Source organism: Homarus americanus, unplaced genomic scaffold (assembly GCF_018991925.1).
Source record: "Homarus americanus isolate GMGI-L3 unplaced genomic scaffold, GMGI_Hamer_2.0 scaffold58748, whole genome shotgun sequence".
In the NCBI taxonomy this organism is placed as follows: domain Eukaryota; kingdom Metazoa; phylum Arthropoda; class Malacostraca; order Decapoda; family Nephropidae; genus Homarus; species Homarus americanus.
In genome coordinates this window covers 1,297-145,475 of record NW_024729645.1, presented here as the reverse complement: position 1 = coordinate 145,475, position 144,179 = coordinate 1,297, and the positions used below count along the sequence as shown (strand labels likewise).

Here is a 144,179-nt window from a genome sequence, read left to right as displayed (position 1 = left end):
GCTCACCACCACCAGCTCCTCCCATCACCACTCACCACCAGCTCACTCCCATCACCACCAGCTCATCACTCAGCTCACCTCCACCAAGCTCACTCCCACACCACCAGCTCCACCACCAGCTCCTCCCCATCACCACCAGCTCACCATCACTACAGCTCACCATCACCACCACCAGCTCACCCTCCCATAACCACCAGCTCACCACCACCAGCTCACTCCCATCACCACCAGCTCACCATCACTACAGCTCACCATCACCACCACCAGCTCACTCCCATCCCACCAGCTCACCATCACTACCAGCTCACCATCACTACAGCTCACCATCACCACCAGCTCCTCCCATCACCACCAGCTCACCATCCACCACCACCAGCCACCATCACCACCACCAGCCCACCATCACCATCACCAGCTCACCATCACCACCACCAGCCCACGCCGTTAGAGAATCCATAACAAAGTTGTGTAATTTCTGGGAACATTTAGTCCGTCATTAGTAGGGAGGGAAGCTTCAAAGTTGTCCCCTTGTCGCACCCCTGCCCTACCACCCCTGCCCCTACCACCCCTGCCCTACCACCCCTGCCCCTGCCCTACCACTTCTGCCCCTGCCCCTACCACTTCTGCCCCTCACCCCTGCCCTCTCACCCGCCCCTTCACCCCTGCCCCAATCACCTCCCCACCACCACCACCGAACCTTCCAAAGCCAAAATTTCACACACTGAACTCTTGAACCCCAGAACCCCTCAAGCCCCAGAACCCTCAAGCCCCAGAACCTCTAGTGTAGGAAATAACGGAGCCTCAGTGTTGTTCTTACACTTGATACAGTAAGGTTTTGCGTGCCTGTAAATTGTAAAAAAAATTCTGCTGGTCATAAAGATATTGGTCTTAATTCCTGCAGGTATTAAAGGACCAATATCTCTCTAAGCTTATGTAAATTTGTGTAAAATTTTCTGTGTGTGGATAATAACAGTCATGAGTAATATACATATTATATAATATTAATTCAATACGGTTTTATTACTTAGATATATTATTGGTTATTTCTCCTAGGTGGGTTCGGAAGGTTCGGAGGTTCGCGGGTTCGGTGTTGGGTATTAAACGAGAGCACTTGAACAGTCCCCGAGTCCGCTACCATGATAGGTGATGAGAACGTCTCTAAGTGATTCACTCACGTTAAGACGGCCAGAGTATAGCTAGACTCTTGGTGGTGACTCAGGATGATTGTGATGTTGGTGGTGGTGATGGTGACTGGGAGTTGGTGGTAGTGTGATGTTTTTTTTGTGAGATTATAAGTATAGAATTTTAAACGTACAATAATTTGATGAATGAATTAAATAATACAGTGGCATGGAACACTACGTAAGTATATCAAGGTGAAAAACAAAACAACCTCAGTCAGGGTTGTCATAGTGGTACAATACTCATTTAGTAGTAGAGGAGGAACGAGAACGACAAGAGAAGGGCATATGGGGAGAGAATTCAAAACGTTGATCAAGGCAGCTTCACTCCTCTAGTGTTCACAACCTCTGGTGGGATGGGACTGCAAGATGTTTCTACGCCAGACTCGCTGAGTTGATCTCCGAACAGAAGCAGCAGCCCAGTTATGTTACAGCCTGGTTGAGATGTCGACTGTCTTTCTTCTCGCCTCTGGTCGGTTTTGCTCTGCCCTGGGGAACGAGGAGCTTCTGCCCCAACTCCGACAACTGCTGCAGATATTGACTATGAGGCTACTGTCACTGAATGCCGCATCGATTCGTGGCTCAACTAATTTAACACAGATAGGATAGTAATTATGTATTAGATATTAATATTAAGGTAATTAAATGGTGGCGAAGGTGTGTCTTATTGGGGAAGCTGGAGGCAAGTCAAAAAAAAAAAAGAGAGGTAATTGTGTCAGCATAACAGTAATTGTCGTAATGGTCTATGGAAATGAAGAAAAAGAGTAATTTAATAGTAGGGTAAATATGACAAAAATTTCACTATATAGTAGATGTCTTTTAAAGGAATAGAGTGTAGTGTGTCTTGTGATGGTTGAGGGTAAAATGTTCCACACCTTCACACCATGATATTTTATGGAGGTTTGGGACTGAGAAAAGCACATGGGAGCGGGTAAAGGTGTCTGTCTAGGTCTGGGTTCCATAAGTTGGATCTCTCACTCTTCCGGTACTGGAGATAGTCCCTCTGAAGTAGTTGGTTGATCTGTGTTTAAACAAATAAGGTCCAGTAGTAAGTATTAGTGGCCTCAGGTTTTAACTTCTTCAATTTAACAAACTTTTCATGTGTGTGGTCAGATATTTAAGGTCATCGTTTACAATGACCAGAGGTTTTGTCTTGTGACGCGGCCGCATGGTGTATAGCAGTAAATCAAGCGTTGGTAAATAAGACGATAGTTGACTCGTTTCCTCGCTGCAGTAGTGAGTGACAGGCGAGTGTGGTACAGGGTGACGCATTGTTTATTGATTTTATTGTGAATGACATGAATGCGGTTGCTGTAGCTGAGGTGGTCATCAACAACAACCGTAAGAAATTTAGTACGATACTGTGTTCACGTCTGAGGACTGTACTACACGGGTCCAGATCTTGGGGTGAATCTTCCCGTGTCTGAAAGGTTGTGTAGTGAATGTTTACAAAGAGAGTGAGGAGGAGGGGAGGTCAGGTATTGGCATCACCTGAACATTGTGACCTTGAAGTGTGGGCAGCACTGGGGCACAGGGGATATACCCGGGCAACAAGGGACTCAGAATGAAGCTGTGGATGCCTCCTGGTGTCAGGTCTCCCTTACCTTGAAACTCTCTGATCGCAAGTGCATCTGATCTCTCTTCTCTCTCTCTCTCTCTCTCTCTCTCTCCTTTCCTTTCCTTTCCATTTTACCTTTCTCTGTCTACTTTTTCTTTTTTTCTCTATTTTTCCACTATTTTCTCTCTGTCTGCCTATTCTCTGTTTTTTTCTCTCTCTCTCTCTCTCTCTCTCTCTCTCTCTTCTCTCTCTCTCTCTCTCTCTCTCTCTCTCTCTCTCTCTCTCTCTCTCTCTCTCTCTCTCCCTCCCTCCCTCCTCCCTCCTCCCTCCTCCCTCCTCCCTCCTCCCTCCCTCCCTCCTCCCTCCCTCCCTCCCTCCCTCCCTCCCTCCCTCCTTTGATCTACCAGGGTGTGTGTGTTTGTGGTGGAGACTAAGAGCTTCATGTGATGTTTATAGTCACAAGATATTAATATAGAACATTTTATGAATCTCACAGTAAAATGTACTCCCAGAACTGAAGCCTCGTATGAAGAGTTTCGAGGTTTCATATATCAGGGTTTGGAAACTAAATGTGCTGAATAATGATTTTGAAGCTTTATATATCGGGGTTTTGTGCTTCATTTGTAAGTGATTTTGAGCTTCATATATCAAGGTTTCGGGGTTTTATACATTAGGTTTTGGAGCTTCTAATATCAGGGTTTTGTGGCTTCATATACCAGGGTGTCGAGGCTTCATATCAGGGTTCTGGTGCTTCATCCTTCAAGGTTTTGGGGTTTATATTAGGGATTCGGAGCTTTATATATCAGTGTCGTAGCTTCACGCATCAGAGTTTCGGAGCTTCAGATTTCAGGGTTTCGGAACTTATATATTAGGGTTTCAGAGCTTCAAATTTTAGGGTTTCGGGGCTTCATATACCCGGGTTTGGGAGCTTTAAATATCAGGGTTCAGAGCTTCATATCAACAACGAGATAACATTAGTCTGGGGTTGTTTGGCTACGGACCTCGAGAATATATTGCCTCTGTTTTGAAGCCTGAAGCTCAAGCTCATTATATAGTTTGTGAGGTCTGTATTGTCACTTCCGGTCTTCCCCATTCTGCTCTTCCCCTTCTTTTTTCTCCTCTTCATTCTTCCTGTTCCCCTATTCTTCTCCCTCCCATTCCTCCTCCCATTCCTCCCTCCCCACCCCTTGCCTACCCTCTCTCCACCCCTTCCCCACTCTCCCTTCCCAACCTCCCCTTTCCCCAACCCTCCCCCCTTCCCCAACTCCTCCCCTTCCCCATCCCTTCCCCTTCCCCATCCTCTCCCCTTCCCCCATCCTCTCCCCCTTCCCCATCCTCCCCTTCCCCCAACCTCTCCATCCCCTTCCCCATTCCTCCTTCCTCCTCCTCCCCAGTATATCAAGATTTGGGGAAAGACAAAATGGCGGTCAAGTTGTGGATATTTACTCTTAGATTTTACTCCAACTTAACGCCAGGTCCGGATTCTCAGAGGTTTTTTTTCGTACGATGATTATTTCTCGTAACTGACTTAAGATAAAATTAAAGTAATGCACAAAATAATATCAAAATTGCACCTATTGTATTGTATTGTACGGGAATTTTTTTATCCTAATTGGTGATAAGTGAATTAATGTAGTTAAGATAGATTTTCGCCGTGATTTTCATGTTAGTTTCAGACATTTAATTATGGTGTCGGATAAGTCACTAAAGTACGTTGTTTCATTACCAGTTAAGAGGAAAATTCCACGTACGAACCCATGAGAATCGAGTCGCAGGCTGGTGGAGGCGCTCGTAAAAGAAAACGTATGCGATGGGCAACTCGGCAAAATTGAAGGCGTTATAGGGGTAACTTGCCTAATTAGTCGTGTTAGGAAGGCAAAGGAGATCCTCCGGTTAAAATTAACATTCCGGTTATTCGTGTTATTTTGTGTTCCTCGCCGCGAACACAAAGGGGAAATATGTAGTTAGCTTTGTCTGTTTGTGTGTCTGGTACTGCTTTGAATAGATCTTTTGAACTACAAAACTGTATTGACCAAAGAAACATTTTTGTCTTTTGTCCATCTTTTGTCATAATCCTTATGATTTGAGAGAGAATTTCTCATATATATATATATATATATATATATATATATATATATATATATCGACAGTAGGGAATAAGTAGAAGAGAGGAATGGGAAAAGGGACGAAGCGTGTGTATTTTTGGTATGTTTGTAAATACATGTGTGTGTATATAAAATAACTTATACATATTTTATCCTTCCAGGTGAGTTAACTGGCTGAGTGTGGTGTTGAGACCCGAGGTGATGTGAGTAACCTGCCGTGTCACTTGCCCTGTCTCTACTACACTTTTCACCTCACCTCCATTTCTGCCCTTCTCATATCCTGTCCTCTCAGATTCTCTGTAATGTTGTCTTATATTCATTATCGTCTCCTAAACATGTTAAATTTTAGGTTTTATTTGTTTGTTATTATAAATTTATGTTGACACTTGGTAGTTAAGTGATGTGGTGGCCGTGTCTCTCATAAAGGAAGAAACATTGTATTGCGTGTGTACCTTCGTAGAAACAGTAAACAGTACTGAGTGTAGATTCAGTTATTTCTTTGTTTATGAACAATTAGATCCGATTTGATTCATTTTGGTGTAAATGATTTGGGTCAGGTCATATACGTTCAGTTAAATGTAACTTAAAGCCAATGTATTTAGTGCATTTTGGTCATTTTATTCAGCAGATCAAGGTAAGAAAAATATATCTGTACAAGTCTTAAACATTGGGTCCTCTCCAGTGTTCCCGGTGCTGTTCAACCTATTTACCCGGGACTAAAGATGCCTCGTCACACCCAGGGTAGACACATTAGTACATGTAGAGTTGGGTTTTCTTACCGCCGTTTGTGGGGATTTATAGCGTCTGTCCGTCCGTCTGTTCCGAAAAGTTTGTTTTTGTAACTGTTCCTACAGTTCGAGCCATATTGACACCAAACTTAAAAGACATTATTGACATCATGTACATATGATCTGGATGTTACAGTTCTATATACGTCGAGGTCACAGCTGAAGGTCAGAGATCACAATTTTGTTCAGATCATAACTTTGTCGATTAAGGTATTTCAGAACTCTCGACAAGGATGTCACTTCACCAGACAGTGTTGGTCATTGGGTTTAAGTCTGCTGAAGAAATCAAGGTCGCAACTTCTGATGAAATTCAACGTACAGTCAACAACAAAAATTTCTGCACCTTTATATTATACAATATGACACACCGGACCAAGAATTCTGAGCAACACTTATTTACGCGAGTGATTCCTGTTAATTTCTCTTTATTAACTATATGTGATATATACATCATACTGGTTATACAATGCATCACACAACCAGAATTATCAACCTTACCAAATTAACATGGCCTCAGTTAGTGATCGTTGCAGAGGCCATCAGACCAAGGGATGCAGAAAATTTTTTGCTGACTGAACACACACACACACACACACACACACACACACACTACAGACAGCAGGAAACCAAAGTGAAGTGTTTATCATGGGTCATGGCCACTGCTGATGGTTAAAGGCGGTTGATGTTATAGTGTAGTGCGCTTCAGTAATTAACAAGGTTAATTATTATGCTAGTTCACCAACAATAAAATATATGATACTTATAAAGTAAAAAAAAAATCCAGATTACACTCTTACGGATTAGGACCCAAATTCGCCGCAAACAGAGAGAAGCTCGGGAAGCAGCCATCCCCCCTGGACTCCCCGCCCACCTGGTACGATGTCCTCCGTAAACTTCCTGACCTCTCGTACGTCTACGGGAAAGGGTCGCGGAAAGGGGACGTGATTGCTGCCCGTATCATCATTGGGTATGACTTTGCTTGGGAGATTGGTATCCCCGCATCCCCTGAGCAACGCTCTTGTGCATTATGTAGAAGACCCGACAGCCGCACCCTTATCCACTACCTCCTAAGATGTCCCCACAAACAACGCTTCCGTGACGCCTGCTGGACCACCACTCCACGACCCCCTGACGGAGACACGATGATCCTCCCCATACTGGCCAGATGTTTTGTAAATAATATTGATTATGTGTTAAAGGAATATCCTTCCTTCCTTAGGCTTTAGTAAGCCCCTTTATAATATTTATACTGTATATACTTGTGACACTTGCCAGATGCTTCTGGTGTCATTGTACAGGGGTACCTAGTGACAGCACTAGGATCCCGCTTCCTCTATCAAGGAATAAACAATTGAAATTGAAATTGAATTGATTAAACCTCTTGTGACGTTAAAGATACAAGGTGCTTAGATTAAAATGAAACAAAAGGTCACCAGCTTGACCAGAGAAAACTCTTGTATGCAATATACTGAAAATAGTTTTCATGTAATTTAAGATGACTGTTTATCATCAGCAGACAGTGTGTACAAGACCAGTGTCGTGTTATGTCGGAGTTGTTTCCCGCTGACAAATTAGTTGTTGAGCCACACAAGTTAGTAAATACATTAGTTATTTAATGTTAATCAGATAGAGGCATAAAGTGACTAATTTGGGTTACTTGTGTGCATCTATAGGTGTGTTGTGGACGAAGGCTTAACCTCTGTGGCTACATACAATACAACATTCAGCTCTATGGTCGACTGTTGCATCTTGATCTGCCCTGTGCTTGTCCTGACTTACTATGGGGTGTGTGTTGACCTTGGGAGTGAGTGAGTATTGCTGTAGCTTGTTCTCGTTGCATAGGTAAACGCGTGCAATTGATGGCTGTTGTCACCGATGCCAACCTGTCACTCCACCAGTTCGAGGTCTGGGGTGAGAGAGGGGAGGAGGGAAGAGAAGGAGATGAAGTGGGGAGGGGTAGAGTGGGGAGTGGGAGGGAATGGGGAGATAGTAGGAAAGGTAAAGTGGGGAGAGGGGAGAAGGTTGAGAGACAAGAGGGAGGGAGAGGGGAGACGGAGGGAGGGGACCGAGGAAGACCATCATCTGCCATTATTAATTAAATTTGTTTTATTCTTTTTTTTTCTTTTTTTTTTATATGCGAATTTATTTTTTTTGTCCCTAAAGCTGAGCGTGTGAAGATAAGGCTGCCTGTGTCTGTCTGTCTGAATGTCAGTCTGTTGACAAGTTTCCATGTGCAGACTAGGACTATTTCTCAGGCACCTTACAGAGAGAGAGAGACACGAGGTCATAGGTCAAGGTCATCGTAGAGTCCCATGTATTGATGACCTGGTACTGTTGTGACCCCTAAATCCTGCAAGGTAAGAGGAAGGTCTAACTACATCGATTATAGTCGTTACTGGGTCAGAGATCAAGGTCACGCATCAGACCTTCCTTTACAAGTACGTACCGAGTTTTGGGGTGTGAGGGTCAGAGGTGTTGTCACATCAAATGGTTTGTGTGTGTGTGTGTGTGTGTGTGTGTGTGTGTGTGTGTGTGTGTGTGTGTGTGTGTACTTGTAAGGGTAAACGAATAATTAGAATTATTTTTGTGGGCTGGAATCCTAGTCTTCTGAATCTTGTCCAGTCGCCTCTCGTCGTCTGGTCTGAACTGAACGGGAGAATAACAACAGATACAGTAGATATGCAAACAAAATAATAAGGTAAATATTAGAATATATAATAATTAATAATAATAATCCAGCTATTACAGTGTCATATTCTGGACAGGTGATAATTGGTGACCTTCGAGATAATTAGGGAAATGACTCACACTCAGGTGATAATTAATGACCTTCACGTACGGTTATTAAGATCATAACTATTGACATTGGCGTATAATTAGTAAAGTGGAGGTGTGACTTTGACGCCGTTACGTGTTTTATTATGGTGCAGGTGAGGGTAAGGTAAAGGTTTAATATAGGGAGTGAGAAGATAAGGTAGGTGGGCCATGGTGGTGGGTCACGGTGGTGGGTCACGGTGGTGGGTCACGGCGAAGGTCACAACGGTGGAGTCACAGCGGTGGGTCATGGTGGTGGGTCACAGTGGAGGTGCAGCAGTGGGTCATAGTGGTGGAGTCACGGTGGTGATCATGCTGGGAGAATTCATAGTGGTGGGTCACAGTGGTGGGTCATAGTGGTGGGTCACAGTGGTGGGTCATAGTGGAGGGTCATAGTGGTGGGTCACGGTGGTGGAGTCCATTGTGGAGGTCATAGTGGAGGTCACGGTGTGGAGTCATAGTGGGGCGGTCACGGTGGTGGGTGCAGTGCTGGAGTCATAGTGGTGGGACACGGTGGTGGAGTCCTGACAGTGGATCAGTGTTGGGTCACAGTGGTGGGTCATAGTGGAGGTCATAGTGGTGGAGTCACGGTGGTAGGTCATAGTGGTGGAGTCAGTGGTGGTGGAGTCACAGTGATATAGTGGTGGGTCACAATGGTGGGTTACGTTGATGTATTACAGTGGTGGGTCACACTGCAGTAAATTATTATTGTTAAAGAATCTCATTATATGGTCTCCTCTTACTGGAGAAGTTATTGCCTAGTCTGTGTTAGTCATTGTCTGTTAATGTGAGTGTGTGTGTTTATTGTGTGTTAGTGTGGGTGTGTGTGAGTGTCTTATTACGTGTGTGTGAGTGTGTGTGAGTGTCTTATTACGTGTGTGTGTGTGTGTGTGAGTGTCTTATAACGTGGTGTGTGTGAGTGTCTTATTACGTGTGTGTGTGTGTGTGTGAGTGTCTTATAACGTGTGTGTGTGTGTGTGTGTGTGTGTGTGTGTTTGTTTCTTATTATTTATGAGTCATTGTTTTTGAGTCTTATTATGTGTAAGTCTTATGGTCAGTTAGTGCGGGTGTCAAGAGTCCTATTGTCTGTTAGTCTAAACGTTTCATAGTGAATTAAAGTACTTTCTTTCGTAAAAATATAAAACCACTTCACTAATTTTTTTTTTCCACTTCACTAAATAGTACTTTTCGCTAAAATGGTCATTAATAATACTTCATTTCATTGGTATTTTTTATATGATTAGTTTGAGTTGTCTTTTTGAGGCATTGGTCACGTCAGCGATCTGGAGTCCGTTAGTTGGCAAATTTATGTTACTATTTTTTATCAATCTACTTCCTTTGTAGACTGATATTTTGTAGTTTAAATATTAAATAATTTATTGAATCAAAATAATGTAATGATATTTAGTGTAAGTTTTATGTTTATATAGTTGCTATTTGTCGACTGTAAATAAATCATTAATCACACAAGCTGGCAACATCCCTATTCTATTTTATTCTCGATAAATCCTTTACAAAAATAACATGTATAACCAAAGGCGTTATTCTACAGCAAAATTATTTAGTAATTATTCAGCATAAATTTGTAATGTTAACACAGCGGCTTGGTTTTAACTGTGCTTTTCAGCGTGTGGAGTTTGATGTTAAAATAGCGCTGGATCAAAAGATGTTGTGATGCAGGATGTACGAGATTGTGTCATGGGTGAGACGAGCTTCAGGCAAGACGGGCAATGTTCTAGAAGCTGCACGAACATAAACCACTGAACTATTTTTTTTTATATGGGTTGATGGCATGAACAAAACTGTACATAACACCCCCATGGTTAAAATTTTGCCTCGGTTTGATTTGTTTTTGTCTCTTCAAAACTAAATGGTTATCGGCCTTGTTCGGGAAAGTTTCTAACTTTGGTTGTTTTGCGATTGAGCGTGGCTGACGGCTCCGTTTTCTATGAGTGTTACCGGGGTGATGGTGGTGGTGGAGGAGGACGGGGGTAAGGTAAACTGGTTCCCTATGGTCAGTCATATACTTAGACAACAGACATCTTTTTGACTCATCGACGACGCATGGGTGATTGATTGGCCGCAATCAAAACAAATATGGCGTACTTGAGTAAAAAATAAAAACCTGTAAAAAAATCTAAATACGGGACAAACTGGCCACTAATTTTTGTCGTCGTTTAGTCAGCTCGATGCTTGTCGTCCCTGGCGTGACAGATGGATGATTGTCGCACGAGTTTTTTTTTTCCAAATGGGGTAGATTCTAAGTTTCCCGTGTTTTCTTGGATATTTTTCAAAATAAATTATTAAAACACCTTATATATATACAAGTAAATCACTGTAGGTGCAAGGTATATGTTGATAATCACTAGAAGGATAGTATCATATTTTTCAGGGTGAGCACAGATCAGTCTGTACTCACTCTGAAGATGTGAATTAACGAAAGTGCTAATGTGTTTCTTTTCTTGTATCAGCATATATATATATATATATATATATATATATATATATATATATATATATATATATATATATATATATATATATATATATATATATATATAGAAACATGCAAACATTTCTATTAATTTGGGGGCCTACTGATAAGTTTGGCCTGTGGCCCACAAGTAGGTAAAACCGACCCTGCTGTTAGATTAAGGTTAGGTTAGCGTAGCTTGATTAATATAAGGTAAAGTAAACTGGGGGCTAATCTTAAGGTGATGTGAAATGCATAGGAAATTAAAAGAAAAACAGATACGGTACGTTCTAAATACTGTATATACATTAATACAGTAAATATAATAAACCTCTGACATTTTTCCATAAAACAAATCCACTCTTAAAATTTGGAATTATTGCCGATAAGAATTTAAAGATTTTATGATTAAAATTTTAATGGTTTGTGTTACAAGAATTTAAAGATTTCCCTTTTAAATAATAAAATGGCTTATTACGAATTTAAAGTGTTTGTGTTTACAATAATATGAAGAGTTTGTGTGTAATTTAAAATGTTGTGAGATACGAATTCAAACTGTTTACTTTTTAATTAAATTGTTTGTTTACAATAATTTCAATACTTAAAGGAATGGTGGTAAAAAGTTTGTTTACAGTAAAATCTTGTTGTTTATTCAGAGAATCAAGGTTTGTATTTATGCAAATTTTACTTGGTATTGATGATAAGTCAGTGTTTGTATTAGTTTAATGAGTTTGTGTTAATAATTGAAAGGGTTTGTGCTTATGCTTTAACTGTTTATGATAGTTCAGAGTTGTTAATATTTAGGGTGTTATCGTTCTTGTGATGTAATGATTCACGGTTTTATTTGTATTAATGTATTGTGTTTTTCTTAAAGATACAAACTTATTACAACTCTGTCGTAATAGTTTAAAGGGGTTGTTATAATAACCTAGTGTTTAAGTTTGAAATTATTTACGAATAATTTTTTTCGTTCGTATGTATGTATGTCACAATGATAAGCGTTTGGTGCAAATTGTTCTAAAATTGACCAAGAGTTGCCATGGTAATAAGGTTTTTTCTTGTGTTAAAGAAAACGATGGCACGAGTCAGTCTCCAGCGGTGACTACATTAATTTACAATAACCGGCACTAGTTCGAGATATACACTGCCATGGTAACAGCTCATGGGCAAGGTTTGCATCCTCAGATCATGTTAAACTTGTTCTTACAGTAACTATAGTGGGTTGTGTGTGTTGTATTTCCTGCTGACAGTATTTTTTTTTATTTTTTTTTATCCTTTTTATAATTTTAGGGGTTTTGTTTACTGTAAGGGAAGTGTTGACAATAACTGCACGGTTTATTTTTAATGTTTGTTTTTACAGTTATTACAGGAGTTCTGTTTACATTAATTCATGTTTACAATGGTATGGGATTTGTTGGACCCTAAAGGGTTTTGACTACAGTGATAACAAGGGTTGTAATACTCGAAAATTTTGAGTTTACAATCGTTTTAGGGCTTATGTTTACCATAGGGTCTTTGTTTGCTCTAATGGTAGAGTTTTTTTACAATAGTTTTTAAGTACAGTATATACAATGAATTTAAGGGTGTGTTTACAATAGTTATAGAGGTTGTAATCACTTTAGCGTGTTTACAATAATTAAAGGGATTGTATTTAGCATAAAGTTTGTGTTTACAATAAGTTAAAAGTCTGGTATGGACACGTGGAGTGTAGAGGCGACATGGCCCAGTACCTGCCAGGTGGGGAGTAATTGTCGTGGGAACCTTGAAGGGAGGGGCGTACACCTGCCTCACTTACGACTCTCACTCCACACACCATGTTAAGTTTGTGCTTCTTATGTACTGTACTCTCCTCCTGTCTATTCTGTTTTCCCCGTTACCTTCTGTCTACACGGTGCTTTCTCTATCTTCTTACTATGCTTTCTCTTTTCCAGTAATCTCTACACTTTCTATGTACTTTAATGACTTTTCACCCTCTTTCTCTCTTTTCTTCCAGCACTCATTATACTTTCTCACTAATTTCATCGCGTTATTATCATGCTATCTTTACTCTATATTGTTCGTACTTCTGCTTTCCCTTTACTGTCTCCATACTTTCACTAAACTTTTACCATGTTTTAGGTCTGCTTTTCGTATACTTTTACTATACTTCTCATACTTTCACTTTTTTTATTTCCTCTCTTCTGTTTTCTCTACTTTCACCGTGGTGCTTTCTGCTGTATTAATCATGTTACTATACCTACAACTGTTATGGTACTGTATTTTTTCTGTAGTTCTAGTTATTGTCCTAGTACAGTATTAAACTTTGACTTTTCATTTATTTTCCACTACTTTCATTTTACATTCTATTCGTTGTCGTTTCTCTCACTACATTTATACTTTTCCTCTACTCTGCATTATTTATTTACACTTTCTCTTAACTGTATGTTCTTTATTTCCCTAAACTTTCCTTTTACTTTCGCTGAACTATTTCTGCTTGTTTCTCTGTTGTGTTTTGTTGTTTTTATTTACCGTATTTCCTTTGTCTCTTGTTTACTCTTGTTGTTGTGTACGTTGCTCCTGTTATCTCTTGTTCCGTGTTATCTCCTCGCTTTATTGACGTGTTTCTGGTGTCTGAGACTTGTACTTGAGGAATACATACATACGCATACATAAATATACATACACATACAAAAACACTGTATTAGATGCAGAATCATATATATATATATATATATATATATATATATATATATATATATATATATATATATATATATATATATATATATATATATATATATATATATATATATATATATATATATATATATATATATATATATATATATATATATATATATATATCCAGACAGTAGAGGTTACGGTAGTTAAGAAGTTGTTGACTAGAATAGCCTGGGTGATGAGGGTCTACCAGTGGAATGGGGGACCCAAGTCAACGTCAGGGGTAACGGGAAGTGTTGTGCTTGTGCAGAAGGACGCAGGTTGTACACAAAATAGTTTTGGCAAAAGTGGGTTTTACATGAAATTTTTACGTCAAAATCCTATTTTTGGGGCGAGGCAGTTTATGAATAACCAGTTTGTCGGTACTAACTGTTGTTGGAAAATAGTTTGTGATAGAAAGTTGTTTCTCACCACCAACCAATATCTGCCTCAAATACTTTCAACTACTTTATATATATATATATATATATATATATATATATATATATATATATATATATATATATATATATATATGAATAGCAGTAAAGTAGTAAAATATGAGTAACAAATACAATAACAGTGGTGAAAAAGATGTATCAGAACAAACAAACAAGTTTCACACCAACCCATAAAAAAATAGTGTAGCCAGAAGCCCACCAGAGATAAACTTTTCCCGCGCCACTCAATAAAATGGTGGAGGCCCAGGTATACGTCCCCTAAAACACTGTGTGTGTGGCCAGGCGAGGACTGTTACTGCCACCACTGTTGTTGCCATCATTACCACCACTGTTATTGCCATCATTACCACCACTTATTGCCATCATTACCACCACCACCACTGTTGCTGCTATCATTATCATTACCATTGTTGCTGCCATCATTACCTCCACCACCACTGTTGTTGCCATCATTACCACCACTGTTATTGCCATCATTACCACCACTGTAATTGCCATCATTACCACCACCACTGTTGCTGCCATCATTACCTCCACCACCACCACCACTGTTGCTGCTATCTTTGATGAGTTTGACGCAAGTAGACAAGTGCAAACAGGCACTAGTCGATCCATAGGTTACGATGAGATGTATCAAGTGAAACATGTATATGGAGCAAGTAACAAGATCACTAGATTACAAGATGTTGTAACCGCTAGATTAAGGTTAGGATATAGGTACCTCTGGCAGTATGTTCCTCAAGCAGATGTAAACAAAACTAAATGTAAAGTGTGTGGCCATACATATGGCCACACACTTGAACACTACGTCCTCGACTGTGTGAAGATAGAACCTTTTAGGGACAGGTCCAAGCACACTGTGTGTGAAATGGCACAACACTTCATCTCTAATGGCAAGATAGCCGACATATTAAGATTGTATCCACTTTTTTGCACTTAGTAACTATATCAATTCTCATGTACAGAACCAAACACGCAATGTGCTTGAATACCTCTCACGTAAATGTGAATAACAAAGTGTGAGGCCAGACATACTGCCTCACACGCCTGTACTCACGCATTTGTGAATAAGTTACCCTTTATGTATAGAACTAAACAAATAATGTAAATGAAATACTGTGTAACATTCAGTGCCATAATATCCTGACAACGGGGGTTAATTATTATGACCCTTTGTAAACTCTACTCTGTAATCCTTTTGCGCTACCGCTCACAGGATGAGTGTGGGGTGCACAATAAAGTAGCCGCTGTAAGCGGCAAAATAAAAAAAATCAAGCTATCATCATCATTACCACTGTTGCTGCCATCATTCCCTCCATCACCACCAGTTGCTGCCATCATTACCTCCACCACCACCACTGTTGCTGCCATCATTACCACCACCACCACCACCACTGTTGCTGCCATCATTACCATCACCACCACTACTGTTGTTGCCATCATTACCACCACTGTTATTGCCATCATTACCACCACTATTGCTGCCATCATTACCACCACTGTTATTGCCATCATTACCACCACTGTTGCTGCTATCATTATCATCACTGTTGCTGCCATCATTACCACCACTGTTGCTGCCATCCACCACCACCACCACTGTGTTGCGCATTACCACCACCACCACTGTTGCTGCCATACTCCACCACCACTGTTGCTGCCATTACCACCACCACTGTTGCTGCCCACCACCACTGTTGCTGCCATCATTACCACCACCAATGTTGCTGTCACATTACCGACACCATCATTACCACCACTGTTGCGCCATCATCACCACCACTGTTGCTGCCATCATTACCACCACTGTTGTTGCCGTCATTACCGACACCACTGTTGTTGCCATCATTACGACCATCACTGTTGCTGCCATCATTACCATCACCACTGTTGCTTGCCATCATTACCACTACCACTGTTGCTGCCATCATTATCACCACTGTTGCTGCCATCATTACCACCACCACTGTTGTTGCCATCACCACCACCACTGCTGCTGTCATCATTACCACCACTACAGTTACTGCCATCGCCACCACCACTGTTGCTGCCATCATTACCACCACCCTGTTGCTGCCATCATTACCACCACTGTTGCTGCCATCACCACCACCACTGTTGCTGCCATCATTACCACCACCACAGTTACTGCCATCATTACTACTACCACTGTTGCTGCCATCATTATCACCGTTGCTGCCATCATTACTACCACCACTGTTGCCATCATGTCATCTAACATAACATTTGCCGCCATCATTACCACCACCACTATTGTTGCCATCACCACCACCACTGTTGCTGCCATCATTACCATTACCACTGTTGCTGCCATCATTATCACCACTGTTGCTGCCATCATTACCACCACTGTTGTTGCCATCATCACCACCACTGTTGCTGCCATCATTACTACCACCACTGTTGTTGCCATTCACCACCATTGTTGCTGCCATCATTACTACCACCACTGTTGTTGCCATCATTACACCACCACTTTTGTTGCCATCACCACCACCACTGTTGCCATCATTACCATTACCACTGTTGTTGCCATCATTACCACCACCAATTTTGTTGCCATTACCACCACTGCCATCATTACCACCACCACTGTTGCCCATCATTACCATTACCACTGTTGCTGCCATCATTATCACAACTGTTGCTGCCATCATTACCACCACCACTGTTGCTGCCATCATTACACCACTGTTGCTGCCATCACCACCACTGTTGCTGCCATCATTACCACCACCACTGTTACTGCCATCATTACCACTACCACTGTTGCTTGTTGCTGCCATCATTATCACCACTGTTTCTGCCATCATTACCACCACCACAGTTACTGCCATCATTACTACCACCACAGTTATTGCCATCATTACCACCACCACTGTTGTTTATTATCATATCACCACTGTTGCTGCCATCATTACCACCACAGTTACTGCCATCATTACCACTACCACTGTTGCTGCCATCATTACCACCACCACAGTTACTGCCATCGTTACCACCACCACAGTTACTGCCATCATTACCACTACCACTGTTGTTGCCATCATTACCACTACCACTGTTGCTGCCATCATTATCACCACTGTTGCTACCATCATTACCACCACCACAGTTACTGCCATCATTACCACCACCACAGTTACTGCCATCATTACCACTACCACTGTTGTTGCCATCATTACCACTACCACTGTTGCTGCCATCATTATCACCACTGTTGCTACCATCATTACCACCACCACAGTTACTGCCATCATTACCACTACCACTGTTGCTGCCATCATTACCACTACCACTGTTGTTGCCATTTACCATCACCACCACCACCACCACTGAGCTGCCATCATTACTACCACCACTGTAATCTGCCATCATTACCACCACCACTGTTGTTGCCATCATTACCACCACCACTGTTGTTAACAAGGTACAGGTGGGTGTTGTTAACAAGGTGTACAGTAGGTGTTGTGATGGAGGAAGGGACAAAGAGTCGTCATCACCATGGTAACCATCGCTACCTCTACCGCACTCTTGATTATGACGCCTCCTTACCCCACTCCCTCCATCCCTCCCCTCCTTACCATGCTCCCTCCCTCCATCCCTCCCCTCCTTACCATGCTCCCTCCCCCGTTCCCTCCTTACCTCCCTCCCTCACCATGCTCCCTTCCGCACTCCCTCCCTTACCATGATCCGTCCCGCACTCCCTCCTTACCTCCCTCCCTCCGTCCTATAACCACCTCCTTAAGTTCCCTCCTTTACCTTCTTGTCCCCTACTTATCCTCCCTCCTCAATCTGTTTTTACCTTCCGCTTGGGGACATTCTTGCTGTTTATCCCAAATTTGCTACCCCACACTGATTAGTCTTCAATTAGAATATGACGTCCAATGTATATGAACCATTGTCTTACATGGCAGCGAACAGTGACATCACCCACATGAACCTGACCTATATATACTGTTAATGAATATGATGTATTTCTTTGTGTATGAACCTCTGTCCTGCGTGGCAGTGAGAAGTGATACCACCCTCAGTGTAAAGACTTGGCTGAATTACTCAGAATAGGCAAACTGTACTACAAGCTTTGTCAATAAATTTGTTAAACTAAACTAAAAACTCCTCTTCTCCTCACCTTCTCCCCCCTCTCTCTCTCTCCTATTCCTCTCCCCTTCCTTTCTACTTCTCTCCCTTCCCACCTTCCCTTCCTTTCTACTCCTCTCCCCCCTCCCTCCTCTCTTCTTCCCTCCTCTCCCTTCTCCCTACCCTTCCCTCTCCCTACCCTTCCCCTCCCCTCCCCTCCCCTCCCCTTCCTCTCTTCTTTTCTCACTTTTGGTTGGCGTCGTTCCTACTTTCTCTTGCTCACATTGCTGCAAATTCCTTCATCTGTCACTGCACCATGTACTTTCTGTTGCTATTTCCTTCTAAGTAATTCACCTCTTAATGCCTTAGCTACTTTCTACTGCATTCTCCTGTTGTTGATATTGTTTCTACTTCCTCTACGAGTCTACTACAGCATCCTGGTATTTTAGCTGTGGTTAGTGCTAAATCCTTGCTGTTACCGCTGCTACACCTACACCAGCCAGCTATACGTCAGAGTGTGTGCTGTATCCCTGGCTGTTTGGACCACCTAGTGAATGTTTGTCTGCATGTGGGAATAGGGGACATACACAACAGAATACATACATACATACTCATACATACATTCATACATACATTCATACATACATAAATACATACATTCATTCATACATACATACATACATACATACATACATACATACATACATACATACTGTACATATATGCATACATTTGAATAGAAAGGGAAGCAACCAGACTGAGTGAGATTGTCAGAGAGACAGACAGACAGAAAGGAAGATAGACATACAGACAGACAGATGGACATAGAGACAGTCATACAGACAGATGGCCATAGACACAGTCATACATACAGACAGATGGACATAGATACAGTCATACAGACAGATGGATATAGACACAGTCATACATACAGACAGATGGCCCCCGAGACAGTCATACATAGACAGATGAACACAGAGACAGTCATACATACAGACAGATGGAGAGTATAAACATGTAGTAATAATAGTAGCCATGATAACGCTGTTGTTCTTGATATTCTTGTTCAGTGTTGTTCTTGATGTTCAGTGTTGTTCTTGATGTTCAGTGTTGTTCTTGATGTTGTTCAGTGTTGTTCTTGATGTTGTTATTGATTATGTTCAGTGTTGTTCTTGTTGTTGTTCAGTGTTGTTCTTGATGTTGTTGTTCAGTGTTTTTATTGATGATCTTGTTTAGTGTTCTTGATGATGTTCAGTGTTGTTCTTGATGATGTTCAGTGTTGTTCTTTATGACGTTGTTCAGTGTATAACAAAGTTTACCACAGGTCTCGCCTCACTACAGCAGGAGGTACAGTACAGTACACTACACTACAGTACACTACAGTACACTGAGCCACAGGTGCGTCAACAAGTACTTCCTTATACCTGTGGTGTAGGACCTGGCCGGCCTCCTGAAGTAAGAGGACTCCACACCCTGTCCGGTCTTGTTTGAAATATTGTCAGTCTCTCTGTCTGTCTGTCTGTCTGTCTGTTGGAGATGTCTTATTACCCGTATGAATCTAAGTTTTCTACGTCGTGTTTGTTTTGTATTTGTTCTGTGATGTGTGTGTGTTTGTAGGTGTGGCCGCCATGTTGTGTACAGTGTGGTGACGTGTAGAATTGAGTGATCATTTTGTTTCTGTCTATATTCAAAGGGAAATATTTGTAACTGTGTATGATTGGGTTACTTGCACACTCTAAGAACAGTGAATTATATTGGAAGTTTTTGGTGATACGAAGATGTGAAGATAAACACACACACACACACACACACACACACACACACACACACACACACACAACACACACACATCTATATTAAACAGTCATATGAAACAAAGACACGGAGAGGGACAAAAGCATTTTTACAGTACATAAGTTAGAGACAGACAGGCCAGATAATGAGATACATCAAATAGACAAGAGGCAGTGTCATAACCAGAGGATGAAAACTCTCTCTCTCTCTCTCTCTCTCTCTCTCTCTCTCTCTCTCTCTCTCTCTCTCTCTCTCAGGTTATGTCTTGTCTGCCTGTCTATTTATGTCTTATTCTCAGGTAGTTAGGAGATGAGAGGAGGATGTGGTGAGGGGAGTGTGTAGGGAAGATAGATGTACTGGTGTAGGGAGGTGTACTGGTGTGGCAGGGGGTAGTGTGTACTGGGTGTAGGGGTGAGTGTACCTGAGTGTAAAGGGGTAAGGTGTACCTGGTGTAGGGGGAATTGAGTGTACTGGTGTGAGGAGATAGTGTGCCTGGTGTAGGGGGTGGTGTGCACAGTGTAGGGGTGAGTGTACTGGTGTACAGGGGTGAGTGGCCACTGGTGTTGGGGGTAGTGCTGAGTGTAGGGGGTGGCATGTGGTGTGGGGGGTAGTGTACTGGTGTAGGGAGATGGTGTGCTGGGTGGGGAGTGGTGTACTGGTGTGGGGGGTAGTGTACTGGTGTAGGGGGCAGGGTGTACTGGTGTTGGGGTGAATGTGCACTGAGTGTGGGGGGTAGTGTAATGGTGTGGGGAGTAGTGTGCTGAATGTGGGGAGATAGTGTACTGGTGTAGGGGTAGTGTGTGTACTGTGTAGGGGTAGTGTGTGCTGTGGCAGGGGTAGTCTTGCGGTGTGGGGGGTGAGTGTACTGGTGTAGGGGTAGTGTACACTGGTGTTGGGGAGTAGTCTTGCTGGTGTGGGGTAGTGTAGTAAGTGTAGAGTGTGTACTTTGAGGTAATAGGAGATAGTGTACTGGTGTGAGGGAAGTAATTATTACTGGTGTAGAGGGGTGAGTGTACTGGTGTAGGGGTAGTGTACTGGTGTGAGGGGGTAGTGTACTGGGTGTGAGGGGGTAGTGTAATGGTGTAGGGGTAGTGTACTGGTGTAGGAGATAGTGTAATGGTGTAGGGGGTAGTGTACTGAGTGTAGGAGATAGTGTACTGGTGTAGGGGTGAGTGTGTACTAGTGTAGGGGTAGTGTGTACTGGTGTAGGGGGTAGTGTACTGTGGTGTAAGGGAGTAGTGTACTGGTGTGGGGGGGTGGTAGCAATGGTAGGGAGTAGTGTACTGGTGTAGGGAGATAGTGTACACTGGTGTAGGGGGGTAGTGTACTGGTGTAGGGGTAGTGTGTGCTGGTGTGTAGGGGGAGGCAGGTGCTGGTGTAGGGGGTGAGTGTACTGGTGTAGGGAGATAGTGTACTGGTGTGGGGGGTGGTGTACTGGTGTAGAGGGGTAAGTGTGGGTGTGGGAGATTGAGTGTACTGGTGTAGGGGTAGTGTACTGGTGTAGAGGTAGTGTACTGGTGTGGGGGGTGAGTGTACTGGGTGTAGAGGGGTGAGTGTACTGGTGAGGGGGTAGTGTACTGGTGTGGGGGGGGTGGTGTAATGGTGTGGGGGTAGTGTGCTGGTGTAGGGGGATGGTGTACTGGTGTAGGGTAGTGTACTGGTGTAGGGGTAGTGTACTGGTGTAGGGAGATAGTGTACTGGTGTAGGGGGTAGTGTACTGAGGTGGGGGGTGGTGTACTGGTGTAGGGGGCATTAATACAGGTGTAGGGGGTAGTGTGTACTGGGTGTGAGGGGGGCGTGTGCTGGTGTGAGGTGGTGTCTTTGGTGTGGGGGGTGAGTGGCCACTGAGTGTAGGGGGGGTGAGTGTAGGGGTAGTGTGCTGGTGTGGGGGGTAGTGTGCTACAGATTGTAGGGGTGGAGTGTACAGGTGTAGGGGGTGAGTGTACTGGGTGTGGGAGGGGTGAATTGGCCCTGGTGTGTGGGGGGTGTTAGTGTACTGGGTGTAGGGGGTGAGTGTACTGGTGTAGAGGGGGGTAGTGTACTAGTGTAGGGAGTAGTGTACTGGTGTAGGGGTGGTGTGCCTGGTGTAGGGGGTAGTGTACTGGTGTAGGGGGGGTGGTGTACTGAGGTGTAGGGGGTGAGTACTAGTGTGGGGGAGTAGTGTACTAGTGTAGGGGGTGGTGTACTGGTGTAGGAGGGTAGTGTACTAATGGGGGTGTGCTTGGGTGTGGGGATAGTGTACACAGTTGTGGGGGGATGGTGTACTGGTGTGGGGGTGGTGTACTGGTGTGGGGGGTGGTGTGTGCTGGTGTAGGGAGATGAGTGTACTGGTGTGGGGGGTAGTGGCCACTGGTGTAGGGGGTGAGTGTACTGAGGTGTAGGGGTAGTGTACTAGTGTAGGGGGGTAGTGTACTGGTGTGGGGGGGTAGTGTACCCGTTGTAGGGAGATGGTGTACCGGTGTAGGGGTAGTGTGCTAGTGTACTAGTGTAGGGGATAGCGTACTGGTGTAGGGGAGGATAGTGTACTGGTGTGAGGGGAAGTGTACTGGTGTAGCAGGGGTAGTGTACTGGTGTAGGGGGTAGTGTACTGGTGTAGGGATAGCGTACTGGTGTAGGGGGATAGTGTACTGGTGAAGGGGGGAAGTGTGCTGGTGTGGGGGTAGTGTACTGGTGTAGGGGGATGGTGTACTGGTGTAGGGATAGTGTACTGGTGTGTGGGGGATAGTGCTGGTGTAGGGGGGATAGTGTACTGAGGGTGTGGGGTGATGGTGTGTACTGGTGTATGGGGTAGTGTACTGGTGAAGGGGGATGAGTGTACTGGTGTAGGGGGATGGTGTACTGGTGTAGGAGGGGTGGAGTGTACTGGTGTAGGGGGATGGTGTACTGGTGTAGGGGGATGGTGTGCTGGTGTGGGGGGTGGTGTACTAGTGTAGGGATGGTGTACTGGTGTAGGGGGATGAGTGTACTTTGGTGTAAGGGGGGTAGTGTAGGGGATGGTGTTCTGGTGTAGGGGGGATGGTGTGTACTGGTGTAGCCAGAGGTGGTGTACTAGTGTAGGGAGATAGTGTACTGGTGTAGGGGATAGTGCACTGGGTGTAGGGAGTAGTGTACTGGTGTAGGGGGGATAGTGTACTGGGTGTAGGGGATGGTGTGCCACTGGTGTAGGGGTAGTGTACTGGTGTAGGGGGATGGTGTACTGGTGTAAGGGGGATGGTGTACTGGAGTAGGGGGATGGGCGTGTACTGGTGTAGGGGGATGGAGTGTGCACTGGTGTGGGGAGGATAGTGTACTGGTGTAAGAGGGATAGTGTGTACAGGTGTAGGGGGATATTGTACTGGGTGTGGGGGATGAGGGTGTGCTGGTGTGGGGGGTAGTGTACTGGTGTGGGGATGGGTGTACTGGTCTAAGGGGTGAGTGTACTGGTGTAGGGAGAGTGTACTGGTGTAGGAGATAGTGTACTACAGTCTAAGGGGTAGTGTACTGGTGTAGGGGAGAGTGTACTGGTGTAGGGGTGAGTGTACTGGTGTAGGGGGATGGTGTGCACTGGTGTAAGGGGGATGGTGTACTGGTGTAGGGGGGATGGTGTACTGGTGTGGGGGGATGGTGTACGGGTGTGGGGGGATTAGTGTACTGGTGTAAGGGGGATAGTGTACTGGTGTAGGGGATAGTGTACTGGTGTAAGGGGATAGTGTGTACAGGTGTAGGGGGATGTGTACTGGTGTAGGAAGGAGAGTGTGTAAAGTGTAAAGAAGCAGCTGGGGTGTGTATTGGTGTAGGAGGATTGGTGTACTGTAGGGTTTTAGTTGGAGGTGTAGGGACACGCTGCTCTAGGAAGGACCGGTGTGTGGGTGTAGGGAGGAGGGATTGGTTGGGTCAGAGTGTAGGTGTAGAAGGGCGGGGGCCAGGGTGTGTGAGGAGAGGATCTTAGAGGGGGGAGTGCGGGGCGGGGGGTGGGGTGTGGGGCGGAGGCCAGGTGTGGGTGGGGGGTCCCTCTCCCTCTCTCAGTCAAGTAAAAAATGCCTGGTTGTCAAGGCCGCTCAGTTTTTGTCTGGGTACACGTATGGTGTGTGTGTGTGTGTGTGTGTGTGTGTGTGTGTGTGTGTGTGTGTGTGTGTGTGTGCGTGCGTGTGTGTTGCATACCACCACCCACACTTCTTTCAACCAGCTTCCACTTCACCACCAGCATCCACCCGCAACCACTCCTGGACCACCCAGAGGAAGTGTTGTTCACCTCATAACACAAAAACACCCTTGAGAACAATGAACAATTGCAGTGTTCAGTCCTGATGAACACCAAGTTAAGTTATGAAGAAATAATATGTTGTGGTGAGCGTGACGCACTCTGTATCACTTAATATAATTGAAACTTGCTTTATTATATGTATTGTGTGAAATATTGCTAATGGCTAATTTACATATTTATGATCTCTAATATATAATGTAGATATGTAACTGATATATAATAGTAACCGCTGTCTTAAATGTTACAGAGCAAAAATCGTCTTTTATAAACTGATTTCCCCCTACGCCAAAAACATCAGATGTAACCTAACCTAACCTAACCAAATTCACGGTAAAGTTTGTTTGAGTGTGTTTAGATAGTGAAGGATGTTTTAAATGAAATACTGTCACTTCCATTGTATACACACACTTTTTTTTTAAGTTACATCAGTATAAACAAAAACTTATCCAGGTGTCACAGTCAGTTGCGTTTTTAAGGCTTAACCAGACGATTATCCCTGAAACACACACACACACACACACACACATACATACACACACACATACATACACACACACACACACACACACACACACACACACACACATTGTTTTATTATACACATGTTGACGTAAAAGTTTTATGGATGTTACGTCATATAAAAACAATGGTGAGCAAGAATGTTATAAGCATTCCTCCCTCACTTAGCAACACTATCTGTCACTCGTGTCAGGACGGACTTGTTCTGACTACACTACACGTTGTAAGACCTTGTTGTTGACGGGCAGTAATAACATGATGGTTTCGTCTCTCCTCCTGGACCACAAACCCCGAGATTTATTTGACTAGTGTACCCTAAGCAGTCGACTAGTTACATTATTCTGTCCATTAATGCTTCCGATTCATGAGTCTGAATCTCGGGGTTCGTGGTTCAGGGGAGGGTTCAGATTCGTACACCAATCCCACCCCCTCCCCCTCCCTCCCCTACCCCAAACCGGAGTATAGAGTTGGGAGAACACACGTTAATGACCCACTCCAGCTGTTATACAAAACATAACATTAAGATTAGAACAAGGTTTCATAGGGAGAAAAGTGACATTTTGATGTTTACCAATCCGGTCTTGAGTCTGGATCTTTGGGTATTTTGCGATATTTTTCTACCTTAGTTTTCAATGACATTTAAATACAGGAGAGTTTCAGCACGATTTCAGTAGCTTAAGATAGAAACGTTCATCTATCCAATGAGACGAGATATGAACATATTCCTTTTTTTGGGATCGTAGGGAAAATAAGGCTCTCAGAATCGTTTCCACAACTCTCCTGAGAAGAAAAGTTCATCGTGAAGACCATTTGAGAATATGTCTTAATGCTGTAGGTTCAGAACGTCTGTGAGATTTCCATATATTTGGTTTTGGGAAAAGTTACACGTGCGTGGCTTTGAGAATATGTGTTCTATAGTTCTCTAGTGTGAGGGTGGTGGTTGTTGTAGTTTTGAGGGCGATGGTTGTAGTAGTAAGGGTAATGTTCGTTTTAGTGGTGAGGGTGGTGGTAGTGGTGAGGGGATAGTGGTAGTTGTAGTGATGAGGGTGGTGTTATTGTTGATGGCAGTGGTGGTGAGGGTGCGATGTTCATGGTAGTAGTGGCTGTAGTGGGATGTCAGTATTGATGGTAGTGGCACGGTGGTGGTGTGTTGATGGTAATTGTGGTAGTATTGGAATGTCAGTAATGATGGTGCTGATGGTGATAGTGCTGGTGTAAGCTGTGGTAAGTGTGGTGTTAATGGTGAGTGTAGGTGGCAGTGGTAGAGCCTGAAGGAACAAAGCAAGTGTTTTATATACTGTAATCTTGCTTGTAATACAAACTCTTTAACCTGGAGTTACAGTATTTGTAACCGAGGAGGAGAGGTTAGTGGCTCTTTATGGGTGAGTGAGGGGGGGGGTATTGTGGATGGTGGTATGGTGAGTGAAGCTGGTTGTGTCATATTGTGGTGATTGTGGTTGAGTGAGTGGTTATACTGTGTGTGTTAGTGTCGGATTGTGGTTGAATGTGTGGTTATACTGTGTGTGTTAGTGTGGTGATTGTGGTTGAATGTGTGGTTATACTGTGTGTGTGTTAGTGGTGGATTGTGGCTGGAGTGAGCGCGTGAGTGTGGTTGAGTGAGTGATTGAAGCTGGTGGTGTGTTAGTGTCATATTATACGTATGTAATTGTCGTTAAGCTGATGTGTGATTGCAACACATGTCATTGTGGTTAAGTGTGTGATTGTGGGGTTAGTGTCATGTTGTGGTGTGTGATTGTGAGGTTAGTGTCATGTTGTGGTGTGTGTGATTGCGATACATATCATTGTGGTTAAGTGTGTGATTGAGAGATTAGTGTCATGTTGTGGTGTGTGATTGTGAGGTTAGTGCCATGTTGTGGTGTGTGTGATTGTGAGGTTAGTGTCATGTTGTGGTGTGTGATTGTGAGGTTAGTGTCATGTTGTGTGTGATTGAGAGGTTAGTGTCATGTTGTGGTGTGTGTGATTGCGATACATGTCATTGTGGTTAAGTGTGTGATTGAGAGATTAGTGTCATGTTGTGTGTGTGATTGTCGTTGAATGATAAATTTTACTGGGAATTCATCACATAAACGATAAAATAAAATGAATAAAAAATAATAAAATACAGATTATATTCGTCCAATAATAATACTTGTACTAAAAATCTAAAGTCTTATATTTATTATGGTGTTGTGACGAGGCGTGTGGTGGTAATAAATTTTGTTGTGGTGTAGTGTGGTGGTGATGTTTATAGTGTGATGGTGATGGTGTTTATAGTGTGATGGTGATGGTGTTTATAGTGTGATGGTGTTTATAGTGTGTGGTGATGGTGTTTATAGTGTGATGGTGATGGTGTTTATAGTGTGGTGGTGATGTTTATAGTGTGGTGGTGATGGTGTTTATAGTGTGTGGGTGGTGATGTTTATAGTGTGTGGTGATGGTGTTTATAGTGTGATGGTGTTTATAGTGTGTGGTGGTGATGGTGTTTATAGTGTGATGGTGGTATTTTATAGTGTGTGGGTGGTGATGGTGTTTATAGTGTGGGTGGTGATGTTTATAGTGTGATGGTGATGGTGTTTATAGTGTGTGTGGTGGTGTTTATAGTGTGTGGTGGTGGTGTTTATAGTGTGATGGTGATGGTGTTTATAGTGTGTGATGTTGATGATGTTTTATAGTGTGTGGTGATGGTGTTTATAGTGTGATGGTGGTGATGTTTATAGTGTGGTGGTGATGGTGTTTATAGTGTGATGGTGGTGATGTTTATAGTGTGGTGGTGATGGTGTTTATAGTGTGTGTGGTGATGGTGTTTTATAGTGTGATGGTGGTGATGTTTATAGTGTGTGGTGGTGATGATGTTTATAGTATGTGGTGGTGTTTATAGTGTGTGGTGGTGATGGTGTTTATAGTGTGGTGGTGGTGATGTTTATAGTGTGATGGTGATGGTGTTTATAGTGTGATGGTGATGGTGTTTATAGTGTGGTGGTGATGGTGTTTATAGTGTGATGGTGTTTATGGTGTGTGGTGATGGTGTTTATAGTGTGATGGTGGTGATGTTTATAGTGTGTGGTGGTGATGGTGTTTATAGTGTGGTGGTGATGTTTATAGTGTGATGGTGATGGTGTTTATAGTGTGTGGTGGGTGTTTATAGGTGTGTGGTGGTGGTGTTTATAGTGTGATGGTGATGGTGTTTATAGTGTGTGATGATGATGATGTTTTATAGTGTGTGTGGTGATGGTGTTTATAGTGTGATGGTGGTGATGTTTATAGTGTGGTGGTGATGGTGTTTATAGTGTGATGGTGATGGTGTTTATAGTGTGTGGTGGTGTTTATAGTGTGTGGTGGTGGTGTTTGTAGTGTGATGGTGATGGTGTTTATAGTATGTGGTGGTGTTTATAGTGTGATGGTGATGGTGTTTATAGTGTGTGGTGGTGTTTATAGTGTGTGGTGATGTTTATAGTGTGGTGGTGTTTATAGTGTGTGATGGTGTTTATAGTGTGGTGGTGGTGTTTATAGTGTGTGGTGGTGATGTTTATAGTGTGATGGTGGTGGTGTTTATAGTGTGGGGTGGTGTTTGTGTGTGTGGTGGTGGTGTTTATAGTGTGATGGTGATGGTGTTTGTAGTGTGTGGTGGTGTTTATAGTGTGATGGTGATGGTGTTTATAGTGTGTGGTGTGTTTTATAGTGTGATGGTGATGGTGTTTATAGTGTGGTGGTCATGTTTATAGTGTGATGGTGATGGTGTTTATAGTATGTGGTGGTGTTTATAGTGTGATGGTGATGGTGTTTATAGTGTGTGGTGGTGTTTATAGTGTGTGGTGGTGGTGTTTATAGTGTGTGGTGGTGTTTATAGTGTGTGGTGGTGGTGTTTATATTGTGTGGTGGTGATGTTTATAGTGTGATGGTGGTGGTGTTTATAGTGTGGGGTGGTGTTTATTGTGTGTGGTGGTGGTGTTTATAGTGTGATGGTGATGGTGTTTATAGTGTGTGGTGGTGTTTATAGTGTGATGGTGATGGTGTTTATAGTGTGTGGTGGTGTTTATAGTGTGTGGTGGTGTTTATAGTGTGATGGTGGTGGTGTTTATAGTGTGGTGGTGGTGTTTATAGTGTGTGGTGGTGGTGTTTATAGTGTGGTTGTGGTGTTTATAGTGTGGTGGTGTTTATAGTGTGTGGTGGTGGTGTTTATATTGTGTGGTGGTGGTGTTTATAGTGTGTGGTGGTGGTGTTTATAGTGTGGTGGTGGTGTTTATAGTATGTGGTGGTTTATAGTGTGGGTGGTGTTTATAGTGTGTGGTGATGGTGTTTATAGTGTGTGGTGGTGGTGTTTATAGTGTGGGGTGGTGGTGTTTATAGTGTGTGTGGTGGTGGTGTTTATAGTGTGGGGTGGTGTTTATAGTGTGTGGTGGTGGTGTTTATAGTGTGTGGTTGTGGTGTTTATAGTGTGTGGTGGTGGTGTTTATAGTGTGTGGTGGTGGTGTTTATAGTGTGGGGTGGTGTTTATAGTGTGGTGGTGGTTTTATAGTGTGTGGTTGTGGTGTTTATAGTGTGTGGTGGTGGTGTTTATAGTGTGTGGTTGTGGTGTTTATAGTGTGGGGGTGGTGTTTATAGTGTGTGGTGGTGGTGGTGTTTATGGTGGTGGTGGTGTTTATAGTGTGATGGTGATGGTGTTTATAGTGTGTGTGGTGGTGGTGGTGTTTATAGTGTGGGGTGGTGTTTATAGTGTGTGGTGGTGGTGTTTATAGTGTGTGGTGGTGGTGTTTATAGTGTGTGGTTGTGGTGTTATAGTGTGGTGGTGGTGTTTATAGTGTGTGGTGGTGGTGTTTATAGTGTGGGGTGGTGTTTATAGTGTGTGGTGGTGGTGTTTATAGTGTGTGGTGGTGGTGTTTATAGTGTGTGGTGGTGGTGTTTATAGTGTGTGGTGGTGGTGTTTATAGTGTGTGGTGGTGGTGTTTTATAGTGTGTGGTTGTGGTGTTATAGTGTGTGGTGGTGGTGTTTATAGTGTGGGGTGGTGTTTATAGGTGGTGTTTATAGTGAGTGGTGGTGGTGTTTATAGTGTGTGGTGGTGGTGTTTATAGTGTGTGGTTGTGGTGTTATGTGTGTGGTGGTGGTGTTTATAGTGTGTGGTGGTGTGTTTATAGTGTGGGGTGTTTATAGTGTGTGGTGGTGGTGGTGTTTATAGTGTGGTGGTGGTGTTTATAGTGTGATGGTGATGGTGTTTATAGTGTGGTGGTGTTTATAGTGTGTGGTGGTGGTGTTTATAGTGTGTGGTGGTGGTGTTTATAGTGTGTGGTGGTGGTGGTGTTTATAGTGTGTGGTGGTGGTGTTTATAGTGTGTGGTGGTGGTGGTGTTTATAGTGTGTGGTGGTGGTGTTTATAGTGTGATGGTGATGTTGTTTATAGTGTGTGGTGGTGTTTATAGTGTGTGGTGGTGTTTATAGTGTGGTGATTTATAGTGTGGGGTGGTGTTTGTAGTGTGTGGTGGTGTTTATAGTGTGGGGTGGTGTTTATTGTGTGTGGTGGTGGTGGTGTTTATAGTGTGTGGTGGTGGTGGTGTTTATAGTGTGTGGTGATTTATAGTGGGGTGGTGTTTATAGTGTGTTATGGTTTATAGTGTGGGGTGGTGTTTATAGTGTGTGGTGGTGGTGTTTATAGTGTGTGTGGTGATGTTCATAGTGTTTATGGTGGTGTTTATAGTGTTGTTATATATGATGGTTATGGTGATTGTTGTATATAGTATTATAGTAGTTGTGGTGTGGTTGTGGTGTTTGATGTTGCGGTAAGGTTATGGTGGTGTATGGTGTGGTTTTGTGTAAGGGTTATCGTGTTGTGGTGTGGGTATCTTGACATGTGGTTATGGTGACGTGTTGTGGTACACTTGTAGTGTCATGTGAGATGGTGTGGTGATATGGTGTCATGTGGTTGCAGTTATGGTGTTAAGTGTGATGATATGGTTATACAATTATGGTGCCATGTGTGGTGTGGTTATACAGTTATGGTACCATGTGGTGTGTGGTGGTGTGGTAGGGATCTTGCACATCAGCCACAGTGTTGACGTTGGCCTGATAACTGTGTGGAGGTGGACGCAAGTGGTGACAGCCAGATGTGACCACTGGAGTCATCCAGCTGTCTACACACCCAACACCCACCTCCTTCACGGGTGATTTACGCTAATTTACCAGCAATTAGTTAGATCATCAAACTGAAAATATTCTTCACCTCGTTAATGCTGTGGTATATATATATATATATATATATATATATATATATATATATATATATATATATATATATATATATATATTGCAAGGTTGGATTAAGCTATTCTAATGGAACTTAGATCATACCTCTATGTAATCCTGTGATAAGTCTTGGGAAAGTCGATCTTTTACTGAACTATTATTGCGGCAGTACTATGAGAGGAATTTTTTCTTTCGTTGTGAGTAAAAATAATGTATTCCACTATGTATACAAGATGCCTTGATGTAATAAATTGGTGTACATTAATCTCGAGAAATGTGTTGTGTCTCTTGTGTCATTTTGAAGTAACACCCCCTCTACCCCTGTCTGTACACGCTATATATATATATATATATACTTGTAACTTTACTGGTTATATTCAAACCTGCATAGACTATTATTGTACCTGTACACACTATACGTGTTCCTGTAAATGTGTTTATATCTTACCTAACCTAATGTGTTCATAAATATTATATACCGGGTGTTTAAAATGATTTTCCCAATTTTCAACATTTACTGTATTTTGAAAAAACTAAAATATCTACAGCGAGAAGAAAGAAATACTAATAAAGATGAAGTCAAAAAGTTTTTGTTTTCAAGCTGTAGAAGTACAATATGAGGTCCCTTTGTGGCTCTGAAGACATCAAAGCAGTATTGTTTCCCTGTACAGGTATACATTTTGTAACATATCAAACTGAACTTTTCCAACAGCCTCGCGTATCCTTTCCTTCAAATTGTCCAAAGTTGCTAGCATTGGTGGAACAAAACTTCACTGTTGACATTACCGTCAGAGGAAAAAGTAACTTTGTTATATGAGGGGATGTGTATATAACAAAGTTATATTATATGTTTAACTTGTAGTGCTGCATATGGATAAGGGGCGGTGGGGGTGACCGGCAGGCTAACAACAACAGAAAATAGATGTGACAACAGGCGGGGCTGGTACAAGATCCTAGTAATATATGCAACGGGTCCAGGCCTCAACTCCAGATGGTCTCTGATGGATACACACACACACACCTCTTATATCAACACAGGTGACAGTCAAAAGCTATTAATCTAAAGTTAGTATTGAAAAAAAAAAAAAAAAAAAAAAAAAAAAAATATATATATATATATATATATATATATATATATATATATATATATATATATTTTCACTCACGTAGGGCGCACGCACTTAAACGTAAAATACGCACACACTTCCTCTCACAGTATATTAATATCGCATTTATTCAGGCTGTGTCAGAATCCTTGGACATTTGTTTACGCAGTAATCGTTGCCCGCGAAAATTATTATTTCATATTCTGGCGGGAAACAAACCGACGCGGTGATTTGAGAGCATCGGCCTGGGATAAAGCGGACACAAGAGCTGTATTACGTGCCCCGGAATATCTGTGCCTGTTCCCACGATAGTTTTGGCGCCATAAGCAGCACGGTAAGCATAATCCACATGGAATATTTGCATCAGATTTACCGTTGGTCTGAGCGAAATTAAACGTGCCAAGATAAAGTGGCGTTGGTCAAGGCGGGAAATATGCGAGCTTTTCTACCAATGTTGACAACTGAAGTTCCTCACATTTCATCACGGTTCTGGTATTATTTTTTGTTGTATGACCATGATTTAAAATGGTTGTGTGGTGTAAAATTAAACTGTCTACCATTTAATTTGTCGTGTGTGTTGTGGACGTGTCAGTGTGTGCGTAATGTACTGTATGTGTACTACTAAGATTTTGTTTTATGTCGAAATGAGCTTTGTATTGAAATGGGAGAGTTCGGAATCTGTCTGTAAAATAAGCAGATCCTCTGAAGATTACCCCCAAGCTTATTTCACACACACCCCAACCAATGCTAACCTTATTTCAAAAAAAAAAAAAAAAAAAAAAAAATATATATATATATATATATATATATATATATATATATATATATATATACATATATATACACCTTGGATTTGTATTTCTCTCTCTAGTCTGTACTCACCTCTAAAGATGAATTGCCACGAAAGCGCCTAGAACTTCTGTGTTTTCTTTCTTGTATAGTATATACCTACCCTCACGCGCACTCATTTATATATATATATATATATATATATATATATATATATATCGTTTGGGTGTTTAATCCTCAGATGAAGTAAGATAATGGGGGTTATTCTTTAGGTGTTCCAAATAAACTGATAGATCCACGAGAATCAGTCATATACAGTACATCATGACTCAACTTCAGTCGTACGCACTATTTCTCTTATTGTGTTTTGCGTCGTAGTATAATTATTATTTGTCTATTATATACATGTAATAGACGCAGGGGTTCTTAACCTGGGGTCCATGGACCCCCAAGGGGCCCATGGATGGGCTTCAGGGGGTCCGTGAAGGTCAGATAAAAATTTAACATTTATATTCACTATACTTTATGTATGTCATACACTGTATGAGGTAATGAATTTTCAATAAAATAAAGTATATTCATTGCATGCAAAGTTGTGTTTATGTGCATTTTTCTAGGGAGGGGGTCCATAGCTTTCACCAGATTCTCAAAGGGGTCCGTGACTCAAAAATGGTTAAGAACCACTGTTAGAGAGACCTGGTTATTTTATCCATTTTAAAATCAGGTTGGGATGTTTTTGATGGTGAAGTATTTGTTTATATGTCTTTTAGGTGATTTTTTTTCTTATGTTATGAAGTTTATTTTTTGTAGAATCTTAAAAATAAGTTTCCCAAATACTGGTTAAGTTATAGATTTATGCCGTCTCTTAACTCATTACTCTTACAGCACCGTGGAATAATGTAATTGGATATAGGGATCATTATAGGTTACTTTAAAGCGTTTTGCCAAGAATTTTCGCATCAAGGATTCTGTTGGCTGCTTTAATGAATATCCCTAAGTTGGCGATAATGACAGGCGCGCCACCGACCTCCCTGGATATGGATTAGGTTAAAGTAAAGTTAAGTTAGGTTATTGTTAGGTTAGGTTAGGTTAGGGTAGATTTGTTTGGATTTACTGTAGTTATAACATTAGGTGAGGATATAGGATAACTTCAGCTAAATTAGAGTAGGTCTTAGTTAGGTTAGGTTGGAGTCCTATATAACCGCTTATTATAGTGAATTATATTGTGTTGAATCATCTCACATGTTTTCCATTTAACCTAATATATGTAGTTTTTTTCTTTACAGGTGAGTACAGTGAGATGGAGGGAGTGTACAGGTGATGTTACAGGCACTGACCGGTACACATCAGGCTGGTCCAGTTGGTACATATACTACTACAGGTAAAGTGATGTGTTGATTTGTGGTTGGCGATCTGAGGCTGAATATTCCTCAGGCTGATATGCTGATGTTTCAACCCCAAATTCATCATTGATTCCTATGGCGCCCCGAAGTAAAGGAAGGAAATGTTTTTTTTTTTTTCTTCCGTCGTTCTACTTGGATTGAGTTCAGAAATAATCATCTGTTGTTGTGGGTTAAGTTATTTCAAATTTGGTGGGGCCTCTACCTTGTCTCTTGATATTACAGCAGCCAAAGGTCACACAGCTATGAAACAAACGCATTAAAAATCCTGTTTCTGTCGTAGAGAGACGAATGAAAATAAACAACACAGACTTATAACTATTTGGTCTTTGCATAGGGCCAAAAGTTCGCAGAAATGCCTAATTTAGTGAAGGGAATGAGGGGGGCATGGTAGTTCGCTGGATGTAGTGCTCGTATTTTCTCTCGTAAAATATCAGATCCGGGTTCTCTGACTCTTGCACGATGCCTTGTTGCTTCTTCATCTGGCGGTAGGAGAACTGGTTACCTCAGTCTCAGTGTAATTTCAGTGTTACTTTGGTTGTTATCATGGCGTCGGGAGGTGAATTGAGGCTTGCTAGTGTGGGTTATAGGGTCTCAGTGTAGATTCAGTGTTATTTTGGTTGTAATATTAGCGTCGTAGGTGTAAAGTGAGGCTCGCTTGTAAGGTTTAGTTTCAGTGTAGATTCAGTGTTATTTTAGTTGTAATCTTAGCGTCGTAGGTGTAAAGTGAGGCTCGCTTGTAAGGTGTAAAGTGAGGCTCGCTTGTAAGGTTTAGTCTCAGTGTAGATTCAGTGTTATTTTAGTTGTAATCTTAGCGTCGTAGGTGTAAAGTGAGGCTCGCTTGTAAGGTTTAGTCTCAGTGTAGATTCAGTGTTATTTTAGTTGTAATCTTAGCGTCGTAGGTGTAAACTGAGGCTCGCTTGTAAGGTTTAGTCTCAGTGTAGATTCAGTGTTATTTTGGTTGTAATCTTAGCGTCGTAGGTGTAAACTGAAGCTCGCTTGTAAGATTTAGTCTCAGTGTAGATTCAGTGCTATTTTGGTTGCATTCTCTTCTACCTGAAGTGAACCAAGAACAAGAAATAAATTATCACTAGAATATATAAAGGTAACGACACTAACTGGGCTCTTGAAGGGTGATAATAAATTTACTGACGTGAAAAACTGGTTGAAGATAAATGTATGACGTTAGAAAAAATAAAAGTAAGATAAATGAAAAGAGATACATTAAGAAGAATGAATAAAGGCGAAAAAATAATAATTGAACAAAGATGAAAAGACGAATAAAAGCTCAATGAATAAAGAGATTAAAGTAAATAAAGATGAATAAATCGACAAAATTATTAAAATACAACGATAAATAGACAAGATTAGTGAATAAACAAAGATGAAAGTAAATAAACACGAATAAATTCTTCGATCGAGAAAAATTTTAATTGACAAATAAATAGATTACTAACAGTGGTGGGCATTGGTAGGTCTTATCGCTGTACAATATAATTCTACATCACTAAGACGCTTCACAGTCTGCTTTTAATTGGTCCCGAGTCGTTGTGGTGTACCAGGAATTATGAGTCTACCTGGACCACCCTCTGTATGTAGCAACAGGTGTGTCAGGGAGGAGGAGGTAATTGATGAGGGAGGAAGAGAGAAGCGGGTGGAGGAAGAGGAGGGAAGTGGTGTAGTGACGGTGGAAGAGGAAGGCTGCGGGAGGAGGAGGAGAAGAAGCGGGAAGAAAGAAAGAAATAATGGTAGCTGATTGTGGTTGAGATGTCATGGCGATAATGGTGATTGTGGTTGATGTGGTAGTGATTGTGGTTGAGATATGACGATAGTGGTGATTGTGGTTGAGATGTCATGTTTGTGATAGTTGTTGAAGTGTTATAGCTGATGGTGGTGATTGTGGTTGAGATGTTACAGTGATGTTGGTGATTGTAGTAGAGATGTCAAGGCGATGGTGGTGATTGTGGTCGAGATGTCATAACGATGGTGGCGATTATGGTTGGGTTGTCATGGAGGAAATCAAACCGTGATGAAAACGGATTAAGTGGAAAATAGAATAACAGATTGGAAGAACAACAACAACAACAACAACAACAACAACAACAACAACAACAACAACAACAACAACAAATACAAACACAAGAAGATAAAGAAAAAAGTTCAAGCGAAAGAAAAATAGAACACAGAAGTTAAGGAAAAATAAAAGAACTTGGATTAAACACAAGAAACGGGAGAGAAGATATGATAAAGCAGGTAATTGGAGTATAAAGGATTAAGGGAAGAAGGAGAGAGGGGGAGAACAAGTGTAAGTAAATATAAGAGGAACAGCAGCAGAGCCATGATAAAGAGAGGGGGGAGGGGCGTGGCTAAAAGATTCCGTATCGAATTGTAATTTTCCACGCAGTATTGGCGAGGCGGGAAATGGTGATTGTGGCGTGATGGTGATTGTGGTGTGAGGATGGTGATTGTGGTGTGAGGGTGGTGATTGTGGCGTGATGGTGATTGTGGTGTAATAGTGGTGATTGTGGTGTGATGGTGGTGATTGTGGTGTGATGGTGGTAATTGAGGTGTGGTGGTAGTGATTGAGGTGTGAAGGTGGTGATTGAGGAGTGGTGATTGTGGTGTGAGGGTGGTGATTATGGTGTGATGGTGGTAATTGTAGCGTGAGGGTGGTGATTGTAGCGTGAGGGTGGTGATTGAGGTGTGAGGGTGGTGATTGTTGTGTAATGGTGGTGATTGAATTGTGATTGTGGCGTGATGGTTGTGACTGCAGTGTGATGGTGGTGATTGTGGTGTGAAGATGGTGAGGGTGGTGATTGTGGTGTGAGGGTGGTGATTGTGGCGTGTGGGTGGTGATTATGGTGTAATAGTGATTGTGGCGTGTTGGTGTCTGACGTAATGACGGTGATTGGTGTAATGGTGATTGTGTCGGCTAATGGTGATGGTGTCTGACTTAATGGTGATGATTGGGCGGGTAATGATGATTGTAGCGTGTTGGTGTCTGACGTAATGGTGGTGATTGTCCCGTAATGGTGTCAAATGTAATGGTGGTGATTGTGTTGGGTAATGGTGATTGTGGTGTGGTGGTGTCAGACATAATGGTATTTTTTTGTTATGGTAGTGTCATTGTAATGGGAAGTGATGGTGATAGTAATGGTTAGAGGGTCATTCCAACTAATGCAATGATGGTAGTTATGATGGTGAGGTGTGTGTGTGTGTGTGTGTGCGTGCGTGCGTGCGTGCGTGCGTGCGTGCGTGCGTGCGTGCTGGAAATACCTGGCGTGCCCACTCCTGTCCTCCATCAACCCACGTCCCTCCATCCATCCACGGCCCCCAATCCACCCACGGCCCTCCATCCATCCACAGCCCCCAATCCACCCACCGCCCCCATCCACCCACGCCCTTCCATCTACTCACGTTCCCCAATCCACCCACGTCCCCCCATCCACCCACGCCCCTCCACCCACCCACGCCCCTCCACCCACCCACGCCCCTCCACCCATAATCCATCTGGTCTGATTTGTTTACAATTCCTCGTCTTCCTCCTCTTCCTCCTCATCGACATATTCATTATCATCTTCCTCGTCATCATCGTCATTATCATCATCATTAATGCCTACGTCATCATTTACACGCCCACCTTTGTAAAGACTATCTTTATCATCCACCCCCCCCCATACTCAGTCAAATGCACTGACATGCCCACACACCCACACTCAGACTCTACAGTAGACTCCAACTCACCCACATCCACATTCCAACTACCCCACACCTAGACACCCACTCCCCCACACACCCACATACCACACCCCTCCCCTACACCCCTACACCCACTCTTCCATACTCCCTCACACCCACACTCAGACGCCCACAAGCCGACCCTCACAAAAGTCCACCTACACTGTATATTTACGGTCGAGGAACACCAAGGAATTAACTTGGGTCTTACCTCTGAAATATTACAGGTAAGAACCACGTGAGAGAGAGACAAAGATAGAGATAGAAAGAGAGTGAGAGATAGAGAGAGACAGATACTGAGGTACAGAGAGTGAGATAGAGACATAGAGAGAGAGATAGTGAGAGGGAGACAGAGAAAGAGAGAGATAGAGTGAGAAGGAAACGGTGAGAGTGAGACAAAGAAAGAACATATATGTTTACAGTATTTCTCGGTCTGTGTTTATCTCTTTGTCTGTCTGTCTGTCTCCCCATGTACTGGAAGGCATGATTAGTCAGAATATTAGTACGTTATCGTGTGTGTGGATGACGGTAGAGTCGATGATCCACCTCTGCTGTCCATCATCTACCTACCTTCAGCAGACCTGATTTCGTCCAGCAGACACCAGCAGGAGGCCATCCACCCCTCAGTACAAGCCACTGTTAGCAGGGATAGGAGCAGGAGTCAGTAGGCAGAGGAAGTAGCAGCAGGAGGAGGGGGTAGTAGGAGTAGGAAGAGCTTCGTGGGCGTGTGGGTGGAGGTGCAGTGCCGCCACCAGCAGTCACGCCTGGCTGCCTCACCCACAGTATAGAGTTACCTCCACTTCCTCACACCTCCTTCACCTTTTCTCCTCCTCTCTCTCATATCTCCACATCCTCCTCCACGCTTCCATCTCTTCCCTTATGCCTCCTCTTCCTCCCTCACACCTCTACCCCTTCCTTCAAACTTTCTACCTCCTCTCTCACGCTTCTACTTTCATTCTTCCTTCTTCCTCACACCTCCACTTCCACCTTCTCCCCCACACCTCCACCTCTTCCCCCACAACACCTCCTACCCCACCCCTGCACCTCCTCCCCCACACCACCCCCTCTCCCACACCACCTGGTCCCTCACTTCACCTCCTCCCCCACCCCTCCACCACACCTCCCTCCACCCCCACACCACCTCCACCACCACACCACCTCCACCACCACACCACCCCCACCCCCACACCACCACCTCTCCCACACCACCTCCTCCCCCACTTCACCTCCTCCCCCACACCACCACCTCCTCCCCCACACCTGAGACGTCAACATTCTGATCATAATTATGGCGCGTGTTACCTGTGACCCTGTTATTACCTGTGTTAACTCAAATCTCCTCCCTTACTACCAGGTGTGGGGGCTGATCAGTGGGTGGAGCACGGTGTCGGGGCAGTGGGTGGAGGTGTTGACGGTAATGGAGGAGAGGGTGGTGGTGGTGATGGAAGAGAAATTGGTGGTGATTGAGGAGTTGTGTGATGGAGGAAGTATGTTGGAGAGAGGGTAGAGGTATGTGGTGGTGAGGGAAGCTTGTGGAGGGGGAGTAGAAGAAAGTGGCAGAGGAGGTAGTGATGGAGGTGGAGGCAGACTGGAGGGAGTAATGTTGGAGGAGGAGGATGGGGGGAGTAGTGTTGGAGTTGGGGGTAGTGGTGGTGGAGGCAGACTGGAGGGAGTAATTTTGGAGGAGAAGGGTGGAGGGAGTAATGTTGGAGGCAGGCTAGAGGGTTGATGGTCACGGGTGGATGATCCATTAGCAAATATTAAATATTGACTCAAGTGTTGGGGGAAAAAATTCATTCCAGTTGTGATGAAGTTGTGGACCAAAGAAGGTGGGGGGGGGGGCTTACTCCTCTGTCATTATACATTATTTTTCATTCTTAATTAGTGTACTTTGGCCCTAATTAATGTACAGTACTCTTTTTAATAACCATTCTTAATTATTATACCTGTACATAAGTATTACAGTATTATTGTTATTATACATTATTATTATTATTGTTTATTGAATATTCTCAATTATTATACATTATTCTTAGCTCTTTAATAAAAAAATTATTTACTATATATTATTCGTAATTATTATACACTGTTCTTCTTAGTTTGTGTCCAGTTATTAAAATCTATTTTTACTTAATTACTGTAATGTATTCTTAATCTTTTTTAATTATTGCTAGTTATTTTTCATTATTACTGTATCTTAATTATCGTGTATTAATTTTTCCTAATTTTACAATATTTTTAATTATTATACATTTGTTTACCCCAGTTAAGATTACAATACAATTTTTCATAATTATTATTCATTGATTTTCTTTCATTATTGTTCAGTTTTCTTGTGTTGATTATTATGCTTTGTCTTCTGTATATTTAGATGTTATTAGACGTCTTGTTACTAGATATTATTCTTATGTATGTTGTTATACATTAGTCTTAGTTTTTATACATTGTTGTTATCACCTTAATTGTTATGCACTTTTATTACCGTAATTAGTAAACATTATTCTTAATACCATAATTATTATTAAATAGTATTATATAATGTCCAGAATTGTATGGGGCTTGACCAGCCTAACTGGGCGTACACACACACACACACACACACACACACTCTCTCTCTCTCTCTCTCTCTCTCTCTCTCTCTCTCTCTCTCTCTCTCTCTCTCTCTCTCCAAGGCAACAAATGAAACATGCTGATATTGACTGATTGATATTGGAACAGTTTATTTAACCAGAAAAATACATATACAAAGTTGGTCGACATAGGGGAGACATTGCCCTCAGACTCAACCATTACGGAAGCAGAAGATTTATGGCGCGTATGTCTGACTGTGTTGATCGTGGAGTCGAACGTGCGTTACTTGTTCTCTTATTACATACACAAGGTTCAGTATTGGAGCTCTTGTTCCGTATATACCATCCGTGTTTGCGAAGATTCGAACCCTGGTCCCTGAGGTGGTGAACACTACTCCACCCCGTAGTGCCACCAGTACTCCAGCCCGCCACTGTTTACATTCAATGTTTCTGGTTCAGGGGAAGCTTGACCAAAAATTTGCAATGAAATTGGTTTTTAAAATGACTTTTTTTGTAGTGGGGGTGGACAGTGGTGTGTGTCAACAATGTATTTTCTATTTGTTTATTGATTTTTTTTTTTATTTTGTCTTTTTTTTTATACACGAAGTAACGAGATCGAGGCAGCAGATTGACACTGGTACAAGGTGGGAGGTTGTCTAAGAAAGCCGAAAAAAAACAATGTACTACACGATTACTCAGTCCTGTTGTGTTACCTGTGTGTTGATTGTCATGTATACCTTGATGCATACATGGATATACATTAATGAATTGTTTTAGTGATGGTAAGTTCTTTAACATTAATATTATAGGTTTAGGGTGAGGGACAAACACTGCCAGGTATGATCACAGTAATGGTAGAAGGAGTGAGCGAGGTCAAGAGTGGCGTGTGTTGGGGGTATTATCAAGACAGCTGGAACACCGGGGGTAAGCTGGGGTCATGCCGGGGTGACTTAATGGCCCAGTAAGCCAGGTAATATACACCTGGCCGGGGAGCTAGGAATTCGCTTGTCATGGAGCAACCACCACCACCACTACCTCCACCACCTGCCTAGTACCATTACCACCTGTTTACCACCACCATGACCTGCCTACTATCATTAAATACCACCTATCTACTACCACCACCACTACCTGCCTACCAATACTACCATTACAACCACCTGCCTACCACCATCCCCTGCCTAGTACCATTACCTCCTGCCTACCACCACCCTCTACCTACTACTACCTGCCTACCACCACACACCACCTATATCATCAGGATTTATCACCACCATCCTGCCTCCCACCCACCACCATCACCCACCTACCACCACCTTCCTACCACCACCACCACCCTTCCTACCACCACCACCACCACCTTCCTACCACCACCACCACCTTCCCACCACCACCACCTCCCACCACCACCACCTTCCTACCACCACCACCACCACCTTCCTACCACCACCACCACCACCACTTACCACCACCACCACCCACCAACCACCACCACCACCTTCCACCACCACCACCACCACCTTCCTTACTACTCACCTCACAACACATCACTGTCTCTAACTATGCTTCTTGCTCATTTTCCTTGGTTTTCTTTTTTTATTATTGACTTTTTATTACTCTTATGTATTGTTTACCTTTATTCCATTTCTTCTAATTTCGATTTACTTTCTCTTTATACCTTTTGAAGTTTTTATTTCTTCTTCTCTTCATTATCTCTTCTCTTCATTTCTTCTTCTCTTCATTATTTCTTCTTCTTTTTCTTCATTTCTTCTCCTCCTCCTCGTTAAGGGTCGCTGGGTAAGGTGTAGTGAAGTGTGTACTCTCTAGATTCACCCTGTTACCGCCAGCCCCCGCAAATAATACAACCTTCGAGTACACAGACGGCCTATAACACAAGTTTATAGTGGTTACCGTGTACAAGTTATCGCCACGGTGTAACATAAACAGTGGTGTCCCCAGGGTTGTAGGTGAGAAAAAACGTGATTTAAATGTGATCTCTTTAATTTGTTCCTCTTCCTGCTCCTTCTCCTCTCCCCCCCGCCCCCACTTTCCTCTTGTCCTTACTCTTCTCCCTCTTGATTTTTCTCGTTCTCTTCATCTTCCTCCTTTTCTCATCTTCCTCCCCGCTTCTCCTCCCCTTCTTCCTCCTCCTCTTCCCCCATCTCCCTCCTCCTCCCCCCATCCCTCCTCCTCCTCCCCATCCCTCCTCCTCGTCTTAATTGAAAAGTTGAGGTGGACACGAGAAGAGTGACACTTACACAGAAACAAATATATATAAAAGATGACAGAAGAAACAGCATATGCCAGCACAAACACCTGGTTATCAACACCTGTCAAGTTTATTGGAATATATATAAGAACTAACGACCATTTGTATGTTTCGACAATCGCAACTGGTCTGTATCTGTACTATCGTGTAGATCACTATAATGGAAACTCTTAAGCGAATATGATCATTAGAAACCTAACCTAAACTATACTGACCTAATATAACCTAACCTCGTCTTACCTAAACTAACCTAACCTGACCTGACCTGACCTGACCTGTCCCAATATAACCTAACCTAATACAACCCAACCCCACTATAATCCTCAAAACATGACCGACCAATGACGTTATCAACCCTCCTCCCACTCCCTCCCTCCCCTCCCTCCTCCTTCCCTCCACCTCTCTCCCTCCTCCCCCTCCCTCCCTCTCCCACAAGTCTTAATACTATAAAATAAAGCGTTAATAGAACTCATTTTCGTATATAAAATGTAAATTAAATGCCGGTATATTTTTTGGGGGGTGTTACGATTGTCAATAAACATTTTACCGGAAACACGAACGAGAGAGAAACCCAAAAGTAAACAGACACGTAACAGCAGAAACCCAAAAGTAAACAGACACGTAACAGCAGAAACCCAAAAGTAAACAGACAACTAACAACAGAAAACCTAAAGTAAACAGACAACTAACAACAGAAAACCTAAAGTAAACACACGTAACAACAGAAACCCAAAAGTAAACAGACAACTAACAACAGAAAACCTAAAGTAAACAGACAACTAACAACAGAAACCCAAAAGTAAACAGACACCTACCGACATTATTTACTACAAGCAAACAATATCAAACCTTAACAAACAATAACAAAAGCCTAATAATATAAACCAGTTATAAAAGAACACACAGAGTTATAAAAGAACACACAGATGATAATTCTGTGACTTACAATACTCAAAATATTGTATAAATGATGTTAAGACTAATGTGGATTTCTATCATACACCTTAACTTGGTCTTAATATGGTGTACAATTATGAACTTTTGCGTAAACATCTTGAGTTGAGAAATAGAAATAGGTTTACAAAATTTAGGTAAATAGGGAAACATGGCTAAATAAATATACTGTAAATTAGTTAAGCAGACAGACAGACAGACAGACACAGATAGATAGATAGATAGATAGATTTTCCTGCCTTATAGTATACACCAACAAACAAATTCAGAATAAATTAACAAAAGATAGAAATTTGTATCTTTGTTACACACACACACACACACACACACACACACACACACAGCAGACCAGACCAGACTAACACGAGTGATTTACAACATTATCCTCTGTATGGAGTGTGTGTGTGTGTGTGTGTGTGTGTGTGTGTGTGTTGATGTAGTACTTGAGCACTGATACACGTAGAGGTGTGGAGGTTCGTAGGTGGGGGAGGTGGGGGGAGAAGGAGGGAGGTTGGTAGGTGTGGGGAATTGATGAGTGTGGGAAGTTGGGAGGTGTGGGGGGTTGGCAGATATGAAGATTGACAGGTTAAGGGGTTGACAGGTGTGAAGATTGACAGGTGTAGAGATTGACAGGTGTAGAGATTAACAGGTGTGGAGGTTGACAGGTGTAAAGATTGACAGGTGTGGGAGTCGTCAGGTGTGGGTGTTAATGAGTGAGGATTGGGAAGTGTGAAGTGTGGCGCTTTTCAGGTGTGGTCAGCATGAGTCGATGTCAACAGATGTGGTTATTATCTGTGATGATAAACAGGTGTGGTATTAATACATGTATGGAGGCGTTAGTAGGTGTATATATCAACTGGTGTGGAGATTAACAGGTGTGGAGTTCGACAAGGATGAAGGTTATAAGGTTATAAAGTCAACAGGTGTGGAGGTCAGCAGGTGTAGAGGTCAGTAGGTGTCGAGGTCAGCAGGTGTGGAGGGTCAGCAGGTGTGGAGGTCAGTAAGTGTGAGAGATCAGTGAATGTAGAGATTAGCAGGTGTGGAGGTCAACAGGTGTGGGGATCAGTAGATATGGGCGGTCAGTTTGTGTGGAGGTAAGCAGCTGCGGAAGTCAATAGGTGTGGAGGTCAGTTGGTGGTGTGGAAGTCATCAGGTGTGGAAGTCAATAGGTGTGGTGGTCATCAGGTGTGGAAGTCAATAGGTGTGGTGGTCATCAGGTGTGGAAGTCAATAGGTGTGGTGGTCAGTAGGTGTGGAGGTCAGCAGGTGTGGAAATCAATAAGTGTGGAAGTCAATAAGTCAATAGGTGTGGTGGTCAGTAGGTGTGGAAGTCAATAGGTGTGGTGGTCATCAGGTCTGGAAGTCAATAGGTGTGGAGGTCAGCAGGTGTGAAGTCAATAGGTGTGGTGGTCAGTAGGTGTGGAGGTCATCAGGTGTGGAAGTCAATAGGTGTGGTGATCAGTAGGTGTGGAGGTCAGCAGGTGTGGAAGTCAATGGGTGAGGAGGTCAGTAGGTGTGGAAGTCAATAGGTGTGGAGGTCAGGTATGGAAGTCAATAGGTGAGGAGGTCAGTGGTGTGAAGTCAATAGGTGCGGTGTCAGCAGGTGGTGAAGTCAATAGTTGTGGAGGTCAGTAGGTGTGGAAGTCAATAGGTGTGGTGGTCAGCAGGTGTGGAGGTCAGCAGGTGTGGAGTGGTGTGGTGGTGGCAAGTCAGCAGTGTGTGGGTGAGGTCAGTAGGTGTGAAGTCAATAGGTGTGGAGGTCAGCAGGTGTGGAAGTCAATAGGTGGGAGGTCAGTAGGTGTCAGAAGTCAATAGGTGTAGTGGTCAGTACGTGTGAAGTCAATAGGTATGGTGGTCAGTAAGTGTGGAGGTCAGCAGGTGTGGAAGTCAATAGGTGTGTGGAGGGTCAGCAGGTGTGGAAGTCAATAGGTGAGGGAGGTCAGTAGGTGTCAGAAGTCAATAGGTGTAATTGGTCAGTAGGTGTGGAAGTTAATAGGTTGTGGTGGTCAGTAGGTGTGGAGGTCAGCAGGTGTGGTGGTCAGTAGTTGTGGAAGTCAATAAGTCAATAGGTGTGGAGGTCAGCAGACGTGGAAGTCAATAGGTGTGGTGGTCAGTAGATGTGGAGGTCATCAAGTGTGGAGGTTATCAGGTGTGGAAGTCAATAGATGTGGTGGTCAGTAGGTGTAGAGGTCAGCAGGTGCGGAAGTCAATAGGTGTAGTGGTCAGTAGGTGTGGAAGTCAATAGGTGTGGTGGTCAGCAGGTGTGGAAGTCAATAGGTGTGGTGGTCAGTAGGTGTGGAAGTCAATAGGTGTGGAAGTCAATAGGTGTGGTGGTCAGTAGGTGCGGAAGTCAATAGGTGAGGAGGTCAGGCATGAGGTCACATGTGAAGGTAATTGACAAACCTCCATAGGTAAGTAACAAGCCTACGTGGGTAAGTGACTAGCCAGCTCCGTACACTGTCCCGTGAAGTGCGGGGTATGGTGGGTGGGGCAGCATCAGGGTGGGCTGGGATGGGGTTAGGCAGGGAAGAGGGTGGTAGGGTGAAGTAGGGGAGGGCAAGGGTAGGGGGGTGTTGCGCTGGTATGCGGGGCGGCGTGGCGTGGTAGTGTTACCTGGGCAGGGCAAGGCAGGCCAGGGGGTACCAGCAGGCTTGGGGTACCAATAGGCCGAGGGGTATTATCAGGTCGTGGGGTACCAGCTGGCCAAGGGGCACCAGTAGACTGGGGTTACCAGTAGTCCGGGAGGGGCACCATCAGGCGGTGAGGTACCAGCAGGCTTGGGGGGGGGGCACCAGCAAGCCGGAGGGCACCATGAGTACCAGCAAGCCACGGGGTACCAACAAACCAGACAGCATCAGCAAGCCAAGGGGTACAAGCAAACCAGGGAGGGGCACCAGTAAGCCATCGGGGCACTGGCAAGCCAGGGGGCGCCCGCAAGCCAAGGTACACCAAGCCAGGGGGTACCAGAAGGCCAGGGGAGCACCAGGAAGCCAGGGGGGTACCAACAAGCCAAGGGACACCAGTAGGCCATTGGGGTACCTGCAGGTCTTGAGGATTACCATAGGCTTCGGGTAACCTTCAAGCCCAGGGGTTTACCATTAAGCCAGCGGGGTACTATTAGGCCAGGGGGCACCAGCAGGCACACGGGGTACCAGTAGGTCAGAGGGATCCCAAGAGACTTGGGGTACTATCGGGCCATTGGAGGCGCCAGGGGGTCTGGGTACCAGCGGGCTGAAGGGGCACCAAGAAACCAGCAGGCCAAGGGGCACCAAGAAACCATGGGGGTACCAGCAGGCCTTGGGGTACCGATAGGGTACCTCTGGGCAGGAGGCGACCCGGACCCTCCACCACCTCTCCCTCCCCCTCTCTCGCACCCCCTCTCGGCTTGAGGTACCAACGAGTGTATTTCCCCGACGAGTATTTTGGGTGTAATTTGAAGTTCTGTAGGTGTATCGGTGAAGGCGTGTGTGTGCGTGTATGTGCGTTGATGGCAGGGATGTGTTGTGGTGAGGGTGGATGTTAAAGTGGAGTAGTGGTAGAGTTGGGTTATAGGTAGTGAGGTGCGGTAGGCAAGAAGGCAGCAACGTTTGTGTACCTCCTTCCCCCCTCCCCTCTCTAGTTCCTCCTCCCCCTCTCTAGCCCCCCCTACACCCCCCAGCACACCCCCGAAACACGCAGGAGCGGGTGGGGGGTGGCGGCGTGTATGTGTGTGTGTATGTGTGTGTGTGTATATGTGTGTGGTGTTGTGTGTGGTGCCGCGTGGGTCGTGCGCTGCTGCTCCTCGCTGTCTACATATCGTCCTCCTCGCCGCTCAAGATTCATTGATTGACGTGTGTGAGGATTACACGGCACCCCGGGAGAGGCTAGGAGGCGCGCGGCACGGTGAGAGAGTGAGAGAAGAGAGAGAGAGAGAGAGGGAGAGAGAGAGAGAGAGAGAGGTGGAGAGAGAGGCGAGGTGTGCGCGTGAGAGAGGCGCGAGGAGAGTCTCCACCACCACTAGCCCGCTACAGTCAGGCCGGGAACCCGCCAGTCACTGCCACCGCCGCCTGCCGCTCCGCCGCCTGCCGCCGCCACCACTGCTGTCCCAGCCCCGCCACGACTGCCGCCCGTGGTGGTGGCCGCCCTCACGTGTCCAGTGTTGATGGCCCGCGCGCCCACCTCTGCCCACCCCGCCCACCAGAGTGTACGCGGTGGATGAGGTGGAGGAGGAGGTGGTGCAGGTAGTGAGGGGGCGGGCCCCCCTGTGTGACAGGTGCCAGTGTCGCTGTGTGTGCCGCGCCGCCCACATGGTGTAGTGGTGACAGTGTAGAGTGGCCCGGGCCGCACTTTATGGTGGCCACAGACGGCTGAACACATCGCTATATGCCCATCAAGACGGGTCGACGCAAGCAGCCCGTCACCACGGGGTTGGGGGCCCCAGGGGACCATGACGGCCTGCCCCCACCCCCGCACATGATGACCGGCGCCGTGGGCCCTCAGGGTCCCCTTAGTGGGGACACTGCCCCCGTGGGGCCGGCCAACATGCCCCATGGTCCCCAGGGACCTGTAGGCCTCGGGGCCCACCCGGGCCATGGTCCACCTGGAGGCCCTGCTGCCTTCCTCCATGGTCCAGGGGGACCTGGAGGACCAGTAGGGCCAGGTGGGTCAGGGCCTGGGCCCGGTGGCCCGGGTATGCCTAGTGGTCCAGGCATGCCGGGTCATGGTATGCCCAACGGCCCCCAGGTCCCCTCAGGCCCTAGTGGCCCTGGCCCGGGAATGATGCCGGGCCCGGGAGGCCCCGGTGGTCCAGGTGGACCTGGTCCAGGAATGCCAATGCATGGTCCAGGTGGACCTCCAGGTCCCATGAACCCCGCCTTCTTCAGGTAAATAAAGTTTCTTCTGTGTTGTAGTGTTAGTGTACAGCTGAGGTGTGCACCACGCCAACCTCTTCTGCTGTTTTCCTTAAGCGCGTGTGTATGTGTGTGTCTGAGACAAGAGATGGTGTTTGTTGCGTCTGTGTTTATGTGTGTGTGTCTGTGTGTAAGTGTGTGACAAGAGGTGTTATTTGTTTGCGTGTGTGTTTGTGTTTTTTGTGTGAGGGAAGTGATGTGTGTGCTTGTGTGTGTATATAATAATAATAATTAACGGTTTGTTGAAGGAACATGGCAGCCAAAAGGCTGTTCATGTGTTTCACGGAGGCTGGAGGTTTGTGTTTGTGTTTGAAGGAGGCAGGGGTGGTGTATATATGTATGTATGTATGTATGTGTTTTTTAGAAAGGTGAGTGTTTGTGTTTATATGTGAGGGAGGTAAGAGGTGGTGTGTGTGTGTGAGGGGGGCAGGAGGGAGCGTTTGTCTGTGTATTGGGCAGGAGGTGGTAGGGGTGTGTGTGAGTGTGAGGAAGGTATTGGAGGGAAGGAACAAGGTTAACGTCAGTGCCTGGTGTTCCTGGCACCAACAACATATTTACACAATACCAGAAGGTGATGGTGGCAGGTGACAGCTCCCACACACCACTGTTGATGTAGTGGCTGTGCTGTACTACGCTCCTCCCTAACGCCACACACCTTGTCTTGCCTGTGTCTGTTGGCTTGTCGGAGGTGCTTCTGGCGGAGGTGCTGATGGAGGCAGGAGAACAAAGCACCCAGCCTCACCACGACCAATACACCACCAAAAACATCCTCCTCCTCCTCCTGGTTTTTGCTGCTTCGCGATGGTCCCGTCATCGTCAACATTACCCCCTTGCCACCCCTCCCTCCCTCCCCTCCTGGCAGCAACACCACCACACAGCTGGGGGAGCCCTGCCATAGTTTAAACATGGCGACAGTCATGGTCAGCGTGTGCAAATGAGTGTTGTCATGTCGACGGTGTCGTGACAAGTTCGGAGACACGGCCAAATCGTCCTTGGGGGAGGAAATCTGCCCAGCGGGTCGATCTTTGTTGATGGTGTGTATGTGCGTTCGTGTTTCAGGGGCAGTGATCCCTCCCAACCTACCTCTCTTACTCTTACATTAATCTACAGCACTATTTCCACGTGCCTCCCCCCCCCCCGCCCCCCTACTACTGGTGGGGTCTACTGCACATTTGACACACTCCAGGAGACTCGCAGGTATAGGTGTGGGCGTAGTCGTTGGGCGTTGAATGTTAGTAAACAAAGTGTAGGTGTCTTAATTTAAATCGTCCAGGTCCTCCCACCTCCCTGCTGGTCGTATTGCTCCCCTCCTACCCTACCCCTCCCACCTCTCTCTCCCCATTGTCCACGCCGAGTTATGGTCTCCCTCCACTCCTTACTGTCTGCCCTTGCCCGTTATGTTTGTCGTAGCTCCTGTTAAACCCCCTGTCCTCGCCGTCATACTCCCAGTCCTCGCTGCCATACTCTGTCCTCGCTGTCAAATCCCGTCCTCGCTGTCAAACTCCCTGTCCTCGCTGTCAAATCCCGTCCTCGCTTTTAAGCCCCCTGTCCTCGCTGTCAAATCCCGTCCTCGCTGCCGTACTCTGTCCTCGCTGTCAAACACCCCGACTCCCTGTTCTCGCTCGCCTACTCCCTGTCCTCGCTTCCATACTCTGTCCTCGCTGTCAAACTCCCTGTCCTCGCTGTCATGGTTGCACATCATATCAGGGATTTGTCGAACGTAAGCTACATAACTCTGTGATGGAGACCTAAAATAACTACAAAAATTTACCCCTAAATCCACAATGACTACTAAAACCGCCGCCAAAATCCACAATGACTACAAAAACTACCCCGAAAATCCATAATGACCACAAAAATTACCCCAAGAGTCAAAAATTGGCATCGAAATTGAAACGAGATTCTACCCCGCACGACCAAGCCAGCGTTGTCTCACCTCCGGGTCACGGGGTCAACTTTTGTGATATTTTACATGGCGGGAGATGACGGTATGTGAGGTGAACGATGCGGAGGATGGCTTATACCTAGAGCTGTGTAACCTGACTTATCCTATCCTGTTCTATCTTCATCTATCCTAACTTAGCCGAATTTAACCTAACATAACCTACCTCAATTTAATCTAACCTTAACCAATCCTAACCTACCTCAACCTATCCTAACCTAATCTGCCTTAACTTAACCTATCCTCACCGAACCTAACCTAACTTAATCGTACCTTAAACTAGCCCAGATTAACCTCGCAAAATCCCACTTTAACCATCAGTTCGATAACGTTCCTCCATCGTCAGGTTAAACGCTTGGTAATGCACAGCGCGAGGTTCTGTCAGCGTGTACCTGCTGGTGTGCCGTGCCTGGCTGCCCCTCTCTCTCTCTCTCTCTCTCCTGAGTTGACGCGAAAGTTTGTCATTTTTACGCACCATTGGAAGTAGTAGTAGAAGTAGTTGTAGTGGTGGTGGTTGTAGTAGTGGTAATGGTTGTAGTAGTAGCTGTTGTTTTGGTTTAAGATATTTAAATGGTTTAAGATCTATAGAGAGCCAGCAACTTTAAGGCGACAATTATATTCTGGTTCGTTAAATAAAAGCCGTAGAGATGTTAATCGTGATTTGGTATACCTTCTCTGCCTGCCTGTATAATCTATCTCTCTATCCACCCGTTTGCCTGTCAGTCTCTCTTTTCCATTAAATATTATACACAGCCTCACCTAACCCCCTCCCACCCCACAATTCCATCCGGGAGAAGCTCAGGGTGTGTACTAGGTGGTAACTCCGCTTGTTCGTCACGTTGGGTTGGTTGTCCGGGCGCTATCTTAGGCACGTTTTGAGCCAGGAAGCTGAAATTTGGACACAGCAGTGATCTAGTGGTTTGGCAACTTTTTTTTTATCGTGTATTGCGCGAAGGGTGTGGCGAGAGGTACACTGACCTAACCAATACTTTTTCTTCATTATTATTATTTTTTTCAGATATTATATATAATTAACCAGCGTAAATAATATAGTTACTCTTATTAATGTTCGATTTGTCTTTCAGGTTACGTGTGTGGGGAGGGGGGGGTTGTTATTACGTAACTCAATCATACACTAGTGCACGTGTCATCATCTACTGCTCATGACACATACACTCTTGTCCACGCGTCATCTACCGCTCATGACACACATACTCTTGTGCACGTGTCGTCTACTGCTCATGACACATCCATTCTTGTACACGTGTCGTCTACTGCTCATGACACATACACTCTTGTGCACGTGATCATCTACTGCTCATGACACATCCACTCTTGTCCACGTATCATCTACTGCTCATGACACATCCACTCTTGTACAGTACACGTGTCGTCTACTGCTCACATACACTCTAGTCTACGTGTCGTCTACTGCTCATGACACATACACTCTTGTGCACGTATCTACTGCATGACACATCCACTCGTGTACACGTGTCGTCTACTGCTCATGACACATCCACTCTTGTCCACGTATCATCTACTGCATGACACATCCATTCTTGTACACGTGTCGTCTACTGCTCATGACACATCCACTCTTGTCCACGTATCATCTACTGCATGACACATCCACTCGTGTACACGTCTACTGCTCATGACATATACATCCTTGTGCACGTGTCATCTACTGCTCATGACACACACACACACCTTGTCCACGTGTCATCTACTGCTCATGAGACATACACTCTTGCACGTGTTATCTGCTCATGACACATCCACTCTTGTCCACGTATCATCTACTGCTCATGACACATCCACTCTTGTACACGTCGTCTACTGCTCATGACACATACATCCTTGTGCACGTGTCATCTACTGCTCATGACACACACACACACACACACACACACACACACACACACACACACACACACACACACACACACACACACACACACACCTTGTCCACGTGCCATCTACTACTCATGACACATACGCTTGTGCACGTGTCATCTTCTGCTCAAGACACATACACTCTTGTGCACGTGAAATCTGCTCATGACATACACTCTTGTGCATCTTGTGCACGTGTCATCTAATGCTCGACACATACACTCCTTTACATGTGTCATCTACTGCTCACTCTTGTGCGTGTCATCTGCTCATGACACATACACTCATGTGCACGTGTCATCTTCTGCTCATGACACACACTCTTGTGCACGTATCATCTACTGCTCATGACACATCCACTCTTGTACACGTCGTCTACTGCTCATGACACATACATCCTTGTGCACGTGTCATCTACTGCTCATGACACACACACACACACACATCTTGTCCACGTGCCATCTACTACTCATGACACATACACTTGTGCACGTGTCATCTTCTGCTCATGACACACACTCTTGTGCACGTGTCATCTACTGCTCTGACGCGTCCAATATTGTGCACGTGTTATCTACTGCTCATGACACACACTCTTGTGCACGTGACATCTACTGCTCATGACACATCCACTATTGTGCACGTGTCATCTGCTGCTCATGACACACTTGTGCACGTGTCATCTACTGCTCATGACACAGTCTTGCACGTGTCATCTACTGCTCATGACATACACTCTTATGCACGTGTCATATGCTGCTCATGACACACTTTTGTGCACGTGTCATCTGCTGCTCATGACACATACACTTTTGTACACGTGTCATCTACTCTTCATACACTCTTGTGCACGTGTCGTCTACTGCTCATGACACATACACTCTTGTGCACGTGTCATCCACTGCTCATGACACATACACTCTTGTGCACGTGTCGTCTACTGCTCATGACACATACACTCTTGTGCACGTGTCATCCACTGCTCATGACACGTACACTCTTGTGCATGTGTTATATACTTCCTGGAGTTTTTATTTATATATTTTTTAATAACGTTTCTTCTATATTTTTATTTTGTTAATATTTTTATTTATTGCTTTTTTATAAGTTTTTCAACTTCATTTTTTTTTTCTTTTTTGTTAATTTACTGATTTTATTTTGGAGTTTTTTATTTGCCTTTCATAGACTTTTCAGTCTGGGGTTTTTATTATTTTTTTATTTTGTTTTACTGTAGATTTTTTTACTTGTAATTGATATCGAGATTTAATTTGATTTTATTTGTGAATTTTATTATGACATTGAAATTTTTACTGCTGAATTTTATTGAGTTTTTATTTGTAAATTTTATAATTGAGAGTTTGTTTTTTAAGTTTTATTATGATTTTATATTTGTTGAGTTTAGTTTTTATTACTTTGTTTTAAATTTATTGATTTATAGTGATTTTTTATTATTGACTTCATTATTTTCAGTTTTCAGTAATTTTATTTTATTTTTATATTTTTTCTCTAATTGAGTTTTATTTTATTGAGTTTCTCTTTTATTTATTTTGTTCAATTAATAACTTTTTATTCATTAAGTTTTTATTGAATTTTTGTTCATGTTTTATTGGTGGATTTTTTTTTATTTTATTTATTTTCCTCCTTGTTTCATTTGAGTTTAATGTATTGAATTACCTTAGAGGGTTCGTGTGTCACTTGAATTTTTTTATAACAAAATCTCTTATTTTTTTACCCACATCTCTTATTTTATTTCATTAGTACTTATTTTGTTTTAATTAAACTTTTATTGACTTGATTTTCAGTTTAATTAATTGGGTTTATATAGTGTTAGTTTTTATTTAATGGTTTTATACCGTTTTATTATTTTTTCTCTGAATTTATAGAATGAATTTTGTTAAGTTTTTATTTTCTGGTATTTATTTTATTTGTTTACATAGTTTTATAAGACGACAGACACAGAGAGTGGTTGAGGTGTTCCGTGTGCTCCGCCGCCGTGCAAGGTCGACACTACACCTGCTCCATACCTACCACATCTGTGCCACAGCTATTTCACACCTGTTATGTCTTACCCTAACCCACATTATGAAGGAATTTTACTTCACAACTTCAATAAAAAGCTTCCTCGTGTGTAAAATATTCTCTAGGAAAGTTTGGCATGAGGCGATTAGAAATGTGTGAAGTAGTGACCTGTGTGATTAATTAATAGACCAGTGTTTTAATGGTGGTGATGATGATGGTGGTGATGATGATGGTGGCGATGATAATGATAATAACAACTATAATGATGTTGATAATGATAACATACTGATAAGAGTATTAATATGAAAGACATGATAATAGTAATAATGATAAATAATAATGATAGTAATAATGATAAATAATAATAATTATAATAATAACTGCTCATTGCAATCACGTCCATATATGACATCCACACGCGCGCACACACACACACACACAGTTACGTACATAAATATTGGAACAAAGGATAGTAATAAAAGCTAATATTACTGTGTGTGTGTGTGTGTGTTTGAAAAATAAAATGTCAGCTCGTCCAAGTGGGTCCAGTATTGATCATTTGAAGGTTGGGCGTTTGACTGTACATAAGCCCGCCTGTATAGTTTGTCTCTTTAATATGAAAAACGAAAAGAAGGAGGAAATGTTGGGTTTAGTATGGGGGGTAAGCTTGTGTCTTCTGGTTTATTTATTTATTTTATTATTATTTATTTATTATTATTATTATTAGTATTGGTCATTATTTTTATTATTACTATTATTATTATTATCATTAGTCAGTATTATGAGGCTGTATTAGACTGTAGTTGTTCACCTGTAGTGTTTTTCCCCTTGTGGTTGAACATTATAACAAAGTGTTTTAACTGGACCCAACAACATGGCGTATACAGGAAAGTCTTCAGAACACATGGCGTATACAGGAAAGTCTACCACACCTGGAGACGGGATGATGAGCGTTCTGTGTGCACTGTACCACACCTGGAGACGGGATGATGAGCGTTCTGTGTACACCATCACTACCCAGCACTGTACCACACCTGGAGACGGGATGATGAGCGTTCTGTGTACACCATCACTACCCAGCACTGTACCACACCTGGAGACGGGATGATGAGCGTTCTGTGTACACCATCACTACCCAGCACTGTACCACACCTGGAGACGGGATGATGAGCGTTCTGTGTACACCATCACTACCCAGCACTGTACCACACCTGGAGACGGGATGATGGGGGTGGGAGGCGGTGTACAAGTCAAAAACAAATATATATATATTAAATAAATCTACGTTATTAGATCATTAAGGAAGAAAGACCCTCTTAGATTCACCAACACACATTGCTGCTTAACTGAGAGCGTACTTTTAAACAGTAAGCAATTGATGTAACCACGAAGCTCCGTATCACACCGCTAAGACCTGGGTAAAACGTGATGTAATGATAATGAGTTGATGGCAAGTTATACATCAAGGGAAAGTACTGTATGTTGGGATGTGAGTGTTTACATGTATGTATGTATGTATGTATGTGTGTATGTATGTGTGTGTGGACTCAGGCGACGCCCCCAGTAACGATCGATCTCCACCTCCCTCACCAACCTCTTTACCTCACAGTCATCCTCCCTCACCAACCTCCTTACCTCACATCCTTCCTCCCTCACCGACCTCCTTACCTCACATTCATCCTCCCTCACCAACCTCCTTCCTCCCTCACCAACCTCCTTCCTCCCTCACCAGCCTCCTCACCAACCTCCTCCTCCCTCACCAACCTCCTTACCTCACCTCCTCCTTCCTCCTCGCCAGCTTCCTTCCTCCTCGAGGCCTCCTTACCTCACATTCATCCTCCCTCACCAACCTCCTTCCTCCTCACCAACCTCCTCCTCCTCACCAACCTCCTTACCTCACATTCATCCTCCCTCACCAACCTCCTTCCTCGCCAGCCTCCTTACCTCACATCCTTCCTCCCTTCACCACCTCCTTACCTCACATCCTTCCTCCTCACCGACCTCCCTCACATTCATCCTCCCTCACCAACCTCCTTCCTCCCTCGCCAGCCTCCTTACCCCACATCCTTCCTCCTTCACCACCTCCTTACCTCACATCCTTCCTCCCTCACCAACCTCCTTACCTCACATTCATCCTCCCTCACCAACCTCCTTCCTCCTCGCCAGCCTCCTTACCTTCACATCCTTCCTCCTTCACCACCTCCTTTCATCCTTCCCTCACCAACCTCCTCCTCCTCACCAACCTCCTTCCTCCCTCGCCAGCCTCCTTACCTCACATCCTTCCTCCCTCACCAACCTCCTTACCTCACATCCTTCCTCCCTCACCAACCTCCTTACCTCACATTCATCCTCCTTCACCAACCTCCTTCCTCCCTCACCAACCTCCTTACCCCACATCCTTCCTCCTTCACCACCTCCTTACCTCACACCCCTCCCTCACTATAGTATCTCCTTCAGGTATCCTCACTCACGGAGAGGCATCGGTCAGAATACCATTGGACAGTTTACACCTTGGATAAAACCGTCACCTGGATGGTAAAGTTGATAGGTAATAGTCAACCATCTCCTCATCCTTATCCTGAGTTCAGAGGGTAGATAATGTCCGTGTAGATGTCTGTCCGTCCGTCTGTCTAGTAGTTCGTCCGTCCGTTTAGTAGTCCGTCCGTCCGTCTAGTAGTTCGTCCGTCCGTCTAGTAGTTCGTCCGTCCGTCTAGTAGTTCGTCCGTCCGTCCGTCTAGTAGTTCGTCCGTCCGTCTAGTAGTTCGTCCGTCCGTCTAGTAGTTCGTCCGTCCGTTTAGTAGTTCGTTCGACCGTCCGTCTATCCGCGACATATTTTAGGATTTCCGTCCGATAACTTGCCGTAGAGTGTGTGGATTGCTGTTAGTTTGGGTGTGTATTAGGGCAGGTTCTTGCACAGGGTCGTTGGGTGTGTTGTTGGCGCGGTGCAATGTTGAGTTATAACCATTTTCAGTCTTGGGGAGGAGGGGTCAGGGGAGGGCTGGCTGCACTGTGTCCAGGTCTCTCTCTCTCTCTCTCTCTCTCAGACGTAATACCCTATTCCGTTGGGTAGAGTTCGGTTAGGTTGGGTTATAGTAGGTTTTCCTGGGTTAGGTTAAGGTTTTTTTTCCTGGTGCGGAGGGGTTAAGCTACGTTGGGTTGTTTTAGCTTTGGGTGAGTCTTGGTTTGGCTAGATTAGGGTAGGTTTTGTCTGGGCTAGGTTAAGGTAAGTCTTGGCTAGGTTAGGGTATGTCTCGGGGCTAGATTAGGATAGCAGGCTGGGCTGGGTTAGGTTAGGTTACGTTGGAGTAGGTCAGCTTGGCCAGGTTAGGTTAGGTCTCTTCAGGACTAGGATAGGTTAGGTTGGAGTAGGTGAGCTTGGTTAGGAATTTCGTGGCAGCAGTTATCGTCACAGGTCGGGGGTGGCGCCACGAGACTCGGGGTGAAGACAGAAAAATACATGAAGATCACTGGACGGAATATTGGCGAGATCCACCAGCTGGACTGAGGAGTAAAAAACGAAGAAAGGAAAGAAAATGTTGCGTTGGTTTTTTTGTGAACAAAGAAGTTAAAGGGACCAGCTCAGGGGCTCAAAGTTGGAACCATACTGAGAGAGAGATCATAATTCATCGTAAGTTTGACTAAACATTAAAAAAAACATTAAAAATCGTAATTGAGGTAAGAAATAAAAACTCGATGTATAAGGACCATCGTAGGAGTACACAGACACACGCAAGGACACGCCCACGTACAAGTACATTCTGCCGTGTTGCTCCTGGGACAGACTTAAAGGCCTGGGGACCGAGAGTGACTCACTTAAAGCTACGAACGACACAGTGCCGGCCACGTTGCACTGAGACTGTACCATAACTGAAAGTGTTCTTATGTCCAGAAGTAACGTGTGAGTGATAAAACTTAAACGTGTGTGAGGCAGTCAAAAAGAGTCCTCACATTACCAGTTAATATCCATCTGTGTCGTAGCTCAAGTAACTCGGTTAAATGCTTACACATATTACCATTTTAAGGGAAATATTCACCGTAGGAAACTTTGGGAATTGATTTACGCTTCGTTGAGAATTTTAGTTAATGTTTTTCAGTGAGAGAAGTGAGTCATAGTGTTGGGGAGCTCCTGAGTGGGTGATTAGTGTGGCCAGGTGTACCAAGTGTCACCTGGGGGGGAGTGAGACGAGGGGGGTGTAGTGTTAGTGTGTTGTTCCCGCGTCGTATTAATCCTCGGGAGCACTTTTGCCTCTGCACCTGTACAGTGTCACACTTCTGTTTTGACGTCGATCTACTGTACAGTACTCGAGGGCAACACACACAGTTTATCGCCATACTTAATACCCGGGATATTAGGGAATTACGCGCGTTGTCGTGTTCGTCGTGCTGGTGTCCGCAGGTCGTTCCCCGTTTCCGTCGTGTCCATGGCCGCTAATGTTTGGGTGCGAAAGAGTTTACAGATTTTCTTGACACTTGGCAGGCAGGTAGGTAGGTCCCCACAAAAGCTAACACGAGTTATACATTATAATAACCCGAATATTTTAACCGGGTGTGGAGTGCTCGGGGATACATTGCGTGTTCGACTTTTACTAATACTCGCGGATTCGGGATATTTTTTCTATTGTTTACTATTGTTTGTATTTTTTTTTTAATTTGCGACCGTAAGTAATGGCGTCTTAGGTATTTAATATGTGTGTTTGTATATACAGTACAATGATACTACAGTATATATTTCTTACAGTGTTCATCGCCGCGTCAGACATTAAATAAGAATGTTGTAATTAGAGAGAGAGAGAGGTTGTCACGCTGGGTACATGATCCTGCAGCTGGTGATGGTAGAGTCAGGGACAAAAGTTCTCTCCCCGTGGTGAAACTGAGTCACGGGATTGAGTCTCCGAACTGACTTACTCTGACTGTTGTATCTCGTTTGAATGGTTGATGCTGCTTCATTTTGGGAGGTAGTGAACTTTTGACCCAGACTGTGCAGGTGGCGTGAGATTCAGATAGCGTGAGATACAGGTGATGTGAGGTACAGGTGGTGTGAGATACAGGTAGTGTGAGATATAGGTAGTGTGAAGTACAGGTGGTGTGAGATACAGGTAGTGTGAGGTACAGGTAGTGTGAGGTACAGGTAGTGTGAGATACAGGTGATGTGAGGTACAGGTGGTGTGAGATACAGGTAGAGTGAAGTACAGGTGGTGTGAGATACAGGTGGTGTGAGATACAGGTAGTGTGAGGTACAGGTAGTGTGAGGTACAGGTAGTGTGAGATACAGGTGATGTGAGGTACAGGTGGTGTGAGATACAGGTAGTGTGAGATACAGGTAGAGTGAAGTACAGGTGGTGTGAGATACAGGTGGTGTGAGATACAGGTAGTGTGAGATACAGGTAGTGTGAGATACAGGTAGTGTGAGATACAGGTGGTGTGAGATACAGGTAGTGTAAGGTACAGGCAGCGTGAGTTACAGGCAGCGTGAGGTACAGGCAGCGTGAGGTACAGGTAGCGTGTGTTCGTTAGACCACCTTTACCTGGTCTGGGCACACGACTCTACTCCATCTACAGTAGTTTAAACAGACATTATTCCCACTCCATTACAGTACTCGTTTTGACGATTGTTCTCATTATTTATCATCATTATTGTTATTATTATCATTATCATGTTTAAATAATGGTTGTTTTTGATAGTTTGTGATGTTTATGTGGTTTTTGAAAATAATGGAAAAGATACAGTCCATTTTATGTATTTATTATTAATTTAATTATTTACTGTAACCTGTTATTGTTATTATTACTGTATTGTTATTATTATTATTACTACTATTACTATTAATATTATTATTATTACATTATTATTATGATTACAGTATTTAAAACAACAATTTTTATTATTATTATTATTATTATTATTCAAAACGACATTTCACAGAGCAGTGCACTAACACCAGTAAGCTTCCCGTCCACCACAGTCTAGTATTTTTTGGATGAATTCAATACTTTTATAGTAGGTAAAGTTTGGAAAATAATTGTGAAGTGAAAGGATTGGTGTATATGTAAATTACTATAACAATATAACTCATTGTATTGTGTGCTAAAATTTATGGTTCGCACGTGTTGAGTTCTCTATAATACAGTAATGTGATGTATAATGCAATAAGGTGATGTATAATGCAGTAGTGTGATGTATAATGCAATAGTGTGATGTATAATGCAGAAGTGTGATGTATAATGCAGTACTATGATGTATAATACAGTAGTGTGATGTACTGTATAGTGCAATAGTGTGATGTATAATGCAGTTGTGATGTATAATACAGTGGTGTGATGTATAGTGCAATAGTGTGATGTATAATGCAGTTGTGATGTATAATACAGTGGTGTGATGTATAATACAGCAGTGTGATGTATAATGCAGCACTGTCAATCTTCTCAAGTAGAACAATACACTATACTGTGTTTCTTACTTATACTGTATGTGTCTTTCTGTCAGTATAATTTGTTGATTTTATTTATTTACTTTATTTTTCTGAAAGTTTTGGGTTGTTAACTTTTTGTATGATCTGAAATTATTTGGTTGTGTATGCAGTACAGTATTTTATTATTGTGAAAATACAGTAATGGCTTTATTATTATTATTATTGTTTTTATTATTTATTATTGTTTTATTATTATTTATTATTAGTTTATTATTATTATTATTATTATTATTATTAGTAGTAGTAGTAGTAGTAGTAGTAGTAGTAGTAGTAGTAGTAGTAGTAGTATTATTTTGTAATGACTAGATATATGTACTACCGAGAATTAGTCCTTGAATGCGTTAAACCCGACAAGAAAATAATAAAAAAAATATTCGAAAAACCTATGAGTGTGTGAGGCGGGTGTTGAGCCGACTGACGCACCCAATACCCCCCCCCATCCAAAAAAAAATTTACTGCAAAAGAAAAAAAATATTACTGAACCGAGTTTGGTGTATATTTTATCCTGAATTAAAACATAAAGCATTTGTTAGTAAAATAAATAGAGAATGGCGACTGATTCACTGAGTGTGTGTTCGTAAAAATATGTAAAGTTGATTTTATACTTGTTTTGTATTTGGTGTAAACAGTTGTAGTACAGTATAGAGTGGAGGTTGATGTGTTGGTGGGTGTGTTGGAGAGGGGTGTTGGTGGGTGTGTTGGGGAGTGTTGGTTGGTGTGTTGGGGGTATTAAGTTGGGTTGTGTTGGTGTGTTGGGGGTATTAAGTTGGGTTGTGTTGGTGTGTTGGTGCTGTAAATATGAAGGATGTTGGTGTGTGTTGGAGAGGAGAATTTGTTGTGAGGTAAGAGGAGGAGTGGGGGGAGGGGGATTGCTTGGGAGTGTTGTGGGGGAAAGGTTGTAGGAGTGGGTTGTAGTGAGGAAGGTGTGGGTGGACGGGAGGTACTGTAGTGGGGTGAGTGGTGAGGAAAAGAAGGGAGGGTGTACCATGGAGTGACCTTGCTAGAGGGAGGGAGGGAAGGGAAGGGGGTGGAGGGAGGTGCGTATGGAAGGATGCGTTATGAGTACGCCCGGTGTGCTTTACTCACTGCGGGAGTCACACACTATGTATGTTAGACGCTCACCCCCTACCACTACCACCACTGCTACTACTAACCAACCCCCATCACTACCACCTCCTCCATTAGTACCACACCACCACCACCACCGCTGCCATCTCTACAATTACTACTACTGTACTACCATCATCTCCCTTTATACCACCACCTCCATTAGCGATACCACCACCATTACGAGTATCATCACCACGACCACTACCACCACTAGTACTACCACCACCACCAGCATCACAATAAACGGCAATCGTACAACACCTTCATTATAATAAGCTCACTTGATTCTCTGACGCACCACTACCACAACCACCACTACCACCACCACTGATGTACTGATTCAGATGCTGGTAGTGTGGTGAGTCTGAAGTAATGATTGTTGTTGTTTTTGTCATCATGTTATTGTTGTTTGTTTTACTGCATTATTATTATTGTTGTTTGTTTATTGCATTGTTGTTGGTTTTATTACAGTTATTTTTATCATCATTGTTGTTGTTTGTTTGTTTACTGCTTATTTTATTGTTGTTGTTTGTTTTAGTGCATTGTTATTATTGTTGCTGAACACTTTTCACCCCTGTTACAGCTGCTTACTATTTTTATAATGGCTCAGTAAGCCAGTCTCTCTCTCTCTCTCTCTCTCTCTCTCTCTCTCTCTCTCTCTCTCTCTCTCTCTCTCTCTCTCTCTCTCTCTCTCTCTCTCAAAACTTTAAGTCTGCCTTTGTTTTATCTGTTTCTTTCTCTGTCTCTCTGTATGTTTGAGTGTGTCTCTTGTCTCTTTTCTCCTATGTTTCTCTTGTCTCCTGGGAGGGTCCCTGCATGTGTCGCTTGCATGAATGACCGGGTGAGGTGGTCTGGTGAAGGTGTGTCGGGCTGTGCTGGGACGGACACACACACACAATGTTGGCAGTACAGCAGCTGGAGGGTGTTGCCTGAACCTAGAACATCTGGGTGTATAGATGTTATTTAACCATAAGGAGAAGGAAGAGGCTCATATTAATGTATGGGAAGAAAAGGAGGAAGCGACCTGTTGTGTAATGGTCATCATTTTTATTTATTTTTTATTTATTTATTTTTGTTGGGAAAGGAGGAATGAAGGAAGATTAGAGGTGGGGGAAGGAAGTTATAGTTCGGAAATTGAAGAAATTTAGGAGGAGGTAAGAGAGGGCGGGCTGACCGCCTAGCTAAGCTAATAGTGTGTTAGGGTTGTGTCATGGGTTAGTTATTGTCTGTCGGTACAGGCACTAGACAGCCTACCCTGTCCCATTTATGGGTGTTTTAAGGGCCTTATTTCATATACAGCATACTCGCCTCGCAAGCGTGTGGACCCTGGTTCGATCCCCGGGCAGGGTGAAACTATGGGCAAGTTTCTTTGCGCCATTTGCCTCTGTCTACCCAGCAGTAATTGGGGACCTGGATGTTAATAGATTTGCGGATCGTATTCCGGGGTAATGGTTAGCCAGTGCAGTTAGCGAGTTGTCCGGACTTCTCAGACTATTCCTTGACACTGGGTCATGCAACTCATTAACTCGGGGTGTGGATGTTGTGTTGGCGACAGCTTCTACACCTTAAACAAATTCACTCCTAGGTGGCCCTTGGGCCGGCCATCCTCGTTACAGCAGAGGCAACCATTACTATTTATAAGAGCATAAGAAAATAAGGAGTCTGCAACAGGCCGGTTGGCCTATGCATGGCAGCTCCTGTCGAGAGTTACTACCACTCTCTATCATCCATGAATCTATCTAGCCTCCTTTTAAAACTTTCCAGAGTTCCCGCACTTACTACAAAGTTGCTAAGCTTGTTCACTCGTCCACCACCCTATTTGTGAACCAGTTTCTTCCTATCTCCTCCTAAACCTAAACTTATCCAACTTGAATCCGTTGCTCCGAGTCCTATCCTGCTCGGATATTATAAGAACTTTATCTATATCCCCTTTATTGATTCCTTTCACCCACTTAAATACTTCTATCATATCTCCCCGCATTCTTCGTCTTTCTAGGGAATGCAAGTTAAGTTTCTTTAACCCTATCCTGATATGGAAGGTTTCTAAGTCCCGGAATCATTTTTGTCATTCTTCGCTGCACCGACTCTAGTGAATTTATATCCATTCTATAATAGGAACAGAGGCAGAACCGCATAATCGAGGTGTGGCCTGACTAGCGCAAGATATAGTTGCAATAAGACCTCTGCACTCTTGTTACTTACACTTCTAGATATAAAACCCAATACTCTGTTTGCCTTATTTAGAACATTAACGCACTGTTTTCTAGGCCGTAGGTCCGGGCTTACAAGTACCCCTAGGTCTCTTTCACAAGTCGACTTCTCTAGGTTGATGTTGTTTAGGCTGTATACATTATAAGTATTTGTTCTTCCAATAAGTACGCTGCACTTGCTGGTGTTGAATTTCATTTGCCATTTTTGAATCACCCCTGCAGTTTATTTAGATCCTCCTGTAAATGCATTTGCATCTTCTTACGAATTAATTTGCCGCCCTATTTTGGTGTCTTGGCTTTACTTATGTCTGCAGTCAGCTATCTAGATCGTTTATGTAGATTATGAACAAGAGTGGGCCTAGTACTGACCCCTGGGGAACCCCACTGGTTGCACGGTCCCACTCAGACTTAACACCATCTACGCTGACCCTCTGCGTTCTATCGGTGAGCCATGATTTTATCAAATTTAAAACTTTCCCCTCGATACCATGAGCCTTAATTTTTCTCAGAAGCCTCTGATGCGGTACTCTGTCAAATGCTTTGCTAAAGTCTAAGTAAATAACATCGTAATTTTCGTCATTATCTACTACCTCAAAGACTTTCCTAAAAAACGTTAGCTGATTTGTTAGACAAGATTTTCCCTTTGTAAACCCATGTTGAGAGTCGTAGATTAATTTGCTTTTCTCTAGATGCGATCGGATGCTATCTGCTATAATTGATTCAAGAAATTTCCCCACTACTGACGTCAAACTGATCGGCCGGTAATTTGACGCTGATGCTCTGTCTCCCTTTTTGAATATGGGTACTACATTTGCCTGTTTCCACAAGTCTGGCACAACTCTAGTGTCAAATGATTTTGTAAATAAGTTTACGAGGGGTCCGCTAATCTGTTCCCTACACTCTTTCAAGACTCGAGGGAAAATTTCATCCGGCCCTGTTCAGGAGGTGGAGGAAGCAGGACTTGTTTGTGTGGTAGACGACGAGATGTGTTTTTTTCGTTGGCTGATGTAATGATGATGATGGTGATGGTGCTAGTAGTAGTAGTGGTGGTGGTAGTTTTTTTAGTTTAACAAATTTATTGGCAGAGCTTGTAGTACAGTTTGCCTATTCTGAGTAATTCAGTCAGGTCTTGACACTGAGGGTGGTATCACTTCTCACTGTCACGCAGGACAGAGGTTCACACACAAAGAAATACATCATATTCATTAACAACTATAAATGTATAGAGGTCAGATTCAAATGGATAATGTCACTGTTCACTGCCATGCAGGACAGAGGTTCGTACACAAAGAGTTGCATCATATTCATTGACAGTACATATACATATATGTAAACACGCACACACACATATACATACATATACGTATATACATACACATATACACGTACACGCACATATACATGCACACACGCACACATACATACATATACGTCGGTCAGATTCATGTGGGTAATGTCACTTTTCACTGCCATACAGGACAGAGGTTCGTACACAAAGAATGCATCATATTCATTGACACTATATATAGGTCAGATTCATGTGGGTAATGCCACTGTTCACTGCCACGCAGGACAGAGGTTCGTACACAAAGAAGGAAATACATCACATTCACCAGTAGCATATATAGGTCAGTGGATCACATACATTGGAGTCATATTCTAATTGAAGACTAATCAGTGTGGGCTAGCAAATTTGGGATAAACAGCAAGAATGTCCTCAAGCACACCTGATTCAATGAAGTAATTACATAGTTCAAGATACAGTAAGTCAGGTGGCCTGAAGTCTTTGACAGTGTCACATTCAATAATATAGTGTTCAAGTGTATGCTTTAAAGGTTTATCACAAAGTTTACATGCTGAGTGTTCCGGTATGGGTACAGCGTTACTAACTTGCCAGATGTGTCTGTATCCTAGCCTAATTCTGGCCACGACTACATCACATTGTCTGGTTCTGTCCTTATGCTGGCCATACCGGTACCTCTTGTTACAAAATTTGTCATATTTACTAATGCTACAACTGTCAGGTCTCTCTGCATTTCTCACTTCTTCTAGATCAGAGTTCATGATTCTGACTTGAATGTTTTTAATTACAGCATTGGACAGACCAAGGTCGCGGTCAACATTTTCTTTCTTACATGCCTCATTGGCCAGTCTATCAACATGGTCATGATACCTGATTCCAACATGGGACGGAATCCACACAAATTCGATACGAAAGTTGTTCTCATTGGCAGTTATCACATTCCTTTTAATATCACACGCAACTTTAGACATAGAGCCTGACGGGCTGTTCATTGATTTCAAAGCACTTTGAGAGTCACAGAATATCACCCCACCTCCATTTTCTTTGAGGTAGTCTGTGGCTAAGTAGATTCCAGTTAGTTCAGTTTGTGTTGTGCTGGCCCAGTTGTTCAGCCTTTGTTTGGTTGACACTATCATCTCTTTTTCTTTATATATTACAATTGCACAGCCTGTTCTACCTGTGTTTGTCTGCACAGAACCATCAGTAAAAGCATAACATTCACTTGATTTAATACTCTCTATGTGTCTGTTAATAGTTTCTAGTGTGACACATCTCACCACATCGGTGTTTAACATTTGCTTACTACCAACAGGAGTGTAATTAATAGGAACTGATATGTCCAGCCAAGGAGGAATGGCATTAATAGGTTCGTCTGGGGTGATTGGGACATTCAGTTTCAGGAGATCTGCAACACTTTTATGAAGCCACGCCCCAAAGAGAGTCTTTTGTGGTGGTAGTAGTAGCAGTGGTGGCGATGATACTGGTAGTAGTAGTGGTGGTGGTGATGTGTCAAGGAAGGGATCGATGGTGCTATACCTCAATACACTGTTTCTCTTCCTTTTCTTCCTGTTGTTCCTCCTCCTTATCCTCCTTGTGTTCTTTTCCCGCCGCCTCCTCCTCAATGACTTATGGTCGCATTACTCGCACCACCCTGTCTTGTGTTGGGACGTCGGTGTGTGAGTGGTGGGTAGGGGGGGTGATAGTGGGGGGTTTATGGTAGGTTACTGGGTTGGGCGTGATGGTGGGTTAGTGGGTGTTGGTTGGTCGAGGTGATGGAGGGGGTTGTGGGTATTGGTGGGTTGAGTCATGGTGGGTTGGGTCACTGTCATGTGGTGGGTTGGTTGGGTCTCACTGGTTGTAGTGGTCCCATGTGTCTTAAACATTCACTTAGGTGTGTGGTTGAGTGGTTGAGGTATAAGAACGTGTACAGGTGATGGTCACGCATGGTAGGTGGTGTGGTGGTCCGTGCTAGTGTGGTGGTGGTTGTGGTAGTTCCTGAAGTTACGAACGGGTGGTTGCAAGTTAGTTTTGACGACCTTCTCAAACTCTGAGCACCTGGCTGGTGATGACGATGACTCACACTCTGGCAGGTCGTCGTGACACACACACACACACACACACACACACACACACCTGGACCCTGTGGTGACCTGGGGGAGTGGTCTATTATCCGGGTGTAGGAAGAGGATAGGAGCAATTGGACACTTCTCTGAGGTTTAGGATTGTTTGGTGGACTAAACACTTATCTGAGGGTAGGAAGGATTAACCTAACCTAGGGGAACTAAGGACATCTCTAGGGGTAAGGGGGATTAAACACTTCTCTGGGGTTGTAGTTGTTTGGGGGTAATGACCACACGCCGTAGAATGTGGGAGGACGGGAGAATTAGACCAAATACCGGGAATTTGGGAGATAGTGTTAAAACTGGTCCAGCATTCGGGGAGGGGGAGGAGGTAACAACTTTTTCAGGTCGGGAAGAACCTGGTTATTCCTGAGGTGGAGGGAGGAGGTATTCCTTGGGAGGGAAGGATACCAAACTAGTTCTCTGGGGGAGGTGGGAGTAAGGTGTGTGGGGGGGGGTGCTGGACATGCCTCAGGGGGGAATGGGACACCTGGCCAGTACTGCGAGGTGAGGGGGGGGGGTCGGATTTGAAGAGACGGGGGCGTAGCCACTCCTGGAGCACCACCTGACTTGTGGGACACACAGGTACACACAAACACCCTCACTTCAGTGTAGAGAGTGTAAGGTAGGGAGAGAACACACTGGATCTGGTATCAGTGTTTTTCTGTGTCCGCTTGTTCGTATGTGTGTGAGCCAGTGTAGGATATGGTCAATTACTCAGCGTGTGTTGACCTCGGCGTGATAGTGACGGACAAATTGTACTTTTGTCTGATATTAAATTATGGAGCGGGGATTTTGTCTAGAGATGATGTGATGAGTGAGGTGGAGGCCGCCCTAGGACACTCCCTCAGTACTGTAATTATTGTGGATTAAACCCCTATCTCTGTGTAATTATCACACACACACACACACAGTCAGTTACCAAGTCCTTGAGAAGATATTGCAGTCTTTGATGATAGAAAATTTTGGTGCATCTGGTGTTAAAAAAAATAAATAAGATGAAAAATCTATAAAATAAACAATGTGGATGTATTTGGTGGTGGTAAAAATAAAATTGGTTGATTTTATATTACAAATTTGAGTACATTTGTTCAAAGAAATGAAAGAATATTTAGAAGAATATAAAATGGATCTGTGGAGAAAAATGAGATACTGTCTACTGTATGATTTAAAAGAAAATAGTTTGTTCATTGTTGTGAAAAAAATAATTTATAATAAAATATTGGGGCATTTGTTGGATGAAAGACATGTAAATTAATTAAATGAATAAACTAGAAAATAACGATGTTTATTCATTATCAACAATTAAAAATTTACAAATATTGGTACGTATATAAATAAAGGTAATAAATGAGTAGAAACCAAAGGTAAAAAAAAAAGTCATGTTGGTTGGTACAGGGAAGAAAGACCGTTGTAATAGCAAAAACTAACGGGATGGATAACAAGTGTAGGCCTGACGACGGGACCAGCACTGGGCAGATTTAAAAATAGTCCTAATTCACGTGACGCAGACAGTGAATGAAGGCACGGTGTACAGTAGCTAAAACAACTATCTGTGCAGCATACTTTGTGAGAAACAATACGAGACCATGGAGGATAAATTTTGGTATATGAGGGCTGTCACTAGTCACACGTAAAATTTCGGAGCATATCGACCCCCAGCTGCACAGATAGTTGTTTTAGCTATTTTGTACACTCATTGTTGACAAAAAATAACCTTAACGAATTCTCTCATGTTGGAAAATATTTACGTTCGGTTATGTTGTAAAAGAAATTATGCATTCGTTGGTATAGACATTAGAAAAAAAATTAGATGCATTCATTGTAAATAGAATAGAATATTAGTTCATTCGTATTAAAAAAAATAGTGTAAGTTAGTGTTGTTTGTAAAAAATATTAATGCATTCATTATTATATAAAAGATTGTTAGTGCATTCGTTTTAGTAAAACAAAAAAAAATGTGCATTTTTAGTGATTGCTGTGGTGAAAATAATAATGGTGCTCATTATTTGTTTATTTCGGCAACATTAGGTTAGATTTGTCTAGGCTAGGATGGTCAGGGTAGATTATGTTGCTTTAACTGGAGTGTGTTTGTGTTTGGAGTAAGAGAGTGCAATTTAACGGCCGTCTGAAATATGTATTGATGTGAGTCACCACAACCGAACGATAACACGATTGGCGCACGGTGGTGGTGGTGAATGGTGGTAGTGGTGAACGATATGGGGATGGTGGTTGTAGGAGTAGGTGTGGTAGTGGTGGAGCCTAGTGAGTGAAGTGTTATTGGTAGTAGTGATGGATTCTGGAGATGACAATAGTGGTAGACGATGGTGGTAGTAGTAGTCGTGGTAGTGGACGCCGGTGATGGTAATAGTGGTAGTAGAAGGGTCAACGTGTATTTTTCCTCATGACTGGTAGGAAGAAATTTTAATTAAATCGCCAAATTAACCCTAACCTAACCTAACCCTAACGTTACGTAACCTAACTAAACCTAACCTGAATTAGTCGTCCTCGGTCGTACTCCAACCTTTTTATTAATCTTAAGTTTATTCTCTCTCTCTCTCTCTCTCTCTCTCTCTCTCTCTCTCTCTCTCTCTCTGGCTGACTAATGCAGTCAATTTAACTAGTCGACTTAGGTTGACTAGGTTAGGTTACTGGTGCCTTGTGGTGGTGAAATGACTAGCGTGTGATAGCAGTAATGTGTGTGTGTGTGTGTGTGTGTGTGTGTGTGTGTGTGTGTGTGTGTGTGTGTGTGTGTGTGTGTGTGTTTTGCAGGTGTGCTGTAGTCTGACACATGTTCACCCTCTCACTCAATTAAGGACCTTTACGATTAAATTATTTTAACGTTGAGTAATTAAGTATTTTTTATTTTTTATTTTATTTTTTTTTACATTTCCAAAGATGAAAGCCGGTTATATCTGAATTATATATATGTATAAACCTGATGATAATAATAACTAAAAAAAAAGTAATTTGTCACAATTTTTCTTTTTGGTTATGTTGGAAGTTATGGAGGGAAAAAAATTTCTCAAGAACTGTTATGAATTTCGTGCTGTTTAGTCTTGTGTAAAGGTCAGTTGTAACAGCTGTAGGGCAGGGAGAGGCGAGCGGTTCCTACCATTTTTAAAGTTGTTCGTCTTCTTCTTTCTTATTAATTCCGTTATTGGCGATTTTTTTTATTTATTATTAGTTGTATTCTTATTATATACGTTTATTACTGTAGTATTAGTGTTTTATTATCATACTCATCATTTATATTTTTATTATTACCGGGTATACTTTATTACCTCATTCAATTCTCATAATTTTTAGAGTAAGTTTTAATAAGTAATGTAGGTGTGTGGGGAGGGGGGAGGGGGGCAGAGACAGTTGCCGTCACCTGTGTTAGTTGTTGGTAGCTCATCGTAACCTAACCCAATCTAACATACTTCCCCAATAACCTAACAAACTTCCTAAACTGACCTTAACCTACTCTAACTTCACCAATCTCGTAAACTAATATCAGCCAATCTAACCCACTTCCTAATTTAACCTAATATAGCATAGCCTAACCTAACCTTAACCAAACCAAATACCATATCGCTAACCTCTTCATAAGCACAATGCCATTAGGTGCGTTTCTCTTCACCCCCGAGGGAAGTATACCAGTAAGCATGTGTTTGTCTTCTGCCTCTGAAATTCCCGCAAAACTGATGGCCAGTGAGGGGCAGTGCGGATGCAGCTTACTGTGAACAAAGCCTTAGGCAAACAAGGAGGCAGAGTGACCGGAACTGTACTTCACTTTTTCCCCAACTGTAAATTTAATACTCATTCATGGCTGGGTGAACTGGTGTAGCCCTGGGCACGAACCAAGATCCCGAAGGACAGGAACTGAACACTTGGCCACCGCACTCCTGCCTTTAATGGCGTTCTTTCAGGGTACGGGTCAGTGAATTGGTGGTTGGGTGTGGTGGTGGGAGTGTGGAGTGGGAGGTGTGGAGAAGGTGGAGTGGGAGGTATGGAGAAGGTGAAATGGGAGGTGTTGAGGAGGAGATGAAGTAGTAGGAGTGTGGAGGATATGGAGTGGGAGGGTGTGGGGGAGGAGAAGGAGTGTGGTGGTGGTGGAGACGGAGGTGTTCTCAGTGTGAGGGACTCAGAGCGCCTCCGGCTAAATGATGCCATCTTCCCGGGGCACCTCCTCCTCCTCCGTTGCTTGCACTCTTCCTACCTATACCAACACCACTTGACTTGCCCATCACCACTCCCTCCACCACCACTCCCTACACCACTCCCACCATCACCACTCCCTCCACCACCACTCCCTACACCACTCCCTCCACCACCACTCCCTACACCACTCCCTCCACCACCACTCCCTACACCACCACTCCCTACACCACCACTCCCTACACCACTCCCACCACCGTTGCTTCACCACAATGGATGAAACGCACTAGTATTGGGAGGAGCCTAGTGTAAGTGTAGCACTGTAGGAGAAACACAGAGTCTACAAGTGCACTGTAGTTTACATTCACTTGACCCGAACTTAACTACAGTATACCATCGTGTTGGTGAGGTATACTAAAGGTAGAGTATAGTTTACACTCCACAGTTACTTAGAATGTTAATTGTAGGTCGAGTCATGGGGCGCCTCAGATCAGCTGGTCGTGTACACAGGTAAATGTAATAGCTTCTCTCCGTGGGAAAAGTGTAGAGGGTGGGTGTAGTGGTCCTGGTGTAGAGGGTGGGCGTAGTGGTCCTGGTGTAGAGGGTGGGTGTAGTGGTCCTAGTGTAGTGGTCCTGGTGTAGAGGGTGGGTGTAGTGGTCCTGGTGTAGAGGGTGGGGTGTAGTGGTCCTGGTGTAGAAGGTGGGTGTAGTGGTCCTGGTGGAGTCACAGGAAGCACTTTGAGGTTTAATCCCGTTGTGTAAGATTTTCCTCGGTCCGGATGTTCACCTTGGTGACGTGTGTGTGTGTGTGTGTGTACAGGGTGTGAGACTTGATGCTGGCGGTGGAGAAGGAGGTACTGTGAAGGAGGTATGAAGGAGGTGCCTGAGGGCGTCACCTCCATCACCTTCTCACGCTGCAAGATCAACCCCCTTCTTCCCAACACACACACACAGTCGCTCGCTTGAGGTTAGTCTTCAGCAAGAGGAAGAGAGGGAGGTGGGTACGAGTGAGTGTGAGTGAGGGGGGGGGGTATTATTGGTACCACCTAACTGTACTGGGTGACTGAGAGGTCATCTGGGTATATGTAATTCGTGTCGGTAATCATCAAATCGTAAATCCCTCACTGCCATGAAGAAGGAGGAATCAGCGTATATACAGTACTCAGGCGGCCAAGCATAAGAACACCTGGGTGAACACACACTTAACAGGTATGCGTACTACCTGTCTGACAGTTTGACAGTGAATGAGGGCGGGGTGTTGAGGTGTGTTTTTTGTGCGGTGTCGTCGCCAGAGTGGTGTGCGCGTCAGTTAGGTTGGTCAGTGTCGTTGGCGCCAGAGTGAGTGGTGGAGGTCGGGGTAGGAGGGTCAGCAGGAGAGGGCCAGGGGCAGCGGGTATGCGGGTAGGAGTGGGTGGGTAGGCAGACCAAGGTCAGGACGCGGTATATGAGGCAGCGACGGCAGCCCCGCGACACCAGTCATCTCCTGCACCTGGACACGACCTGTCACCCGCCACTCTGCCACTCACCCGCCCACCACACCTACCTCCACCACCACACCTACCTGCACCACACACACCCCCACCACACACGCACACCACCACACCCGCGCCAGTAGACTTAGACAGTGATGTAGTGAGAACACTTACTGAAAGATCTGTTGTGAAGAAGATCTAACTCGTGGTGGCAGTGATCTTTTGTGTTGACGGAAGTGGAGGTTCAACAGGTAGTGAGCGCGGCCGCCAACCCCGCCGCCATGAACAGGTACGAGTTGTACAGTGTTCAACAATGATAGTACAAATGGGGGGGGGGTGATCTATCCGTCTTATCCTTGAGTACAACCAATCGTCATCCGGCTACATCCATCCGTGGGAACCCGTTCATCATTATGTCAGCCAAATCCCCCCACAGTGGCTGATTTGGGTGATCTGAATTTCCTGGCTTTGGTAACAGGAGGGGAAGGAACATATAGACGGTGGTGTACACTTGAGCAAAAGGAAATGAAAGGCAAGGTAGAGAGAGATAAAGCGCCCGCCAGTCAAAGGTTTTCATCAAACCCGATCCTCTCAACTAACTTGCCACCCGAGGTTCTGGTGACTGACTGATGTAAGTGAAGTGAATATTGTATTGTCATTTATGGCGATGATGAGATCCGGTGGAGCTGCTAATGGTGGTGCTCAACCAAAGGAAGGGTATAGATAAGCGTCAGTTCACCAACCTCGAGTCTTTGAACTTTTTTGTCACCCATGAATGTAACTCCCAAGTAGTTGATGGTGACTCACTGATGTATAGTTCATTATTGTGGTTGTGAGGATGGGGGGGGGGTGACGTGAGTGGTGTAGAGAATATAGCCGGTATAGGTAAGGCGCCACCTAGCCACTTCTCTAACACACTCGACCCGCTGCTTCGATTTTGTTATCATTAGTTGAAGTTTCCTGAGATCGGGTGAACACGTTGTTTAGATTTGGTGGTGCTGACAGGAGGGCACTAGCCACGGTGATGGTGGCAGGGGACACTAACCATGGTGGTGGCGGCAAGGGACACTAACCATGGTGGTGGTGGCAGGGGACACTAACCATGGTGGTGGTGGCGGAAGGGGGTACTAACCACGGTGGTGGTGGCGGCAGGGGGTACTACCCATTGTGGTGGTGGTGGCAGGGGACACTAACCATGGTGGTGGTGGCGGCGGCAAGGGACACTAACCATGGTGGCAGGGGAGACTAACCATGGTGGTGGTGGCCGGGGACTCTAACTATGGTGACAGGGACACTAACCATGGTGGTGGTGGAGAGGTAGTGAGATAAGGTGTCAAGCAGCCAGGTTTCCGCTGATAAAGCTAGATACTCTCGCTGACTGGTGAGGGACGGATGTGAGACAACAGGTGGGTCCTGTCCCTCACTCACGCCTCAGATAGACCTTAACCCTCATCTGTTATTACACTACCTGCTGTACCTTACAAGTGTATAATGGGCACAAGTATATACTGTACTACTACCATCGCTTCACAGGTTAGCGTACGAGGCTCTGTGTGTGTGATGGCCGACAAGGTTTATGTCTGTCAGTTGGGTACATAAGCCATTGGATCTCAGACCACAGTTGTGAGGACAATATGAATACATTATGACATAAGTCTTACGATAGAAGTAAGTGATGAGGCGAGGCTACTGGGAACAGTTATCTTGACACGTGACACACCAGCAGGCCTGTGTGTGACTTGTTAAACACACAACTCAGACGTGAGGTGACGACCAAACACCTACACGTTAACATACCATTACATTGCACCGGTGTGTGAATATATGACACAGGTTTCTAATAAAGACGCGTCCACAATACATGATGATAATCCCCGTTACTTGAGTTTATTTTTAAGTAGAAGTAATATTGTATAAGAGATTGTTGACCTGTGATAGTGTATAAGTCTGCATCTTGGCGGAACTAACTGTCGTGAGCGATGGGGGTGAATCCTTGCACAGTACAGATGTTGACGGGTTAGCTAGTACTGCTTTACCAGACATAAGGCGCAGCTCCTCGCGTTATTAATCGAGTGAGTAATGTGTACTAAAACATCCTGATAACGTACACCTGTTAATATTTGTTTTGTCTTTTGTTCTAACTGCAGACTGTCAACGTGATCTAATTTACCATTGAGATTTTGGCTTAACGTTTCACTTGGCATATGTGAACTCTGTGCTACGATTGATGGTATGTTTGGTCTGCCTTGATTTGAACTGTGTGGGTAACCTGATAACGTCATTCAGGTACTGTGTTGATGTGGACCCCTGATTACCTGACGTTATCAACAGTAATCAACAGAGAAAGTACACAGGGCCAACATCAACAGTAAACAGAGAGACAGTACACAGGGCCAACATCATCAACAGTAAACAGAGAGACAGTACACAGGGTCAATGTCATCAACAGTAAACAGAGAGACAGTGCACAAGGTCAATGTCATCAAGAGTAAACAGAGAAAGTACACAGGGTCAATATCATCAACAGTACACAGGGTCAATATATTTAGCTGTACTGTTCCTTTTGAGTTTGGGATCATTTTTCACCTTTACCCGTAAACTGCTGACGGGTTTGTTAACTATTTTCGCTAGAGTCCTGTGCTAGTTGACCACAGGAGGAAATATAATTGGTTCCTGCCTTGCGGAGGGGGGGGCTTGTGTGTGTGTGTGTGTTCTACCCCTGGGTCAGCGCTTTCTGCCGCCTGTACCCCCGCACCCTCTTCCCCTTCCCATCCCCTCCCCTTCCCTTTTAGCTTTCCCACGGTTTCACACCCCTCCCGCCCATACTCACGCCCACACTCCCACGCCATGCTAACACACCCACACTCCCACGCCATGTTCACACACCCACACTCCCACGCCATGTTCACACACCTCCACACCCCACGTCTTGCTTACACCTACACTCCCATGTGCCCACACCCACACCCCTCCCGCCATGCCCACACCACCTCCCACCATGCTTCACTCCCACGCCATGCTCACACACCCACTCCCACGCCATGCTCCCACACACACCCACACTCCCACGCCATGCTTACACCCACACTCCCCATGCTCACACACCCCTCATGGCCTCAGAACACACCAGGATGAACAGTATCCCCCCACACACACACACACCTTTAAACTTAATACTGGGTGAGTCGTAGAGGTCTTTGAGAGTGAGTATTGTAGTCAAGGTGTATTGGTGGTGAAGGGGCAGTAGACAATAACAAAGGTTGATCAGTCAGTCAGTCACCTGGGAAGCTTTGGTTATCAACTGTACTGAGAGACCACACCTATAGGTAAACCATTATGTCTCCACACTCAAGCTAGCACCTAAGACAATGACTACACTTCCGCACATCACACACATCTCTCCTCGCACACCTACCACCTCTCTACCCCCACGCCCTCTACCATGCCTCTTCAATACACGCCTCGTAGGATCAGCGGTGAAGGAAAGAAAGAGGTGAACTCAGTCTCTCCAGGGATCATATGCTGAATAATTTCCTTTACATGGGGAACTGAGACAACATCTAACCTAACCTAACTTAAGCAGTGACTCAAAGTTGGATTCTCAAATGTTCTTACGTTAAACTTTCCCCAATAGGAGCTGTTAATAGGGTATTCTGACTGGATAACGTTTTATACTTATTGATTAGAAACAGTATGATGTGTTTGTTGTGAGTGCTGTAAGTAGAAAAGTCAGGCCTCAGCTAAGTGCGTCACTGTGTATGTGTGTGTGTTATCAGTAAGGCAGTTATCTCCTCAGCTGTTGTTATCAGGAGACTCGGTTAAACGCAGCCAGTTCACCTTGCGTTCGTCAGATTATGATTAGCCTACACGTTTTAATATTGCGTCTTAGGTGTAAACATAATATGTTGTGTCGTTTATATTTTACTGTACTGTACATGGTATGGTTTTAAGTTGTGTCGTATAAATTAGCTGTGTCATTTATACTTGGTCGTCTTTTGTCTGTGCTAGCTTGTCACTTATACTAGTGTCGTTTTTACCTGTATAGTGTCATTTGTTCTTGAATTGTCATCGTTGTGTCGTGTCGTGTCGGTTTTATCCTTGTGTTGTGCCGTATAAACTTAAGTTGTTTCGTTTATCCTTGTGTTGAGTCGTTTATACTTGTGTTGTGTCGTTTATACTTACGTTGTGTCGTTTATACTTGCGTTGTGTCGTTTATACTTACGTTGTGTCGTTTATACTTGTGTTGTGTCGTTTATACTTGCGTTGAGTCGTTTATACTCTTGTTATAACCTTACCTTAGTTATCACGAGGAACACTAACTAACTAACGACACAAACGTTTTATGAGCAGGAAATCGTTAGTAAGATTACACAAACGTTTTATTACAACGGGCAAAAACGTTTTATTGACAATAAAATTAAAATTTTTATTGTCAACAGACTCAACCTTTTACAACAGGCACAAATGCTTTATTGACAACAGAGACAAACTTTTTATAAACAAACACAAACGTTCTATTAACAACAAACAAACGTTTTATTAACAACAGACAAACGTTTTATTAACAACAGACAAACGTTTTATTTGCAACAGACAAACGTTTTATTAACAACAGACAAACGTTTTATTAACAACGGGCGCGAACATTTTATTAACAACCGACACAAACGTTTTATAACAGGCACAAACGTTTTATTAACAGCGACAAAAATATACCTTGACCGTTGGGTAAAGGTAGGAATTTTATGTATTTTTCATACCTGTGTGTGTGTGTGGGGGTGGCGGCTGTGGTTGTGTGTGTTTGTGTGGCGGCTGTTTAGTGTGTGTGTGTGTGTGTGTGACGGTTGTGGTAGTGTGAGTGTGTAATTAAGGTAATTTAGGGGGTCATGACGTAGACAAGAGAAGAAATAGAAATACCTTTAAGTACCATTTTTATTCCCAACTGAGTCAACATTCTCACCATTTCATTAAGTATGAGAATGTCACTATAAATATTTAACTACATTCTGGGGGAAAAAAAAGATAAAAACTCCCGAGGTAAAATTAATAGAAAAATGGTGCAATTTCTCGTGTCAGAATACCTGTTGAATGTGCTTTGGGTGTAATAAATGTACAGCGGCGCTTCACTGTGTAAACCACGTGAGATGAACAAGGTAAAATGATGTTAGGAGAGAGAGAGAGAGAGAGAGAGAGAGAGAGAGAGAGAGAGAGAGAGAGAGAGAGAGAGAGAGACTCACACTGTCTCGTAAAAGGTGTTGAAAATATTGTAAATGCTGATCGTTCTCCCAGCTTCACGTGTCAGCTTTACACACGATGAACATTATTAATTAGAAACATGTACAGTGTGTGTTGGTCGCTCTGCTAGTCTAGGTCTTTCCTCCAGCCTGGATACTTCAAACTGTGGGGGCCTGGGTGAAAGGGAACGTGGGTGAAAGGGAGCGTGTGTGTGGGTGGGTGAGTAGGTGGGTGGGTGGGGGGCGTTGGTGGTTCTGTGGATTACCGCGTGAGGAACAGGTTGTCATTACCATAAGACAAGTTGGGATCCTGCTCGGGGAACCGGAGTTGTTTCCTTGCACATTGTAACTAGTAGTTATTTGAACACTGTAACGTCATTATAACATCGTAACGTCATTTAGTCGCCATGAAAATCATTCACTTATAACTATTGTAACATCATCTAGCAGCTATGTAACATCATCGAGCATTTACTAACATCAGCATCATCTAGTATCTGTGAGCGTCAACTAGCAAGTGCTGACATCAGTTGAGAGAGACTTTTGTGCGAGTAATCGGGTAAGAATAATGTAGGTAGGGAAGGAAGTAGGTAATATAGGTAGAAAAAGGGAGGAAGTTATTGTAGATACATACATACCCTTAGGTTCGTAGGTTGTGTAGACTGTAGTTAAGGAATCAGTGTAGTGTACATAATATGGTCACTGTAGCCTCCGGGTTAGAGTGATTGGTGACGGAAACCTGAGGTGTGGTATGTGTATTAGTGGTGTGTGTGTTGCACCTTGCGCCTTCAACACACTCGTAATTCATTTTATCGCAACACTCTTTCGTTGCCCCATTTACAGACTCAATCTTGAGAGTGTGGGGGTGTGTTACTGCCGACACACTTCACCTGGCGGGGGTGTTACTACTGACACACCTCACCTGGCGGGGTGTTACTACTGACACACCTCACCTGGCGGGTTGTTACTACTGACACACCTCACCTGGCGGGGTGTTACTACTGACACACCTCACCTGGCGGGGTGTTACTACTGACACACCTCACCTGGCGGGGTGTTACTACTGACACACCTCACCTGGGGGTGTTACTACTGACACACCTCACCTGGCGGGTGTTACTACTGACACACCTCACCTGGCGGGGTGTTACTACTGACACACCTCACCTGGCGGGTGTTACCGACACACCTCACCTGGCTGGGTGTTACTACTGACACACCTCACCCTGGGGGTGTTACTACTGACACACCTCACCTGGCGGGGTGTTACTACTGACACACCTCACCTGGCTGGGTGTTACTACTGACACACCTCACCTGGCGGGGTGTTACTACTGACACACCTCACCTGGCGGGGGTGTTACTACTGACACACCTCACCTGGCGGGGGTGTTACTACTGACACACCTCACCTGGCGGGGTGTTACTACTGACACACCTCACCTGGCGGGGTGTTACTACTGACACACCTCACCTGGCTGGGTGTTACTTCATTCAGAGTCAGCTTTTACCAGCGAGCCTCGGGTGTATAGAACAGAGCACCTGGGCTAATAACAGGTTCTGATCCGCCTCGTTATAAGCGCTGGACAGGAAGATTGTCTCTTGTTTACGACGCTTATGAAGGACCTTATACTTACCTCTATACCTGTCATTAATTTGTCTATTAGGGGTGTACAGTATATCCTCGTAAATTATGACACACCTGAGGGAGGTCACGCTTACCTGTATACCTGTTTTGTTTATTATTGGTGTTTGGTGATGGTTGTATAATGATAATAATTACACACATACATACCCTAAGAAGACTGTTTATCCACCTGTATACCTGTCATTAATTTGCTTTTTAAGGGGTGGATATCCCAGTCTACCTTCTACAGCCATCAGTATTTCGTGTAACATTTCTCAATAAATTACTACCTTTTTGACGGACGTTATATATATATTTATATTGATTACTATATCAAAGGGCGTGTGTCTATAAAATTCCTTCGTATATGATGGCCATTGTTCTTACCTGCGTACCTGTTATTAATTAGTGTATCATGGGGTGTGTTTCCCTGTAAAAAATTTCATAGTTTGTGTGGGAATTATTTTTGTGGTGAGTCTTCCTATTGATGATTATGGTGTTGGTGACTTACTTAGCCTTGGCACGACCCCCTTGTGTGTGTGTGTGTGTGTGTGTGTGTGTGTGTGTGTGTGTGTGTGTGTGTGTGTGTGTGTTTGTTTGTTTGTTGTGGTGTGTGTGTGTGTGTGTGTGTGTGTGTGTGTGTGTGTGTGTGTGTGTGTGTTTGTTTGTTTGTTTGTTTGTTTGTTTGTTGTGTGTTTATAGGTTGTGTAAGGTATGTTTGTATGTTGTGGTGTGTTTGTGGATGTGCTGTGTGTTTATGGCTTGTGGTGCTTGTTGTTTTGTGTTGTGTGTGTGTGTGTGTGTGTGTGTGTGTGTGTGTGTGTGTTTGTTTGTTTGTTTGTTTGTTTGTTGTGTGTTTATAGGTTGTAATAAGGTATGTTTGTATGTTGTGGTGTGTTTGTGGGATGTGCTGTGTGTTTATGGCTTGTGGTGCTTGTTGTTTTGTGTTGCGTGTGTGTGTGTGTGTGTGTGTTTGCTCTGGGTCACATTACAATGCGAACTCTGCTTTTTACCTGTGTATATGTCAGAGTACAGACAATATAAAAACATTATTCCCCTGTTCACTATTTCTCTCTCTGTGTTTGCCTGTCAGTCTGTCAGTGTGTGTTGTGAGGGGGGGGGGTGGGATTGATGCCACGCAAACAGTAGCTTGAAGGTGGCATTGGTAGTTGCTATTGCCTCATTACCTGTCACCTCAGCTGTCACCTGAGGCTCCCTGACTGGCTGTGATTGTCATGACAGGGTGAGGTGGGATAGGTAGGAGGGAGGGAGAGATGGTGCACTTGATGAAGAGGTATCTAATATTCCTACCCTGAAAGAAAGCCACTGTAGGTAGAAGGCAAGCGAACGTTCGTCTGAGGTACCTTTCATAATAACCACATAAGGACGGGGCTCAGGACAACACCAGGCACTGTTAATTGCTGGCACTGGCGTTGTTGTTTATGCCAGGGTCGTAATTTCTTCATGGTAACTAAATAGTGTCATGACCACAGATTCACGAAGGTTCTTGTGATAAATTTTGCTAGCTGGTTCAAGGCGTGATATGAGAACAACATTTAAAAATAGCATCAATAGCATCATTTTAGCAATACTGAAGGAGCAATAGTAATATAGTAAGTCAGGTGTGAGGTGTGCTTCATGTAGTGTGAGGTGTGGTTCATGTAGTGTGAAGCGTGGTTCATGTAGTCTGAGGTGTGCTTCATATAGTGCGTTACGGTACATAGATAGTCATTACGTATATTCGGAGTTCAAATTTCGCTCGGTGCTGTTTTAAGGAACTTGTGTGTATATGTATGTATGTATAAATAAAACATTTACGTAGTTAATCTTTGAACCAAAAATATCATTCCCATATAAAGATTGAACCGCTGACCTTAAACACGTACAAAAATTTCAGGGTTGTTAGTATATATATATATATATATATATATATATATATATATATATATATATATATATATATATATATATATATATATATATATATATATATATATATATCCCAACTCAAGTGATTTTTCTTTCTTTTTAAGCTTGAGGGATCAAAGGTTTTAAAACCGTAACTATTTTGGCTCGAAGATACATTATAAACTTCTTCATACATACATACATACATACATATACATACATACATACATACATACATACATAAACACACACACCTAATATGACTTCTTAAATATAGCGAGTCGGATTGCGAAAATTATATAATAACAAATTACTGTACTTGAGGAAAAGTTTCATTCTGCAATTAGGATAATGAAATACTATGTTTTATTTATGTTAAGTGAGCGGGAGGAGGAAGACTTGGTGAGGCTCTAATATACAGTATACTGTATTGTCCAACTGTGGTGGTGATTGGCTGATCCCGAGGGAGGGAGTAATATTCCCGAGTGGTGATTGACTGATCTCTAGGGAGGGGGTAATATTCCCTATTGTTGATTGGCTGATTCTTAGGGAGGGGGTAATATTCCTGAGTGGTGATTGGATAATCCCGACTTGGGATAATATTCTGAATGATGATAGGATAACCCCGAGGGGGTGGAATAGACCTGAAGTGTAAATGGGTGACCTGTGGGATGAGATGAACCCGTGTGGTGATTGGTTGAACCGAAGGAGTGCTGTAATCCTGGTCGGTGATTGGTTAATCTCGGTAGGCAATGTGATAATCCTCAACTGTGAATGAATTGGGAGACTGACTTCCCATACAGTGATTGGTAGGTTCAGGGGGGGTACTATAATCCTTGATAGTGATTGGTAGACTTAAAGGGGGGAGGGGAGTATTATAATCCCGTACAGTGATTGGTAGACTTAGGGAGTATTATAATTCCGGATGGTGATTGGTGTGACCGAGAACGGCTTATAATCCTGGACGATGATAGGTTTACTCAAGTTGGGGAAGGGGGGGTTGTTATAATTCCGGATGGTGATTGGATGACCCGTGGAGGTGGGGCGGGGGTATAATGACGTGAACCAATCCGGTTAGAGTGCAAGTTTTACATGGTAATGGTTGGCTGGGACGACCTACCCTTGGGTGGAGGTAAAAAAAAAATCAAGTCCACGTGTATGCGGGCATGGGGCGAACTGATTGGCTTACCTTGAGTAATGACGTACTTGGTATGTATCTCGTGTGGACTCATATAGGTGTGTATGAAGGACAGGTGTGGTGCAGGTGTGTATGAAGGACAGGTGTGGTGCAGGTGTGTATGAAGGACAGGTGTGGTGCAGGTGTGTATGAAGGACAGGTGTGGTGCAGGTGTGTATGAAGGACAGGTGTGGTGCACGTGTGTATGAAGGACAGGTGTGGTGCAGGTCTGTATGAAAGACAGGTGTGGTGCAGGTCTGTATGAAGGACAGGTGTGGTGCAGGTGTGTACCGTCAGGAAGCACCACGAGGATGCCTCTCTTAAAGCTGACCATTGGGTGAAGCTCCACCTACCTCCTACCGCTGCCTCACCCAGGTACTCCTACAGGTACACCCAGGTACTCCTACAGGTACATCTAGGTACACCCAGGTACTCCTACAGGTACACCCAGGTATTCCTACAGGTTCACCCAGGTATTCCTACAGGTACACCCAGGTACTCCTACAGGTACACCCAAGTACTCCTACAGGTACACCCAAGTACTCCTACAGGTACACCCAAGTACTCCTACAGGTACACCCAAGTACTCCTACAGGTACACCCAGGTACTCAAACAGGTACACCCAAGTACTCCTACAATGTACACCCAGGTACTCCTACAGGTACACCCAGATACAGTTACATATCGGTTACAGGTAGAGGTACACAAGCACAGGCCCTTGAGTTAGTTACAGTGCATAAATACAGGTACAGACATAGATGACGTTTAAGGTACAGACACAAACACTGGCACAGACAAATACAGGTACAGACAAGTACAGGTACAGACAAATACAGGTACAGACAAATACAGGTACAGACAAATACAGGTACAGTTTTCGTACTTTCAGCCGTTGGTTTACTTGGTGAACTGTACCGTAAGATGTGAGGCGGAGGTTGATGGGAACGTTTTGGTATTTAGTGAAGCATTGGGGTTGTGTAGGTGGGGAGGGGGTTGTAGGTGGGGAGGGGGTTGTGAAGGTGGGGAGGGGGGAGGGGCTGTGAAGGTGGGGAGGGGGTGTGTAGGTGGGGGGGTGGCTGTGGGAGGGGCTGTGTAGGTGGGGAGGGGGTTGTGTAGGGGGAGGGGGTTGTGAAGATGGGGAGGGGCTGTTGGGGAGGGGTGTAGGTGGGGAGGGGGTAGAAGGTGGGGAGGGGCTGTGAAGGTGGGGAGAAGGTGGGGAGGGATTGTGAAGGTGGGATGGGTGAGGGTTGTAGAGATGGCGGAGAAGGTTGTGAAAATAGGGTGTGGGAGGAAGGGGATGTAGGTGGGGACGTTATTATGTTGTAGGTGGTAGAAGGGGTGTAGGTGGGCGGTGTTGTTATGGTGTAGGCGGGGTGTTGTTATGGTGTAGGTGGGCGTGGGTTAGGTGTTGTAGGTGGCAGACAGGTGGAAAATATGAGACTATACCATCTGCGAGGGAGGCAGCCTGCTACTTTAACTTTGTGGGGTAGGGAGGGAGAGAGGGGGAGAGGGCGAGGGAGGGAAGAAGAGGAAAGAGAAGGTAGGAATTCACAGACATTGAGGAAAAGGAGAGAGGAGGGGGAGGTAGGAGGAGAGAGAAGTTATGAACATGGAGACACTGGAAGAAGGGAGAGGAGAGAAAGGGAGAGAAGGTTGGAATTTTGAGACGGTGAGGAAAGGAAGGAGGAGGATTGAAGAGGAGACGATAAGGGAGGGGAGGGAGAAAATCTGGAAAAAGAAAAGAAGGGTGATAATAAAGGAATGGGGTGGGAGAGGAGGTGAGGGTGGCTGTAATAAGCCTAAGTACTCCTCTGAATTACTTCTCTCCCCTCTCTTCCTTCCCCCTTCTTCCTTTTCTACCCCTCACCTCCCCCTTTTCTCTCTCTTTCGACTTGCCACTTCTCCGCTCTCCCTTCTACTACCCACTTTTCCTTTCCTTCCTGCCTCCTTATCATGTTACCTTCTCCCTCCTTCCCTTCCTATCCCCCATTACCTCCCTCACCCGCCTTCCCTCCTCCCTCCCTCCCTCACTTTTCCTCCTTCACCCTTCCTTCCTCCCTCATTCTCCCTCCCTCAGGCAATGTAGTTTTTCCTTCCTGCTTATTATATATCTACATCGTTCTTCATAAGGGATGTATTGTAGATAACTAGATACGAGTAGATACACATGTAGAAGCGAAAACAGACTTAGTATAATGCGCAGGTAGATCATGTAGAGACTCTGATATTGAAACAGTTTATTTAACCAAGTGAAAGCCTGAACTCTCTCAGTGGCACCTGATATATACTGTACATTTATCTCAAGGAATTATTACATAACTTCAAGTATCATCTGGATTGCAACATTTAACATGGTGTTGGTAAAATTTAGAATGTTGCCTTTTTTTATTGATCCGGTTTTTTTTATGTACATTTTTATTATGAATATATACACAATCTTACAGTAGAGTTAATATGCAGTAGTAGAAGCGATACAACGTGGATAGTGTTGGGGTTAAAAAACAAAGGGACAAACAGTCAGGATAAAGTCTTGACGGCAAAACATATAATTATTGCGATGGTAATTTCTATCAACATGAAAATATGTGATATAATAGTTTCCAATGGCACAGTAAAAGTGTTATAAAAATATTAATACTTAAACAACAGATATATTTTAAGGAGCGTAGTCGAAACAGGTAGACGAGTAGAAAGACGCAAGGAAATCCGTGTCGTAGCAGCGGTAGACCAAGGCTCAAGCACTTACCCAGTAATATCGACGCCCCTACCCTCCTTCTCCTCCCCTCCCATTCCTCCTCTCCCCACCTCCCATCCCCACCTTCCCTCTCCTCCTGGGTTGAATTTTCCCCCATTCACTGTATTGTGGGCGTGGCCAGACCCTCCACCCTCCGCCCACAACGTTTCGATCAGTTTCACTCGGTTGAGGTTCTCGCTCAGCTGGGTGTCACTGAGTATCGCTCGCGGGGCCCTCACGCTCACCCGGGAAATGTTTTGTCTGGGTGGGATGTCGGGACGGGCTTGGGATACATACCTTGGGATGTATTGTACTAGGATAGCTTGGGATATTCAGGGAACATATTGGGATATAATTGTCCCATGATCTTTAAATAGATTGGGACATCATTGGGATATACTGGGACACGGGTATACTGGGTCACACTGGAATTCATTGGGATAGAATGTCCTTGGATTTCTTGGGACACCAAGAGAGACACCGGGACATTCCGGGACACACACTTGGACACTCCGGTACACACTAAGACACCACTGTACACACTAGGACACCCCGGTACACACTAAGACACCACTGTACACACTAGGACACCCCGGTACACACTAGGACACCCCGGTACACACTAGGACACCCCGGTACACACTAGGACACCCCGGTACACACTAAGACACCACTGTACACACTAGGACACCTGGTACACACTAAGACACCACTGTACACACTAGGACACCCCGGTACACACTAGACACCCTGGTACACACTAGGACACCCTGGTACACATTAGGGACACCCCTGGTACACACTAGAACACCCCTGCTACACATTAGGACACCCTGGTACACACTGGGACACCCTACACATTAGGGACACCCTGGTACACACTAGGACACCCCTGGTACACACTAGAACACCCTGCTACACATTAGGACACCCTGGTACACACTAGGACACCCTGGTACACACTAGAACACCCCGGTACACACTAGAACACCCGCTACACATTAGGACACCCTGGTACACTAGGACACCCCTGGTACACATTAGGACACCCTGGTACACACTAGGCTACACATTAGACACCCCGGCACACACTGGACACCACACACTAGGACACCCCGGTACACTAGGACACCCTGGTACACACTAGACACCCTGGTACACACTAGAACACCCCGGTACACACTGGGACACCCCGCTACACATTAGGACACCCCGGGACACATTAGGACACCCCGGTACACACTAGGACACCCCGGTACACATTAGGACACCCCGGTACACACTGGGACACCTATACATGTTACTAGGGATTTATTTATGTTACTGGGGGATTTTTTCATTTAATCCCTAAAATGTTTAGGTATTTTATGTTATCCCTAAAAGGTTCTGGAATTTCCCTTATCCTTAAAAGGTTCAGGAATTTGATGTGATCGCTGCAACCCAACCTAACCCAACCTAACCTAACTTAAAACAGTAAATAATTAGGTTAGGTATTGACGGTCGTAGTGATTACAAGAATTCCCTGACAATTTAGGATTACATTACATACCTGAACATTTTAGGGATTACCTGTAATATCTAGTTACACAAATTTCCTGTAACATAACAGCTTCTAAAGAGACGTCAGTGTTACAGCGAGAATTTTTTTGTGACAAAAGTTATTAATACTTTTATTATTTATTAATATTTATCAATTGTTTTATTAAATTTTATTATTTACGTTATTTTTATATTATTATTATCATCGCTGTTACTGTTGTTACTATTATCAGTATTATTATTTGTATAATTATTGTTATTATTATTATTATTATTATTATATATAGTAGTAGTAGTAGTAGTAGTAGTAGTAGGTGTAATTGTATTTTTAGTTGTTACATAAATTTTAAAACCTTATTTTTCAATTGAATATTAAATTATATTGGGAACAACAGGAAATGTACAGAAATTACAAAACCACACTAGTACATATACTTGCCAGGGCGGGCGAACGTGCGTCTGGCGTAGTGTTTGTAACCATGTCATTACGGGGTGAAGGAAAGGGGGGGGGGGACGTCAGGCGAGTGTGATTGCTCGGGCTGGCCTTAGTAAAAGTCGGCTGGCTCCGTCCTGAGTAAGATATAGACCATTAAATCCAGCTCACTCCTCCTCTTCCTCTTCCTCTTCCTTCTTCTTCTTCTTCTTCTTCTTCTTCTTCTTCTTCTTCTTCTTCTTCTTCTTCAGGTGTTTGTACACGGCTTTACATGGCGTTTACCTGGCATAGATCCCTGAGTCTTCCCTCTCTCCCTCTCTCCCCACTCCCCTCTCATACACCCTAACTTCCCCCTCATACTCTTCCACTCTACCCTCCTACTCCCCTGTCCCCCTCATACACCCCACCTCCCCTCACCTCTACCCCCCCTCATACCTCATACTCCTCCCCGTCATACCTCACTGCCTCCTCATACACCCTCACACACTCCCACTCACCACCCCCCCATACACACAGCAGCTGGGTGTATGAGGGGAGAGACCAGGTTGCTTCCCGGATGACAACTTGATCAACCAGACTGTTCCTGTCAGCATCCTTCAACCCTCACCATCACCAGCCGGGGAGCATGACGGTGGAACACACACACACACACACACACACACACACACACACACACACACCTCTTATACCTTATTAAATCCGGTCATTAATCCAGGGTAAGGGGGCCGGAGGTGGATTACGCCGCCTTCCGGAAGTCTCCAGCGACACTTAATAGTTTTAACCTCTGTCCGTCTTCCTCCTCAACCTCCGTCCGTCCGTCCGTCCGTCAGTCTGTCTTCCTCCCTCCTGTGTAATGCTTGAGACAACTACAGCAATTTACATGGGAAGTAAATGGCTCTGTGTGTGGGGAGGGGGGGAGGGTGGTAATGTGTTATGACAGTATTTTTTTAATGATACAATATTCATCCCATGGTTGTGTTTGGTCAGGTGACATAAAATAATATTAATTACTGTGGGGTTTTGTTTATCAGTCGTAAATGGACCTTGACCTGAAAACCTTACAATTCCAACGCGTTGTAAACATTCCAGATTAGTGGCGAGAAAATAGTTCTCAGGGGCGTCTTATATATTGTGTGAGATATTATACTTGAGCACCCGCCTGAGCACCCACCTGAACACCCACCTGAACACCCACCTGAACACCCACCCGAACACCCACCCGAACACCCACCCGAACACCCACCCACCTGAACACCTTTCTTTCTCACGGGATACTCAAAGAAGTTTGTTAGTACTTTATTAGAAGTTAGATTGTCTTTTTTGTTTCATTAGATAAACTTACGAATTCAAAGCAAAGTGATATGAATTTCATGGGCAGGTGAGCAGTGTATTTGTCAGTGATGGATGTATAACAGACGTTGTTAGCAGATGATATCTATATAGCAGCTGTTTGTGTGTGTGTGTGCGCGCGCTCCTGCTGCTGCTCCACCTGCATGGGTTGTTAACAAACCATGGACTCCCCTCTCAGTAGCCACACACACCGTTTATCACCTGTTCTATTCCGTTCTTGATCATCTTCGTCATTCACCTTCTTCAGTCCTCGCACTTCTTCATGTACCTCCCTGTTCCCTCACGTCTCCGTCTGCACACAGTTGACCACTCCTGAAGGACACACATCCACATTATTACTCACCTCATTAATATATTTTTAGTCAATCTATGAGGGGTCTAGGTAAGGCTAGCCTGATTATGGGTGACTTATTTCTGATAGTGCCTCTCAGACGACACATTGCCACGTGTGCCTCGCCTGATCCATCACGGCAATAAAAAAAAATATATGTTTGCTTTGCCTCCTTCACCCCGCCGTGACCATGACCTTGTTGAGCCACGCCAGGCTGTTACTGGGGTAACCTTAAGTTACTGTTGTCACCTACATCTCTGTCCGGTAATAATAGCCAACATTCCTTCTCTGTGAAATAAATACATACATATATACGGACGTGTATGGATGAAACAAGGTGACAAGATCACACACAAACACTGCCTACCAACAGTCTTGCAAGTGACTGGAGTAAAGAGGTCAGTTACAACTGTAGTGACGGCGGTGATTCATGTTGCCTCGCTCAGGTGTTGAGCTACATCACTGGGAAAACACTTTTCCCCGAGTAAGGTGAAGTGCACAACATTACTGGCGCCAACAAGGAAGACGTGAGAAGGTCATGCTTGCTTGTCTTTAGATTAGTTGGTGATTGGTCGACAGTGCCTGAGGAACCATTGATAGCTGGGACAAGTTACAGTGTGTGTTGGACAAACGAGTGTTCATCGAGAAGAATCTTTGAATGGTGTCACGTCTTCAGAACAAAGCGTGATAAGTCTCAAGTGGAATCCAGCTCCCAGGTGTGTCTGGCCTGTGGTGTTCTCAGGCACATAAGCATTGCTAGTGTTAATGGATATAGCTTTTAGTGGGATTGTGATGAAAAGGACGTCAACATTGGTGAGAGGGAGGGAGGGCCAGAGCGGAGTACGTGAGTGGTAGTGGCTCTCGACGGTGGTGTACCCATTGAGGAAGAAGGTACCACCCTAAAGCTACATAACATGTCTACTAACCGTGTGGGTACAGGTTTTGCTGAGGGCGGGTTACCTTCCTGTTGGTGCCGTTCATGTGGTGATGTCTGGGGTGTGAGGTGGAGTGCATCAGTTAGCCCTGGATTTGATGACGTCGGGTTTGTTGATGTAAGGCTAACCTTGTGCTGTGCTTTGTGTGAGTGTGTGTGTGGTAGAGAGATAAGAAACGACATTAGTTCAGTTGCAGTTGTTGTCAAGTTAAGCAGTATTACCACCACACCTGTCACTAAACACTCAGAACACCTCAGCAGCAACCACCTCAGGACGACGATAACACACACACACTCTCTCTCTCTCTCGTTTAAGGCAGCTCTATACTGTACATGAACAAAACTCCACCAGGTCAAATACCCGCCAATTATAATTCTGAAAACCAAACCACCTCAAAGTCCAGTTGTTTTCTTAGCTTGGGGTCACGTGAGATTATGTTAGCTTTGGTTACATTAGCTTGGGTAGGGATTGTTGAAATTTAGGTGTCGTTAGATTACGGTCGGTTAATTCAACTTTGGGTTAGGTTAGCTTCCGTGACATTAGATTAGGTTAGCTGAGCCTAGATTGGGTTACATATTTTAGGCTACATTAGGCTACGTTTGGATGTAGGTTATGGTAGGTTACAATATGTTACGATTTGTTTAGTTTGGGTAGGGCTAAGTCAGGGTAGGTTAAGACCATGTTAGGATAAGGTTACGTTATATAGAGTTAGGTTAGGTTAGGGGAATCTTAAATTACAGATACGTTAGATTAAAGTAAGATTATGTTAAGGTAAGGCTAGGGTAGGTTAATTTAATGCCAGGTTAGGTTAAGATAGGGTTAGGGTGGGGAGGTAAGGCACACGTGTACACCAGCTGTTGGTGAACTGCAGGGAGGTAAATAAGTAAGAGGCGGTGTGTTGGGGCGTCAGTCAGTGAGCGTGGTGGTCATGTTGGCTCTTGTGGGGTGTAGGTGTGACCCCCCACACACACACATCTTGTTACAATAATACAGCTCCATTAATAGTGCTGTAGAGTTTGTATACATCAGGGTTAAGAGTTCGCTGCAGTTTTGTGTTGCCCAGTTGATTTTTTTTTTACCAATATTGATCAATCTTTTATAGTTATTGATTTACAGCATAGATCTAAAGTTCTCATTTAACTTTTATTTAACAATATTGATATTAGTTTTCCTAGGGTTATAATATTTTTAGTACGAGGGGAGCAAATGTGTACGCTAGTTGTAATTGTTAAGGTACATAATGAACAGTGTTGAACGTACGATAGACCAATGTTCAACTCCTAAAGATACTTGGTTAAAAACTTTGTGTTCTTAAGATAGAGGTGTGAGTACATAGAGCAAGGGATGCACGACACTAGGGGCAATGCCGGTGGTTTACGGGGCAGGTGTCCGACACAGATGTATGTAATGTAGATCCCGGCACAGTTACCAGATCATTCGTCAACAACACACCCTAGTTAGTGTCCGGAGGCTGGGGTTGGGAGGAGGGTGTCGGATGGGGTGGAGGTGGTTATAGGTGAGTCCTGCAGCCAACACCTGGTAAACGACAGTACGTCACCCCTCATTAAAAGCTGAGTGTTTGACCAGCCATCTTAACTGTTTGCTGCGAGGGAAATTACGTATGAAAATAACATGGAATTGACGGTGATACACAAAATAGCTGCGAGTATATTGTCAATTCTTGAGAATCTCTGAATGACCGGGATGGAGAACCGGATGTAAGAAGAGAAAAGATTCAATTTGCAATATTTCTTTTTGTATTACTGTAATAAACCGCTGGGAGGGAGAGCGTGGTGGGGGAGCTGTACCTTGTCCGTCCGTTGGCTTGTCCTTCTCTGTCCGTCCACCACACCTCCGAGTTTACAATAACTTTAATAACTATAATTAGATCTTAGCTGAAATTGTTAAGTAGCCTCCTATCACTAACGCCCGGGAGTAGTGTGAATATCAGCGAATACCAGCCACAGTTGACGGAGTTTTGGTGCTGTTAACATGGAGGTGATATGTGTTCAAGGAGTGACATTTCCTACCATGATGATGATCGCTTCTTCACCGTTATACATTGCCCGTGTTAATAATAGGACAGAGTGAGTCACAGGCAGGGGTGAGGGTGTGGGTGGTGAGGGAGGACCGTAGTAGTGACCGTTGAACTGGTAACCGCTGGTGGTGGGTGTTCTTGACGGCACCCGCTCGCTACCTCTGGGTGGTCTCCTAACCCTCTCTCTCTCTCTCTCTACCAATCATTCCACCAATCATTTCTTTTAACTCACATTCCCTCATACTCCCCACCTTTTGTATACTAATATTTTGGAACACATTCATTATTCGTTACACACTTCTGATATATTTTCGTCACAAACATTAATAACAGATTACGTCACGTCGACACACCCCTTACACATTGCGTCACGTAAAAGCTCCATAACACACAATGGGTCGTGAGAGACACACACATTGTCACATACTCTTGCCCCCAGCATCACGCCGCCAGATGAAGTGTCACAGCCTAGTGAACAACAATGTGTAGCATTTCCTCACAAACTTGTGGTATTTCGCCGGTGGGAAGATGTGTGTGGTGCTCCTGACCACCACTGACTGAGAGGTCACCTTCAGTAACAGCTTTATCAAGTATTGTTGGGGGCGAAGTCACTCTAGTCCTAACATGAATGACCCTTACAACCTAACCTAACCTAACCGATCATGACGTTTATAACCTAACCGGATCTCATAAAGAATAGGACTCCCGCTATTTCACCTGATAATTAAACACCCTAATGCTAACCTAACCTAATCTAATTCCCGCGTTTGGCGTTATAGCGTTAAGGTGTATAATCATCAGGTGAAGCAAGCAGGGATTCCCAATCTTCATGAGATCCACGTAACCAAACCAAACCTACGTAACTTGTAGTACGACACAGGGAGACGTAAGCAGGCCAGATTCTGTTCATTTTATTATATATTTATGGTGGTAGAATTGTGTCCATTGAGAAATCGTGTGGTGGTGGTGGTGGGGGGTACTGTTAGCGCCTCGATAAATTAATAACAGTACCAGCAAGACCAGGAACATGGCCGTCACCCGTACAAGTTACAACTGCTTGGACTAACACGCACGAGCGGCACGACCATTATTTAAACGTTTTCTTCGTAAGCCTTCCATCATACATCTAGCGAGTAATACCCTCCCCCCGTGTTGCCAATTTCCATTTATTAGATAAACAATGTGTGTTTTATCTACGACGAAAACAATACCGTGTGGGTGAGCGGTTTACCGGGGGACCTGTTCTACACGTTTTTATATGGAAGTGGTGGTGTCCCCTTAGTGGCTCTGAGGTTGAAATTTATTACTGTGTTTCAACATTTAAGGTCTTTAAGCGCGTAATCTAGAGTAGTAAACACAGTACTCATTAACATATAAAAATCCACGTATTTCAGTTGTTGGTTTGTATTCAGAGTGAAGTAACATAGCAGGTAACAGGAGATTGTGGGCAAATGTTGTGTCTGGCGTGTTTGGTGACCAACAAACTCCTCCTTGTATGTGTTCTACAAGAATCGTAGTAAACTGGTCGCTGTCTCTTACACTGACGATTGAATGTTACAGACTAAATGTACTTTTTTCGAACAGGTGAAGATTAGGCACCCCGGCGTATTTCACGTTAACCTAACCCCCAGATAGCTTTATGTTAAATCATCAGGTGGAATAAACTAGAGTCTAATATTCACGTGGTTAATTGTTTTTATTTACCTGTATTATTCAAAACAAGGTTGACCAAAACAGTAATACTGCGTTAGTGCAGCAGTGAATGAAGCCAACTCAGGAAAGTGAGATGATTTACGTCTCATTATCAGTAGGGAGGGAGGGAGAGGGGCGCACCGCTACCGTTCAGTAACTTGAGAAAGCTTGACTTATCGTTGTGAACTTCAGTGTACAGCTTGATATGACTGATAAACTTACTGTACAGCTTGAGTTTGGTAGTGTGCATTTGACGTATGTTGTATATTACGGTGGATGCAAACATCATTGTCAGTGATTGTCCTGTTTAGTTATATTTTATTAACCTGTTTTTTTTTTGTTATTTACTTTTATATGTACAATGAAAGGCAAAAGTCGTGTCATTAAATTTGGTGAAAACATATGCCGAAGGGCTAAACTTTTGGTGCGCTCTGCCTTGTGGTAGACTCATAATGTTTCACGAGTTATATTAATCTTCGGACAAAACCGCGACACGACTTTTGTCTTTGTACCTAAAGTAATAATGTATGATTCATAAGAAATGGTTGTAGTGAGAGTAAACAGAAAACGTTACTAAATGAGAATATTAATACCGTAATGAGTGTAAGATTTATTAACATTAATGGACATAGTGATAATTGACTTATATTTATTATAAAAATTAAGATGAGTCAGGGATATGTAAATATATATAACCTGTATCTGCCTAACCCCCTTTAATTTTTGCAGTTTTCTATGTCCAAGGTAATGTAAATATACATTGTCAGGAAGTGAGGTTTCCTTACTTTGAATTATGATTGTTGTTGTTGTTTCCTAAGTCAGTTTATTTTGTGGGTGGTTCTCATGAATATTAGGAACTCACTCTTATTTCACCTGATGATTAAACTCCCTAACACTAAAGGGGGGTTAAGTTAAGTTAGTGTTAGGGAGTGTCTAGTCTCTAAGATTGAATAAATGGAGAGGAAGGTGTGAGGTTTAGTGGTGAGGGAGGGAGGGTGACGGGCAGCCATGTGTTGACAACATTCTGGTGGTGTTTGGAGGACCGTGTGACGTTCACTCCGGCTGTTGCTACTTACGTGTCACCCGTGGCGAACTGTGTTGTACACCTGTCACCACCACCTTAATCCGGGTTTGTAGGGCCATATACTACCTGGCCTACCTTAACATATACAATCTTGTCAAAACTAACCTAACCCAACCTTGTCAAAACTAACCTAACCTGGTAAGGGAAAGAATGTAAGCTGGTGGGGATTTATTCCGTTCATTTCTCAAAGCCAAACCTGCTTGTATTTATCTTAGAATAGGAAGTAGAGTCACGGCAAGTTTCTCTCAGGTATTGTGTTGTCTTTAGTTAGGATTACCGTAAAAGTGATGCCCTAACTTGAGTCAGCTGAACCTAGTGAGTTACAATCGCTCCTTTTTATCATTCAGTTAGGGCTCCACCTCTAGGATACCGCCCCAGTATGCAAATCACTGTCCTGTATTTCTACTTACAACTTACTATAGGCAAATCTCTGTACCTTATTTATATCTTACTTTATGTAAATCACTGTATCTTTACTTCATATCCTGCTTTGTGTATTATTGTTTGTGGATAAACTTTACATATGTGAATTAGTATCGGGCGAGGCGTTTTCCCCAGCTGGTGTGAGAGACGCGCGCTGGCCAGGTGATGATCGTGCCAAGTTCCAAACCTGTAATACACACACACACACACACTGACCTTCATCTGTGCGGCACGCGACCTCATGCTGACGTCATAGGGTTTAACTATAGATCAGTCAGTGGTCGTCAAGACATCAGCAGCGACGTTCAGATTTTTTTCTTACCTGTCATTTTTTTTTTTTTTTTTTTAGTTGCGTTAGTGCTTAGGTTGACCGAAAATGTTGTACCCGCGTAGTGAGGCTGTTTTATCTTTCCGGGTGTGTCAAATAAATTTACAGTAGTTCAGCATACATGTAGACAATGTAGGTAGACAGTGCACATAACTATACAGCTCATCAGTGAAGTACACATTAGGGGTTTTTTTTAGTTATTGTATCGTGTAGTAACCAAGACTAATCGGTGGTTGAAGACTGGCCGCTGAGACTGAAATACTTGAAAATAACTACAAAAATGCTCTACACATGATTTATACTTCCTATTGCTGCTATTTGGTTATCGCTGTAGTGGTTGACCCTGACAACTTGTGTTAGCAGATTCCTTTACTTCTTGATAGTGACCTCAGGCAGTATCAAGTTGTATCCCACGTGAGCAAGTTAAAACACCAGTTGTAATCCGTATATCGTGATAGTGAACCTGGACGACTTATAACATTAGTTATATCCTGTAGAGCGTGGCGGCGCGGGACAATGAACCTTGTGAGGGGGAGCTGTAAGGTTGATCACTAGTATGGCGCGAGTCGGTCTGCCTAGCGAACTCATTGATCCATCAACACGGGGCGACGCTCCTCACGGGACTTGCTATATTTGTTTACAATAGGAGAATATAATGACGAGAGGGGGGTATGTGCATGGCGTCAGTGATAGCAGGAGAGGTGAACTGTTACGACGGTCCAGGAGGCCCACTCACTCACTCACTACCAGTTGCTAGATATTATAAGTTAACACAGGACGGCCGAGTTGCCTAACGCCCGCGATTCTGCTGCTGCCTACGTGTCCGAGTTGTATTTAATTCAGATATTTCTTGTTATCTCTAAATACGTATCAGAATCACATACGTCATTACGTAATTTCATATTTTAAATCCTGTATATGATAGGTTATCTGGGTATTAATCCGTGTCTATAGGGAAAAATCATTAATTTCTCTGGTTCATATAACATAAGAATCTGACTTAGTTCTAACACAAGTTTACCGAGACTGTGGTGGTGGAGGCCGGAGTGTTGACCCGCGTATATATGACCACTGATGACCATGTTTCTGGTACTCCCTCTCTCTTATATCACACCTATACTCACACATTCCTTAGCTGTTATGCGAGTGTCTCAGCAGGATGTGTAATTCCGAAATGTAGACAGGTGTGCGTGTGGACATTAGCGAGGTTGTACGGGGTAGCGCGGGTCTCACATCCACAGTGTTGCCAAGGTGGAAGTGGAGGTTGGTTGGTGGTGGTGATGGTCATCTGCAGGTCCCAGGGGCGTCCAGTAGGGGATACTCCATCCCAACAATCCACTCTGGATTTATTATTGTCCTCGTATGTAAATAATCCGTATTAAACTTTCGTGGTAAATGATTATGAGGGATTATTATTAAAACACTGGCGTTTGTATTCCTGTTCTCCCCTCTCGTCTTCCTCACCTCCCCCCCTCTCCCATCCACCCTACCTCCAACCATCACCACTGCCTCTCCTCCCCCTCTCTCCTCACCCCCCTTCCCCTTCTCCCCCTCTCTTTCCCCCAAGTTTATTGTCGGGTTCCCCCCCTCTTCGTATGTGCCTTTCCAACTTCCTTTGTTAACGTGTGTGTGTGTCGGAGGGAGCGGCCGTACACTACTGTATTATACACCGACTCACTACACTACCATACACGCTACTTAACGAAGGTTTCATTAATAAGATTTACGTGTTTGTTTTTGACACTGAGTCTAACAAAAAAAAAATACATCTTTCGCATTCACCACCACACTGGGTTACTGTTACCGAATCGGATTCAGACAGTTTATATAACTACAAGGATACAGACTTGGTTGCAGAACTTCACAAATGATAACACTGGCTGTAAAGTTGGTATCTTAACTTAGCTGATTTTAGTACTTGTTTGTTCGGGGAGTGTGCAGGGCACTGGCTATTAGATTAAAAAACAAAGTCTTCACACACACACACACACACACACACACACACAGGCCCTACAAACTGTATCACGCCAACTTTGAACGCTTGGTACGACCTCTTAACCTAGATATGAATAGAAATGTTTCTAAAACCTGTTTGAGTAATGATTTTTGAGTAGTGATTTTCACTACATGTACAAGATTCGAGTTGTTAGGATATCGACACTGTTGGTCCCTTTTGCCTGTTATTTGATTTCTCGTAAGATTTTATCTATATTGCCCTTCAGTTAGTGCAAATTTAAATATTTATAAATTGGCTTGTTTGGATGCGATGGAAGTGTCTATGAAATGAATAATTGACTTTAAACGTAAATTCATTTTTTTTATTACTGACATCATTTTTGGAAGTGACGAAGTTAAGGAACATTTTGTCTTGAAATTATCGAGCGCTTCCAAAATTACTGATTATTATTATTTGGCTTAAATACGTTACCATACTATTTACCTAATATTTAGAATAGTGGAAAGTGTGCTTTAGCACTAGCCAACCATGCACTCTGTTTACTTAATAATTAGTGCAGTATATTGTACTACATTGTTTACTCTTCCGTTAATTCATCTCCCCTTCACTCGGCTACCATACACAGCCTGTCGCTGTCATTATTATTCATTGCTTAATCCTATACATCACATTCTCATTACTATTTTCATATTTGTATTGTTATTTCTGTTGCATATTCATTTGTCAGTTGTATTTTATTTATTTGTTATCCATTGATGTTTAAATGTTTCGGAGTAAATATATTCCATTTCTCTCCCTTTCTTTCTCTCCACCACAAATTCACACCAGATCCGCCACAATCAATACCTCAAAAGTGCTCAGGTGGGAAATAGAGGTTGGTGATGTGTGTACAGTCGATCATACGGGAATGTTGCCTAATTGTACCCTGCGCTTACTTACGAGACAAAAATCTATTAATATCGCAATACACATTATGGCCAAACTGCGTGTAATTACATAGTGTACAGTGATTTACTAGTACGTTAACAAAGATATGTCAGAATTTTATAGATATGCTTGATGGACTCTGTTAAAATAGACAAGTAGGTATTTCAGAGTTTTTTTTTATTTCTTACAGTATACTATATTTCACATAAAAAAACATATATTTCTTACAATACCGGTGATTGTTAAGATGACGTACAATCAATTGATGTAGGCGATAGAACTTGTATCCTAGTACAATCAAAATTTCATACACAAACCAGCGAATCTGGCACAAAAAAGGCAATATATTTCCTACACGTTACAGATAAACTCCGTGTGATTACATAGAGTTACAAAGATGTAAGACATACCAGACATATTTGACTTTGCAGGTACAGTTACAGTACTGATATATGCACAGGAGCTATTACTATTGAATCTGGGTTAAGAAAGGTGGGGTGGGGTCACTTGAGGCGTCTAGAGAGTTGTGTGGAATGATGATATTTGCCCTGGTATGATTGGTGTATATGTCGCATGGTAGGAATGGTGTATGGTAGTATATTTCACGTGGTATGATTGGTGTTGATGGTATATTTCGCATAGAATGGGTGGTGTATGATGATATATTTCGCCTGGAATGAGTGATGTATGATAGTATATTTCGCATGGTATGAGTGGTGTATGATATATTCCGCATGGTATGATTGGTGTATGGTATATTTCGCCTGGTATGAGTGGTGTATGATATATTTCGCATGGAATGAGTGGTGTATGATGGTATATTTCGCATGGTATGAGTGGTGTATGATATATTCCGCATGGTATGATTGGTGTATGGTATATTTCGCCTGGTATGAGTGGTGTATGATATATTTCGCATGGAATGAGTGGTGTATGATGGTATATTTCGCATTGTATGAGTGGTGTATGATATATTCCGCATGGTATGGTTGGTGTATGGTATATTTCGCCTGGTATGAGTGGTGTATGATATATTTCGCCTCGTATGAGTAGTGTATGATATATTCCGCATGGTGTGATTGGTTTATGGTATATTTCGCATGGTATGATTGGTGTGTGATATATTTCGCATGGTATGATTGATGGTATATTTCGGTTGATATGATTGATAGTATGTTTCGCCTGTTGTGAGTGTTATCTGCTTGCATATTTCGCCAGGTATAAATGGTGTATGATATATTTCGTCTGTTAGGAGCGATGATGTATGTGTGAATGAATCTTAATGGTCAGCTGTTGTTTATGTTGGAAAAGGATAAGTTTTGTGCTGTTATGTGGGTAATAATGATGGGGGTTATTATTACTATTATTATTGTTGTTGTTGTTATATTTAGTAATTGCAGTAGTAGGACCGAGTAATAATATTTGTATTCAGAACTAATACAGCTAATTGTTCCTTGTCTGTCCGTCTGTCTATCCGGGGCTACATTACCGTCCCTTCAGCTTGTTATAAGTGTTTAAGAAACTTGACAGTAAAGGGAGGTTAACGTTGTAATGGGACTGACCAGGACGTCCTTGTCAGATTACTAATTAGACAAGCAATTTAACGTGGGAATCTCGGAATATGAGTGTCGGCCGGGGGAACGAAACTTCATTTAGCTAGAAAATTTGCTTAGCACACGATCATTAGCGAGTTATACATGGTTGAGGAGGTGTGAATGTAATGTGGTGGCGGTGTAGGAGCTGACCTGGGCTACAGTGTGGCCGAGTTAATAATTCAACACTAAGTGCCGGAATCAATATAGCTTCCTGTCACACTGGACTACAAGCGACGCTCTATTGTGTTGCGTCTTGCCGACTGTGACGGAGGCAGTGACGGTAACGGTTGTGGTGTTGGTGACGGAGGTGTTGGTGGTGACGGAAAAGTTGGTAGGGGATGGACGGTGGTGGCGAGGGGCTGGACAGAGAGTTGACACGTGTGATGAGAGAGATTAGGAGATTGACACCAACACACTCAATCATGATAGAAAGTTTTGAGAGAGAGAGAGAGAGACTTGGTAAGGAAAGGGTGAGTGAGAGAAACTGAAAGGGATGGAGAGGAAGAGGATAATGCGCGTTGGGAGAGAAAGGGAAAGTGAGAGCTGCAGATATTGTAATGGTGATAACAGTAGTGAGAAAGGGAGAGTGAGTAACAAGTGGTGATGATGGTGATAATAGTGGTAGTGGTGATGATGATTCCATTGCTTGACAATTACCACCACCTACCACCGTATGCACACTTAATTGTTAACATTCTTAGCCAAAAAAAAAAAATGTCTCGTCAACTGTGTCCCTAAATTGGTATTGTGTTAACGTATCTAGTTAATGTTGTCTCGGTATAATATTGGTGTTCTTTCATAAGTTATTGTTTCTTCTGTATGGCTTTTAAGTCTGGTGCCAGTTACAAGCTTTCTTAATTTTCAATGACGAAGAAAATGGAACTTATAGGGTCACGTGACTATTCCCCCCCCTCGCCAGCTTATTTTACCTCGTGATTAAACACCCTAACACTATCTGGGGGTGTTAGGTTGGGTTAAGTCAGGTTAATTAATGTTGTTAGATAATGTTAATGATAGGTTAAATTAGCGTTAGGTTTGGTTGGGTTAATTCAGGTTAATTTATGTTGTTAGATAATGTTAATGATAGGTTAAATTAACTTTAGGTTGGGTTAAATCAGGTTAATTAATGTTGTTAGAATATGTTACTATCGGTTAAATTAGCGTTAGTCTAATTACTGTTAAGGTAAGTTAGAGTTAGGTTAAGTTTTGTCGTGATAAGTTATGTTAGTGATTGGCTGAGTTAGGTTAGGTTATGGTGTGATAGGTTAAGTTTGATAGGTGTACGGGGATGAATATATCTCGCTTAAACGGATGTAACTTCAAACTAACCTAACCTAACCTAACCAACCTAACCTAACCTAACCGAAACTAACCAAATCTGATTATAACCTAACCTAATCTAACCTAACCTTAACCTATCCTACTCTAACCTAACCTGATTCCAACCTATAGCATAATCTAAAGCGAAAACTGTAAAAACCTAATGTAACTTTAACCTAACCTAACTTAAATTAATCGTGACTTAACCTACCACAACAAACCTATTTTTATAGTCCAATGCTAAAATAACTTCGCGTACCTAAATCAACTCTTTTTAACATCACCAAAGAGGCTCACCTTAGCTGACAATTGGCTGCAGGAGGTGAGAAGGGTATGTGAGGACTCGAGTTATCTTATGTCAACTGAGGAGTAAGATGTACTCTCAACACACCTCCCGACACACCTTCCACACCTCTCAACACATCCCTCACACCTTCCACACCTCTCAACACATCCCTCACACCTTCCACACCTCTCAACATATCCCTCACACCTCTCAACACACCTTCTACACCTCCCACACCTCTCATCACACCTTTCACACTTCCAAACACCTCCCAACACATCCCTCACACCTTCCACACCTCTCAACACATCACCCACATTTCTCAACACACCTACATCTCTCAGTACACCTTATACACCTCCCACACCTCTCATCACATCCCTCACACCTCTCATCACACCTTCTACACCTCCAACACCTCCCAACACATCCCTCACACCTTCCACACCTCTCAACACATCACCCACATCTCTCAACACACCTTCTACACCTCCCAACACCTTCTAGACCTCCCACATCTCTCAACACATCTCCCACACCTCCCAACATATCTCCACACCTCCCAACACATCTCCCACACCTCCCAACTCACCTTCTAGACCTCCCACCTCTCAACACATCTACACCTCCAAACACATCCCTCACACCTCTCAACACACCTTCTACACCTCCCAACACCTTCTAGACCTCCCACACCCTCTCAACACATCTCCACACCTCCCAACATATCTCCCACCTCCCAACACATCTCCCACACCTCCCACACATCTCCACACCTCCCAACACACCTAGACCTCCCACACCTCTCAACACATCTACACCTCCCAACACATCCCTCACACCTCTCAACACACCTTCACACCTCCCACCTCTCAACACCTTCTACACCTCCCAACACACCTTCTACACCTCCCACACCTCCCAACACACCTTCTACACCTCCCACACCTCCCAACACACCTTCTAGACCTCTCACACCTCCCAACACACCTTCTAGACCTCCCACACCTCCCAACACACCTTCTAGACCTCCCACCTCAACACACCTTCTACACCTCCCAACACACCTTCTACACCTCCCACACCCCTCCCAACACACCCTACACCTCCCACCTCCCAACACACCCACCTCCCACACCTCCCAACCTAGACCTCCCACACCTCCCAACACACCTTCTAGACCTCCCACACCTCCCTTCCCTACACCTCCCACACCTCCCAACACACCTTCTACACCTCCCACACCTCCCAACACACCTTCACACCTCCCACACCTCCAACACACCTTCTACACCTCCCACACCTCCAAACACACCTTCTACACCTCCCACACCTCCTAACACACCTTCTACATCACCCACACCTCCCAACACACCTTCATCACCCACCTCCCAACACACCTACTACACCTCCCAACATACCTTCCTCCCACACCTCCCTATACCTTCTACACCTCCCACCTCCCAACACACCTTCTACATCCCACCTCCCAACACACCTCACCACCTCCCAACACACCTTCTACACCTCCCACACCTCCCAACATACCTTCTACATCACCCACCTCCCAACACACCTTCTACACCTCCCACACCTCCCAACACACTCTTCACCTCCCCAACACACCTCCCACACCTCCCAACACACCTTCTACACCTCCCACCTCCCAACACACACCTTCTACATCACCCACACCTCCCAACACACCCTCACACCTCCAGACACACCTTCTACATCACCACACCTCCCCAACACACCCTCCTCCAGACACACCTTCTACACCTCCCTCATCACACCTTCTAGACCTCCCATCTCCCAACACACCTTCTACACCTCCCACACCTCTAACACCTCCTACACCTCCCAACACATCTCACACCCCAACACACCTTCTACACCTCCCTCATATCCCAACACACCTTCTACACCTCCCACACCTCCCAATCACCTCCCGACACATCTCCCACACCTCCCAACACATCTCCCACACCCCAACACACCTTCTACACCTCCCTCATACCCCAACACACCTTCTACACCTCCCACACCTCCCAATACACCTCCCGACACATCTCCCACACCTCCCAACTCACGTTCTCGACCTCCCACATCTCCCAACACACCTTCTACACCTCCCAACACACCTCTTACTTGAGCGAAGTCAAATGCTGAGAGAAATTGACTTCCACTCTCTCCCCTAATATTTGTTCGCACTGTAAGACAAGGTTGACAAAGAAATTGATTGTCATTAGGTGCGTTAACTTGCGCTCGAAAAACATCAGGCAGCCAGCTAGGAAAGGCGAAAACCAAGGCTAACTAAACGAACGGTCGCCTGGCGTTCGTTCTTTTAAGTGTGAATCTGCAGGTTGAAGAATGCCATAACGAAATTGATTTTTCTGTCATAAATATAATTTTTCGTAGTGTGGCGGGTAATATGGCAGACTATAGTGGATAATATAGCAGGCTGTAGTGGGTAATATCGCAGGCTGTAGCAGGTAATATGGCAGGCTGTAGTGGGTAATATGGCAGGCTGTAGCGGGTAATATGGCAGGCTGTATCGGGTAATATGGCAGGCTGTAGCGGGTAATATGGCAGGCTGTAGCGGGTAATATGGCAGGCTGCATCGGGTAATATGGCAGGCTGTATCGAGTAATATGGCAGGCTGTAGCGGGTAATATGGCGAGGCTGTGGCGAGGTAATATGGCAGGTATCGGGTAATATGGCGAGGCTGTATCGGGTAATATGGCAGGCTGTATCGGGTAATATGGCGAGCTGTAACGGAAGGTAATAAGACTGGCTGTAACGGGTAATATGGCAGGCTGTAGCGGGTAATGTGAGCTGTATCGGGTAATATGGCAGGCTGTAGCGGGTAATATGGCGAGGCTGTATCGGGTAATATGGCGGGCTGTATCGAGTAATATGGCAGGCTGTATCGGGGTAATATGGCCGGGCTGTAACGAGTAATAAGACTGGCTGTAACGGGTGTATGGCGGGCTGTAGCGGGTAATATAGCAGGCTGTATCGAGTAATATGGCGGGCTGTATCGGGTAATATAGCCGGGCTGTAACGAGTAACAGGCTGGTAGCAACGGGTAATATGGCGGAGCTGTAGCGGGTAATATAACCCAGGCTGTATCGGGTAATATGGCAGGCTGTAGCGGGTAATATGGCAGGCTGTAGCGGGTAATATGGCAGGCTGTATCGAGTAATATGGCAAGCTGTAGCGGGTAATAAGACTGGCTGTAACGGGTAATATGGCAGGGTGACCCATCTGATCATCTGCTCATCACACGTCATGACTAACCTACCTGTTAACAAGTGTATGAGGTTCACTAGTACCGGATCACTGTTCTCCCTGGTACTGTGACGAGGGTGGCACTGTGATAGATCAAGTCTCATAGGTTTATTTTTGATGTTTTTGTTAACTAAAGATTAGAGAACGTATCTTGTTCCGATAAATTCAATAAAATATCGGGAGTTGTTTTTATCGTTATCAATGTGTTTTTGACTAAAGTGAGGCAGTTCGATGGTTTAGTTAAGAATTGTCGGGAGGCGTGGATCAGGTTTACACGCTTTAGGAAGGTGCGGTGTAGGGGACAGGGAGGTGTAGTGTTCATAGATTTGGTTATTTAGAGTTTGAAGACCAAGACAGATGCAGCAATACACCTGCACACAGGTAGTGAGGTGGAAGGGGGGGTTGACCGTTGGTACACGTGTGAATAATTGAGGCACCTTTGTTTGTCGACCCCTCCCATTGATTACCACCACGACTCACACACACCACGACACACACAACCACGGCACACACAACCACGACTCACACAGACTCTCACAACGACCACGACACACACACGGCACACACAACCACGACTCACACAACGACCACGACACACACAACCACGGTACACACAACCACGACTCACACACACACACACAACCACGACCACAACTCACTCACACAACGACCACGACTCACACAACGACCACGACACACACACCACGGCACACACAACTACGACTCACACAACCACCACTCACAACCACGACTCACACAACGACCACGACACACACAACCCACGACACACACAACTACGACTCACACCACCACCACTCACAACCACGACTCACACAACGACCGACACACACAACCACGACACACACAACTGACTCACACACAACCACCACTCACAACCACCACCACGACTCACACAACCACCACCGACTCACACAACCACCACCGACTCACACAACCACCACCAACGACTCACATAACCACCACCAACACGACTCCACACAACCACCACCAACACGACTCCCACCACCACCGACTCACACAACCACCACCAACACGACTCACACAACCACCACGACTCCCACCACCACCACGACTCACACAACCACCACCAACACGACTCCCACCACCAACACGACTCACACAACCACCACCAACACGACTCACACAACCACCACCACCACGACTCCCACCACCACGACTCACACAACCACCACTACCGACTCCTCACCACGACTCACACAACCACCACGACTCACACAACCACCACGACTCACATACCACCACCACGACTCTCACAACCACCACCACCGCGACTCACACTGCTACTACTACCACCACGACTCACGACCACCACCGCGACTCACAACCACCACCGCGACTCACACACTACCACCATGACTCTCACAACCACCACCACGACTCAGACACCACTACACGACTCACACAACCACCACTGACTCGCACAACCACCACCGCGACTCACACAACCACCGCGACTCCCCACCACCACCACCGGACTCACAACCACCACGACTCACACAACCACCGACTCACACCACCACCACCACGACTCACACACCACCACGACTCGCACAACCACGACTCACACAACCACCACCGACTCGCACAACCACCACCACGACTCACACAACCACCACCATGACTCGCACAACCACCACCGCCACTCACACAACCACCACCACGACTCAAACAACCACCACCACCTCGACTCACACAATCACCACTACGACTCACAACACCACGACTCACACAACCACCACCACGACTCACACGACCACTACCACACGACTCGCACAACCACTACCACACGACTCACACAACCACCACAACCACGACTCCCACAACCACCACAACTCCCACCACCACTATTCCGCCCCACCACCACGACTCCAACCACAACTCCTACACCCACCACCACGACTCCCACAACCCCTCCGACCGTGTACAATGGCACTGCAATTTATTGCTGATAGTAAGATAGCTAATATTTTGTAGATAAGTCAACCACTGTAAAAATTTGACACGCTACGTATTTAAAATAGTGTAGTACATAGTGGCACAATTTCACCACTAGGATCTGATAAAGGCCCTTTGTTACCTCTGCTCTAATCTTTTTCAAACTGCTCTCGCTCTAGGACAGGATGAGTATATGATGAGCTTTCTGCGCAGAATTCAGAGTTAGTACTACACCACTACCACCACGATGTACACACTGCCACATTCACCACCTGTGTGACCAATAGTTGAGTCGTCACATAATCCCCGTGACTATGTAAGTGGGGCAGTGGGCGGTGCGGCGGGCGAGGGAGGGGTCGTGATCTGAAGCTGGTCAAAGTTGACTCAGAGTGAAACACAAGAACACAGTATGAATTACGCCCCGCTTGGAGGAGGGGGAGGAGGAAGCCTTCTTGATCATCTGAACAGTGTCTTCACTTTTGCTTGCCCTTGATCCACTATACTACAGGCTGGCCAGAACCATGAACAAACACACACACACACACACACTCCTTTCATTCACCATCATTCATTCATCCACTCTGACTGCTGTAACAGATGTGTACTGATACGGCGTTCCCCTTCCACAACAAGGCCCCGAGATATCTGCCTGGCTCGCCGCCCCTGTCGTCACACACACACACACACGAGCACCACCGCAGTGTAGTTCTTGCAAAGGTTGACACAAATATGAATGAGGACTATGAGAATCAGATCAACATTGAAAAGACAGAAGCATGTTAGAATACCTTAGTGGTTTGTTTTATTATTAATTCCTTGAGGGCGATGGTTTAATCCCTTGAGGACGATGGTTTAATCCCTTGAGGACGATGGTTTAACCCCTTGAGGACGATGGTTTAACCCCTTGAGGATGATGGTTTAACCCTTTAAGAACAATGGTTTAACCCCTTGAGGACGATGGTTTAACTCCTTTAGGACGATGATTTAACTAACCGCTTGAGGATGATAGCTTAACCCTCTAGGGACGATGGTTTAACCCCTTGAGAACGATAGTTTAACCCTTTAAGGACGATGGTTTAACCCTTTAAGGACGATGGTTTAACCCTTTAAGGACGATGGTTTAACCCTTTAAGGACGATGGTTTAACCCTTTAAGGACGATGGTTTAACCCCTTGAGAACGATGGTTTAACTAACCCCTTGAGGATGATGGTTTAACCCTTTAAGGACGATGGTTTATCCCTTAAGGACTACGATTTAACCCCTCAAGGACGAAAACTCTTAAGGACGATAGTTTAACCCCCTGAGGACGATAGCTTAACCCCCTGAGAACGATAGTTTAACCCTTTGAGGACGATAGTTTAACCCTTTGAGGACGATAGTATGGCCCTTTGAGGACGATGGTTTAACCCTTTGAGGACGATAGTTTAATCCCCTGAGGACGATAGTTTAACCCTTTGAGGACGATAGTTTAACCCTTTGAGGACAATAGTTTAACCCTTTGAGGACGATAGTTTTACCCTTTGAGGACGATAGTTTAGCCCTTTGAGGACGATGGTTTAACCCTTTGAGGACGATAGTTTAACCCTTTGAGGACGATAGTTTAACCTTTTGAGGGCGATAGTTTAACCCTTTTAGGATGATAGTTTAACCCTTTTAGGACGATAGTTTAACCCTTTGAGAACGATAGTTTAATCCCCTGAGGACGATAGTTTAACCCTTTGAAGACGATAGTTTAACCCTTTGAGGGCGATAGTGTAACCCCCTGAGGACGATAGTTTAGCCCTTTGAGGACGACAGTTTAACCCTTTGAGGACGATGTTTTAACCCTTTGAGGACGATAGTTTAACCCTTTGAGGACGATAGTTTAACCCTTTGAGGACGACAGTTTAACCCTTTGAGGACGACAGTTTAACCCTTTGAGGACGATAGTTTAACCCTTTGAGGAGGACAGTTTAACCCTTTGAGGACGATGGTTTAACCCTTTGAGGACGATGGTTTAACCCTTTGAGGACGATAGTTTAACCCTTTGAGGACGATAGTTTAACCCTTTGAGGACGATAGTTTAACCCTTTGAGGACGATCATTTAAGATTTTGCTTTCATTGATTGAAAGCAAGTTGTCCGTTAGCGTCGTCTGTCAAGAAAATAGTTAAGGTCAAGATGCCCTTCATTATTCCCTGCTCAATGACGTGTGGAAGAGGGTTGTTGAAATGGGTTCCGTCCGTCTGTCTGTTTTTATCCTGTATACAAAAGAATCTGTTATCTTTTTTGGGGGGAGGGTACGTTTTTTCCTTTTTATTTCATTATTTCTGTAACCATGGAAACAAAAGTGGTCATGTTTCATTATCAAAACATGACTCAAATACCACATGTCATTATTATGTCTTGGTAAACGTATTAGTCTTGATTATAAAGAGGTGCCTTTTATATCCTAGGATGATCAGGTTTATTTAGCATTTCTCTACCTGTACATTCCCGTGTTGACTAACTACTCTATAAGGTAAAAATGACACACACACACTTTGGTACACACACACTTTGGTAGTGGTGGTGTCGGTGGTAGTAGTGGTGACGATGGTAGTAGTGGTGACGATGGTAGTAGTGGTGACGATGGTAGTAGTGGTGACGATGGTAGTAGTGGTGACGATGATTTTGTAGGTCAGTGATGTAGGCTACCAGGTTAATGTTATCCACCTCGACTATATTGTAAGTGCTATCATATTGGGCCCTTATAAAGATTAGGAACACAAAACTGACTTCAGCCACCCTAACAAGGAACCAGGTGTGTGTGTGTGTGTGTGTGTGTGTGTGTGTGTGTGTGTGTGTGTATGTATGTGTGTATGTATGTATGTGTGTATGTGTATGTGTATGTATGTATGTGTATGTATGTATGTATGTATGTATGTATGTGTATGTGTGTGTATGTGTATGTGTGTGTGCTGTGTGTGTGTATGTGTGTGTGTGTGTGTATGTGTGTGTGTGTGTGTGTGTGTGTGTGTGTGTGTGTGTGTGTATGTGTGTGTGTGTGTGTGTGTGTGTGTGTATGTGTGTGTGTGTGTGTGTGTGTGTGTGTGTGTGTGTGTGTGTGTGGTTCTTAGCATTTTCGTAGTAAAAGAAGAAATAATAAAAATCCTCACAATCATGAATGAGATGGAAAAGCACTACTGGTGTTTGAACATTTATCACAGATGCAGTTCTTGCTTGACCTAGTTGAGGCACTGTTACCGTGGTGTAGGGATTCCCAGTTTATTTTAAGCACTTCCGGAATAGCTACAGATCTCTATGGTGGTTATTGGTCAACTCAACCCCCTGTCATTTCAACCATTGTCAATTCAACCCCCTGTCATTTCAACCACTGTCAATTCAACTCCCTGTCATTTCAACCACTGTCAATTCAACTCCCTGTCATTTCAACCACTGTCAATTCAACCCTTGTCAACCGGGCCTCTGTCAATTCATTCCCTGTTTGTTTATTTGGACCTAGAAAGGCAGTAAAGGCGGCGAAACTGGAACTTGAAAAAAATATGTTATTCGGCCTTTGGGGATCAGGTGAGGGGGGGGGGGAGGCGCCATGGATTCAAGTGAGGCAGTTAGATGCATTCTTATACGTTAGAAAGATAATTTAATTTAGAGTCATCAGGAGGCGTGGATCAGGTTTACACGCTTTAGATAGGTGAGGTGTAGGGGACAGGAAAGTGTAGTGTTAGTAGATTTGGTTATTAGTTTGTAAAGACCAAGACAGTTGCAGCAATACACCTGCACACCTGTAATATTTAATGGTTTATTGAAAGTACATGAGTCAAAAGGCTGAAAATATACAACAAACCGCGAGAATAAAAATTTCATATGGTGAAATTGGGGAGTGGGTCACTTGATAGATAAAAAAACTTTCAGTACAAGAAGAGAAGAAACAGGGAGTGAACATACAAATTAACTACATACTGTATCTGGTAGTGAGGAAGCCGGTGTCGTAAACCCTCACGTGACTTGATAGCGACGCCAACAATGTCCTTCCTGCGGTTCAGAGGACCCGCGTATGGGGGGGGACTATGGGCAGTCCTAGACGCTCCTTTCCTCCCGTCTGGTCACAATCTGCACATGGTCCTGGTAGATCCTTCGGCTAACATGGGGGTGTTGGAGAGAGATGTTTGGAGTCCTAATTTGTCACCTGGTGTAGCTGGGTGTACTCATTACTGCCCTTGTGTAGATTGGAGTCTTGATTTCTTCATCCAGTTGATGGTGAGTGTATAGGTCGGGACCTGGGTGTTTGAGGTACACTGCGTATGGGCCGCGGGGCACTGACTTGTCACTGTCTAACACTGGTTTCCATTCTTTTCGAGTTGGAATTTGTAATTTTGAATATCAGTTGTGGGTTGATCGTCAGTCTTTGCGCTGTATTGTCGGTGGGCGGATGTTGATGGATCCTGTTGGGGAATAGGAGCAAGGGGGAGGGGTGGACAATCCATCCCTGGCAACCGAGAGGCGCCAAGTATACGTCTTCACTTCATGGGAGCTGAGGTGTGTGTGTGAAATATCATAGGTCAGAGGTGGAGGATAAAAAAAAATATGTTTATATGTCGCAATAGGTACCTTACACCAGCTACGGCGGCACTATCTTGTCTTGCTATATACTGCAGATAGCAGGTAGACAGTGATGAACGACGGCATCTAAAATGTCTGATTCGCTGACCCAATGAGAGAGACAATCACAGCGAAGATGGTTGAGAAATGAGTTATGTGATAGAAGCTATACTGGTCTTATCCGTTGTAAACACACACACACACACTAGTTGCATCACCTACAGTACCTAACTCGGGAAATGACGTGATGTTGTTTTGGCCCTGAGTTCAGTTATTGAGGATCAGGTTACGAAATATTGTAACACTCTTCAATTGCTTGAAATGTTTGTAAGTGCTCAAGGTCAAATTTGTCATTACTTTTAACCAGGTTTCGAATAGTGATCGTTTTAATGACCGAACTAACCAATTCATAAGATGCCATCGTCTGTCACTAGTTTCAGTCGTGTTTATATATGACAGAGCAGGTACTAGGTCTACCTGGGAGACGACGAAGCAAAGTAGATATATCAATTGCTTCTTAACTTTTCCCAAGATATATGTACAGTATAATAATATATTTTCTCTTTTTTCAGACGCCACACGCCGTACTTCGGGCAGCCCGACTACCGCCTGTACGAGCTCAACAAGCGGCTGCAACAGAGATCGGAGGTAAGGAAGCTTTCGTGTTCTTGTTGGGGAGACTCAGGGGTGTCAACTTTCAGAAATGAACTGATAGCTTGGCCAGCAGAGTAGTGGAAGAAGCCCTTAACTCCGCTGCTTGGGAGAAGGGGGCGGGAGGGTGTAGGAGGGAGTGGGGTTAGGGTGTAGAAGGGAGGCGAGGGTGAGGGAGTAGTAGATGGAAAAGAATGAAAAGTAGGAGGGAGGGTTTGTTCAAAAGGAAGGAAGGGTCTAGGCCAGCAAAGGCTCGGGTATGGAAGGGCGGAATATGTGAGGGAACAAGCGGGAAGGGTGAAGGAGGAAGGACGTGGGAAGGGTGAGGGAGGTGGACGTGTGAGGGAGAATGCTAAAGTAGTAGTTGTAAAGTGAGGAAAGGGAGGGTGAAGGAGGTAGGGGGGAATGCGTTGGGGAGGTCGCAAGAGTACGGAGGGAGGGGAGAGTGCTGGAGTAGGGGAGGGAGGTAGATAGGAATAGGTAAAAGAAAAATAGAGGAGGATGAGAATAAGGACGAGTAAAGAAATTTAACAAAAACAAGAAAAAAAAATAACCTGAATGAACCGAGTGAGAGCCTAGGTATTCGTAATGACGCTTCTGCGCTTCACCTTGCACAGGATGTAAGGGGGTGCCCAATAAACTAACCTCCTCTGGGCAATCTAAAAAACAAAATCGTTGTGACACCTGCTAAATACTGTACAGTTATCTCTAGGAATTATTATATAACTGTCATCTGGGTATAACGTGTTGGATGGAGTTAGTAAATGCTAATTAAGATGTTGCCACTGTTTTATAACATAGAGCTGATGGTGAGCTAGTGACAACACACATCATGGGTTATGTTCAACGGAAACGGTAAACATTGTCAACGTAAAGGCAAATAGATAACAATTGGCAATGGTAATTTTAATCAACAAACCAGTGTAATGTAATAATGGTTTTTATGATAGTAAAAAGTAAAACAGTAGAAAAGTAAATGTTTCTACAAACACTTAGACGGTAAATATCTTTGAGATGATATAAATGAAGGGGGTGTAGCCTTTGAGTGTAAGAACAGAGAGAGAAGAGAGAGAATCAAATGTAAGAACTGAGAGAGAAAGAAAGAAAACAAGGGTAAGAACTGTGGGAGAGAGAGAGAGAGAGAGAGAGAAGTAAAGAGGAAAGACGGAGGCAGATGTGTGTGCGGGGGGGGGGGTGACAGGCAGGGGAGCATCACCCCTGGGGAGCAATACACCGCCTGGCATCAACACACGCAAGGGGGCGTGTAGATACACACATACACCCTTCCTCCCCCCCTCACACACTATGTCTTTACATCAGTGTGCAGACTTGGTTCTTGGCTCATGACAAAGATGGCGCCGTGTTATAGAAAGCGAGTCCGTGTGTGTTTGGACATACGTTCTGCTTTTGGGCACGACAAATCCTTTAGTTCAATTTAGACATCCATAGTATGTATAGTACTGCATATTCAATATGAGCGGCCAGCGACTGTTCTTCACCTGTGGGGGCGGGCTGGTCAACCATACACCAGGGTCTTGGCCTCAAAGGTTCGCTCGATGAACATTCCTCAGTCGTCATAGGGTATGGTTAAGAATGTTCCTAAATTGGTTGACGATGTTAAAAATATAATTATCGTAGAGAATCTTTTGAAATATTGTGTGTTGATTTTATCCCCTGGTTTTATTGATGCAACTTGGCGATTATATTTTTGCGTTATTTTTTTGTAAGTCAGTAAGTCCACCAATTGTGTGCATCTTTACGTCTTTAATTGTGATGAATATTCATGATATGAACCAATGAGAATCTGGACTCAGGGTATGAGGGTTCACCACTGTTTATCTCGGCAACTATCAATACAATATGTACAGTGAGAGAATGAAGTATCTTCCCGGGGTTTTGATGAATACATCGCAGAACGGTTGAGCCATTCGACACACGCCTGTGTGTAGCTCATAAACAGTTGGCAGACCTGTGGAACCTTGGAAAGGGGTCGCCAGTGACACCATTCACTGTGTTGGGTGGTCAGGTTTCATTATACTTCGGCCAGAGCTGGGAAGATACTTCATACTCTCACTGTACAGTTCTCAGTCTTTCTTTATATTTGTCTACCATATACGTTTATAGATTAACTGCATGGCAAATATTATTATATACGTCTACTGTTAGTTATTGCGTAAGTGCAATAATAATATTATTATTATTATTGTGGGGGTAAGAAAAGGCTGTGGTATTAAGAAAAGGCTGTGTTTTATATCCAACATTGTTTAATATATAATCAGAATTCTTAATGAAAGAAGTTATAGTGACAATGAAAGAATAAAAGTTAATGGTAAAGTAATGTTAGATAAAGCGTCATGCAGATGATACTGGTCTTATCATGGATCAGTGAAGAAGCGTTACAAAAACTGGTTAACACTCGTGGAAAAGGGTGAAGAATGTGGGTTAAGAGATAATGCTGTAAAGACGAAAGTGATGGTTGTTTCCAAATAGAAAATAACCCCTAAAATATGAATTATGGCAGGCAACAGGGAACTTAAACCAGAGGAAATTTTTATGTATTTGGGAAGTAACATTAGCTGTGATGGTAGACGTACGGAAGAAATCGTGACGCGAATAGGTCGAGTAAAAACAGTATTTAATAATGTAAAAGACCTCATGAAAAAGGACATCAACTTCAATTTGGGAAAAATGGCTGCTGAAAAAAATATATATGACAAGGACTGTTTTATGGAACATGTGTTGACACTTCCAGTAGACACCAGAAAGAGGTTGGAGGTCTTTGAAGTGGGGTGTTAAAGGCGAATGTTAAGAATAAGTTAAAGACAGAAAAACAAATGAAGTAGTACTAAGAGTAGCAAAAAAATATAGATAAATATTTTAAATGTACAGAAAAAGAAACGTGGGATACTTTGGTCATATAAACAGAGATGGGGGATAATAACTGAAATATAATGGGCAGTGTTGTGGGTAGGAGGGCCAGGGGACGGCAAATACTGGGATGGGTGAATAAAATTAAAAACAGACGAAAACGTTTAGAGTGGAGGACCGTTCTCTCTCTCTCTCTCTCTCTCTCTTGCTTCGTCTGTGGGAACATGACGTAGCCGCGCTGGCGTCCTCACAATTGCTCCAGATATGTTACCAATAGCTTCACGAAACTTCACTCGTGACTTAAGGCGTTTATTGTAGATGCACGGTATAGCTAACGCGTTATTTATTCAGTCTGCGCAGACGCTTCTGCTGAGTTCTGAGCATGACACCTTGAGAGGGAAAAGCAAACACCTTGATCAGGCGTTAGCGTGTGCAGCGCCCGAATTGCTAACAACCAATCAGGAGTTTCTCCAGTGGGTAAATACGCGGATCATGGCTGCTTATGGAGAATATGTTGACGAATATTGAATAGTTTTGGGGGGCATGTAAGGCAATAAAAAATCTGATATGATAATGAAATAATTATATATGCAGTAGTATATTGGATAGGACCTAAAACAAAGCGTATGGCGTGAAAGAATTGAAAAGGATCACGCTTAGTTGAAACCTGTTTTGGCTCCGCCCTTTTATAAGTGGGTGTTGTGCGATTTCATTAGCCTTCGGTGACTTTGGTGTAATAATATTGATAATTCCTCAAATGTGATTAAAACCTTAATATCATTACTCATAAGATACTTTAAATAGGGGTGAACAAGTTGATTACAGTTCTGTAAGTGCAAAAGTTGAGACATAAACGAACCTGAAATTCGTTGTATTTCGTTTATAAATATGTGAACATCTAGCCGCGAGAGACAGTAGTATGGTTTCAGAGTCCGGGAGAAATTACCTTTACAACGAGACCGATTTTGTGTTATTCTTATTTATTGTTGACTGATTTACTTTTTTTCCATAATTTTCTATATAACTTCTTCACTATTTCTTTCCGTATTGTGTCCAAATAACAGTTTTCCTAATTTTATTGTTTTCTGGAGACTGTGTTGTACAACAGTTATTCCCAAGACACGGTACTGTCGAATTTTTTAATGACAGTCCAGGAAACCTAGCGCGTTAGCTATTCCGTGCATTTACAAAATACGCCTTTATTGTCCAGGGCCCAGTTATCCCATTTGATATAGGGGAGAAAGGTCCTTGCAAAAAACCGTATGTGCCAATATAGGCCAGCAGACTTTGTGTACTGACACTCGCTTTTCGTCACTGTGAACCAGTGAATTTTTCACGTTATGGAAAATGTCAGTAATAATAATTAAGATAATAATAATAATATAAGTAATAATTGTTCTTGATATTTATAATGTCATAATGATAATGGCAAGTAACAATAACAGCAGCAGCAACAGACTCGTGAGGCCTGGGGGCATCTTTGTTTACTGTGTGGGAGGGAGGAAAACGTTTGTGAGTGTCCACTGAACATTTAAATGCCTTCCTCCCCCCCCCCACCTCTTGACTCACGCAGGATTATAGCCATTTAAAACTCCGGGGGTGTCGCAGTGTAAATGTATCGAATGTAATGAAGTGAAGCCAAAGAGGGGTGTATTGTGGCTGTTTCCTCAGTGAGGGTGTAGTGTGGTAGGTTAAACAGGGGTGTAGTGTGGCAGGTTACACAGGGGTGTAGTGTGGCAGGTTACACAGGGGTGTAGTGTGGCAGGTTACACAGGGGTGTAGTGTGGCAGGTTACACACAGGGGTGTAGTATGGCAGGTTACACACAGGGGTGTATTTTGGCAGGTTACACAGGGGTGTGCAGGTTACACACAGGGGTGTAGTGTGGCAGGTTGCACAGGGGTGTGCAGGTTGCACAGGGGTGTAGTGTTGCAGGTTACACACAGAGGTGTAGTGTTGCAGGTTACACACAGGGGTGTGTGTGCAGGTTACACACATGTAGTGTGGCGGGTTACACACATGGGTGTAGTGTGGCAGGTTACACACAGGGGTGTAGTGTGGCAGGTTACACACAGGGGTGTAATGTGACAGGTTACACACAGGGGTGCAGTGTGGCAGGTTACACACAGGGGTGTAGTGTGGCAGGTAACACACAGGGGTGTAGTGTGGCAGGTTACACACAAGGGTGTAGTGTGGCAGGTTACCCACAGGGTGTAGTGTGGCAGGTTACACACAGGGTGTAGTGTGGCAGGTTACACACAGGAGTGTAGTGTGGCAGGTTACACACAGGGGTGTAGTGTGGCAGAGTAACACACAGAGGGTGTAGTGTGGCAGGGTACACACAGAGGGTGTAGTGTGGCAGGTTACACACAGGGGTGTAGTGTGGCAGGTTACACACAGGAGTGTAGTGTGGCAGGTTACACACAGGGGTGTAGTGTGGCAGGTAACACACAGGGGTGTAGTGTGGCAGGGGTACACACAGAGGTGTAGTGTGGCAGGTTACACACAGGGGTGTAGTGTGGCAGGTTACACACAGGGGTGTAGTGTGGCAGGTTACACAGGTGTAGTGTGGCAGGTTACACACAGAGGTGTAGTGTGGCAGGTTACACACAGGTGTAGTGTGGCAGGCTCCACACAAGGGTGGTGTGGTAGGTTACACAGTGGTGTTGTGTGGCAGGCTCCACTCTAGGGTGTAGTGTGGTAGGCTCCACACTGGGGTGTAGTGTGGTTGGCTCCACACGGGTGTAGTGTGACAGGCTCCACACAGGGGTGTAGTGTGGTAGTACCCCACAAGAGAAGCCCTCACCATGTTATTGATCACACACTGGCTGACTTACACTTGGGTAGTGGCCAGTTTGCCCGGGGATTTATTTCTCAACGTGTGGTATAGTGAGACAGCCGGTTTACCAGGGAACAACAGCATAAGTCAATACGGGATATCAAGTACACTACCAAGTACATCAATCCCTGCATATTGCCACTATCATCATAATGACTTTATATCAATACAAGTGAAGATATTGATTTGATATACACTACATAGGCAGTAATTCTCAGGTGGAGTCCGTATCAACAGATATACCAGAAGCATAAGTACAGGTGTAGGTAAAAAATACAAATATGCGTGTGTCACAAATTTATAAAGTTGGTATCCGTGCTACTGTGTCATACAAACGTACCTAAAACGCACTCAGCCTCGCTAGGCACAGTGCACAGTGATGGTAGTAACTGGTGAGGTGTAGTGGGTCAGTATCTCAAGATAGGGCGGGGTGGCCACTTGCTGCCTTGAACTGAGCTACGCGTATTTCCTTCCCTCTTCTTGGTCTTCTGGATATTATATCTCTACTGATTCTCCTCATGTTTACTCTCCTTCACTTAATTCATTTTTTTCCTCCTACCGAATGTATTTTCCCCCTTTTTTTTCTCTCGAAAACTGTCTTGCTTCTCTTTCTCTTCTCCCTCCCTCCCTCCCTCTTTCTATCACTTACTTCTCCTTCCCTCCCTTTCACTTTCTTACCACACACCGTACCCACTAATACACATTAATCCATATCCAGTACGCTGCCACCCCATCACGCATCTCTGCATTACCTGCTGCTGCATCACGCGTCAGACACGAACCTTTGCAGACCCGTGACCTGATATATATCATTTCTTTAAACTTCCTGTCAGCCATTTAGAGAGGCGAAGTTCGTGAGTGTTCATTAATCGTATGACTGTGGATGTGTTGTTCTGGTGTACAGTGTGTGTCTGTCTATCTGTCTGTCTGTCTGTCTGTCTGTCTGTCTGTCTGTGTGTGTGTGTGTGTGTGTGTGTGTGTGTGTGTGTGTGTGTGTGTGTGTGTGTGTGTGTGTGTGTCATCCATGTTGATTGTTTCTTGGTCTAGTGAGAAGAATGTGATTCTCTGATGGTCTAATAAGAAGAATGGAACTTATTTAGAAGGAGAAAATAAAATGAACTAGTGCAGAAAGTTGCTCTGTAATTCAGCCGACCTGACACATGCCACTGTTTTTTTATTTATTTATTTATTTTTATTATTTATTTTATTTAATTATTTATTTTTATTATTTATTTTATTTATTTATTTATTTATTTTATTTTTTTGCATATGAGTGCTAACCAGTGTGGATACGGAAGAGCCCTCTTGTCACGAATTAGTGTTGTGTCAATAGATCAGAATTCTGTCTTTTTCACTTATGCTCAGGTTAAAGAATAATTATATGCCTTGACCTTGAGTGATATAGTACGGCTGGAATGAACCTAATTAATATCTTAAGACTGACATTTAGTAATAATTTTAATGAAATGGTAATTAATGCCTGTAAGGATTCGGTGAGCATTCATAGTAAGTCAGTCTTCATGAGGAAGTACATTTGGCATGCTAATTTATGGGTAAAATCTGGGAAAGAGAACCATTGCTTTTAGCCAAACCAAATACTGTATGACCTAATGTAATTAAGTTAAGTTCTTGCTTTTGTGTGACTTTTTTTTTTAGATGTCATTAATTAAGGTTAGAAGAGGAAAGGGGAAAACTGTGGAAGTTTATGAATTAGAGAGGGAGACTGGCGTGCTGTGACCATGCTACCAAATAAGCTTACTGAGTTAGTTGTATGTAAATGTATAAGAGTACTGGGTTTACTGTTTACCCCGCGCCGTGTTTACTGTTTACCCCGCGCCGTGTTTACTGTTTACCCCGCGCCGTGTTTACTGTTTACCCCGCGCCGTGTTTACTGTTTACCCTGCGCCGCTGTTTACCCTGCGCCGTGTTTACTGTTTACCCGCGCCGTGTTTATGTTTACTGTTTACCGCGCCGTGTTTACTGTTTACCCTGTTTATGTTTACCCTGCGCCGTGTTTACTGTTTACCCTGTACCATGTTTATAGTTTACCCGCGCCGTGTTTACTGTTTACCCTGTACCATGTTTACTGTTTACGCGCTGTGTTTACTGTTTACCCTGTACCATGTTTACTGTTTACCCCGCGCTGTGTTTACTGTTTACCCTGTACCATGTTTACTGTTTACCCCGTGCCATGTTTACTGTTTACCCTGTACCATGTTTACTGTTTACCCCGTGCCGTGTTTACTGGTTACCCTGTACCATGTTTACTGTTTACCCCGTACCGTGTTTACTGTTTACCCTGTACCATGTTTACTGTTTACCCCGTGCCGTGTTTACTGTTTACCCCGTGCCGTGTTTACTGTTTACCCCGTGCCGTGTTTACTGTTTACCCTGTACCATGTTTACTGTTTACCCCGTGCCGTGTTTACTGTTTACCCCGTGCCGTGTTTACTGTTTACCCTGTACCATGTTTACTGAGTTTGAGGGAAGGGTGTACTGTGCATAGGTTTATTTCCCCATCCAACCATGACCCTAAGATATGAGAGATACCTTGAGGCATTTTTACGTCTGTTACTGAAAAGACCAACGGCATCGCGAGGCATAAATTACAAGTGATATACCGCAGTTGAGCGAATTATTCTTGTGGTAACAGAGGCATAAAATACACGTTGATTTAAGGGGGCAATAAATCCTGGTGACATTAGGAAGGCATATAATAAATAACATTGTAGTTCATGAAATGTTATTTCAAAGTGAGGCATTTGTGTTGGTGACGGCGGCCATTGAGTACTTTTATTATTGATTGACTTAAATTGAATAAGGTATAATAGAGGATAAATTTCGTTTGATATACTTATTAAATAAAAAGTGTTGGTTATAATATTTCGAGTAGATAGACAGGCATACAGGATCCTCCGTGTAGTGATAAAAGGTTAATGTCACCTTCCCCCCCCCCCAGGCCGTCACCCCTTTTAGACCCGTCAACCCCCCCCCAGACCTTCACTCCCTATGACGTCATCGTCGACCGTCACTTCCCCGTCACCTCTCACTCACAGCCCTGACAGTCACCCCTAGACACTCATCCCCTGACCGTCATCTCCCCAGACTGTTACCCCCAAACCGTCAATCCCCCGACCGTAACAGTCTTCATGGAACTACACATCAAATACTAAGGGGAATAACAGTCTTGTCAGGTTTTGGCTCTGTCAGTGCATTTGATGGGGAGGGTTAAGTTGGGAGGATGGAGGGAGCCGAGGACATTAATATTCGCGTAAACCATATTCAATTCTTTACTTAACCTTGTCATGCCGAGCTTATTGTAAACTTAACCTTGTCATGTCTAGCCTATTGTGAGCTTAACCTTGTCATGCCTGGCTTATTGCGAACTTAACCGTGTCATGTCTAGCCTATTGTGAACTTAACCTTGTCATGCATAGTCTATTGTGAACTTAACCTTGTCATGCTTAGTCTATTGTAAACTTAGCCGAGCCTCTAGTCTACTGGGAACTTAGCATACTGTATGTAGCTCCTGTATGACTCAAGAGGGTAGTAGAAAGGTACAGACTGAAACGTGTTTGTAAGAAGTGATTATTCGTGTTAAACAATTCTCTTCAAACCTTAAACTTGCAATCATTGAACAGTTAAAGTTGCGATCTGTGTTTTAAGGTTTGATGAGTAGTGCTAAAATCCGACACTCTTGCCGCTCATTTTAACCGACGTTCTATGACAACACTGTGACGCTTCCACCCAAAACCATAAGTGAAAAACAAAGGAAATTAAAGTGATCTCGGGGAAATGTACTGATAAACATTTAAACTGTAACATATATTTCTATGTTGTGAATTGAGTGTCATTTAGCTATTTTGTGAATATTTCTCATTACGTCTTGTCAACTCAGTCTCTTGAATCTGTTGTGATATGTTTAGCATTTATAAAGTTTTATTTGCTCACATTTAACTCTTTCTCTCCAATATCTTTACCCCATTTGTTTGTACTGTGTGATTGTATGTAAGGTCTAATGTGAGTTTTGTGGATTTTAGTCTCAAAATCGTGACCTTATTACATTGTAATCCGAGAAACAATAGTATATATATCTATCAGAAATAATTCTAATTTTATTATTTGTAGTTCGTCTCCGGTAATATACAGTACTGTATAAGATAGCCAAAGAAACGCGTGTTTGATTTCTGACTAAATTTTGACACCAGAGCACACAACAGTTGTAGCGTTAATGGTGTCTCAACCTCGTGACGTGGGGTGGGGATAGTAATAGATTAAACTATTTGGATGAGGAAAAGATCATGTTATGAACGTTTACTTATGTTGGAAAAATGACTGTTTCTGGATTGATGTGGTTTTCAATAATAGCTGTTTGTGTTTCCCATGTGAAGATAGTAAAAGAGGTGTTGTTTCCCACCCGCAGGAGTCTGACAATCTGTGGTGGGACGCCTTCGCCACCGAGTTCTTCGAGGACGATGCCACTCTCACCCTAACCTTCTGCCTTGAGGACGGGCCCAAAAGATATAGTAAGTACCCTACACTTCTTCCCTTGTAACACAAAATCCTACCGTAGCTAACATGTATAGATTATGAATTTTAAAGAAGACTGTCCAAACTTAACCTACTGTAGGTCCGCGACAAGACCCATTGTTAGACTCGGATGACATCCTTATCAAGGTGAAAAACAAAAATTGTGAAAAGTGTATATTTTTTTTATTGTGAAGTGGAAGATTTTTATTTCTATTTTAAATTATATTTCGTTTTTTGTGTGAGTAATAATTATATTCTTGGTGAACTTACTTTTTTTAAGACTAATTTTGTCTTCAATTTTACTCACAAGTGTAATGTATGAACAACATCCTTATGATCTGAAGGCAGTAACTACACCAGTTCACATATACTAGTCTACTTTAATGCGCTTTGAGGCTCGTTCACCCACATTTTCATTATCTCAAATCTTTTTCCTGTCAGTTTGACCACATGATTACCCAATACCAGAGTGAGAGAGAGAGTCCTAAAACAGAGCAGTATCGTGCTAATTTTGAGCCTCTGGCGTATCCCTTTATCCGTGTACGTAACATGTATTCGCAAGGTTGGTGTTACCTCACTCGTACACTTGTTGGGATTATAGAAATGACAAACAAAAATTTACCATTATTTTTTCCAAGTTACACCGTCGCTAACGAGTTAGACAACTTACAGTTATAGGTCACTTATCCCTATGAATATTTCTTAACCAATCAACACACGTTTAATGCTGCCGTCGACGTAATGGATGATGTATATATTTACCATCATACATACGCATGACTCAGTTTTTACTGGCATAGGTATTCAGGTCTACATTATTAAGTGACGGGTCATTAATCTTCTCTCTGGTTATGTGTACTGAGCTCTCGGAAGTGCTGTGAGAATTATATTGGGCGTTTTAATTTAGTGCGGCATTGATCTAGGCCAGCTACCTGGGCTAGGCTTTTAGCCAAGCCTAGTGTCATACTAACTGCAACTAGCCAGCCATTCACTTACTCATCGGTGTTTAATCTACGAAGTTCTTTTGCCGATTCGAGTGTTCATTGATCCGAAAATCATTGGAAATAGCTATCACAAGGTTCTTTGTTCTGAAGGGAAGGGTGCGATACGCTACAACAAATTTCATTAGGTTACGTTATGGTAGGTTAGACGGGGGTCATATATTGTTTGGGTAGGATATTTTACTCGTCGGTAGATTAATGTTGGACTTGTTAAATAATGCTTTCTATCGCTAGAATAGATTTAGTTAAGTTGGGTTTGAGCAAGATAGCGAAGGATACATTAGGTTTGGTGACTCTTACCAATGATCCTTGAGAACAGTGAACCTTGGGAGTTAGGACTAGCATGACTTACATACATGCATCTCATCATACAGGAAATAATTACGTAACCTCATTTTTTCTTTACGCACACAGTGTTTTAATAAAAAAAATTGATCTGGTATTAGGAACAAGTCCTATACGAATAGTACTTAGGTTCTTAAGATTACCTAATATAGTACCAATTGAGCAGTGACCCAAGGTGGCCTAGATCTCATCCCAATTTGGATAAAAGCTGCTTGTACAGGTGTATTAATGACGATAACTAAATCTAAACTCTGTGGATTTTAATCAGTCTTAGTATGGTATGTCGGTATATCACTACAATACGTCAGACTTTTTCATTAATTATCAACTACTGAATGTTACAGTTGTTTGGACTGATTTGTTGCGTGGTGCAGGAGTTAGTAACCTTTTTTACGTGTACGGTACAATCATTTTTCAAAATTATTTTTTATAAAAGCAAGGGTAATTATTATCAGTATCAACTTTTGTATTGTTATTAAACTATGATTAAACCACCATTACCAAGTACAGTAGTTCGTTCAGGCGATTTAGTCTTGAAAATGCGCATTCAATTAATTATTAAGCAGTTTTACTTCTCATAGTTTTGTGGGAGGGAAGTCGAGTGTGTTAGAGGTATTTAGTGAAGCATTAGTATCACTGTAACAATAATGATGATGGTAATTTGTTTCAACTTACAGGCAAAAGACTCCTCTCTGATCAAATTACAGTTATTAAGATGAATAAAAAACATTAAATAATGGAGCAGAATATGCTATAAAGATAACATTAAAAATGAAATCGTCTAAAAATGTTTACATCACATTGGATACAATAGTAGTGGCAAATGCAAGAGTGAGGAGAAATACAGAAAGTGAGAGTTTAAGATTACAGGCACGTGAAAAGAAAATGGAAAAAATTTAAACTTCATGATTTAGTTCAAATATCCTTTATGCAGCTTATGGTTTACATGTACTGTACTGTGCTGTACTATACTACATACGCCCCTTGTCTTGGATATAACAAGTTTAAAATTGCAAATGAATCTTGATAAATTGTTGAATTACATTTTCTTTTACACCATTAATAATTGTATCGGTTTACTTCAGTAACTAAATATTCCTCTTTTGTGCTTTTCTTACAGCAATTGGAAGGACCCTCATTCCACGATACTTTAGAAGCATATTTGAAGGTGGTGTTACGGAGCTATATTATTCCCTCAAACACCCTAAAGAGTCGTTCCATAACACCTCCATCACCCTCGACTGTGACCAGTGCACAATGGTTACTCATCATGGGAAACCTATGTACACAAAGGTGAGAAATGTACTCCATTTTGTTCAACTGGTCTACAGGTGTATAAATTATAAGAACTGCCTTATCCCATATTACTTTATCCACATATACCGTGATGAGATATTAGTAATAAAGTGTATCAGGGGAAACATCAATAGTAATGTGTATCAGTGGAAACATCAGTAGTAAAGTGTATCAGTGGAAGCATCAGTAGTAAAGTGTATCAGTGGAAGCATCAATAGTAATGTGTATCAGGTGAGATATCAATAGTAAAGTGTATCAGGGGAAAGATAAAAGATTGGACAGGAGATGAAATGGTTTTGTAGGAATATGACTAATTTAACCTATTTTAATCCAACCCAACTCTATTGTATGTAATATAACCTAGCTAATCTAAATTATGTTAGGTGAGGATGAATTTGGTTATTTTGCCTAGTTCATTTAATGGGCTCCTAATCTAGCCAAGGTTAAGTTAGGCTAGGCAAAGTCTTGGTTATGTTCGGTTGGGTCGGGTTAGGTTAGTTTAGTTTATGTATGTATGACTACAGTAGATTCATTGATCAGTACAGTATGGGGTACATGCAATACATTTGCAGTATTTACCCATAAATTGCTTCATAATGGAAGTACAGTATGTATAAAACAGTGCACTTCTCTTTATGTCTACAAATGTAGGTTTAATTAATATCATTCATGATTGATCTTTATATAAGTTTTGTAATTTGGCTTTTATTTGATCATCTAAACATGCTACACTTTTTATTAGAAAAGTAACTTGACCATTTCCTTTCTAACTGTTATTTGATATATGTATTCTCTTGCCACTACAGGTCTGCACCGATGGTAGACTTATTTTAGAGTTCACATTTGATGACCTGATGCGAATCAAGTCATGGCATTTTGCCGTCCGTGCCCACCGTGAGCTCATCCCTCGGTCTGTGGTGGCCATGCACTCGCAACAGGACCCGGGTATGGTTGAAACATTAAGCAAAAACATCACGCGGCAGGGCATCACTAACCACACCCTAAACTACCTCAGGGTAAGCAACCAAGTATACAGTATTTTTTTTATTCTATTGGTCCAGTTCAGACTTATGTTACAACACTAAATGACTGCAGGATTAGTACCCAAGATTAATACTGTACTGTACTTGGATATTTCCAGAGTGAGTTACAGTACAGTATTGATATTGTATATTATACTGTATATAGTTTTATACTGTAGATAATACATTAAAAAAAAACTCAGAATTTTATTCAAAAGTTTGGAGATAGATGCAGTGTTTGTACAGTACAGTAAATGTAGCTTTACCAATTTCCATTCCTAAGTTCTCTACTCACAGGATACTGTAAAGTGTAGAGCATTATACTACATTGATAACAGAAACATTTATACAGTACAGTACTGTACAACTTTTTTTTATTTGTACTGTATTAAGTAGGCTTTTCCTGTAGTACCTTGGGGTGGCTCTCGTGGATTCTCCTCCACATACTGTACCATGAACTGTAAACATTTCATGTATACTACAGTATTTCATCAAGACACTTGCATTTCCAACTCTTGTATGACATTGGTTAAACTGTCTTGTTTCATTCATGTACAGTAATGACATTCTTGTGTATTTCTTGAATCTTTATTTTAAAATTATAAAAAAAATTATTTATTTTTTTGACAGTTATGTGTGATTTTGGAGCCCATGCAGGAGCTCATGTCACGCCACAAAGCTTATGCTCTCTCTCCCAGAGATTGTCTTAAGACTACACTATTCCAAAAGTGGCAAAGAATGGTTGCACCACCAGGTAAGTTGCTTGTTCTTCTCTTGGTATTAGAAGAATATGAATTGAATTGACTCCAAAAACATATGTTTTGATGTTCAATTCAGCATTCAAACTACAATTGTAGGAGCACGTGTGATTAGTGGGAAAGAGGCTTGACAATTTAGCTCATATGAGTTTTCAATAAAATGAAATAGACTTGCAGCAGCTTATCATTCTCAAGCTTAAAGCCTAAAAGCAAAGCAAGGGTTCACACCCACAAATAGTGTTCAGATCACAGATCTCATAAGTATCGTATCATAGACAAATATAAAATGGTTCATCATCTACAACGGTAGGTCACAGTTCATAAGCACCGTGCCTCACACTATTGCACACTGGTACATTAACTCTGGTTCTAGTCTGTAACTGTAAATTTAAAAGCTGTTGTGTATGGTGTGCATTTTTCAAGGTTTCAATTAGATGGAATTGACTTCCATTCATAGAAACTTGAGTCATTTATGACAAAAGAACAAGTTGAAAATGAATGTCTTTGAAAGGTGGCAGATAATGTATTTTTTTTGTCGATCCGTTTAACATAGCTGGTCAAACTACTCCAAAAATACCTTGCTGTTAATGTGTGTTGAAGCAGATATTTGCTGGATTTTAAATCTTGAATTATTAAGTTGACCTCTCATAAAGACAGAATTATCATAAAGGTGGTAAGTACAGTACCTGTTAACAGCTTATGGTGATCTATTATACTCTGTACAGTAATTGGATTTACAAAAATTGGATGTACAGTATAAGAATTAATGTGAAAGTATATTGAACAGATTTTGTAAAAAAAAAAGTCATCTTTAACAGTGCATGTGACTATGAACCTGTTAGTCTCAATCACAAGAATTTTATTAAGATTTTCGTTGAAAAATACAGGGATTAGTTTAAAAACAATTAAAGTACTGATTTTACTAAAATTTTGGGGACATGTTCAGCCATCCACCCTTGTAGAGGTTGTGAACTGCTACTAAGTTAAATTTGCTTGAATGTGTTACTTTCCTGAGTTTGTCATTGTGATTAACTTATGCTTAAAGTGTACATAAACAAGTCAAGTAATATAATGAATTCTGAATACAGTACTGTACTGTATAGGAACACCTTAGGCCACAGTTTACCAGATATGAGTGAAGGAGTAATTTTGTCATTAAAATGTTTATTAATAAATTATTGTACAAAATTTTAATCTTGTTACTGTATAATTTTTTTCATAAGAGTAATATTTGTGGTTGTTGGGGTTAGGCCTTTCAGAAACAGTCCTCCATATAACCTTGAAGTTGTAAGAGACATACAGTACTGTATAAAAGAGTGGAGTGTAAAAGTGGTGAGAGTCTTGTGCATCCTGTTCCACATCTGTTGTGAGCTTAGGAATGCAATAAATTGTTCCACCTCTTGAAACTGGGAATGTAGACAAGTCAAGCTGAATTCTGGATTGGAATTTCAGAACTGAAGGATCTTCCGGTAGTACTAATTAGTGTAGACACAAATAGCCATAAATAGTATACTGTATGTACATAACTGAAGTTTTAAAAACATTTACAGTATTTAAAAAAAAATAGTTTTTTAAAATCCATTCACAATAATTTTGTAAATACAAGACTGGAGAAATGCTTGAAATTAAGCTACCAGGTAACTCTTGGAGTGAGAAAAATTAATACTGTACAATATTTATGTACAGTACAGGTATATTATTTTAAATTCTTTATCTGCTATCTCATGTTTGATGATGCTCATAAGGTATAATATACTGTACAGTATATTCATAGTAGTAGTGCTTCAGGGCAGAATCTCTTATTAAGAAGTGTTCATAAAGAAATCAGAGGGAAATAGATATAAATGAGTGCTTTAAGCCATTTGTCAGATAAGAGCCTATGGAATTGTTTTTACAGTATTGTATAATTTTATTTACACAAGCAGAAACAGCATCACATGATCTCTCTAGTACAGTACAGTACAGTATACTGTATAATGGATTGGCCTTTGTGTTTGATGAGTTTTTACTTATTGTTTTTTTTTCATGTAGTATGATAGTTTGACCTTGAGAGTCTGTGTTATGATTCCCATTTATTTTGATGTTTTTCCCATTATTGATTACAGTACTGCATGATGAATATTTTATGCTGAGGCTGTAACTAGTGTAATGGTTTTGTTTTGTTCATTGCTCTGCAATTTTATTTAATTTGCTATTAACCCCTAATGCAGCCTGGCTTTTGCAATCAAAGAGGCAGCATTATGTAAATACATATTTAACAACTAATTTAATTTTTTCATAAAGCTACTCTGATAACCTCTTTGGCCAGCCCCTCAAATACCCATCAGCTGTTTTATGTTCACTCTTGCATCACTTGTTTGTGGTTTAGCTCAAAGAACCTTAGGATTGTCTTAATGTCTCTTTCAATCCATGTACCCAAAATTTTAGATTTGTTTTCTTTTTCACTCAAAATTATATATGGTTTAACTCCTGTATCTTAGCATTGTTATCTTATTACACATAAAAGTGCACAGTAGCCTCTTAAGTGGACTATTTGAACTAAGCCACAGAGTGATGTTAACCTTGTGTTGTTGTTAATGTTGATGTGATCAGCCGTGTTTTGTTTGTCATAGGTGCAGCTAATCAAGCAAATGGTAAAAATGGTGCCGATGGAGGTATGTGGTGGACTCACTTTAACACCCGTTGATTGTAATGTTGACCACAACTAACCACTTAGTTGCCAGCGCCCTCTGCCACGCCTCACTCACTATTGCTACTAACACGCGTGGCCGCTCATAAAACTTGACTTGCACACTTACAAAATAGCACTCACTTCTACACATTACTACATGTTACTAGACTACTGCCACAGAGTGACTTCATTTGCATGTGTGATTTTATAATATTGTACCTGGTATAGTACAGTTTACTATATATATATATATATATATATATATATATATATATATATATATATATATATATATATATATATATATATATATATATATATATATATATATATATATATATATATATATATATACTGTACAGTATTACCTCAATGTATATTTAGAACTACAGTACAGTATTATTATTTACTTCACTTGTGGAGTTTCAAAGCTACATCTACCATAGCACTACACAAAAGTTGTACAGTAATTTAATCTTAACAGTTGATTAAAAAATTAATGTCATTCACACTTACAGAATGTTTTATTGGAGATAGAAAGTTGTAACAAGAACATTCAATTTGTGGGTTATTTTGTCAGTCACACACTTCATAAAAAAATTTATCTTTGTTCCTTTGGATATTTTCTGCAACACAGTAATGCATTTTGAGCTTCACAGTACTTGTACAGTACAGTACAAGACATTCTAATGTGACTTAAATTTGTTTCATGTAAAACTGTGATTTTTTTAAGATGCATATTTTCACAAGTATGTACAGTATTTTTTTGAGTTGTTGTACTGAAACATAATCCTTTAAGTGATATCCTGTTATGTACACAATACAGTACATTAAGTAGTACAAATTTTATGCAAAAGTTTTCAATAATTTTGTAAAAATAACTTGTTTTGCTAAGTCATTTAAATATTAAGTCATCTTTTAATTTTGGGCGGAACCTTTCAATAGAAAACAAAGTGAAATGTGAAATATTTTTTTTTACCCTAATATGGAAAAATCTGTAGTAATTTATTACAAGTCTGCATTACCTTATTTGTTGATAAGAGAATATTCAGGACAAATAAGATCAAATTTTGAAAATTATATTTCAGAATTTTAACACCAAATTCATAAGCCAGACAAAATCACATTCAAAATTATATCATGCAAAATATTCTGTGGTAAGTAGTTGGTAGCTTGGCATGAACAGGGTTCAGATGACCTCCAAACACAACTATGGTGATGGGTAAAGCACTGTTGCATCTTTTACCTCAGAAATCTCAGCCAATATGTACCCCAGTACACTCCACTAATATTCACTTGTGCTGAAAGTGTTTTTCTTTTTTCTTTTACTGGTTATTTTTCTTTTAAGTCTTAAAGCCACAGAACAACTTGAATAAGCTAAAGATAATACAGTACCTGCATTAGTTTATTATATCACAAGGAGATGGTTCATACCTATCTACCTTTACTGCTGCATTACTAGCCAACAATTTTAGTTTCAGACACTGAAATTTTCTTGCCAGAATTTTTGTGACTGTTGGAAAATAATATTGTTAGCCTAATATGCATTTATAAGTTGATTTTTTTTTTTTTTTTATTAATTTTGTAATTTAGTTGCATCACAGTACAGGTATACATTTTCACATGTTTTCAAAATAAGCTTTGACAGAGTGATCAACAGAGGTGCCTTTTTAGTAGTTTACACTTGTTTTGATCTCTTAATTGTGGAATATTAACCTCGTGGTTCCTGTCCAAGGTTTAAATTTCCAGTAAACTTTTTAATTTTCGTGCTTTTTACGCCCAGGCAAAAAAAAAACCTGGCATCAGTCAAACTAACAAAATAATAGCTTTCAGTGTACAGTATATTTATTTTTATTTGATACAATACAGTGGTCCCTTGGTTAACGAACACAATTCGTTTCACAGAGTTGTTCGTTAACCGAATCCATTGTTTCAATGGGATATTGGGTAATTGGTTCCAGCTCACAGAAAAGTACATACAAAGTTAAAAAAAAAAGCAGTAAAGTACATTTACTTTGAGGTGTGTATGTAGAAGGTTCCTGGTTGATGATGATGGGAATTAGAAGTGGAGGAGAAGGGAGAAGAGAAGGAAGTGGGGATGGAGGAGAAATCACCTTTCAGGGGACCCATGCTTGATGCAGTAATTTCACCAATAAAATTTTAAGTTCACGAGGTGTAATTCAAGATTATTTTATTTAAATCAACACTGCACTGCACTATATGTTATCAATATGTTAACTAAATTTCAGAATTACCAATAATTTTAATGTAAAAATGCAAAAAATATTCAAGACACCAACAAAATTGATGTTCACTCCACTGTAAACAAAGCCAAACTGACGCCTGGTGGGTGAGTCAAGCAGCTGATGGGCGCACAAAAAACTAGTTCCCTGTACTGCATATATTATCAATATGTTAACTAAATTTTAAAATGACTAATAATTTTAATATAAAAAATGCAAAAATATTAAAGAGCACAACTTTCTTGATATTTACTCCACTAGAAACGAATGTAAACATGGAACAGATTACTGAATTGGCAGACAGGCCCATCAGCTGATCAGCTGATGCTCACAACAAAACGTGGTTGTCGTAAGGATTTCATTAATCGAAGTTTTGTTCGTTAACTGAATTGAAGATCCTTATGGGAGGTAATTCGTTAATCGAACCGTTCGTTAGCCGAGGGACCACTGTAGTACAATAATAATAATTTTTTATGATATACTGGTATGATAAAAAAATGAAGTAAGATTTTCATTCAGTTATATACAGATATATTGAATACTCATATATAAGCATCATACACCTGTATATACAATATAAATGTAAGATTAAGTGATATTGTATGCAATATATATATATATATATATATATATATATATATATATATATATATATATATATATATATATATATATATATATATATATATATATATATATATATATATATATATATATATATATATACATACATGTTGTACCTCTCTAGTCCGGCAACCTCGGGACCTGACCGGTGCCGGCCCATGGAAATTCACCCTTTTCCTGGATAGATAGTGACTTGTGCTTATGCTTGGAAGCACTAGCACCACTTACTCTGCATCATGGTCTCTTTGAAGACATATTGAAGGGTTAAATGTCGTATAGTAGCTTCTCAAATTTCACGAGTTTTTAATTCTTAACGTATTTTATTGGAACACAAAAAAAATGAATAAATAAAAATTTTGGCGGCGGAAACTTGAATTTCGACGGGTTTGAACTGCCTGCCAACGTGCAGACGACGTGCATAACCGTGTAAACAGCGTCATTTCTCTTATGTACAAAAGATTCATTATTGTTTATTACTGAATGTCTTTTTATTGAATTAATGTTTATGTGTGCAAAATGAGTAATACAATTCATTAGTAATATGTAGAATATTAAAACACACAAGGAAATGACACAGCATTGTTTTCGTTGATTACAAAACCAGTGACTGACTGGTTCTACATATAAAACTGAAGAAAATAAAACCTTGGTTGTAGCTGTAGTAAAACTAATATGGTTGTTTTAAGCAATGTTATTTAATGTTTATAAATGGAACAATAGAAGTAGCTAACGATAATGGTAAAGAAAAAAGAGATCGCGTATGTAAGTGCGCATGTGCACACGTGAAAACATATCGTCAATTCAATTTTAATTCAATTTCAATTGTTTATTCCTTGATAGAGGAAGTGGGATCCTAGTGCTGTTACTAGGTACCCCTGTACAATGACACCAGAAGCATCTGGCAAGTGTGACAAGTATATACAGTATATGAATATTATAAAGGGGCTTACTGAAGCCTAAGGAAGGAAGGATATTCCTTTAACACATAATCAATATTATTTACAAAATATCTGGCCAGTATGGGGAGGATCATCGTGTCTCCGTCAGGGGGTCATGGAGTGGTGGTCCATATGGTGGTTCATATATATTTTAATTAATGTTTCTGAATTTGTTTTTATTGAATTAATGTTTGTGTGTGCAAAATTAACAATACAATACGTGGAATATTAGAGGAGAGGAGACGGCTGCCGGCATTGCTTTTGTTAAAGCTTACAAAACCAGTGACTGATTGGTTCTACATATAAAACTGAAGAAAATAAGACCCTGATTTTAGCTGTAGTAAAATTAATGTAAAAAAATTAATATGGTTGTTTGAAGTACCTATAATGTTATTAATGTTAATAAATGGAACAATATAAGTAGCTAACCATTAATGGTAAAAAAAAAAGTGAGACTGCACGTATGTAAGTGCGCACATGTGAAAACATATCGTCATTACTCTACATAAGAATATGAAAGCAACACTTATTTACTGCTCATATATATTGAAGGGTTAAATGTTGTACTCTGTGTAGACAAGCAGAGAGAGAGAGAGAGAGAGAGAGCAGCCAAACTGCCGGATGTAAACAAGCCTTAATTTCCCGCGGCTTTGTTTTTTGTTTTTTTAAGGGGATTAGCCCACCCGGGCATAGGTCACTGACCCTCATTGGGGCCTGAGGAGCAAAAATTTAATACTTCTGTAATAATAATAATAATTCAGATAAGTTTAAAAAAAAACTGCCTATCTACCTATTGGACAAACTAAAATCGTTCCGGACCACAGAATGCCGGACTAGAGAGGTACAACCTGTATATATATATATATATATATATATATATATATATATATATATATATATATATATATATATATATATATATATATATATATATATATATATATATATATATATATATATATATATATATATATATATATATATATATATATATATATATATATATATATATATATATATATATATATATATATATATATATATATATATCATAAAAATAATCCAAGGTGGATATAAACCAAATTGACAAGGAGCCATGTGGGGATTACACACATACAATAAACCACTATCGGTGACAAAGTCCAACTGGGAGTCGCAAATTAGCATGCCTTATCTTAAACATCATTTATTTCTAGTTGATAAAATCTGGGGTTGGTTCATAGGTTTGGAAGTTGGCTTGTTGCTTAAGTTTATACACAGCCTCAGCAAATATGGTCATTTATTTTCAGTTAAGAGACAAGAAAGATTTTTTATTATAATTTATTACAATATGCACTGTAATCAATATACTGTGTAAATGTAAAATGAAAAAAAATATATATTATATAGACCAGTGGTATAGTGAGGGTATCTGGTGCCCAGGGACAAAACATGATTTGGCAGCCCCCCCCTCCCCCCATGCAAAAAAAATCTTCACTTGCCCTTTACACTCATACTTTTAACTTGTAATGTTAGATGACAACCCTTCCTACCATACTCTATTACTGGATCTGAAGGTTCACCATGATGTCATGAGTATCTGATGTCTGAAAGCTAATTGTTGGTTGAAAAAGTACCAGTAATGGCAGTACAGAGTGCAGAAAAAAATTGAGTCCATTGGAAAAGAATTCTGTAGTGAAAGGAGTTTTTCCCATGTGATTCACTTCACCTTGAAGATTGGTTTATTAAGTTCTGTTTTGACTGATGATTGAATATGCTGTGACTTAGTGGTGTTAATTATTTAGAGTTACAGAAACCAGGGTCTTACATCAACACTTTTGTTCATTGACCAAACACTCAAGTGAAGTGATATGGTATTTCTGGTGATATCCAAATATTTGATGTCAAGTATAACAAAGACATTATTAGTGACTCGTGGTCTTATGAAATGGTAAATTTTGAATTTAACTAGTTCAATTTGGCATCCCCCACTTCTGGCACCTGGGCACAAGTGGCACCCCCCACTCACTATGCCACTGATATCGACTTGATGCATTTATCAAGATGTCTATTGATTTTAAGATACTGTATATCTTTTTAAAATTCTCTGAAAAAAATATTAAGAGGTAATTTATTATATTAGATAATCTTTTATTTGAAACTTAAGAATTAAAAATGTAGGAAACTCACTCTTTCAAGACAAATTTTCTCCAGTTGGCTTTATGCTAGGTAATTTTCTGTGACAGAAAAACTCTTTTATACTTATTAAATTTTTAACTCAAAACTAGCCAAGTGTTAATTTTTGTAAGACCAAGTTATTCAAGTTTTCTCTTAAGAGGCCAGTTAGTTTTGTATGTTAGAAAATCTTTTTATTTAAATCTCAAATTCATTAACTAGTAGAGTATATGTTTTGTTTAAGAGAATGTTATTCAAGTATGGTGTGAGAGGCCCATACTGGCTGATATCCTGATGAATACTTTTGATACTCCGTAGGTCTGGTACTCAAGACTTCACCAAACTCAAGTAGGATTCACTAGATACTGTTGCACTAGTTTCATAACAAAGTTACTCTCAAGTTGATCCATACAATTGCTGAAGCTGACGAGAGTTTTTTCTAAACTAAGCTTTTTGAAATATATTGTAATTTGCAAAAGTGTATTTAATGACATTAGAGACTAATTGTCAATTTACTTTTTGTTCCTGCAGATGGTAGTGCATTTATATTTATTTTTATTTATTTATTTTTTGCTTGAGATAAAGTCACTCTCCTAAAGTTTAATTCTTTTAACCTAAGAGGTCTTGTGCCATTTATAGTCTTTCCCTCTATTATAATTTCTGCTTTGGATATTGGCAAGTTACAAAAATATTTTATGATATCTATGCCATTGTAGGAAGTCACATTTCTTATTAAGTATTTGTTGAAGACAGTTTGGCAATTTGTAAAGATCTTCTTGAAACAAAATACTAATATACTGTACTCAGAGAAGCAACTTATGGCACGTAAACAATAGGGAAGTTCACGTTTCTCAATAGATGGCAATAATGAAATTAAAGAGTGATTAGAGGGAGGGAGTAACACTGTGTGCTTCTCTGGCATCCTAATGAAGTGGTTCAATCTCTGGTGAACACTTCATGTGCATCACCTTTGGCCAATATGGAGACTGGGGGAGCATCATTGGTCAACTTTCAGTCTAACTCATTTTGCTGTATGTTTTGTGAAATGCATAGTCCATTGCTGTAATTTGAGACATCCATCCTTTTCATTGTCCCTACTTTAATTCAGACAATTACATTTACTACATGCAGTTAATGATCAGTGAATATTTCCCACAAGTATTCCCTAGATGGGAGACTGAACGTTGTATCTTGCTGGCAGAATTATGGCACCTTGGTTGTTTGACTTGTAGACAGTTTGTGAAGGAGCTTGCATGTGCACTCATTAGCTTTTACTTTATCCAGCTATGTTTTTTGTAAATCCCTCTTACAGTAGCCAGTGTACCTTACAAATACCATTTCAGTTTGTCTTGAATATTTTATTAATTGATTAATATTCTTTAAAAGGAAAACAAGTATGGAAGAATATTTCATCAAACTATATTTATAAACATCGACTTTGTATAAATATACTAAGATGAATTTGTCCCTTTTTTGTATTTTAACAGAGACCCAGCGTGCCCCTAATAAACGGCGGAAGCGGAAAGGTTCACAGTCGGGTCAAAATGCAACTGCAAACTCCACAGGCTCAAGCAAGAAAAGATCACCGGGCCCAAACTTCAGCCTCGCCACTCAAGTCTCCGTAAGTATCACTAGGCAGACTTACTTTGTGGTGTGATCAGCGATTTTGAGCCTTAGGTCTGATGTAAAGTAAGGTTCATTTTCCTGTGATATAAAGAGGAAAATAGTATTACTGACTATCAAATCTATGGCTCATGACCAGTGATACCACCACATTAGTCGATTCCCTCTGTTTCTTGTTAGTGGTCTTATCAGTAACTTGTTAGCCTATGTTATTGATACCTTCCGTGGATTGTAATGATCACTTCCTATGGCATTTTTTTGTTTGCATGCCATTCTGATAGTGGAACACTTTTCTCCCCAGTGACCAGGCTGATCATTTCCCATGAGGTGAAGCTGATCTCCTCTCTAGGTAGTATTGCCTCTCTGGTTGCTTAGTTAGTCTCTAGTCATAGGTTAAGCCAGATAAACCTTGGAACTGTCCCGGCAACCATCACATATGTGGCTAAATCATCACTATGAAGGAAGGCAAAATGGATTAATTTGGGTGCCAATCTATCGTGACTGTAGAGAGGCACATTACTTGTCAGCCATCTTTTGTCTGTTTTCATGTGATATCATTTCCCATAATCTTGGTTGTGCCCCGGAGGTGTCCAACTTTAAGTGGGTTATCCTACACTTAAGTATGCATACTGCAATTGTATTCTATTGTTTAAAGATAGTACCAATTTTTTTGTCTATGAGAGTAAAGTAGTAACTTCATATTTTTGAGCTGTACATTATGCATCATATATTTTTTGTTAATGACCAAAGTGTTTACATTTATGTATGAATATGTGAGAGGAGGTCACAGGGTTCAGTATTACTCCACTCATGTAGAATATCTGTATTCCTCTAAAGGTAAGAAACCTGAAATGTCTTTGATATAAAATATTGTGAGTAAATATTATTACATTCTCATAGAGAAAAAAAATGCATTTTTTTTAAGTAACTCCCATTTGAGCCCCACTTCCTCAAAAAAAAAATAATAATACAGTAATAATAAAAAATCAAAATCAAATGGTCCACGACAAAAGGTGTTTGGTAAATGGTATGCTTAGGTTCAGCTTCATAGATTTATTGTTGCATTTTGAAGGAGCATGTGAGCATTATGATCAACAAAATTTCTATATGCTGAATACTCAAAAAGCTGCAAGCATAGTCATAAATTACAACCATTTGTAATTTGTCATTACATGCAGTACAAGAAAGTCAGTAAATGGGAGTGAAATGTGTTGCAGTACAAAGGTAAATATAAGTGAGAGAAAACCACTGATATTTTTCTTACACAATCTCTCTTTCTTTCTTTCTCTCTCTTTCATGTTTTCACTTTTGCCTTGTATGTCTATTTTTCACTCTCTACCATCCCATTTTATCTTTTTCTTTCATACTCTGTTCTTAATACTACTAGATAAGAGAGAATTTAATCTTGTCAAGTAGCAGCTTTACTAACACATGCTTGAGGATGACCGACAGTAGTTTTGGCACACCATTTCTGTCAAAATGGTCATAGGTAGGAATATCACTGGCATTTGTTCTCCTAACCAATATCATAGAATTGAATTTAGCATAGTTTTCGATACAACAAATAACTTTAATTAAAATTTTTAGAAAAATAATGATATTGGTGTTGATAATTTTCTACTATTCAGCCATATTGATTTGGGGAGAATTTATCACACAATATCAGTGAAAGCTGTGTGGATTGCATCACACCTTTGAAAGGGCAGGTATATAAATACAATATAAAGGACATGGCAGATTAAAATATAATCATCTGGCCCAGTTTCTGAACTGAGCAGAAACTGGTACTGTATTGCTTAGTATCTCATATTACTTATCATTTTTTTCCTTATAATGGTCAAATAGTAATAACTGCACTATACTTCTTGTTGATAGAAAGTTATCAAATTCAACCCGGCAATGAAACTTGAATCCAATACAGTAAATTATTTAATATTCAAAAGGAATAAGAATAATGCATAAGTTTTATGCCCATTACTTAAAAGTTTTTACTACTTGTATAATAAGTACAGTACAGGTACAGTACTGTACTGAAAAACTGTAAGCTGAAGTAAAATATGCTGTTATTTATATGCAGTCATAACATAGGTAATTTGTATGAGAAGACATAGATTTTTAGCAGATGGGCACTGGTATAGCCTAGCTTTCTCTTGAAAAAGAAACCTAAGTGACATACCAAATTTGAGATACTTTAAAGATTTCTCAGTTTCCCTAAGACATTCTAAAAACCCATAGAGAATTTGCCATTTTCTTTTCCCACTTCCACCAGTTTGGATTCTCACATGGGAGGTCTGTGGTACAACTTGAATAGGAGTCGGGCCAGTTCCATTTCAATGTAAATTAGTTGGGGTTGTGAGCCCATCTTGGTGAAGAAAAGAGAAGTGGGGGAAGAGGCTTGGTAGTTAGTAAAGAAGGTAGTGTGATGAATAAAAGAAATAAATACCTGTACTATGAAGTAAAAAATGAGAATGATGATCAAGGTCCGATCAGAAAGTTGGCAAAAATCATTTTTAAAAAATGGGCTTTAGTTCTTTACATTGTTGATTATATTCTGGAAATCTAACTTGGGAATTTAAAAAATGACTCTTCAACATACAGGTATATGGGTTTTTCACATCCTCTCTGTCATTTTATTCCCAAATTTACGTAGGTAAAAAAAATATATATACGTATACGTATATATATTTTTTTCCAAATTGTTTAACTTCTTTATTGTGTGATAATTCTCAACACCTCAGACAAACCTCCGAGCACACTTGTCACTGGGTTCATTATAGATACTGTATGCATATACTGAATACAGTATTATGTACTGTATACTGTGTACAATATATGCCCAGTATGTGTAGTAGTGCTCAACTCCCAACTCATAGGACATAAAGTACATGGGCTGGCCGGATCACTTCCTTGGACTAAGTTCATCCTTCTGTTTAGGGGGAGGGTATAAAATCAGTTACCGGGTAGCCTAAGGGGGGAGGGGCGACTTGCTGTCTTTTTGTCATTAATTATTCTGCAATAAGATTATAAGAACATATGTTATTATACTCATCTTATTGCAGACTTAGTGTAATTGGTAGATTTTTTAAGACACGTAGCTCTTGCTTTCACAAGGGGTGTCTTGGTTTTTTTCCCAATAATTTTGTTATTAAAAATGACCGAGAATTTTACACATAGCTGATTGTATTTTTACACTACACTACACTACAGTACTGTATTGTCATTTAGCAGTTATTGGGACTTGGAAGTGACTTTATGGGGGAATACATTTTTTTCTGTAGCATCTATTGATGACAAAGTAAAGAAGGTGCCATAATTAATTATTTTGCACTAAAGTAGTTAGTTTTCACATATTATAAATTAATTACATTCAGGGTCTATGAAATTGATAGAAAGGAAGGAAATTTGAAAGAGAACTAGGTACTGTAATACAATGATAAACCTAAGTTTGGGTCTCTAGTGATTATGTAATAGCTATCTTAATTATACATTTGTTTTTGCATATAAATAATATTATTTATTTTTTTTTGGGAGGGGGGGGGCAACTAAAAAATATCAGGTTCTATAGTTTGAAGATATGAAGAATTTAATATTTTTACAAAGATGTCAATGCTTTATATCGACAAGCTTACCGTATATGTAATGGTTACCTCAGAGGGAAGGGCCATAACAGAAGAGCCTTTAGGGTATCCTTTCACTACATATTTCTTTTACCCTCTCCTTAAGTCCCTCACCCCCTCTCCCATTTTTTTCCTTTATGTACTGTGCTCCACAAAACCTTATCACAATAAACTCGTTCTCTTGCTATGTGACACACCTGCTACATTACTTATTAGCTGTGTTACCTTCTGGCATCCTTGTCACATCTCCATGTCATCTTAGATACCTCTGTCTCTACACAATATAGCAGTTTCACATCTAATTAAAGTGGAAAGAAAGATGTCATCATTAAGGTACCGTAATACTCTATATCTATTGTAAATTAGGGACGACTTCCTCTATTTCTTTCACAGGAACACTACACAAGCATGTTCACAGTACACTTAATTGCATCATTCACTTCATTCTGTAATTAGAACACAAGCAAATACAGTATTGTACAGCTGTAACTGCTTATGATATTCTTAGAATTTCCTCAGTAAGTTAACTGTAATGAGGTTTGGTTTGGTTAGGATTGGTTAAATTATGTCTAGTTTAATTTAGGTTTGGTTTGTTTACTTAGGTTAAGTTTAGATAGGTTAGCTTTGGTTAGTTTAGGTTAGGTTAGTTAGGTTAGGGTAAGTTAGGAGGAAGAAGCATGTCAAATCTTCCTCAGACCAGTACTAACACTCTTCAGTACTTCTTGTGTCAGAAACCCAAAACCAGTGTTGTGAGCATTTATTAAACATTTCATTATTACTTCTATTCTGCAAGATGAAAAGTGTGGGGTAAATGACCACATATTTTAGTTTTTTCATCATTATGGATTTGCTTCAAGTAATAATCATCATGAATTTGCTCCTTGACACATACAATACTGAATTTCCAAATAAAATCACTAACTCATCTAAAACAAAATTAAGACTTAATGACCATCCTTGTCTATTTGATTTATTCCTAATTACTGTATCTGTTTATGGCTATGTGCAAATAGATTTTCATTCAAAGGATGTTCAGTACCTTTGTAGGAATAAAGTAAAATCAGTCTTTGTTGAGTTAGCAGCAACTACTGTATTACACTATTAAAACCTGGGAGTATTAGTTATCCTATAATTCAATAATGTGGTTACAGAATCCCATGATGGTTGTTTATTGGGTCCCTTGAGAAAATTACTCTTCCAAAACATTGATATGTACTCAGTCACTTTCTGCTTTAAGTGTATTCCTCACCAGGTGCACAGCACTTGCCAGTGAGAGTCACAGCAGATGTGGTGAAGAATACAGTTGTGTGTAGAATATAATGGAGTACATTATCCATGCTTTGGATGTGTAACTTACTCATGAGATCTCATAACACAAGCAAGGGATTTTGTAAACATATAATACTGCAAAAATGTTTATTATGACAATGACCCCTAATGAATACCTTGATAAGTGTTGTAATAATGAAATGGTCAGAATAACTAGTTATAAACTATATAATGAATGATGATGGTACACTCTCACACTAGTAAGTTAATCAACTTTGGTCATAAAGAATGAAGAACCTCCCCATTGATTTAGAAGGTGCTTTGATCTATCTATGTAAACTCATTATCTAAAATTTGAGATTAATGTTAAAATTCAATAATATACAGAATAAAGAATGATTAATACTGCCATACCAACATTAGAAGTAACTTATAACAGTCAACAACAAATTCTCTCTCATTTTGCTAAATGTCAAATTTATGGGCATTAATGACATGAGTAGATTTTTATATGCAATTAATTTGCATGTAGAAGCCTGGAGGATTATCAACTTGTGTGAAATATTTTTATAGAATCAGGTGGTTCAAAATGTCAGAATTAAAAAAAAAAAATATACTGTATAGGTCATTATTTTTTACTATTTTTTGATGCATAGCTACCTAAAATACAAAATATAAAGGATGCATACATTTTTGTGGTAACCGGAATACTGTAATAGCCTATACTAGCTGCTATCATTCCAGTTGTCACAAGAAGATAATGTCTGAGACTGGGAGAGAGATCCTTCTGCCGCTTAACTAATGTGAGTCGCTGGGCATGGCCATTGTGAACTGAAGTCGAGTACAAAAGTGAACACCTGCCGCATGCTCCTGGAGGTGTAGGCCATGGTAACGTGAGATAAGCCGAGGTCACAAACAGGTCAAGCAGTGACACCTGATGATCTGAGTTAGTGACAAAAACCATCTATAACTTGACAAGTGATAGTGGTGTTCCTTAATGTAAATTTAACTGGGTCGGCTGTACCATTCTAAGTACTGCACAATGCATGTAATACAGTACAGTACATTCATGCAAAAATTACATTAATTACAGTATCATCCTTTATTTGGTATTCACTTAGATGTTGCTTGGACAATATTTCAGAGCAAAAACAAGACTTAAATCAGCCTTGTCTGTGGTGTTCTGCATGGTTTATTACTACAGTGCTAATCATGACAATCTGATCTAAGGTATCTATATTTTCCTAAGCTAATCAAAACTATTCAAAAATCCCCCCCCCCTTTTTTTAGGTAAATTTAGGGGATGGTGGTCACGTACAATTCATTTTGAATTCACTACGTATTCTATTTAAGTACCATTATAACTGAGGTTTGACAAGACAATGCAGTACAGTACACAACTTTAAAGATAGCAAGAAAAAGTTGGTATGTACAGTACAGTATTAAAAAAAAGAGAACATTTTATTAATCATATAAAGGGGGAATGATAATTATCATCCTTGTCACTAATACTGCTGTTGTAGGGAAAGTTATTGTTTGAAAGCCTTGATTTTATTTACAGTACAGGTGTCCCTCATTATCCGAATG

The 144,179-nt window shown here is 42.3% G+C and overlaps 1 protein-coding gene across 5 annotated transcripts; it reads left to right on the top strand.

The window, feature by feature from the left end:
- Window positions 1-47,737: 47,737 nt before the first annotated feature.
- LOC121866775 (LIM domain-binding protein 2-like) lies at window positions 47,738-137,704 on the top strand (the record flags this gene model as incomplete). Of its 5 annotated transcripts, XM_042366472.1 has the most annotated exon segments (10): window positions 47,738-48,658; window positions 95,102-95,116; window positions 112,717-112,792; window positions 122,925-123,027; window positions 125,498-125,670; window positions 126,480-126,689; window positions 127,326-127,449; window positions 130,066-130,107; window positions 136,402-136,431; window positions 137,571-137,704. In XM_042366472.1, coding segments are annotated over 10 exon segments (1,407 nt in total), but the record flags the coding sequence as incomplete, so codon positions are not given.
- Between the last annotated feature and the right edge of the window lie 6,475 nt (window positions 137,705-144,179).